The 144,179-nt window shown below is 37.1% G+C and overlaps 7 protein-coding genes and 1 long non-coding RNA gene across 18 annotated transcripts in view; 3 read left to right on the top strand and 5 right to left on the bottom strand.

Annotated features, from left to right (window-relative positions):
* Positions 1-35,637, top strand: part of LOC139958704 (deleted in lung and esophageal cancer protein 1-like) — a 43,113-nt gene extending 7,476 nt beyond the window's left edge. For both annotated transcript variants that reach the window (XM_071955979.1, XM_071955978.1), the window contains exons 6-29: positions 575-786; positions 1,630-1,799; positions 8,780-8,953; positions 10,560-10,696; positions 11,065-11,157; positions 14,690-14,780; positions 16,141-16,303; positions 17,546-17,759; positions 18,876-19,139; positions 19,762-19,986; positions 20,759-20,923; positions 21,405-21,547; positions 21,784-21,937; positions 23,262-23,500; positions 24,690-24,902; positions 25,283-25,505; positions 26,536-26,710; positions 27,493-27,854; positions 30,533-30,753; positions 31,051-31,357; positions 31,864-32,040; positions 32,276-32,438; positions 33,523-33,643; positions 34,414-35,637. In XM_071955979.1, coding sequence (XP_071812080.1) covers positions 575-786; positions 1,630-1,799; positions 8,780-8,953; positions 10,560-10,696; positions 11,065-11,157; positions 14,690-14,780; positions 16,141-16,303; positions 17,546-17,759; positions 18,876-19,139; positions 19,762-19,986; positions 20,759-20,923; positions 21,405-21,547; positions 21,784-21,937; positions 23,262-23,500; positions 24,690-24,902; positions 25,283-25,505; positions 26,536-26,710; positions 27,493-27,854; positions 30,533-30,753; positions 31,051-31,357; positions 31,864-32,040; positions 32,276-32,438; positions 33,523-33,643; positions 34,414-34,537 — 4,530 coding nt within the window. In that variant the 3' untranslated portion in view covers positions 34,538-35,637. The remainder of the gene's footprint in view (positions 1-574; positions 787-1,629; positions 1,800-8,779; positions 8,954-10,559; positions 10,697-11,064; positions 11,158-14,689; positions 14,781-16,140; positions 16,304-17,545; positions 17,760-18,875; positions 19,140-19,761; positions 19,987-20,758; positions 20,924-21,404; positions 21,548-21,783; positions 21,938-23,261; positions 23,501-24,689; positions 24,903-25,282; positions 25,506-26,535; positions 26,711-27,492; positions 27,855-30,532; positions 30,754-31,050; positions 31,358-31,863; positions 32,041-32,275; positions 32,439-33,522; positions 33,644-34,413) is intronic.
* Positions 35,638-35,771: 134 nt separating this feature from the next.
* Positions 35,772-48,088, bottom strand: LOC139958705 (cholinesterase-like). The gene is made up of 9 exons (XM_071955980.1): positions 47,886-48,088; positions 44,408-44,772; positions 43,638-43,797; positions 42,323-42,400; positions 41,939-42,057; positions 40,001-40,177; positions 38,781-39,370; positions 37,857-38,029; positions 35,772-36,785 (listed from the first exon to the last, which is right to left on the bottom strand). The coding sequence occupies exons 1-9, from the start codon at positions 47,893-47,895 to the stop codon at positions 36,736-36,738; spliced, it is 1,722 nt and encodes a 573-aa protein (XP_071812081.1). The 5' UTR covers positions 47,896-48,088; the 3' UTR covers positions 35,772-36,735.
* Positions 48,089-49,224: 1,136 nt separating this feature from the next.
* LOC139958358 (pituitary tumor-transforming gene 1 protein-interacting protein-like) lies at positions 49,225-64,341 on the top strand. Of its 4 annotated transcripts, none has more exons than XM_071955370.1 (8): positions 49,225-49,448; positions 50,370-50,416; positions 51,215-51,323; positions 51,942-52,062; positions 53,880-53,945; positions 54,475-54,521; positions 56,832-56,886; positions 63,337-64,341. In XM_071955370.1, the coding sequence occupies exons 1-7, from the start codon at positions 49,343-49,345 to the stop codon at positions 56,864-56,866; spliced, it is 531 nt and encodes a 176-aa protein (XP_071811471.1). In that variant the 5' UTR covers positions 49,225-49,342; the 3' UTR covers positions 56,867-56,886; positions 63,337-64,341. The 4 variants fall into 4 exon arrangements, with proteins under 4 accessions (XP_071811471.1, XP_071811472.1, XP_071811468.1 ...); XM_071955371.1 differs by lacking the exon at positions 63,337-64,341 and adding an exon at positions 58,512-61,975; XM_071955367.1 differs by lacking the exon at positions 56,832-56,886 and having other exon boundaries at positions 49,226-49,448.
* A 2,461-nt stretch (positions 64,342-66,802) lies between these two features.
* On the bottom strand, positions 66,803-85,467 carry LOC139958362 (uncharacterized). Its single transcript, XR_011789765.1, has 2 exons — positions 85,041-85,467; positions 66,803-71,419 (listed from the first exon to the last, which is right to left on the bottom strand). It is a non-coding gene; the product is annotated as an uncharacterized lncRNA (long non-coding RNA).
* Positions 85,468-86,692: 1,225 nt separating this feature from the next.
* LOC139958349 (probable serine carboxypeptidase CPVL) lies at positions 86,693-105,089 on the bottom strand. Of its 2 annotated transcripts, none has more exons than XM_071955355.1 (14): positions 104,929-105,089; positions 102,180-102,370; positions 101,614-101,670; positions 100,967-101,028; positions 100,179-100,293; positions 99,636-99,694; positions 99,080-99,159; positions 98,547-98,613; positions 93,529-93,651; positions 91,684-91,815; positions 90,829-90,927; positions 89,897-90,070; positions 88,928-89,110; positions 86,693-88,621 (listed from the first exon to the last, which is right to left on the bottom strand). In XM_071955355.1, the coding sequence occupies exons 2-14, from the start codon at positions 102,358-102,360 to the stop codon at positions 88,520-88,522; spliced, it is 1,434 nt and encodes a 477-aa protein (XP_071811456.1). In that variant the 5' UTR covers positions 102,361-102,370; positions 104,929-105,089; the 3' UTR covers positions 86,693-88,519. The 2 variants fall into 2 exon arrangements, with proteins under 2 accessions (XP_071811456.1, XP_071811457.1); XM_071955356.1 differs by lacking the exon at positions 90,829-90,927 and adding an exon at positions 90,656-90,751.
* Positions 105,090-108,665: 3,576 nt separating this feature from the next.
* On the bottom strand, positions 108,666-110,972 carry LOC139958967 (uncharacterized). 2 transcript variants are annotated; one of them, XM_071956429.1, is made up of 2 exons: positions 110,630-110,972; positions 108,666-109,917 (listed from the first exon to the last, which is right to left on the bottom strand). In XM_071956429.1, exon 2 carries the CDS (start codon positions 109,872-109,874, stop codon positions 108,840-108,842), a length of 1,035 nt encoding a protein of 344 aa, XP_071812530.1. In that variant the 5' UTR covers positions 109,875-109,917; positions 110,630-110,972; the 3' UTR covers positions 108,666-108,839. The 2 variants fall into 2 exon arrangements, with proteins under 2 accessions (XP_071812530.1, XP_071812531.1); XM_071956430.1 differs by having other exon boundaries at positions 110,687-110,972.
* A 1,416-nt stretch (positions 110,973-112,388) lies between these two features.
* On the top strand, positions 112,389-116,829 carry LOC139958856 (uncharacterized). 5 transcript variants are annotated; one of them, XM_071956250.1, is made up of 2 exons: positions 112,389-112,463; positions 114,387-116,829. In XM_071956250.1, the coding sequence occupies exon 2, from the start codon at positions 114,445-114,447 to the stop codon at positions 115,462-115,464; it is 1,020 nt and encodes a 339-aa protein (XP_071812351.1). In that variant the 5' UTR covers positions 112,389-112,463; positions 114,387-114,444; the 3' UTR covers positions 115,465-116,829. The 5 variants fall into 5 exon arrangements, with proteins under 5 accessions (XP_071812351.1, XP_071812352.1, XP_071812349.1 ...); XM_071956251.1 differs by lacking the exon at positions 112,389-112,463 and adding an exon at positions 112,584-113,585; XM_071956248.1 differs by lacking the exon at positions 112,389-112,463 and adding an exon at positions 112,584-113,624.
* Positions 116,830-142,059: 25,230 nt separating this feature from the next.
* Positions 142,060-144,179, bottom strand: part of LOC139959108 (uncharacterized) — a 6,767-nt gene continuing 4,647 nt past the window's right edge. The window contains exon 2 of the mRNA XM_071956685.1: positions 142,060-144,179. This exon is cut by the window's right edge and continues 332 nt beyond it. Coding sequence (XP_071812786.1) covers positions 143,434-144,179 — 746 coding nt within the window. The 3' untranslated portion in view covers positions 142,060-143,433.

The raw sequence follows: 144,179 nt of genomic DNA, 5'->3' as shown, positions 1-144,179 counted from the left end.
TTCCATTTGTACATTTTAACTGAGGCAAGCCGATTATGAAAAAATTAAAAATTATATTATATTAATATTGATTATGAAAATATTGTGAAATAAAAGGGAAAACAAAGAGGAAACAAATTTATCATGCCAAGTGCATATCTACTAACTACTAATTTTTCCCCCATTGAAACCATTTGGAAGAGCACCCCCAATAACGGTGAAAAGCCTTTCCAGCCAGGCATGTACTCTGTGCTACTGTGCTACCTTGTTATCTATATCCACTCCTGCTATCACCAAATTTTGGGATTAAAATGTGCATTCCTGAGAAAGTTCACCAAAATCCCAATGATAATATGTCATAACATGCTAAACAGTCCTTCCTCCCATGACTTTTCTATTTCTGAGGGCAAAGTGTTTCGAGATGATCATATTGTTTTCTGCACAAATCCTGTCTGGATGTGTTGAGTTTTTGCATTATAGATGCTCTAGTTGAATTTTCCTCCTATTCATATTCCTACTCATATTTGTAGTTAGAACTCCCTTTGTACAAAATTTCCATTTGAACCTTCTGTTTTTGTGATATTTTATTCCACAGGTTGCTAGCAAAGAAAATTGGCAGGAAACTCTGACGCCAGAAGAGAGAGAGTTACATCGGAAGGACCTGACAATGGTCTACAAGAAAACTGACTTTCTGAGGAATCCGAGGCATCGACCCCCATCACAGACCGAGGGCAAGAGATCATTGATCAAAGCTAACACTGTGTCTCATGAGCTCAGTTGTGCTAAGACTACCGTGACCGACACAAGGTAGGTGGTCACGCCCTAGCGGCTACAGACGACGAGATCGTTGAGAAACGCTAAAGCTGACTAAGCACAACCCAGACTGAATGTGACCTGACACAACTCGATGGTCATGGCATCCCCCATCCCCCCCACCCTCCCTCCATCACACCACACTGAACGACTGATGAGCGAACTCAATGGTTTTTCTGGTCCTGTTCCTGTTTTAATGACTGGTGATCGCTTAGGTCACCTGCAAGACCATTTTCAAGTGATTGATCTTTGTGACTATTGAAACTTGGTATATTTCGGTCGTGAATGGTCGCCCACTTACACGTCGAATTTCTCAGAATGAAGCTGATGTCTCTGCGACAAAATCTTGATGGGGCTTTGGTCTTAAGCAAGCACACGCGGTCGACGTTAGACGAGTTGGATCGCAATCAGTCGGGCAGTGTGGAGTCTGCTTAGAGTGGGTCATGTTGGATTTAAGGTGACTGTGCTTCGTTCACATGCCATGGTGACTAGAGACAAAAATGATCACTTAGCAAAACTAAAAGTGTCTTCTCATTACTCGATGAAGCTAAAGACACCTGTGATTTGCACAATCGCTCAAACCGGAATGATTGATGTCAAGAAAATTTGATCAGTTTGGACTCAAATTTGATTATAATGTACCCAACAAGTAATCAACACGGTGGAGATATGACACCTTGCATATTAAATTTGGACATTGGCAACATAAAGAGTATAAAAATATCCCTTTTTGAATTTCAAAACTCTTGCGTGTGATTAGCAAATCTCTACTTTTAGTGAATATATACTTCCATGTTTGAAAACCGTTTTCTGACTTCTCTTCCCACTTCTTTTCAGTAAAAACGAACCCAGTGTGGTCTTCATCGCAACACCGTCACAGATTGTGTTTTCCAAGTATCAAGTCGGTCACGTTTACGAAGCCACTCTCAACTTGAAGAATGTCTCGGCTGCGAGTCGTCCACTTCGCGTGCTTCCCCCGAAAACTCAATACTTTGCCATCGGGTTAGGTGAGTATTTTATTCTTGTTAATAAATGTTTATAGATCACCACTGATGTCCAGGCCATTAAACGTGACCTTGGTATCTCTCTTGGTTATCATCAAGTGTCTGTCCTCTATGTATCATATTTCAGTAAATCATGGGAGTTTATATCTGATCATATCAATTGACCATCTTCAGAAACTCTTATAGATTTAATCTATCTCAAATGAAATGGAAAAATCATTTTTAATTCATTGTTTAAAAACATCACCTAATATTCACTGCCCTTTTTTAATTTTTAATTTTTAAATTTTTAAATTTTTAAATTTTTAAATTTTTAAATTTTTAAATTTTTAAATTTTTAAATTTTTAAATTTTTAAATTTTTAAATTTTTAAATTTTTAAATTTTTAAATTTTTAAATTTTTAAATTTTTAAATTTTTAAATTTTTAAATTTTTAAATTTTTAAATTTTTAAATTTTTAAATTTTTAAATTTTTAAATTTTTAAATTTTTAAATTTTTAAATTTTTAAATTTTTAAATTTTTAAATTTTTAAATTTTTAAATTTTTAAATTTTTAAATTTTTAAATTTTTAAATTTTTAAATTTTTAAATTTTTAAATATTTTTAAATTTTTTTCAAACAGTCTAGTACAGGATATGACATACTAATTTTCAAAAGAGAAGAGAGTATAAGATATTCTTAACACAGGTTAAGAAATTCTTTTTCTTCCTTTCCATATTTGACAAGATATTCATGCAAAATACTCCCTAAAATTAACTGTTATCCAACTATAAGAACGGCCTGTAATATTGTTCCTTATGTTATAACACCTTCAACTGAGTTTGTCAGTCTTTGAAAGTTCATAATGTATTTTCAGTGCTTTACATCAATTCCTATTCCAATGTGATGATGGCATGGATACAACACTGATAGGCCTGGTTGCCCTGTTAGTCATACTAGGCTGGTGGTACCCTCCCCAGTTTAGATCTATCTAGTCGTTAATCTTGGTAATGATGATGACTAATACTTGTTTACAGGATTTTGCGAAAATCATCATTTTACCTTAAACACCGCAAAAAGAGAAGCAAAAAAGCAGATAGTTTTGAAGTTTCCAACATCTATATTTCGGTCACGTAATTTCTGTACATATGAATTTACAGTGTGCATACTGTACAGTTAGAAACTGGTGAGAACCCACACAAAGCTTAAGAAAGCTTATGAGTGTGAATACCGGTTAGAAGGGTGTACCGTAAAACTTGACTTTAGTAGTTTGCATATACATAATCGAAAACAATAGTGAATGTGCTGTATTAAAATTGAATGAACATAGTTTTTTTCCCCTTAAATGTTCATTTTTCAAGCATTTACTATTTTGCATTTAGGACCATTATTTACGGCTAATAGCCATAAAATTGCAACCTGTGTAAAACCCCAGGCTGGTTGATAAATGTTGTTTTCAAAACTTCATAGCAAACTTTGTTATCCTTACTTAGTATTTTTGTAAACTTCCTTGTTCCATTATCAGTATTGGTTGCGTTCTGAAAAACTGGTCTCTTAACTACTGTATCATTTAAAGGAAATACTGTACCAAAACATATTTTTTGTTCCTTGTTTTATGCATATCTCCACTGTTTACCACATAGCTCACTATTGCCCTAGCAACATTGACAAAAGCTTTTTAACTGCTCTTTATACAAACTGTGCAGTTGGCGGGAAAAACTTAACCAAACATTTGGTAGTGTGCCAAATTGGTTCCTTTGTTTGTGAGGAACAAAAGAGTTCCCATTGTTTAAAGTTCAGTGTCTACTCTTTTTGGATCCTTGCTTTAGCAAAAGGAACCTATGCAGTCAGGTTGGCGTGTGTGTGTGTGTATGTATGTATGTATGTATGTATGTATGTATGTATGTGTGTGTGTGTGTGTCTGTGACACTTGCTTGGGTACGCTCTATCTCAATAAGGGAATGTTGGATTGAGGCCAAACTTGGACTATATATCCGCCATATGGAGAAGGTGTGCCCTATTGTTTTTGGTGCCCACAAAGGTCACCAAATGTCAGTTATGGTCCAAAAACCGAAAATATTAAAACTGCAATAACTCCCAGTGCCAATGTGCGACAAGATTGATATTTTGGGACAAGTTGTGAACTGGTTAGGGGGGCATTTTCAAACTTAACGGTCATGTGATCCGAGGTCACCAAAGGTCAATTAATGATAAAAAACTAGTATTTTTGCAATAACTTGAGAACGAAATGTCCGTTAGGGTTGGGAGTTGCCTCAATGTAATCCAATTGTCGACCTGCATCTGGGTGACCCTTGACCTCAATTTGACCTCTGGTGACCTTTTCGTGTTTTTGGGATTTTTACAGTTTCGATGCTATTTTCAAATGTCAAAGGTACCTTCTGATCATAAATGTCAATAGGTTGACCCCGTGTGACCTTTATGTGCGAAGTTATATGGGGTCAAAGTTTTTCGGTCGGAGTTAGGATGGTTGTACAGACTTTTCGTTTTGTTTTTTGGAATCAGGAGATTAAACTACATCTGAAACCAAGGTCAAAAGGTCAAAGGTCACATTAGAAAAAATGTGCTTATTTTGGGAGGAAACGAGCAAAAAAGAAAATGTTTGGTTTTGATGCTAGATTTGGATATCAAAGGTACCTTCCGATCAAAAATGTCAATTGGTTGACACCCGTGTGACCTTCGTGTGCGAAGTTATATGAGGTCAAAGTTAATTTTCACACATTTAATGCAACAACTCCCAGTTCCAAGGTGTGACATGGTTGATATTTTTGGACAAGTTGCAAATGGTATAGGGGAATATTTTCAAACTTACCGGTCATGTGATCCGAGGTCACCAAAGGTCAATTAATGTCAAAAAACTAGTATTTTGGGGGTAGAAAATGGGCAAAGAAAAAAATGTTTGAATTTTCATAGTTTGATGCTCTAATTTAGGTCTCATCAATCAAAAATGTCAATTGGTTGACCCAAGGTGACCTTTGTATGTTAAGTTATATGAGGTCAAAGTTAATTTTCAGACATTTAGTGTAATAACTCCCAGTGCCAAGGTGTTACACAGTTGATATTTTGAGACAAGTTGCAAATGGTATAGGGGAATATTTTCAAACTTAACGGTCATGTGATCTGAGGTCACCAAAGGTCAATTAATGATAAAAAACTAGTATTTTTTGCGATAACTTGAGAACAAATTGTCCGTAAGGGTTGGGAGTAGCTTCAATGTAATCCAATTGTCAACCCGCATCTGGGTGACCCTTGACCTCAATTTGACCTCTGGTGACCTTTTTAGTGTTTTGTGGATTTTTACAGTTTCGATGCTATTTTCAGATGTTAAAGGTACCTTCTGATCATAAATGTCAATGGGTTGACCCCCGTGTGACCTTCGTGTGCGAAGTTATATGAGGTCAAAGTTAATTTTCAGACATTTAATGCAATAACTCCCAGTTCCAAGGTGTGACAAGGTTGATATTTTTGGAGTAGTTGCAAATGGTATAGGGGGATATTTTCAAACTTAACAGTTATGTGATACAAGGTCACCAAAGGTCAATTAATGATAAAAAACTAGTATTTTTGCGATAACTTGAGAACAAATTGTCCGTTAGAGTTGGGAGTTGCTTCAATGAAGTCCAATTGTCGACCCGCATCTGGGGGACCCTTGACCTCAATTTGACCTCTGGTGACCTTTTCGCGTTTTGTGGATTTTTTACAGTTTCGATGCTATTTTCAGATGTCAAAGGTACCTTCTGATCATAAATGTCAATAGGTTGACCCTTGTGTGACCTTCGTGTGCGAAGTTATATGAGGTCAAATTTAATTTTCACACATTTAATGCAATAACTCCCAGTGCCAAGGTGTGACAAGGTTGATATTTTTGGAGTAGTTGCAAATGGTATAGGGGAATATTTTCAAACTTAACGGTCATGTGATACAAGGTCACCAAAGGTCAGCTTAATGATAAAAAACTAGCATTTTTGCGACAACTTAAGAACAAATTGTCCGTTAGGGTTGGGAGTTGCTCCAATGTAATCCAATTGTCGACCCGCATCTGGGTGACCCTTGACCTCAATTTGACCTCTGGTGACCTTTTCGTGTTTTGTGGATTTTTACAGTTTCGATGCTATATTCAGATGTTAAAGGTACCTTCTGATCATAAATGTCAATGGGTTGACCCCCATTTGACCTTCGTGTGCGAAGTTATTTGAGGTCAAAGTTAATTTTCACACATTTAATGCAATAACTCCCAGTGCCAAGGTGTGACAAGGTTGATTTTTTTGGACAAGTTGCAAATGGTATAGGGGAATATTTTCAAACTTAACGGTCATGTGATCCAAGGTCACCAAAGGTCAGCTTATGTTAAAAAAGTAGTATTATGGGGGGAGAAAATGGGCAAAGAAAAAATGTTTGAATTTTTACAGTCATGCTCTATTTAGGTCTCACCGATCAAAAATGTCAATTGGTTGACCTCCGGGTGACCTTTGTGTGTGAAGTTACATACAAGTTCAAAAGTTAATTTTTTGACATTTAATGCAATTAAATCTCATTGCCAAGGTGTGACATGGTTGATATTTTGGGACAAGTTGTGAATGGGGTGGTGGAACATTTTGAAACTTCAAGGTCATGTCATCTGAGGTCACCATTGTTATCATATCTGTTGACACGCTTGTAGGTCTCTTATATTTCTTACATTTTCGACGCCATATTTAGATCTCAAAAGTGCCTTTTGATATAAAATCCGATCACATTTTGTGATCACAAAAGTGTTGGCTATAGTGTTGGTTACTTTATGGGAACATGTAGGACAATTACTTGGACTATTTCAGCCCAATCTTGCTTGATAATATGATGTGTATTGTCATATACCCCAAGCAAGGAACCACAGTGCCCTTGGGCTCTTGTTGTAGTTATTCTTCTAGTTGTCACTTCTTGATGTTTACCCTTAGTTGGTGCCTCGCATGCCCTCAACGGGAATTCCCACTAGTCGATGTTCTTCATAGAAGTCTGCATTGTATTATCCAGTTTGACACTAAAGTTTATTCATTGCAACAGGAATTAAATTTAGACATTATATAAATAAGCAGGAAAAAAAATGACCGGAAACAAAATTGCTCAGGTATTTGTGAAGTAGTCCAGCGACTTTTATGCATTTGTTCCTTTTGTCTAGCATAATATAGTCTATTTGATCTAGCCCTTTTTTATCTTCTGTGTGCTGTAGCAGGTAAACAATGCCCTGATGGATTATGTAAAAAGTGATGCAAATTGGGGAATTCCAAATTTGTAGTTAGCTCTTAGCTTTGATTTGAATGCTTTTGCAATCTGGATAGAATGGATATGCTGGAATTGACTTTCAAGTTTAGTTTACTAGATATAGTCCTTATTGATGTTGGTGAAGACATCTTTGTTCACAATATGGCTACTGCCAAGATCTTCCATTCTCATCCCCTCTATGAATAGTATTTTATGAAAACATTTTGTCTCCGGTAGTGGTGATTGTTCTAGTGAGTTTTCTAATTATGTTACATTTTTGATGATGAAAAGCATGTAGGAGATAGCCCTTCCCGATGTTTGTGAAATGTTGTAGCCAAAATATGCTACTGCCAAAGTGCCAAGACCACAACCCCCCCTCCCCGCCCGCCCCCCCCCACACACACAACTCCTATCCACATTATGAATAGATATATGAAGTTAGCTTATGTTTCTAGCAATTATCTATTTCTGGAAAAGAGCAAAGAACTTTTTTTACTGAAATTGAATAAGAACCAGTGACCTAGCTATTAGTTACAAGCCCTGTGCTCCATGAACTACAGTAGGCTATCCATTACACCATCAGTGGCCACCCCTATATAGTCAGGGGTCGGTCGGGGGGGGGGGAAGGGGAGAGGAGCGAGGGAGGGAAGGTGGGTGTCAGAGGTTTCTATATTATCATCTGTTTCAACGGTTTTCTTATTATGATAAATGTTAAAATATATTGATATACATGGCCATGACGGTAGTACTGAGAGGCATATAGATCCACATCTTAAAGAGTTTGGTTCTCCTTGGCACAATATACAGTGTAAATATTCCCATGTGTATATGACAGTTGGCTTCCTCATCTAAACCAAAGATATGTTACCAAATTTGTCAAAAGTACTCACAGCACTTGCCTTCAAGCTTTACCGATCGCCATTCTCTCAAAGAACGTATTTCCTTGTTTTTCCGAGGGAAATTACAGGAAGGGGGAAATATGTTACGTTCCCTCGGAATTAGAGCGATTTAAGCGATTGATAAGAGGGGAAAAAAAACTTGTGTTCAAAATTATAAGAAACCTGAAAGATGGCAGAAGAAATTAACTGCTTGCCAAAATGTGCTGTGATGATAAAACTATTCATGAAGTGTTGATCTTAGAAAATGGGGAATAAACTTGAAAAAGCTCTGTCTAAATAGTGGAAGAAGTTCTTATTGACAATTCATAGAGGCTAGTCGTTTATCTCCCAGGTGCAGTAACAATTAACTGTGCGTGACGATATACGTTGTTTTGAAAGTAAGCAATGTTTTACTGAGCTAAAAAAAGTGCAGCAACCTCAAGTAAAAAGTACTGTTGCAATTTGCCTTTTTTTTTTTAACCACATTTTTCCTATTCCTTCCAGGTTCTTTAAAGACACTTGAGAGACATATTATCTGTATGAAACAAAAACAAAGAGTCACAAATAACTAGTACCATAGCTAGCCACAGCAGTTAGTGATAAATCAAATAAATTCAGCTTTGATTCTTGCTTGCAAAAATTAGGCTAGGCTAAAATAAACTCTGTTGTGAGACTGTTAGGACTAGTCAAGGTTTGTGGTGTTTTTTGTGAGAAAACCATGATGACTTTCTTAAGATTTCAGGCACGCGATGCCATAATTGTGGAAGAAATTATGCTCGTTGTGATTAAACTACTGGAATTCAAATTGGTATAAAACCACTTCTTCTTTTTGGCTTAACCAAAAGAATTCTCTTTTTCTCCTTTTTGCAGGTAAATTCCCAGGGGAGCAAGGAATCGTAGCTCCAGGGATGAGCTGTCAGTACAACATCCGCTTCATGCCGGACTCTCTGATGGACTTTGAAGACGAACTCAAAGTACAGACGCAGTCGTCGCAACCAGTGGTGGTCCAACTGCAGGGCAAAAGGTTGCCCCCGGTGTTGAGCTGTAAGTAAATTTGGGTATTAAAAACATATCATTTGGGTCATATAATGTATCATCTCGCATTCAGAAGATTTTGGTTGGGTAACAAGCTCATAGCAAGGTTTCTTTACTTGTGGACAAGTGGTGGGGAGGGGGGTAGGAAGTGGGGGAGGCAACATAGGAGCGTGTGGTCCCTTCAGAGAGGGATACAAGTATATGTGTTATATATTATAAAGTGACAAAATATGCACACATGACACATGTCCAGGTTTATGGACCATGTACAAGTTTACAAGTAGTGGGTTGGTTTGCTGATGAATGCATGTTTGCTGATGAATTTCAGAAAACAAACTTCCGAAGCAGATTCAGTGTTTCTTATTCTAAATGTACTCTGACCAGGTGGGTTTATTGGAGAACTATCTGTTGCCCTTATGGCGCGAACGATTTAACCTAAAATCACTGCGACCGCCCATATCAGCATGTTCATTACACAAATGTAACCTACACATATATATACTCGTATAGTCCACTTTTTTTTATACGATTCCACGGAGGAAACGTCTGAAAACACCTGTTTATTCATTGCAATGGAAGGAAATGACACAATTTTGCAAGCTGCACCGGTAAGACAGAAAGAAAGATACTATTCAAGAGAAAGGACCTAAGACAGGTTAGCCATGAAAGTAGTCCTAGGCCTAACAGTTGTGAACAAAACAGAGGACTCGTTAATAAATCTGGCGAATTTTATTCAGCTCAAAATTTTTAATGATAGATAGCTCAATAAATATAATGAATTCTGATATGGAAATTGCATAGAACGGTGTCATTTTCACTGAGCTTTTAGGGCAGTAAGCTGAAAGGTCGAAGTTTAAATTTGACAAACACGTACTGAGACTTTAAACTTTGATGTTGTAAAAAGTCCACAGGATGTATCCTGAAATATGTGTGCTTTCCGTGTTATTACTAAGAAATAATTTATTTACCACAGACAAGTTTAATATTGCTTCCTGTGCTTGAACTTTGATGTGTTATTTAGTGTCGCCAGTATGAAACACTGTGTGTATGTCTAACACTACTTTTTAAATGTTAACCTCATTATGCATGCCATTATAATAAACACAGTCAAATCGATCCTAGCATGACCGTCTTTTCTCAGCACTTGTATGTACAAAATAGTTCATGAAAATATACTCTTTGCTTTTTTTACCAACATAATGGCCATTTTGAAGAGATCACATGAATGTAAAATCCATGTGGATACATTAATGTCCTGCCTTTATTTACTATTTACTAACAGTTTTCTTGTTTGAAACATTATTGGGACACATGCGGGAGCAAATTTTCTTGATCTCAAGACATGCTGTTTAATGCAGGGAATAAAATACTTTCAGTGTTCACGTTTGTTGATGCAATGTTCAGGTTACTAAATTTTTGCTTCATGTGAAATACTGAAAATACTATTATCGCTCTGTTCGGTGCATTTGTATAATAGCAATTTTGACCATTTCGAACAGTATTTCACTATGGGATGCTTGATAAATGGTTCCCTGTAATGTAACACATGAGCTTAAACAGAGTTAGTAGTAATTTTGTTGTCCTTTGACATTAATTACCTAATGGTTATCCTCAGTGCCCTCCTCTTGTATCGATTGCGGGTACTGTCTGACCGGTGGAGATGTCACCAGAGAATTTGTGGTCAAGAACGAAGGAGGCAGCGGCAGATTTTGTGTGATGCCCAGAGACTGTTGGCCGGCTACAAGTTTCAAGGTAGGGAAATTTATGGGTTTGTATGGGTTCTGAGGGCATGCCCCTCCTCCCCCCCCCCAAACTTTTCCAAGGAATAAAACTAAAATTCAAGACATCCAATGGTGCATTATGAAGTATTGTAGCCTATAAAATGAGGTCTATAATTTAGGTCTACATGCAAGGTGGTGCTAATAACTACTTTTGAATTTTTGTGTGAATTTGGAAATGTGGAGGGAGAGGGATGAGTTTGTGGAAGGGGAGGGTGGGTGTGGTGCGAGGTGGGTCATACCCCACAAGCCCCTGGGTCCATGCCTGGATCCCCTACCCCCTAATTAACTTCTTTTAGGACCTCCACTTACCCTTAATCTCAACATATTTTCTTTTGGCAGTCCGTGTCAGCCGGTGATAAGACTGAGCTACCTCCGTTTCTGATTCAGCCAGCAATGTTTGAACTACAGGCTGGCCATGCCATCTCCCTCTATGTAAGTCATTTTTGAATTATTACATATGACCTCTAATTAGAATGTTTGTCTTCAGCGTGCAGTGACACTGTTTACAACCTCCTTGGCTGGTACCGTATATTCTGATACATGTCATGAATTGTGTCATATTTACATCTTTGTTCATGTCAAAGTAAATACACATTTAGTTTTGATTCATTTGGCTGGTACAATATATTCAGATATATGTCGTGAATTGTGTCATATTTACATCTTTGTTCATGTCAAAGTAAATACACATTTAGTTTTGATTCATTTGGCTGGTACAATATATTCTGATATATGTCGTGAATTGTGTCATATTTACATCTTTGTTCATGTCAAAGTAAATACACATTTAGTTTTGATTCATTTGGCTGGTACAATATATTCTGATATATGTCGTGAATTGTGTCATATTTACATCTTTGTTCATGTCAAAGTAAATACACATTTAGTTTTGATTCATTTGGCTGGTACAATATATTCTGATATATGTCGTGAATTGTGTCATAGTTACATCTTTGTTCATGTCAAAGTAAATACACATTTAGTTTTGATTCATTTGGCTGGTACAATATATTCTGATATATGTCGTGAATTGTGTCATAGTTACATCTTTGTTCATGTCAAAGTAAATACACATATAGTTTTGATTCATTTGGCTGGTACAATATATTCTGATATATGTCGTGAATTGTGTCATATTTACATCTTTGTTCATGTCAAAGTAAATACACATTTAGTTTTGATTCATTTGGCTGGTACAATATATTCTGATATATGTCGTGAATTGTGTCATAGTTACATCTTTGTTCATGTCAAAGTAAATACACATATAGTTTTGATTCATTTGGCTGGTACAATATATTCTGATATATGTCGTGAATTGTGTCATATTTACATCTTTGTTCATGTCAAAGTAAATACACATTTAGTTTTGATTCATTTGGCTGTTACAATATATTCTGATATATGTCGTGAATTGTGTCATATTTACATCTTTGTTCATGTCAAAGTAAATACACATTTAGTTTTGATTCATTTGGCTGTTACAATATATTCTGATATATGTCGTGAATTGTGTCATATTTACATCTTTGTTCATGTCAAAGTAAATACACATTTAGTTTTGATTCATTTGGCTGTTACAATATATTCTGATACATGTCGTGAATTGTGTCATATTTACATCTTTGTTCATGTCAAAGTAAATACACATTTAGTTTTGATTCATTTGGCTGTTACAATATATTCTGATATATGTCGTGAATTGTGTCATAGTTACATCTTTGTTCATGTCAAAGTAAATACACATATAGTTTTGATTCATTTGGCTGGTACAATATATTCTGATATATGTCGTGAATTGTGTCATATTTACATCTTTGTTCATGTCAAAGTAAATACACATTTAGTTTTGATTCATTTGGCTGTTACAATATATTCTGATATATGTCGTGAATTGTGTCATAGTTACATCTTTGTTCATGTCAAAGTAAATACACATATAGTTTTGATTCATTTGGCTGGTACAATATATTCTGATATATGTCGTGAATTGTGTCATATTTACATCTTTGTTCATGTCAAAGTAAATACACATTTAGTTTTGATTCATTTGGCTGTTACAATATATTCTGATATATGTCGTGAATTGTGTCATATTTACATCTTTGTTCATGTCAAAGTAAATACACATTTAGTTTTGATTCATTTGGCTGTTACAATATATTCTGATATATGTCGTGAATTGTGTCATATTTACATCTTTGTTCATGTCAAAGTAAATACACATTTAGTTTTGATTCATTTGGCTGGTACAATATATTCTGATACATGTCGTGAATTGTGTCATATTTACATCTTTGTTCATGTCAAAGTAAATACACATTTAGTTTTGATTCATTTGGCTGGTACAATATATTCTGATACATGTCGTGAATTGTGTCATATTTACATCTTTGTTCATGTCAAAGTAAATACACATTTAGTTTTGATTCATTTGGCTGGTACAATATATTCTGATACATGTCGTGAATTGTGTCATATTTACATCTTTGTTCATGTCAAAGTAAATACACATTTAGTTTTGATTCATTTGGCTGTTACAATATATTCTGATACATGTCGTGAATTGTGTCATATTTACATCTTTGTTCATGTCAAAGTAAATACACATTTAGTTTTGATTCATTTGGCTGGTACAATATATTCTGATACATGTCGTGAATTGTGTCATATTTACATCTTTGTTCATGTCAAAGTAAATACACATTTAGTTTTGATTCATTTGGCTGGTACAATATATCCTGATACATGTCGTGAATTGTGTCATATTTACATCTTTGTTCATGTCAAAGTAAATACACATTTAGTTTTGATTCATTTGGCTGGTACAATATATTCTGATACATGTCGTGAATTGTGTCATAGTTACATCTTTGTTCATGTCAAAGTAAATACACATTTAGCGTGTATCCATTTTGCCCAAAATTTGTAGAAATAAAATATGTTTACCAAGTGGCAGTTTCAAATGTCATACATATCCAAGCATCGGTTAAGAGGGTACTAAGGTAAAGGTGAGGTGCACATTGCCATTGCACAAAGTTAAAATCCCAGTGTCACTGCTCCAACTTCAGATGTGTGAAAATCAGTCAATGGTACAAGGAAGTCCCAGGCTTCTGTTTCTGTGAAAGTGTGTGATTTTGGTGAAAAGTGACACGAATTTGGCAATGTTCACCATTTGACACAGGTTACGCACAGGGTGCTCCCTGGGAAATTCTTTTTAGAAAACAAGTTGACAGGTAGCATCTCTGGAGAGCAATTCAAATGTGTGAAATATCCCCAGGGATTTGTGTGACATAGAATTATACACTGCTGTGCATACGTTTAGATGGTCTAAGGTTTGCCACAGATAGGGTTTAACATTTGCCAAAATATGTAGTACACTTTTTCATATGTTTTAAACCTGCATGAAAACGTGTGTAAATAAGCCATCTGTCATATATGCGAAATTGGTCCTGAAGGCTAAGGCCTCCCCACAGGTGTTAACATGATTTCTATGTGTTCTAGTCAGGGTTGCACCAAGTTTTTTTGGGGCGGGGGGTTGGGGAGTGTGTTATGAAGGAAGAACATGCAACCCTCAGTGGTTGGTATACCATCCTGGTTCGTCCCTACTTTACAAAGAAAAAGTGATCCAAGTAATTTCTCCGAAACATAATTTTTAGACATTCTATTCTCTTCTCTTATTTTCTTATTGCAGAGTAAGTTTTAGACATTTTACTCTAATGTCATTGAAGGGGTGGGGGGTGGGGGGGTCAAATACTACAGTTTACTGTCGGTGGAAGGAGATTCTGAACTTGAAAGTAAAAGAAATTTCAAAGTTTGATGATAGGTTGACGATCTTTAGCCATTGTAGCATACAATTCCATATGAAATCGTGATTTTTTTTTTGATGTTTGTTGTTTTTTATATATTTTTGTGAGTGTCCAGGTCATTTGCTACTTTCCTTCTCTTTGGTTACCCATTCTAGATTACATTTTCACCACGGTCTGCATCGGTTTTTGAAAAGACGGTCACAATCGTCTGTGACAACTGCAATGTTAAGCACTTCACCATAAAAGGTAAAATATTTTAAAAGGTTATAAAGATCATTGTACAGTAGGTAGGTGAACTTACGGAATGTGGAAAACGTAACCTTGCAAATGTTAAATAAGCATTGGTCATCATTTTTTATTTAAATTTCAAAATCAGAGAAAACAATCCTCTGAATCAACCATTGAAATTATATTAATTCGTGTCTTGGCTTGTATTCCAACCGACAAAAGCCATTGTGTTTACCTCAGTATGCTAATTTGTTAATATCATAAAATAACAGTCTTTATAGGCTTATTATTGTTTGCATTAGCATACAATTAACTTCCTTTAACCCTTAAAGAGATGCTCTGTTGAGTAGGGATCTGATCATTTACTATACTGTATGCTTTAAATGTATGTATTATAGCAGTAAAACTATATCCTGGTACAATTATGCAAGTTTACGGAAGTGATGACAGTTTGAGTTGAGAATGCCCTGGTTTTCTTGTTGATGTAGGAAGGGCAATAAAAAAAAAAAAATATTACCCTCTTGATGAGAATTTTTAAGCAGAGAATTGACAGTTGTGAAAACAATCCAATATAATTAAAAAGAGAAAATAACAACATCAAAAAATGAAAAGGAAAAAATCAGGTACTTGAAAGAGAATTCTCACGATCATGGTTCTCACGCGATCGAGTAGAATATGGGAAATATTTTCCGGACCGGAAAAGTCCTTATTGCCAGGTCCTGATAGTCTTTGACTTTCATTCAAAAGGTGTTTAACAACATAAATCAAAACTTTGTGATAAAGTTAGGGCTAAGGCTATCCTTGTTTGGCATTCATGCACCCTCCCTCATCCCCCCTCCCTGCCCAACCCCCTCCCTGCCCCCACCCCCTCCCTCCCTCACCCCTCCCTGCCCCTGCTTCCTCACCACAAATTAATGAATGCTAGTATGAGTTTGTAGACATTTTACCAGAGTTACAATTGTCAGGCCCTACTATAGGTAGCCTAACATTAGGTCTCCATTAGTGTGTAGGCTTCATAATCACATTTTTGAAATGTGTTTTGGTTTGTTGAAAAAAGGCTGGAATTACATTTGATTAACAGTTTGGGAACCATGCTCCATTAGATAACAGACTACCTCTTCTGTTATACCTAATACAATAACAAATTTTGTTTTTGTAACAATTTTTTTTTATTATTACTCTTGGTTTCTAATCTAGTCCATACTAAATCTATTTTTATTTCATTCATTCTTTCATTTTTTTTCCCTTCACAACTCGAAAGAAAAATGAGGGAAAAATTATTACAATATCATTAACAAATCTGCGATGCACTTTTTTTCTTACTTTGCTTTTGCCTTGAGATAATTGTGTTTACAAAATCTGATTTTTGTTCTCGCAGGAGAGGGCCAGTCGGCTGGAGTATTTCTGAAATCGGTCACCGGTGGTGAGACCCCACCGTTGTTAGGTGATCTCAGAGATATCACAGCTCAGCATCACATAAAATTTAAACCTGTCAACCCTCTGACAATGGAGACCAAACACATTGTCATCCAGAATACGACGTGAGTAGTCCTAAGAAGCTCATCGTGATTTAATGTAGAGGAGGTGGTATATAGGAAAGCATATGTGTAGCCTGCTAGTAAAGATTGAAACGATTATTAGAGGCACAGAGTTAATATTGATTTGTTGTATAGCAGGGGTTCCCTAACTGGGGTGCATGAACGCCCAGGGGGTGCATGAGTCCATCCCAGGGGGTTCTCGGGACTGCTGAAAGTCAAAACTCTATTCGCGTTCCATAAGCATATATTGCCGTAGTAGTACCGTACCGTGCATGTGGTAAATAACTGAATTATGAAACAGACACAGGCCGCATGACTTTGGTGAAGTTGGTGTACGCGTGACAGTACAACGTGAAGATAAAGAGCTGATCTTGAAGTTTCAAATAAATATTTGTACATCTTTGTTTTTCTTCTTTACAATATTACACTATGAACTTGATCTTTTACGAAGCACTGTTATGCGTATTACAGTATAATTATGGCACAGATCGTGTCTCGAAAAGTTGGGGTTCGTGGACAACTCTGACAGGGGGTTCGTGGGGGGAAAAAGTTAGGGAAACCCTGTCGTATAAAGTTAAGAAGACACTGCTATCAGTCTAGGATGTATTTCTTTACCACTTTTTTTATTTGGGGGGTGGGGGGGGGAATGACCCTTCAAACATCTGGGGCTCATTAATCAAATTGTTTGTACTACTTTTAAATCTGACACAAACCATTAATTAGATCAATTTCTCAGATGCAACACAAAAACTCAATGGTAAAACATAAGACTTTAATGGCCTCACATGTTATGCTGCACTACAAGCTCTCCAATCACAAATTGTGTTGATATGCCATCTAAGGGTGTGTTTCAGTTTTTTATCTGAAGATAAATGAACATGGTTTGGTTTTGGAGTTATTAGAATTCAGGAAAAAAACAATGGATTAACATGATATAACATTTAAGAATGTTCTTGAGGAGCAACTGTCATCCATAAAAAAAAAATTTACAGGTGAATATCGTGAAAACTGGAATAGCTATAGAATCATTTTTGGCTCTCATTTTTTCTGTTGTTCTTGGACTATGCCATGTCAAGATTAAAACTCCACCAAAATCATCCCCTAGAACCTGTGAGTGTTCAAGTTTAATAATGTCAGTCAATGCTCCTCGTTTGTCTTTACTTTTGCACAGTTTGATATTGTAGCGAAATCAAGTAAGCGATTTACTTTTTTTTTACTGATTTACTTTACTTTTCCCTTTTTCAGCAATGTTGAACTGCCCTACTTTTGGCAGTGCTATAGACCAATCCCTGTGAACCCCAGACCAGAAGTTGATGACCAGAGTGAAGATACTACAAATCAGCTAAATATAGCAGATAGGCAGTTAGATGGTAGCATGGTGTTTCACATCAACCCCGACCGAGGTACCCTCCCGCCCGGTGGAAAGACCAAGGCGACCGTATGCTTTGCTCCACCCGCGGTACGTATTTTATGTGTTACTCTTGGGCGCAAACCATTAGGAATCTGTCTTCCAAAATGGAAAACTTGAGAAAAAAAGGTTCAGGTTGAAAAGGTGGTATCTTAGACCAGTGTTAAACAGCTGGTACCGTTTGGTTACTATGGAGGTCAGAAAATATGAATCGATATAGCAATTTAAAATACAAGATAATCCTCCAAAACAGAAATGAGGAATGTATTAAACATAGAAGGTAAACAGTTAGTCCTGCAAAAAAGGACATTGGGGCTTGTAGTGCCAGAACCTACTGTCCTGTCTTTCACACAATGAGGGCGATTTACGACTTTCTGTATAACAAAAAATTGGGAGATTAAAGAAAAAATGGTAAAAATTGGGCAAACTCCAACTTAAACAAGATGTTAGTATAAAAAGAGGCATAAAAGCATATTTGGTGTTTTTACATGGGCACCTCTACAATATAGCCAAAGTATGTGAAAGGTAATTGTTGCATTTAACAGCAGCGTTGTAGACCACAAATTTAGCGTATGAAGTATATTATACACCTATTCGCCTTGAAACTAAATGGGGAGTTTCTCCATGTTCCTTATGCAACAGGTAGAAACATGTGTGCCGCTCATTACCGATGGCAATTCAAACAGATATTTAGAAATCAAATCTTGCCGGGAGATTAGCTCATAAAATCAGGAGAGATTCCTGGTAGAAACCAGGAGTGTCTTTTGTGAGGATGGATTATGATAGGCAAGTGAGCAGTTGTGCACTTAATTGGTTGTTACAAATCATTTCAGGGGGATGACCTGACAAGAAGGAGGGAGTGGGGAGTTGGGGGGAAGGGGTGCAGGGGATGGGCAAAAGTTAGGACTAGAAATCCATTCTCAACATGCTCTCCTAACATACTGGATGATTTTGAAATTATTTGATTTATGCAACTTTCTTGGTATTGAAAAAAGTATCAAGACTGTAGTTACTGATCAGGAAATCATTTTGTTTCGTTTTTGTCGATAAGGTCAATTTTTAAGGGGGAGGGGGGGGGGGTGGAAGAGCAGTGGATTGGTCAAAGTAATAGAAATTAATTTCACAGTCAAACATTTCCTCGTCATTCTTCTTCTTCTGTTTTGACAGATCGGTAGCTACAGTTCAGTCCTGCATCTAATTCTGGAAGACATTCCGACCAGCCCCAGTAACGACTCCACATCTACGGAGGTTTGCACCACCACTCCTTCAAAGAGACCTTCACAAACGCAAGCTTCTCTAGTCTGCGATACAACGGCTTTGGAGTTGGAGGTCGGAGGGGAGTGTGAAGAGTTTAACATTGTCGTGCACCCTTATGCAATCATTGTTCCAGGACAGATACTGGTGTCAACAACGGTTAGAAAGCCATTAATGGTAAGATTATTAAAAGTTAACCCCAACTAGATTTTAACTACAGTATATCAGGAAACTTTAACAAAATACAGTATAATTCAATTAAATATTGTTTGAGATCGGGTTAATTTGTTTAACTACAAATGTAGGAATTTTTTAAGATAAATGTTAAGTTGTCTGCCATCAAAATATCAATTGAAGTAAAGACCTAAGAAGTTTAGGGCACCATTGCAGATAATTGTTACATTGTCTGCTACCAGATTATCACTTCAAGTAAGACCTCAGAGGTAAAGGGCACCATTTGCAGATAAGTGTTACATTTTCGGCCACCAGAATATCACTTAAAGTAATACCTCATAGGTAAAGGGTCCCAAAACACGGTCATATGTAGAAAATGCAGCAATATGCCATCGTGTAGGTCATTGTGAATCCAGCCCTGAAGCTTGACTTCGAAGTCCAGAAATATGTGATTTTCTGTAGTAAGACCCTCTGAAGTAATGTGAGCAACACCACTGTTGCTTGCTACTTCATATCACATAAAACTATGCAGGAAATTTATATCGTGGTCGTTGGAAATTGTGAAATTTAATCAAGCCCCGAATCTCGAAAGAGTTAAATAGTAATTTCGTGGTTTCCTTCTCAGATGACCAACTACAGCCAGTATCCAGCATTCTTTAAATGGGAGACTCTCAGTGACTGTGACATCGTAGAGATCCAACCTACCCAGGGACAGATCCCTGGAAGGTCAACCATTGACCTGGAAGTGACCGTCACAGCCGGAAGGGTTGGACCGTTGGAGGAGACCGTCCTATGTCACATCGAGAACCAAACTGCGCCGGTGTTCCTCAAACTCCAGGCATCAGTGAAGGTACATTGTCAAAGGTTCAAATTTCATTTCAAAAGATATTTCAGGAAATAGGAAATAGTTTTGCCCTTCTTACATATATACATATTCAAGTTTATCTGTTCTTGGTTCCCTCTTTCATACAGTAATTAGGTCACTGATTAAGGTAGAGAGGAGGCCCCTAAGTTTCGTACAAGTTGCCCTACATTTTAACTGTGTCGTGCACCATAATAATTTGTGATAAAACCCTGAACGAGGGCTTGAAATTGATCTTGTTGCATTTCTTGTTTTTCCACAGTACAGAGTCTTGAGGATGGCATAACAATATCTATAGAAAGTCAGATTTCTTGGACTAATAAATTAAGCCTGATATGTTTAGAATCTGCTATAATAGGCGTGTAACACATTCACAGAAGAATGATGTAACCCTGTCTAACCTCATTTATTAAAATAGATACAAAGAAGCAAATGTCAATTTGAGGACAATTACCTCATTGGGGGAGGGGAGGTAGAGGGGGGGGGAATTGCAGTCATATTGGTTGCTTGGCCTTAGTTATGCAGAGGAACATGAATGGGACAGTCAATATGTAGTATATGGAATGTATCATTTTAGTAAAGGAAAATCAAAAAGTTTTTGATAGAACAAGTTTTTCCTGACGATGTTTAGTTCATTAAACGATCATGCCATATGTTGTCTATTTATAGCAGGTATGTGATTATTGACTACCTAATGTGAAATGAATGTGAAATGTGAAATGATACTTTTTAATTTGATGACACGTCTTCTTTGTCTTAGGGTCCTGCTATTGTCATCGACACCCCATCCATCGACTTCGGTCTCGTTCAATTTGGAAACTCAGCCTCGGTCGATCTGGTGATCAGAAACGAATCTCAAGTAGCAGCCAAGTACAGAATTGGAGAAAGTCAAGAGTTTAATGTAAGACTTCCAGCTACGGGAGAGGTATGAGTTGCTTACATATATACAGTTATAATATCTTGATATGATAAGCACAATTTGTTTATCTTTAGTGTATTTTAATAACATATGACTATGATTTACAAGATGCAAATTCACTGCAAAGCTTCATCCCCCTCCTTCCCCTCCACTGACCCCCTTCTCCTTGTCCTCCCTCCACTGACCCCCTCCTCCTTGTCCTCCCTCATTCTTGTCTTGCTTTCCCCTGCTCCTTTATTCTTGCCCTGCTTTCCCCTCCTCCTTTCCCTACTTCCATCCTCCTTTCCCTCTCACTTCCAATTCTCCTTCCCCTCCCTCTTCCCATGTTACCCTTTCTCCCCCTCCTCATCCTCTTTTCCTCCTCACCCTCTTCCTTACCTGCCATCTTCCATTTCCTTCTCTTTCCCTTCCTTTTATAGTTTACAGTTTTTGTCATCACATCAATTGTAATCCATCGTCTTTTTTTGTTTTACGTTCCTCTGCGCAGATTCATTCGGAACTCATCTTCAGTAAACGTGAAGGAGAGCTTGGACCCTTGGCATCAGAGACAATACCAGTCACCTTCAGGCCTCTGAGCTGCAGGAGAGTCGACTCAGTCATAGAATGCATCGTCGAAGATGGCACTGACTGGTAAAAATATAAATTTTGATATTCATTGTTTAGTAATATTTCAATGTTTCACAAGGAATTACATTGGGATGGAGCCATAGTTATGATAATTCAGTTAAAAGTGAAAGATAAACTAAAACCTCTTACAGCAGTGTTGAATTAACTGTTTGTTTACATGACCTCGTCAGTTCTAAAGCTATTTGATCTTAAAGTGGGGACGTCTTCCTTTAATCTTAAAGTTGTTCTCTCTTTTTCAGTTTTGTTCCTGTTAAGGCCGATGTTCAAAGACCTCAAGCCTGCCTACTCTCATCCATCATAGCTTTAAAAGAGGTGTACACAGGTGTACCCACACAGCACCAAGTGGTTTTAATCAACCAGACGCTACTACCAGCTAAATTTGATTGGCAAAAGGTCAGTATCATAAATGTAAAAAGTGGCTCTTGACTTTTCCCCATCTCTCCCATCAGATTGCTCAGAAATTGAGGGTACATCTCTTCACATCTCTAAAACTAGATGATGCAAAATTTGGAACAGGGAATGTGGCCCTCACGATTCGGGTGTCACGTCATTCCTCTGAGTTTGCTTCAATAACTATTCAATATCAGTGCAGTGTTAAATGGCAGAAGGACCAAATGATCTAGAAAGGTTAAAACCTATATGTTTGTATATGTGTTGTTCATCAAATGTCAGCATCTTCCCAACCAACGATGAAGATGGGTGCAAATCCACGATATAATCGGCTCTATATATCGCTATTTAATGCTCGTACTCGGTCGAGGTTTGCTTTCACACATCACATTGATAACAAGATAAACAAAATGGGAATATTTGTGTCAAGACACATTTTAAAATTTTTTTTATCACTACCTAAGATATCCTAAGTAGGATGATATTACTCATGAACAAGTAATACAGGTCATTGATTTTCTGAAGAGATCGTTTGTTTATTGTTCAGGAAGTCAATTGGATGCAACGTGCTTATGATCAGGAATGAAGCTTGCCGTTACAGGAGAGGTTAATGGCAGACAAGTTAAAAGGCTGTAATAAAAGCCTCCTATTTATGTTTACCTGTATAATCAGGTTAAAGCTTCCTCAAAAGTTCAAAGGAAGACAGCTTACAGGATGCCTTTAAGGCACAAAAATTTAGAACTGATGTGTTATAGATTGTTAAAAAAAATACCGTTATCAGTCCAGGTTGTATATATCTCTAACACTTTTAATATTTTGAGAAATGGCTCTAGAAACATCTCAGGCTCATCAATTAAAGTGACTGGATCATATAGTCTACTACACAGACATTTTAGGGTCAGTTCTTCCAGATGTAAATACAAAACGTGATGAGAAAACAAAAGATTTTTATGGCCTCAAATGACATATTTACAATGTAGGACAACTTTGTCACTTACAAATGGTGTTGAACCTCATCCAGATATACTCTATTGTTTTATATATGAATTTTTAAAGAACATTGCTTTGGATTAGTTATTAGAATTGATTAGGACAATGGAATGAACATTAACATTTAGGCCTGCTCTCAGGATTCAACATCATCATCATCAATTTAGTCGTAGAGGATCACATACCAGAGAGATTTGTCAATAATTTAATACTAAATAAAGCAGTAATTAAGCTACAGTATTAGATACATTTACTAGCACTCTAGACTATGAAATATCAAAACCAGAATTTTACCCAAAGTCATCCTTTAAGGCGCTTTCTTTCTCTACCTTTCCAGCCGATTGGTTCTCAAGCTACTTCCTGTCACATGACTTTTGAACCTTCATCCGGTGACCTGAAGCCGCACGAGGAGTTGAAGATCACGGTCACACTGGTCGCAGATTTAGTAGGCCAAGTCAACAGGTTGCTTGTGCCGTGTAAGGTAGAGGGCATGGTCCAACCAGTCGTCCTGTCCGTGAGTGGAGAGGTGAAAGGGTTAAAGGTTACCTATAATACATCTAACGAAGTCCATCAAAGGTAATGTTGACTTAATAGAATTAATTAACCAAGTTAACCTAGGCAGCTGCATGTCGACAAGTGGTGAGCACAAAATTGATTTGAGCGGTCACAGTGAAAAATCTCTGTACCCAGTTGACATGCCACAGCTCTTAAGAATTGTTCCCACGTCTGTGACAAAATTTGGACATATAACATTCTATGGGAAATAGAAGATCATTAACTTCTACATGTACATTGCCAATCTCATACGTCAAAACGTCCTATCGCAAGTAAGACCTAGGTGTGAACTCTAGTATATATATTACATGTTTTTTTTGCCATATGGCACCCTAGACTGCATTAACAGGCTATCGAAAACGCTTGTGAGCTGGGGATGACTGACTCAAGGACCCCATGTGCCCTGCAGGCCGCACTCTCCCCACCCAAACCCACCTGTGCTATTGACAGCCCAAAATTTGAAACAAAAAATTGTAAATTGAGACAAGAAACAGCACGGTAACAGTAGTAAAAAATTATACCGTTGATTGTGTAAACATGTACTTCCATGTATTAAAGTTGATCTGTCCATAACTTTACATGTAGGGTGTTTGTTATTGAACGGACTGTGATACGATGCACGTACACAGTCATGTTATTATTAAAGCTTTTACAAGTATAGTAGCTTGTTCCTCTCATATATATGTGACCTTCCTTTTGCTGTTGAGGAAGACCACAGTTCATGGTAAGTACATTAAATATGTGGTAGATATATGACATTTATCTCAGTTAAATAATAATAATAATAATGGTGATTTATAAAATGCGCACATATCCACCCGGAAGGTTGCTCAAGGCATAAGCTAGGATTGTGTCATAAGGTGATTATTAAAATTTAAATGTAAATTTTATAACAATGCTCGGTATGTTTGATAAATTTGCAGCAAGCGTGGGATCATTCATAAAATATGTGGGTCCAAGAAAATGATTATTTTTCGTTCAGTCAAAGGACAGTCTGTTATACATGTAACTTTTGTGGTGGTTTTTTGCTCTTCCTCAAATGCAAAAATGTTGCAGACATATTTGCGATTTATGAGCATCTATTAGTAGAAAGTTTTTTGCACTAGAATTGTTGAATCATTTTTGAAAAGTGATATCAAGAAATTCTGGGTAACAGTATTTTAATTTAACCATTTTGTGCAATGTTTCATTTTCTTGTTCATTATGACAGTATCAAATCGGACAATGGTGGTGTTACAGAAGAAGAGATAGCCATTGACTTTGGATCAGAGGTTGAAATAGGCTCTTCCCCCAGCCGTTTTGTACATATAAAGAATCACACAGCTATCGAAGCCTCCTACAAAATTTCTGTGGAACACTTTGTGGCCGGCAAACCCCCTACACCCCCTGAGAGTTCCAGAAAACGAGTCAACAGTCCGAAAAGGTCAATTTTATCATCGTTTTACTGAAAGTGCTGTGATCATTTTAAAAGTTGATACAAGTGGAAACTATTTATCTTCTTTTTTTTTTAAATAATTTAAACTTTTTTTAAAATAATTTTAAAATAATTTTTTAAACTTTTATGAAAAAATTTAAAAATAATTATTAAAAATAATTTTTAGAAATAAATTTTAAAAATAAATGTTTACTAAGAGACTTGCTAGCACAGTTAAGACAGGGTTTGCCCAATGCCATGGTAATATCATGAAATTTCAAACGGTGCTTCATAATTGGTATCGTGCCATGGTTGGCACCTAGACTGAGTTACCTGCTAAGGAAATGATAGAATTTTGATCTCTTACAGTTTATTCTAAATATTTTCAGGCGCGGTCTGCTAACAGCTACCGCCAATCTGTCGGATCCAAAGAGTAAAAGCAGCAATCAGCTTCAGGCAGACTACACTAAAGCCATACTGAGGGAGAATAAAGGCCTTGCGTTCATCGTGGAGCCAGCAGCAGGAACCCTGAAACCTTTTGAGACTCTGACCGTGAAAGTCACTCTATTCTGTGACATGTGGGGCGATTATTCAGATAACCTAATCTGTATGGTAAGATATAGATTATCAAAATTTAAGTCATATCCAAACTTAATTTCATTTTGTATCAGAAGTGAACAAGAAGATATGTATATATTTTAGATCCTCCTGCAAGCAGGAACTCCGGAATCCTTGGCTTATCAAAGCCTCAAGATGACCAAAGTCAGTCTCTTAGATTCATATTTAACATCCATGATTATGAATTGTCAATTGTCAACAACTCTGTAACTGGACGACATACATTAATCTCGGAGTGACTCAAACTCGGGACATTATGATTGAAAGGCACTGGCGTTAACCACTGAGCTAACACTCCTTGTGATATAGTTATGGTTAACGAAGTAACAAGTAACAATATAGTAACAAGTAACTAGATAACAAAGTAACAAGATATTGTTAATAAAGTAACCATTTTTCTTCAAATATAGACGTATAGATTCATCAAAACAGCAAAGAAAAACAGAAAAGAAAGGAAAGATTGCATGTAAACGTTTGATAGGTTATTGAACCAGCATGCTGTCTAGAACTCTAGACAAAACATTACCTCCAATTAAAAAACATTGGACATCGTTAAACAAATAAAAGTTGAGTTGACATAGGTAAGCTAGCACAAACAAAACACGTTGATGGATATTTGGTGATTCAGATTGAACTTTGCAATGTACATCCTTGTATGACGTCAGTCTCTTTAAAAAATATACCAAGAGACTTGCTGCAAGCACATTTCAGGCATTGTGTTTGCACGTGTCACTATCATGGTAAAAACACAAAATTTTGGAAAAGTGTGTCATAGTTGGTACCTAGAGTAAAAAACTGAATGCATTCAGAATGTGATTGGGTCCTTTAAGCTAGCATGCTGTGTATTTCAAAATTAGTAACACATTACTGTCATGGGAAAAATTTGAAAGTTTTACATACCTGAAATAAGACACTATGAATATTGAATATGAGTCAGATAAAATAAAGAAATGAAAGAAATTATTTGTTTCCCATGAAACTTGGTGTAAATCTACCATTAAAACTGTTCTCTTCTTTTTTTAAGATTTCAGATCTGGTACCCATGGTGATACCAGTGAAAGCTACTGTGATTGGCTGTCCTTTAAAGTTTCAAATGGCCACATTGGAAGGACAGATACCAGTGGTGAGATTTGGAACACATGTCTGTGGTGTGCCTGCTGTCCAAAGACCACTTAAAGTCATCAACAACAGTCCATATGGTTAGTTTACGTACAACAGGGGTGGGCAACCTACGACCAGCGGGCCATGGTTATTTTGAGGCCTGTGAGATGTCTCAAGAAAAAGAAAAAAAATCAATCTATTTTACATCATCACAAAAAACGAGCTAGCTGCTTAGAATATATCGGCACTAATGATGCTGTCAGGTAGGCCTATTATCCCCATTAGTTATCAACTGTACTGTATTGACATTTTGTTTTTGTGAGTACAGATTAGGTATACAAACCTATTGCTTGAAAGTCCTCGGAATCAAAGGTTTGAAGTCCACAGCAGGTCGTTGGTTAGGTGCGACCCAGTCAGTTTTCCACCCCTTATATCTGGCCCATTCATTCAAAAAGGTTGCCCACCCCTGACTTACAAAAAAGTATGACATAAGAGTTCTACTCTGAACTCTTTCTTTGGGGAATGTCTTAGGAAGAAAGTTTTAAAAACAAAATTCACATTTTTGATCGAGATTTGATGAATTAAGAGTAAAGGTAAATTCTACCGTGAGATGATTGTTTGTGGATGCTTTTAATGACATGCGAGATTTAAATGTACGTAAGGAAATTTATAACTTTGTTTGAGATGGATTTTGGCCTTTGATAAAGATATAGAGTGAGACTAAAATGTAAGCACAAGTTTGCAGGACTCTGAATGTAATGTTCTTTAGCTAACTTTTTAAGGACCCACCGTAACTTTACAGGTTACCTTTTAACTTACCACCGTCAATCAAAAACACTATTTGTTTTTCACCTTGTCTTTTCTTCCTCTGCTTGCTCAGGTCTCAGAGTTGACTGGAGACTGTTCAATCTCCAAGAAGGAGATCCCACCATTCTGGATTTGATCGTGAACATCGGCAATCCATTTCCCCTCTTGGACGAGAATGGTCGAGAGATCGAACCAGCAGAGGTCGACTATAAGACACCGCAGAATACTCCCAAGGACGTAGATGAGACCGCCTCAGAATCGACTTTTGCACAGAGCCAGAGAGTGATGGACGGTAATCTCCTCTCTCATATCACCGAGGAGTTGGAATTAGAGGCGGAGAGGAAGGATAAGATGGGCAAACTGGTGACTGTGATACTGGCAGAACATGAGGGGAACCCTGCCGACGGACCATTCAGTGTTAATAAAAGTCAACTGGTAAGAATGAATGAGTGATGGACTACATCAGTATTATTTAGATGTCTGCTGATAAGAATGAATGAGCCATTTAGTGCTAATAAAAGTCAACTGGTAAGAATGAATCAGGGATGGAATATATCAGTATGATTTAGATGTCTGCTGATAAGAATGAGTGAACCATTTAGTGCTAATAAAAGTCAACTGGTAAGAATGAATGATTGATGGACTATATCAGTATGATTTAGATGTCAGCTGATAAGTATGAATGAGCCATTCAGTGTTAATAAAAGTCAACTGGTAAGAATGAATCAGTGATGGACTATATCAGTAAGATACAGATGTCTGCTGATAAGAATTAGTGAACCATTCAGTGCTAATAAAAGTCAGCTGGAAAGAATGAATGAATGAGTGATGGACTATATCAGTTTTATTTAGATGTCTGCTGATAAGAATGAATGAACCATTCAGTGTTAATTAAAGTCAACGGGTAAGAATGAATCAGGGATGGACTATATCAGTATTATTTAGATGTCAGCTGATAAGAATGAATGAACCATACAGTGTTAATTAAAGTCAACTGGTAAGAATGAATCAGGGACTATATCAGTATTATTTAGATGTCAGCTGATAAGAATGAACGAACCATTCAGTGTTAATAAAAAACAACTGGTAAGAATGAACCAGGGATGGACTATATCAGTATTATTTAGATGTCTGCTGATAAGAATGAATGAACCATTCAGTGTTAATAAAAGACAACTGGTAAGAATGAATCAGGGATGGACTATATCAGTATTATTTAGATGTCAGCTGATAAGAATGAATTAACCATTCAGTGTTAATAAAAGTCAACTGGTAAGAATGAATCAGGGATGGACTATATCAGTATTATTTAGATGTCTGCTGATAAGAATGAATGAACCATTCAGTGTTAATAAAAGTCAACTGGTAAGAATGAATAAGTGATGGACTAAATCAGTATTATTTAGGTGTCAGCTGATAAGAATGAATTAACCATTCAGTGTTAATAAAAGTCAACTGGTAAGAATGAATAAGTGATGGACTAAATCAGTATTATTTAGATGTCAGCTGATAAGAATGAATGAACCATTCAGTGTTAATAAAAGACAACTGGTAAGAATGAATGAGTGATGGACTATATCAGTATTATTTAGATGTCAGCTGATAAGAATGAATTAACCATTCAGTGCTAATAAAAGTCAACTGGTAAGAATGACTCAGGGATGGACTATATCAGTTTTATTTAGATGTCTGCTGATAAGAATGAATGAACCATTCAGTGTTAATTAAAGTCAACGGGTAAGAATGAATCAGGGATGGACTATATCAGTATTATTTAGATGTCAGCTGATAAGAATGAATGAACCATACAGTGTTAATTAAAGTCAACTGGTAAGAATGAATCAGGGACTATATCAGTATTATTTAGATGTCAGCTGATAAGAATGAACGAACCATTCAGTGTTAATAAAAGACAACTGGTAAGAATGAATCAGGGATGGACTATATCAGTATTATTTAGATGTCAGCTGATAAGAATGAATTAACCACTCAGTGTTAATAAAAGTCAACTGGTAAGAATGAATCAGGGATGGACTATATCAGTATTATTTAGATGTCTGCTGATAAGAATGAATGAACCATTCAGTGTTAATAAAAGTCAACTGGTAAGAATGAATAAGTGATGGACTAAATCAGTATTATTTAGGTGTCAGCTGATAAGAATGAATTAACCATTCAGTGTTAATAAAAGTCAACTGGTTAGAATGAATAAGTGATGGACTAAATCAGTATTATTTAGATGTCAGCTGATAAGAATGAATGAACCATTCAGTGTTAATAAAAGACAACTGGTAAGAATGAATGAGTGATGGACTATATCAGTATTATTTAGATGTCAGCTGATAAGAATGAATTAACCATTCAGTGCTAATAAAAGTCAACTGGTAAGAATGACTCAGGGATGGACTATATCAGTTTTATTTAGATGTCTGCTGATAAGAATGAATGAACCATTCAGTGTTAATAAAAGTCAACTGGTAAGAATGAATGAGTGATGGACTATATCAGTATTATTTAGATGTCAGCTGATAAGAATGAATGAACCATTCAGTGCTAATAAAAGTCAACTGGTAAGAATGAATGAGTGATGGACTATATCAGTATTATTTAGATGTCTGCTGATAAGAATGAATGAGCCATTCAGTGTTAATAAAAGTCAAATCCTTAGTATGAATCGGGGGTAGAACTTTAAGTACAAATTAAAGTCAACATGGTAAGAATGAACTAGCATGGACCATCATATTTGAATAAAATCAACTGATAAGAATTAATCAGGGTTGGGCCATTCAATAATATGAAGTAAAATCGTAAGTTTGAATCAGCGATGGAATTTTCAATATTTAATAAAAGTTCACATGATACGTATGAATTCCAGGGTTGGTGCATGATATATTATGAGTCAACTGTCCAACTGGTTAATGAGTCTGGTAATGGTAAGGGTGCCGTTTGCAGCAACAAAACATGGCTTTCACTCAGTTGCAATTGTTTGTGGTTTAACGTTATGATATCGAGATACCATTCAGATCAAAAGTGAACAAAAACTTTGATATATTGATAAATCTCATATTACCACAACACCTGCAGTATAAACAGAACATCTGTTCTTTTTTCAGATTATTCCAGCAAGGAGCCATGCCAGTATTGTTACCTACTTCACACCCGATGTGAAGTACTTATCTTCTCTAGAGGTAACCGACTGCGTGGGATATGCCTTAGGCTACGTGAGCCTGGCTGATGAGACAGCCTCTCATCCATCTCAATATGTAGAAAGAGCAGAGATGTTTGAGGTAGAACCTCTAAGGTTGGACTTCACAGCCAATATGAAACCAGCCATGTGAGTCAAAAGGTTTTTTTTATATTCAAAGGGATAAACAGGTCAGCAGTATTTTAAAACTTTTCTTAGAACCCATATTTGTTTTTTTGTTCTCTCTCTCTTGTGTTTCTTGTGCTTTCTTGGTCTTCTCTGGAAAGATATCAATTCTCTACTGGCCTTTTTGAAAAATATTTGTATTTTACGTGGAATTTTATTCTTTTCTCCAAAAAATATTCATGGACTTCTTTCAGTAAATTCTGCATTTCTGTGTTTTGATCGAGTGGAGTACGGTGATGATTTTACCCGCTTAATTCACAGACTCAAGATCGAGACATCAGAAGAAGAAGGAATGATATACAGGACGGCAGCTAGCAGCCTCCTTCAACCAACGGTCGAATCTCCGCAGTGGAGTTTAAACCCGTCACACTCCCCTACCATAGAGGCTACCTTAACGAATGCCACTCAAACACCCTTGAAGTTCCAGCTCAAAGCTCCAGACCCTTTCTTCCTGGCCAACTTGGACCCGGTCCCGAAGAGACCCGGTGAATCCAGGGCCAAGAGACGGCCGTTTTCATTGTTTGAGGTCGACGAGATGGTGACGCTGCCATCTCAGAAGAATGTGGAGGTATGTCAAAGTGAGATGACTCAAACAGAGAGGAAGCATCTTTATATTTTGCTAAGCTGTGGGGGAGGGGATGTACACCCCCTCCCCCACCCACACTTTTCAACCTCACACTAAAACATCAAAAGCAATAATTAAATTAAAACAATCTTGTTTTTACACCCAACTTATAGACCTCATTTTCTAGTCTACATATGACTCTGGATGAACCGTTTGTTGGTTTAAAATTTTAATTATTTCTGGGATAAGCATACCCCTAGACACTCCTTACATGGGAGTTGGCTATAACAACCCCAGGGACCGCACCCCTTTCCTTGATAGAATCCCTGGATCTGCCCTTGTGAATAGAAGCAAATAAAAGTATTTTTGGATAGATTTTCAAAGTATTTCTAATGAAGATAGCAAAGAAATTACAGTAGTGATATTTTGCTTTTGGTTCTTTCCTTAAAAATAGATCATTTCAATTTTTGATCTGTTACAAAATTTAACATATTTCTTTTACATGATAGATCAGTGTTGCATTCAAGTTGACTCTGAATCTAATAACTACTGCCCTGGAGAGTCTCGAGGTCACTCAAGGGGTCAAGGAGGACTCAGAGGAGTGTCTGTCGGTCAGCGGGGATGGAGAAAGGAGACTTCACATCAGGAGAAATTTAGACATCTGTTATAACAATGGAACAATTCAGGTAGCTGTTTGTAACATTTTTTTGCCTATTTGAGAATAAAATGATTTTAACTAAGAAGATAAATAGAATGGATTTTATAGAAGCATTGTTTCATGTGGGGGGGCAAAGTATTAGATCAGAAATGTCACTAATTCCTAATGTCACTCAGAGTTTCTTTACAGTTCAAACCTGTACGGTTTGATATTTGCTGTAAAAACACTTTAATATTTCACTTTATTTGTCTTCTTTTGCTTAGAAACTGCCCCTGTATGCTGTAGTGACACTCCCTTCATTGGTCATTACACCTGAGCTTCTGGACTTTGGCATCTGTTTAGTTGGTCAGCAGAGGTCACTTGAGGTCACTGTTACTAATTTCACTGCCTCAGCTACATTTTGGAAAGCATTTCTCTGCTCTCAAGGTAAAAATTTTGATGAGTAATGCAAGATGCTAAATGCATCATTGATGTTAATCCATCTTATTTTCTCCTTGTTTCCAAGAGACAGAGACAAATATTAATCTATTTCAAATCAGTAAATCGGAAAATACCAGTGTATTAAAGCAATTTTTTACCATCAGAACATCAAGCCCTAAGCCTCAGACCTAGGGTTGACCAGGGGTTAAGTTGTTAAGTTGTGTGAGAGGGCGTTAATAGCCTCCAACAAGATTATAAAACCTTCAACTTCTTCTAGATACCATATTTGAAATAATAACATCTGAACTGGAAGACGTTTCAATTGTACCAAAAGTAAAAACAGGTGCAATGTTGTATCATGACACCCACAAACTTGTTTTCTACCACAAAATTGTGACGTATGTTAAATATTATTTATAATACCCTATGACAGTCAATTTGTATATTGTTAATTTCTCATTCCCCTTGGAATTGATAAAGTTGAAAAACCCTATCCAATCAAAGGTGAGAACAATTGTGTAGCTACCATGTCACGCCTGTTTGAATCAAGTTTGCTTATGGTAAAGACTGTGGCCAATTCCAGTTATCAATATTTTGAAAAATGCTTAGTTAAGGAATTGAATTTAACTCTCAGAAGGAAGGTTAGAAATATGTTCCTCTTCCATCAATCAAACATCAATCAAACATGAATCTTTCGACTGGAAAATCCCTCCCTCAATGTAGTCTTTCTCTGATCTGTGAGAGAATTTTAAAATAATATTCAGAAGTTATGAAATTTTGTGGATAACACAATTTCAATGCCAGAGGTACTCATATTGTTTCACCTATGTTCACTCAAATGATGAATTGCAACTTTACTTTGCTGCCTGTGAACGCATAACAATTCATAGCTTTAGATTGGTCACCGAGTTACGCAAAAGTTGGATTCAGAATTTTGTTCTCGTCTTTGTTTTTATAACGTCTCAACACGCAAGATCGAGGGGGGGGGGTTCTAACTATGATATATGTATGATTCAAGCAATAAGATATAACATCAGAAAGGGCTTAAAAGTTTGTTATTTCTGAATTTTCGTTTATTTGTTTGTTTCAGATCCTGTTGATGACAATGACCTTGAGGTCTTCAGCATTAGTCCTGCCGTGGGATATCTCGAGGCTCATGTTACCCATATTTCCCATAGCAAAGCTATCTTGAAGATATATTTTACAGCTAGGTAAGTATATATATATATATATATATATATATATATATATATATATATATATATATATATATATAAATAAATATATGTTTATATATATTTTTACTCCTTTTTGTTTGGGGAAATATTATGGTTTCAAGAGCAGTTACAGTTTAACTAACAGTTAGTTTGAAAAGGTACTTGGTTGTTTTTTAGTTGTAATGTGGATGTATAATTTAATTTTCGATTCCTTCCCTGGTGGTCCTTCCAGTGTGGTTTTAACTCATTTTTAGTAAGCTTATTCAAAGTTTAAAAAAAATGTGTATATGTGTGTGGATGGATGTCCGAAAACCAGTTGTTACCAGAGATCATAAAGAACATTAGAAATTTTAGGTTAAAGTTTGTTTCTCAGGAATTTTCGTACCTCACGAATGATTCTGTTTATGCATATTTGCAGAGTGTAAGTACCCTGTGGCTTTGTGTGTGTAATATAGGCAAAAGATACCTTATTAATGACATGGCTGCATCATACTGTTAATCCATGCTTATTTCTATGACAGATGCAATATTTCTTATCAATATTTTCTTTATTAATCACTTCTGTTAATTATCAACAAAGTTAGTTTGTCTCATCACGTTTTGTTTTCATTAATCAATTTATCTGGGTTATTGTTTTTCATTAATCAATTCGTCTATTTTCCTTTCTTTTTTTTGCATTAAATTGCAGACAAAATATGTCATATCTATGTGTCTTCATCTTTGATTCATCTTCTTATTTTATTCTCTTTGTCTCTCTTTTGCAGACATGATGTATCATATGAGGGTGTATTTCTCTTCAACGGTTTGTTAGGGGAAGAAGTGAGAAAAATCAAGATAACAGGTCAAGGGTCATATGACAACAGATACGAAGCTCTGGTTAACATATAATAAACACCTGTGTTGTTTATTTTTATCGAAAACCTTGAAAAATGTCTCAGGGTTCATTCCGTCCAAATTATTTGCACAAGAGAATAAAGAACTATTTGACATCAAAATAATGTCCTACACTTTATTAATTATGTTTTTTTGATTTTATCTTTGATATATTTTTGAATGTTGTTTGAACATTGTGAATGTTAAATATTAAAAATATGTCTTTCATGATAAGTATTTCTACAACAAAAAACCAACATGTATTTATGAAAAGATGCTGAAGTTCTTTTGTGATATATGTGTACATTTATAAAGATATTCCATCATACCTACAGAATCTGTTGTTCTTTATTTTGGCCTTGGTTTGTTCAATTTTATCTCATTCATGTGTTGCATTCCTTTGTGGTTAGCTTTGATCGTTCCAGCTGACCAGATCACATGGGATTAATAATCCAATTTATTTTTTCAAAATAATTTTAATAAAATATTTTAATATTTCCAAATATTTCTCAATTATTTTTCAGGTCCAAGATATTTTAATATTTCCAAAATAAAATAAAATATTTTCCAAAATATTCCAGTTTATTAATTGCTTCAGGGGTGCGCGCGCACGCCTGCATTTTAACAGAGGGCGCTGTCATGTCAGTGTCCTGTCAGAGCAGTATATAGTGATGGCTATGTTTAAAATTTCGTCATCTTCAGAGCTAGCCCCAAGTGCCTTGTCTTTGGTTTCCCTTGATGTCGCATCATGTCCTAATTCTGTTAATGTTTGACGAAGAGCTTCATAGTTGTTAAAGACTGGTAAGAGAGACTTGGTGCGTACTGTCCATCGGGTAGGGCAATGCAAGTCGATGCTTTTCGCCTGGGTGTAGGAAGCTTCCAAAAAGTGTGGGGGGGGGCACAACATCAAAGGGGCACTTTCTCATTCCACAACCACCATTCGTTATGCTATTAACCTATACACACCGGCCATGTCACTTAAAAATATATAATGTGTTAGTATGCTATCAATACTATTAAGGTGCCCGTGACTATTTAGTCTAGTCTGTGATTGGCACAGGGAATGGCAAAAGCTGCCGGTTCTCCTACATAAATATATTATGCTAGTAAAATGAGCTGCAACATTGATTTTTTATTTATTGAGATTGTTTATTGTTAACCATGCTATACAAAAAGATATGGGATGCCATATTAAAAAAAAAACATGTATAGACTAAATATAAACCATTTAAAATAAAATATTAAAATTAACAAAGGCTTAAGATATCCAAAAGAGAGTTCTTCATCAAAGGGGCACATTTTATTTGCCAGTATGGCACGTTTGCTATTTTGACAAAAAAGTGGGGGCACGTGCCCCCCCCCCCCGCCGGTTCCTACGCCCATGAGTAGGCTACTGCATTAGATCACTCCAAGTAGACTAATCAAATGATCGTATTCATAAAAAAATGTTATGCATCCATTAGCGATTGTTGGAGGGCATCATATCATACTTTTGTCCCCCACCCTACCCCCTCCAACACACACCCCTACCTCTCTACCCTTGGGACCGACGCCCCAGATACCTACCAATCAAACACAAGTTAACTTCATATAAATTGAAAACTGTTAACATTTAATTCATAATGAAATCCAAAGTTGACCAGTGATACTAAACTATATATACATTATTATGGAAATTGTTTATCGAAAAGCAAAAGAAGTTATCAAACTAAAGAAAGTTGTTTGAAAGGCAGATGCTTCTGTTTCATTAACCAAACTTATATACCTATCTTCCCCTTGTTGAAATTCCATTATTAAAATAATTGGATAAAAGTTCTTAATATTGAAACCCTTTAGTTAATGTAATTAAACGAAATATGAAATAAAATTTTTTACTTTAACGAAATTACTGTAAAAACTTTTTTTCACTCCTTCCATACGTGTTCGTTTGACCATGTTATGTTGCATGTTATTAAATGAAATTTGCAGTTTGCAACATTTAGGTTGTACATACTGTATATAAACTAACAATGGAGACAAAACTCAGAAGTTTCATTTCGCCTTCAGTGACCTCGGACTGAAAATGTTAACCAAACCAATGTTAAGGTTGCATATTTTAATCCATCTTATAAACTTAGTGTTCAAATTTTTTCATATCCAAAACCCTCCACCGAATATAAGATTGTTTAACATTTGGTTGTACCTTAAACAAATGAAGTTGGGAGGTCAGAATTCTACCTTCTGCCGCCTATATACGTACCATCCTGGACATCTGCAAGATGTTCTGTTGAAATTAAAAATAATAAAGTAGTAAGCGAATCAATTATAATCGGCAGTGTTGGACACAGTACCGAATAAATCACTTGTTGTATTAATCTATCGAGGAGATAAGATATTTAAGGTCTTTGCCAGTAGGGCCATAGACAGTTATGTCAGTTACCATAACAACTGTTGCCGTGGTCATGGTTAATTTTCCTGAGTAGCTACTCTTGGAAGTCGAGGACGGGGTCAACACGCGTCCGTGTGTTTCATATTGTGTGTGTGTGTCAAGGGCGTAGGAACCGGGGGGCTGGGGGCGCCAGCCCCCCCCAGTGACAAATGTGGAGGGGCGGAAGTATCATTCCGCCCCCCCCCCCCGCTTCGCAAGTCAGAAAACCCCTTTTTCATTTCCAAATGAGAAAAAAATCTCATTTGGAGCACCAAATTGCATCTAAGGCCAGGTGAAAATGCAAAATTATATACAAAATGGAGTGGGTGGGTTGAAGTGTGCTATATTGCACCAAATTGCATCTGAGGCCACCACCCCCTCCCCTTAGACCCCTCCCCCAGGCCGGCCATCAGTCTTCAGCCCCCCCCCCCACTCAAAAGTACCTTCTTACGCCACTGGTGTGTGTCATTGTGTGTGTCCAATTTTGTGTTCAAACTTGGTGGGAAGGTACCCCAGTGTGAACACATTTGTCTCGCAGGTCACCGGAAGCAAAGGTCGAATTCTTGCTATAACTCTAAGGGGAAATATTGATTTACATGGAAACGTAGCAGATATAATGTAAATGTGAAATATCATAAATATATGTAGTTGCCATGGGAACCGAGGAAATGTTTATTTTTAGCGCAATTTTGTGTCAAAAACTAAACGAGTTGGCCGTTTTTCTTCCAACTTGGTGAGAAGGTACCACCCCAGCGTGAATCATTTTGTTTCGCAGACCACGGAAACAAAGGTCACAGATCAAAGGTCAAATTTAGTTAAACGTGATGTTTTTCGGCTATATGTAAATTGGGAAACATTGAATTGGTGTAATTTGTAGTAGATTTGATTTATAATTTGTCAAGTGGTCCAGTCCGGTTTTTGACTCACCTTGCAAGTAGACTATCATCTCAACATAGGTTTCCCAGAATTCACAATAGGGTGCACGTAGGTACCGATTATTGGAAAAGGCAATGTCCAGTTCTTTGTACTCTTCTGAATCAGGTAAGAATCGGGGCCATTCTGGGATACTTCTTGGCAGACCGACGGGGATGTTTGGGTTCCTACAGTAAAAATAGATGCGAAACTATGTCATAAAATTCTGCAAAATATTCATGATGTTTCGGCTATTTAAATTTTTAATATATATATAAATATATATATATTTATATATATATATATATATATTAGTATAATTTGATATCGGAATTCTTAAATATATATATATATATGTATATGTAAATATATATATATATATATATATATATATATATATTTAAGAATTCCGATATCAAATTATACTAACGCTTTATCGTATTAAACCTATGTGCATATTCAAGTTTCACATGTTCGGTTGAAACTTCCAATTGTCACTATACCAGGGTGCGACCACAATATATTTTTTTTACAATGAGTCGGCATGAGGGGGGGGGGGGGATGAGTGGCGGACTAAGACGTTATGTCGTGCAAAAGATGGGTCAAAGGGGAACGGTGGCTCCTCCACTTTTAAATGTTTGGTGCAAATGAGGTTGCCTATATAAGAAACTCCTTAGCTATGTTTAGGTTGTACCGTATGCATACACTTTATATATTTATTCATTGTACATAAGGATTTATATTGTAATATTCTGTATGTCAGAGGGGGGGGGGTGGTATTCTGAGGACGATAGAGATCCCCTCCCACCAGAAGTTTGCGTGGTTGCGCCCCCCCCCCCCACCTGGTCGTTTCATGGTTTCCACACAGTGTTCACAGTATGTCATTGCAACATTTATGTAATATTTCTGTTTTCATTGATACAACGACTACTCACTCACCCAGATTTGGCAAAATTTGTCCACATTCGGATAACGTAGTATGAAATCTTCAGTTCCTCGTAAGTCCAGGCACCCCTGGCAAAGAAGGGCAGTCCAAAGACGAACTGGAGATCTTCAGCGTGTCCGGCCCGTTGGCCTAGCCATGATACGTTGAAAATGGATTGAACGGGTTTTTGGGTCATACTATACATATAAACCTTGCTTCCTGCTGCTGCAACCTGTCGCGCAAAGGACGTGATGTTACAAATGTAATTTAAATCCCCCAGTACATCCGATGTCGCTTCTTCGTAGTTCCAGCTTTCATCTTGCTTCCCGTTATTGTAGATGATTTTCTGGAGGCCAGAAACCAACAGATTTGTTTCAGCGCCAAGCGTCAGACTGTTGAACTGGGTCTCTGTGATGAAAGGTCGATCGGTGACATCCCCCAATCTCCTAAAAGTGACGAAGGCGCCTTCATCGTCGTTTGAACCTATAAGTAAGTCTGTGTCACTGTAAGCTCCACTCTCCAACAGGTCAGGGATATCTTGTTCGAAAAAATCCCCATCGAACGATGGTAACCAAATGTTTATACCAATATAGAAAGCATCTGCCTGTGTGGAAACCAGCCAAAGATGATACTAATTGTCTTATTTATTGACCACATAGGGCGGGGTGGCCTCCTCCGGAGGAGGGAGCAATCGCAGTGAAATGCACAGGATTTCAAAGGTGAGGTGTATAAGGGGGATCTAAATTCCCCCGAATGATTTATGTAGGGACATGAACTTTTGTCGAAGATCGTCCCTGGGCCTCTGGGAGTGGTCTTAATCTTCCTCCATTTGAATGTTACAACATCAAAAACCAATTTTAATAATCATATAATAATCATATATACTTGGAAGCAGCCATATATATGCAAAATATTTACATATGCATGTGGAAAAAGTCGTCTGGTTTAAAGTTTTATTTCGATCGAACCAACCGCCGGTTCTCTCATGGATGTTGAGTTTCCTGGCTTCTATAATGCTAGCGCCTTTAACTTCTCAACATTGTTTTTTTTTATTTTTTTTATTCAAAGGTTGTTTTTTTTTTTAAATAGAGAGTTGCAGGTATACCTCCTTCATTATAACGAAGCGGGGAGTGGGGGGGGGGGTGCCTACTTTGACCACAAATACAGTAGAATGACTCATATTTATGATCCAATACAGATTGTTATAAAAAAAGAGTTTGAGAACTTCTCTTACAGCTTCTTGTAGATCGAGAAGTTCTTCGACGGTCTTACTACGTAGACATTCTGCGATGTAAGATGTATTCTGAGGAACAGGGGGGCTACAATTAGCAAGATTCGCGAGGGTCAGGGCTCGCTCGTTTATCTGGTCCATTGAAGGTAAAGTCGCCCGAACGAGAAGAGGCGAGCCACTCTGTAATGAAATCAACCAGAGTTAATATTAGAAGGTTTATATATAGCTGACATCAACTTCCTCGGGACGGTTTGTTTATGTGAAACTACACTGCTTTAATAAAGACTATGGTTTAGTTTTGAGCTGCAGCATAAAACTCGCTTTAGTAACAATTGTCACCTCACACTGTGTACATAAATCGATGGATTTTTATCCAAACGATAAACAGTTCGCAAAAGCTATAAAGAAAAGCATTGGTAAAATGACAACTTCGACACGGAATGCTCTCTGTAATAACTATATAGTCGACAAAAGACCCGAGGGTTTAGAGCCTACAGTCCAATTAAAGTTCATATTAATAGCTGTCGTGATCCGTAGAATTGTGACAAAGCCAATCCCAGCATGTCAAAAATGGTAATTGTATGGCGTGGTCCCTTGTTTATTGTACTGGCCTACTGGGGTTCTGGAAGCATGATCAAAAGTATATATTTCTTGACAGTTTAAAGCCTTGTTTTCCCCCTTGTTTATTGTACCAGGGACCTGTTGTGTCACCCCTGCTGGGATTTCTAATTACTTGTTTGTTTGATGTCGTCTTTACAGACAGACGGAGAGTGAACTCTCATTGGACAAGCCTTGTTTTTACAACAAATTGTTACCAATGGAAGCAATGATCCAAAGAATATATTCCCTTTTTTTGCAATAATCAGTAACAAAGCTGGGCCAACTTCAAAGATTGGCATGCAATTATCACATCAAGAAACTAATAAGGTGGCCCCTTTAAGGCGTTAGCTGTATCTGGCTTACATTTATACCTATAGAATATATCTTAAAGAGAGCTATATAACAACTTTGCCACCAAACGAGTACGAATTGAGTCAGCTTAGTAGGGGGAGAAAAGTATAAATTTGTACAGTTATTTACCTATATAGAAATGTACATTTCTACATTTTCAACGATTTCAACAATTCTGTTAGAGGTATAGTTGTACTACTAATTCTAGTACTTATGCTAGAGCTAGGCTAGATATATTATATATTTATTTAGCGCTTTACACCAGCGATAGGTCTCAAAGCGCTTTACATACGTTATATTACCCCTGGTCAATGATAACCTGTCCCAGAGACAATCCCTCCAGTCGGCAGCAGTTATGTACTGTGCCCAATGACAAATTACCTCACAGGTACCCATTTAACCCCTGAGTGGAGTGGAGAGAGGCAATTGAGATAAAGCATCTTGCCCAAGGACACAACGTAATGAACTATAGGCAGGACTCGAACCAGCAATCCTTGGATCACGAGTCCGACGCCTTAGCCAATTGGCCACCACGCTCTCAAAACTTACTGTTGGGCCCTGCTGCAGTGTAGTCTAGTTTGCTAACCATAACAAAACGAAGTCTCCCTACCTCCTAATGATTGGTTCACGTATAGCTAGAGGTAATCTCTGCTGATTTACGTCTATTTGTCCTAAATATTAACCAAATTCGGAAGATGATAAACGGGCTTGTGTACTGCGTGTAAGTTCTTCCCTATATATCACACTCGACACAGATCTAGCGGCGCAAGGAATTCAACGCGCTCACGTATTATCTTTGCGGTGGAATGACGTCACACCAGCGTATACATGTCCCTGTAGCTTATTGCCAATATTTGCACCGCACATGTTTTTCGTGGTCACTGGTGGTAAGAAAACGTACGTACCTAGTGCACATTGAGTCAGTATAAGCTATGTTACCGTTAAGTTGGAGAAGAAAAACATGCCATAAAAAACAACAAAACTGGTCACCTGCATAATGGCTCTCTGGAAGAACTGGCGACTTCCGTCGGTAAGCATGTGCCATCCAACGCATACAGCGCCTGAACCTTGTCCAAACAATGTGATCTTCTGTGGGTCTCCACCGAAAGCTAAATCAAAACATGAATGCAAAATTATTTTTTAATTTTTTTATTTCAATATTTATCAGTATACTATACAACTTAGTATCGATTTTAATCTGTATAAAAGCATTATGAAAATCCACGGGGCGATTTAATATAAAGTGATATAACATAGTTTCGACGTCGTTTCTAGAAGTACTTATACTTCTCATTGACGTTATGCAATCAAGAAAAATGGAAAGATGGAAATATTAATATAGAAAATCAAATTCAATTCGTTGGTATATTATACCTTTAATATTCTCACTGACCCATTGCAGAGCTAGACGCTGATCACTTACTGCTAAGTTTGGAGGTATAGCAGAATCTCCTGAAATAACGAAATCAAGAAGAATATAGCATTTTAATTATATATGACGCTTTGTTTTACGAAAGGCATCTGCCTATATAGAGGCTATTAAGTTATTACAAAACCCGAAGAGCCGAACGAAATCTCATTTTCCATATTTTCCGTAATAAAGCAAAACCCAACTAATGGACTACGACTGCGAGCAAATTTGGCTCGCAAAATAGATCATTGATGCATGTTGAATCGACATTGAAGAATTAAAGGGTAGCTAAACGTTCGACATTAGGCCCGACACGGTATGGGAATTCAGTGCGTGCACTGTCCTCCAGCCAGCATTATATCGGTGTCCGATTTGTATGAAATCTGACCAAGTTTGGACAATTTTAAAACTATACTTACGGTACGTGCATGTGCTGTTTAAATACTGGGTCTTTATTCTTCTAATAAATGTACACGTACCTATATGCTGTGTACATTTACCACTAACGATCAACAATGCAATTGGTCATGTTTGTAGTTTATATGAGCTATTCCTGCATGCCTCCTATTGGCTAAGCTGAAATTGTATCATTACTAATGATGTACATTTATAGCTATTAACAAACATGAAGTAGATAGGCTATCCTTTGTGGTTTCCCTTGAAACACGGCACATGACCGGGAGCCCCAGGTTGAGCCCCCCACCACCACCAACCCCCACCCCCACCCCCACCAACCATCCCTCCACCGTCCATGATCTGCCCGGGTACTATTGTCGTGTCGTCGACGTGTCCATTTTGACGGATGTCATGTCAGTATGTGTTCCGCTGTTACGTCAGGATCCCACATGTAGATATCTTTACCTTTCTTTAAAGTACGTTTTAAAGGCATTGAAGACTCGCCCCAAACCGCGTGCCGCGCTCTGAAAAAGTTAACTTTCCGTTGCTTGCAAATGATGTTTTCTTCTTGTTGCTACAAAATGCAGACAGTAATGAAACGTGATACCTTGTTATCTTTTATCTAGACCTGAGATGTCCACGCTGCTATGTACACTGTTGTGGGTATTGACCGTATAGCTGTATGTATTGACTGTACACTAAAGTGTCTAATTACCGACGGTAGCAAGCTGTGTGTGTATTTTCATGGGATCGATGGTGGTGGTGTCTAACACTTCTGTTACACCTCATTCGAAACTAGGTCAGATTACCGGCATGAGACGTTTCTTTATGCGCGAGTCTTCACACCCTTTAATCCTCTCAGTGATGTATATATAGACTCACCTGTCGTAAAGAAACCGAATACACTTAACCTGTAATTGATGGTAACAACTATCACATCACCCAGCACGGCAAGTGGAACAGGGTTGTATTCAATGTCAGAACTGCTTCCTAGAGTAAACCCTCCGCCATGAATGAAAACCATGACTGTCGCATTCGCATCCTACAGGATAAGGTATATGTGAAAGAAGAAAATAGATGTAAAACAATGTTTTGATTTCATAATTTGGTACATTTCTGTCATACTTAGTGGTCGTGCGGTAAAAGGTACCATGAATTCCTGGTGATCCAACTGTGTTGCTTGGTGACCAAACTTTTCACCTACGCCATGGGGAAGGGGTATACGGGGAGGATCAGATCGCCTTAATTATATTTAAGAGTTTAGTTTGATATGATAAAGGGTCACTAGTTGCGAAATGTAACACCGTTATACAATTACAGTTTGCAACTTGTGAAGTAATTTATGTTAAAGAATTCTCCTTTTTTTTTCTCACAAATAATATCGACAATTTCCTTTTCTTTCGAATTTTGGCGACCCTACAAACTTCTTTGGGCGATTAGCGAGAAGTTTTAAGACTTTTATTGTATTCTGCAACTATCGTTTATTACATGGAAATCGGTCTTGTCATAAAATGCATTTAATGCATTATTTAATACATAATTTGATTCATTTTAAGTCAAAACTTGATTAGGAGATTGCACAACACATATATATATATATATATATATATGCAAATATATATTTATAAATTGTGAAAAGCGTATATACTCACAATATTATGCGGTACAAATACATTAAGGTAAAGACAGTCCTCGGAGAAACCTGCAGCGTCGTCAATTAAATGTTCATAAAACGCTGGGACATTTTGAGGACAAGAAGGTGGAGTCCTGGTAGCATTGAGATCCTCCGTCCATGGTTCTACCGGTTCTGCTGGTCTAAACCGTCTCTCTCCGATTGGTGGTTTTCCATAGGGTATTCCGAGGTAAACTTCAACCGAACCCGATTGCCTGAGATTTTTTTTAGAAAACTCTTCAACTCTCCCACGAATTATTCCATTCTCTGTTTCAATGATGGGATCGAATAGGGCATGGGCCGTCCCCAAAAACAATGCTAACCCCGGCCACAGTAGTAACATAACTGCATGAAATTGAAAGAAAAAAATTGTCTTTTCGGAGAAAATGTTCCTTCTAAAATATACCTGTATTTATGATAAATACTAAGAAAAATGGAAAGGAAATATAATTTCTATCTACACAGACAACACGCTATAGTTGTCATCATTTGCTGTAACTCATCTTCATATTTTATTTTCCACATTCACTGATTTATCAAACATGTGTCCTTCTTTCTGTTTGTGGAGGCAGGCCTAACTAAATGGCGGTTGAGGTTTGTGGTCAGATCAGAGCTAGTTATACATCCTATACACTAGGGGGCTGAGAGAATACGGAGGGAACTCTGCAGAGATAAAGAATATAGTGCATAGGCCTATAGTCGTTTACCTGATAAATATATCTATATATATCTATATGGTCAATTCCGTGGCGACTCGCGTGACATTTTTACTAAAATTCCTCTCTATTTGATATCATTAAACAAATAAAAAAAATTACCTGGGAGAAAAGCATTCATGTAGTCAGTGAAGATACGCCTTAATGCTTACATCAGTAGAGAAAACATATTTATACCTCAAATATTGGGGATGAAATTGGCGAAAAACTAAACGTGACTCGCGTGACAGTTACTATTAGCAAAAATGAGAATGCACACACAAATGTTCGATTTCTTATGTTTTATTGAAATGTTACCAATAACTTTTTATAATCATACCAAAGTAGAAAAACACCTCTACCTCAATTGCTATGCAACTTTGAAAAAATTTGTAACGCATGAAAATTACGATGAAGATGTTTTGTGACTCGCGTGACAAGAAAACGTGACTCACGTGACGAGTTCACTTTTCGGATAGTTCTAGCCCAAATGCAGTAGTGAATCGAAGGTATAGATCTTGCATAGTGAAATATAACATTCATTGGTCTAGAAAGTGTCCAAAAGGTACTTCCCTTGGGAATGTCCAGATGGTATATTAATGTCCCCGAGTTACCCTAATGACTGCAGACAGTAGGTAATATGCTGTATGGGTAGTACAGTTGTTCAGGCAGTATATCTTGTCAATTAATATTTATAACAATATTTAGTCTGTTGAAGTCACTCATTTGAAAGTTATAGAAGAAACATCTATCAAAATTAATGTCCCCGACTTACCCTAATGACTGCAGACAGTAGGTAATATACTGTATGGGTAATACAGTTGTTCAGGCAATATATCTTGTCAATTAATATTTATAACACTATTTAGTCTGTTGAAGTCACTCATTTGAAAGTTATAGAAGAAACATCTATCAAAATGTGATTCAAATTACCATTCTCATTTGTCATATTTGAATAAACCAAAAGTGTAATATTTGAGAAGATACATTCGCTCATATGATTTTGGGAATGATTGAGCAGTTAACCTTAAGGTTGTCAAGTCATAGCACATGGCATTGCCAGATACTAATATAGATTGTGTTTTGTATATTACTAAAAAATCAGTGACACGTGCTAACTTTCCAAATTTGGTGATAAAATAGGCATTATATTGCGAATAATAATTTTCATGAATTTTAATTCATAATTAGTTTAATTAAGTGTGCCCATATTATTCAAGTTGCCTAATTAAAGGGGAATGCATATATGATATCTTTAATCAGTGATTCATTCATCAAACTATAACATCCCTGTAATTTTCACACAGTAAATAGGTAGAAACACTATCTTCATGACTCGCGTGACGTGACTCGCGTGACATTCGTAAAGGGTGATTTTCCGCAAAATTTGAATATCTTCTGAAAAGGAAAATTCAATAATCCTTTTGGTATCTATGTGAAGACTTGATATTCATTATTTGGAGTAAAACTATTGTGCAGGAAAGGAGAAAAAAAAACAGTCAATTTGTGACTCGCGTGACAGTAAATCGCGTGTGTTTTCAATTCACCACTGTTATCTAATGCCTTGATGTCGAAAAAATTGAAGCTATTAAGTGAGCACTATATTATAATTATTCCAACACACAGTAAATAGGTAGAAACACTATCTTGAATTGACGTGACTCGCGTGACGTGACTTGCGTGACCTTCGTAAAGGGTGATTTTCCGCAAAATTTGAATATCTTCTGGAAAGGAAAATTCAGTAATCCTTTTGGTATCTATGTGAAGACTTGATATTCATTATTTGGAGTAAAACTATTGTGCAGGCAAGGAGGAAAAAAAACAGTCATTTTTGTGACTCGCGTGACAGTAAATCAAGGGTGTTTTCAATTCACCACTGTTGTCTAATGCCTTGATGTCGAAAAAATTGAAGCTATTAAGTGAGCACTATGCTATAGCAAATAAATTAGTCCAAAAAACTGATGATACCTATGATTACTATGTACAAATCTGCACAAAATGAAATTTCACTGTATTTTTCATAAATTAGTTACTACGGGAACCATTTGTTATTACTGACCCAATAATTAAACAAATGATTTTTCGGGGGGTAGTAACTACAAGTATTCTATTTATTGGAATCTTATACAATTTTAATGTACAATGATTTTAAATATTTTTGGTATGATGTTGACCTTATCATGGAATTGACCATATATATATATTGTTAAGATTGATTTCTTGTCTCTGGACAAGGCAGTTTCATTCAGCTAGCTGAAGAAACATATATAGATAGACACCGAAAACTACACGTTTGCTGACCAAATTCGGTCAAAATTGCTATAGACATCCATTATTACTTAAAACTCACGATTGGGGTTCTCAATATATGCGAGAAAAGGCGCTTTGTACAGTATCATGTTGAAAGTTCTCGGACTAAAGTTTATTTTTGTATTCGAATGTGAGGAACGTGCCATGCCGTGAAATTTAACTACCATCAGTAGAGTCTGCCTATAAATCCGTCGAATATCTTTTTTGTTCAATCGTACGTTAATTGTCATAATATTATTGTATTTATGTAACATATATCGAATTACACATAAGGCATTTTAGACAATTACATTATAGGTTATTGATGTTTCATGTATATATAGCCTATATATGCCTATAACTGCAGCGACGTCTAAGTCTATACGACATAACAGATGTGTTAAGTCGAAACTGTAAATTAATTTCGCCTCAGCTGATAATGAACATATTTTCTTTGATTAGTATTGCACTTACCCATGTGCATCTTGTCTAATTGTTGCTCGGTGGCATTCACTTAAGCCTTTATCTAATTAGAACCAGTCTTTGAGTCCGCCTGTATATAAATACAAGCAACGATAGTATCACAAATACTGGGCAGCGGAATCTACGAACCTGTTGACCACTTTATATTTTGTGTCCACGGTTTACTGTGTGTAATCTATATCGTTATTTCATTATGGACCTTTTTATTAATTTCTCTTTTGTTATGCTTCGATGGGTAGGCAACGCCTCTTTGCTATAGCATCGTTCGACAGTATTTTGCTTCGCCTATTTGGTAAAGACGTTCATTATATATATATAAATATCGTCGAATTATAACACTAACTGAGGGCGCCCTTCCACATATCTGCATGTCGGGCCTGGGAATTACAGGTTTTGGTAGTTTATCGAAACAGGAAGTAAGGGCGCACTCATATTAATTGTAACAGGCAAAGTAACAGCAGAATGCCAGGGTCTTGAACAAGACTACCTTGCCTATAGAAATCACGTTTTGACATTTCCCCCCAATGCTGATGAGCTAAATAACGTAACCTTAGAAGGTTTGAGTAAAGTGTACTATAAAGCCTCAGACTTATAAACCATCTCAAAGACAAAAATCTAATTTCGAGCAATATTATTTTTGATCCATTATTGAAGAAATTTAATACCCAATAGTGTTTGACAAGGTATAGTGCCATGGATAATGGAAGGCCGAGGAGAGATTTGAAAGAAACCTCCAAAACTTTTCGGCAAGTAGACTGTCTGTCACGGTATTTCATACCACAAATTCCAGCCAAACTGTAGGCTTACCAACTTAGTAAGCTTTCGAATGCAATGATGGATATGCAGTAACATTTTTAAAACTCAAACTCATATAATAGCAAGATTCACAGAGATCTGTTCTTTCAGCGGACTATAGAAAAAAAACTGAGTCTCTGACGGCACCCTTCACTCCTAAAGAATATCTATCTCTGGCCCTCGTAGAAAATGTCATGAGCACGACTTGCCTCAGAGGTTCAGACCGAGGAGTTGTTATCATGTATCCTGTGACTAATTATCTATTAATAGTATCTGCCTAGTAGGCGTACGTTGTACAAAACTCATCTCCGTCAATGTTCATCACACATTTTTTTGTTGTACATGTTAGAGGGATTCAAAAATATATTGTTTGCTTTAAAATGTCGATATTATTATTTTTTATATTTTTATTATTGATTTATTTTTGTTTTATATTGGCAGTGTAGTAAACTCTGAATAAAATGTCTTTGTTTATATCCTTTTAGTGTATCTATAATGGAGCCAACGTTGACTATGTGTGATGTACTCGGGACTCGGGTATATATTGATAGGATACAGTGTCAAGGAAGTGTTGTACGTAGAAGACTCGCAATCAACGATTTCGTCTTCCCTTTTATATTCGTATTCATTAATTGTTTAAAAAACTAGTAATAATGAACGCTTATCTGTGTTCAGTAGCCCTTTTGGGTGGATTTTTGCTGATTTTAACCAACGGGGCACCATCAACAACAACAGGCACACCAACTCCAATGCTGAAGTGTAAGTTGTTTGGTGTGTTGTCGTACATTAGGCCAAAATTAGGCAACGGTTAGGCCTAGCCTACGTATTTTACAACTTAGAAGACTATCATTGATATTGCATAACTGATTATCAGTAACGTTATTATCAGTATCACAATAAGTTGTTAAAGTAGGTACTTCATGGTTTATTTACAACATGACATTGAGAATTTTGCAAAACAATTCATTCATGATGGTATAGGCTAGGCCTTCAGGCCAGGTTCCATACCATTCCGCCAAAGGTACAAACCGCCATGGCGGAAAGGATCAAAACGTATGGCGGAAAAGTACATTTTAGGAATGGATTTTACACAGGAATGTATTGGTGAAATTTTCTTTGATTCGCGTGGAAGGATAGGTATACCGTCTTCAAAATGTGACGGTTCGCTTGGATAGACTGAATTGTACGTAGTTAAGAAAAGATTGGAAAATGGATACACAGTCTTTAATGTACATGTTGATTTAATAGTTTATTGTAAGTTTGTAAGAGTCGCTACACTGTCTTGAAATATATAATATAGTTGGTGGAATAAATCGAATTAATTAAAGTTGATTATTTATTAAGACCGATTCTGATCGTTGATTTAAATGACCAATTTTGTGGATTTTGCGGGCCTAGGTATTGTGAAGCAAAGCAATATTTATATAGGCCTACAGTACACCATCAATAATGTGCTCTTTCCGCCATACAATAGTGCTTTACCGCCTGTGAACTGTGTAATTTATCCTTAATGAGCTCATAGGTATTTTGTAGGCCCATTGTAGACCTAGAGTCTAGTTGTGTTGAACATTGTTATTCCGATTGAAATGTTTTAATGTGGGTTTCTTTGAAAGTGTTTATTGTGATTGTCAAATGTATTCATTTTTAATTTTTTTATTTCTCTGATTTCTCTTTTAACAGCCTGTGTAGACTATACAACATGTGACGAATGCGTCGGAAACGTTAGCGTAAGTATTAGCCAAGTATTGTAACTGTAAGAGTCCATTTCCGTACCTTTCATTTTCCTGCAAAGTGTGAGCAAAGAATCTTGTAGATTAGCTCATGATGCAGCATGGTCATCACTTTGTAATTCTGTAAGATTGCATGATGTTATTATGCATCTGGGATTCAGTGTTAAAATGCTGTTCATTGTTTAACCATTTCCATGGAAGTTAAATGTGACTGCTCTGGTCACAGACTCCTTCGCTCTAATTTAACTGTCGATAAGTACAGTACTGTTGTGACAGTTTTGACTGTTGTGACAGTAACTTTTTTGTTGTTGTAACGAATATAAAAAATTAATATAGCGCCTAAATATCCAAAGTAAATCGCTGTTCATTGGTGTTATTACTTTTCAAAATTTAGGTTTGAAAATGACCAGGTAGTATTAGCTCAACATGCTACTGTGTGATAATGTTTCGATTTTGAATTCTAAAGAGGTGTCAACGCAGTGATTCTTTGCTTCAGCGAAGTTAGACGTCCGGGCCATTAAGCAGCAGAGGAATGAAACTAGCTTTGTACAGTGTATTAGTTAATTTCTACAGCATGTGTGTATCATCTGGTTTAATAGCAATTCCACCAACTTAAATACCTATTCTTATGTTCCAATTTCATAGATCTTTAGCAAAGTTCTTTCTCCTTTTTTGCATCAAGCATCATTACTTTACATTTAGAGTTCTACAGTATATATGCCAAGAAATTAAAGTTGACAACATGTACATCTGCATACTGTCAGTTGCATTCCTCTTTCTATCTTTGTTCACTAGTGTATATTCTGTTACACTGATAACAAATGTATGGACTATCCCAAAAAACACATCATCCCTAGAGCCGAGGATTGCGACCTTAGCCAATCGAGATGGGGGACATGTGTGGGTGAGTGTAGTAACATATGTACAGAATAATTACCGTAGCATCGAGTTCACCCGAATTACTGTAAAACACTAATCGATTGCACGTTCCAAATTACCTGAAAGATAAAGGTCTTTTGACATAGTAAAATACTGAAATATGACTGCATAGTTACACGGTTCGTTAACAAGGTGATTCCCAAAAAATAAAATTCCAAAAAATATAAAAATGAAAAATTGTAGTGTGATGTTGGATGGTCATACCTGTGTTTTCATAAGGATGGTGTACAGCAGACAGCCTACAAACAAAGTCTTAGGAAATGTCCCCCCCCCCCAATATTCAGTCTGTATTGGTGGTGTTGTGATATTTCAATATCTGCGGGAAAAATATATCCATATCATATGAGCCTCTGCCTCCAGATATCATTTGCAATAACCAGCCTAAATAAGACTTTCTCTTACTTTAAAAACATTGATGTCATGACTGCAATACATTATATAAAATGTTATGGTATAAAAGTTCATTGTTTCTGGATTTCAATGATCACAGTCCTCTCAAGTCAAGGCTTTCTTTACTAGGAAAATGAATATGGAACGATCTGAACTTGTAGTAAGCATTGTTTTGATTTTGAACTTCTCTCAGTGAATTACAAAGCCTTACTCATTGCCATGGGAACCATCGCTGGTGCTCTTCTGCTGAGCTGTTCTTGCTGTGTACTATACTGCTGCTACTGTCGAGGACCCAGTGGGAGGCAGAGGAGAAAGTAAGTTGTACCCCTTGGCCATGGAGGGCTAGGGGGTGGGGGGGGACAAGTATGAAATGTTCATCCCTCATTTATATGCCCCCTTTAGGGTCTCTTGTTGCATAACCACATAATCCATGGTTTGGTAGAATTTTATGTGGACATTTTGAGAATATTTTGTGAAGCTCCAAAAGGATTAATTAGCTACAGTAGATAATAAATATATTTGTCACTTAACACAAACAAAATTCTGTGACTTGCACATGATTGTACTGTTGATATTAGCTGGGCTAAGGTCAGTTTGCTATGAGCAGGTTGCAGTACACTCTTGACCCTTATCTAGCAGAATAAATAAAGGAATGATTTCTGTGAGATGTCAACTATGATACATAACTTTGTGACTTTAATGCTAATAAGGTATACAACAAGGCTACTTGCTGTTCTGTTAGTTATGTTGTTGCCCTAGACTGCACTACTGTATGGTGCACCCATAGTCCCACACTGTAGACTCATGGTTTGAAAGCATCAATTTTGCTGGCCGGCATTTAAATAATTTTCTCTTTTGACTTGTCATGTATGCTTTTCTGTTTAATTTTTATTAACCTGAGCTGCAAGAAGGATATGTATTAATTTATTTTTATTTTTTATGAAGCTACTGTATTTGCTGCATGTAGTTATCATAAATGACAGGATGTAATGTGTCGGAATTAATATCCTCAGCGCCGTTGGTGATATGAATGGGTTACTTAATAAATGACAAAGCTTTGACAACATGTTCTTGAAAGGGTTCCACTTTTCACACATTTTGCTAATGATTAATGGATACAAGGGCAGTATCAGAAGTAGCCAAAACATAAAGTGTTTACAGGACAGCTTTATTGCGGTATTAACGTAGATTATTTCAAGTACAGTTGACGCTCTCTGTTAACGACGATATTTGCACCTCTTACACGATTCTCTCAGCTGTTTAATCCTTTGGGAAGGTTTCCGTAACAGGTCTTTCAAAATATCTCCTTTTGTCCAAGAAGGAACACAAATAGTCAACAGTTACAATATGTTCAGCTTCCCAAAGATGTCTGTAATAAGGAGCGAGAACTGCTCAATCAATTTAAATCAATTTTAGATTTATGCTAATGTGCAAAATTGACCGGAAAATCTTGGAATAATTTGGTCTTTGCAGTTGTTGTACATTTTTGAGACTTGAAATTTGTCGGTCATAGAATGATGATCCAAAAAGAAAAAGAAAAGAGGACTGTCTTTGGTGTACCCACAAAAGAACAATCGTCCTTGCAATTGTGTGGGAAATGGGCAGAACTGCAAAGCAACTGACATGCTAAAACCATATAATAAACTATTCCATGACTGTTGTCGCATTGCCGACAGTCACTGAAAAGTGTCTGCTTTACATTGCGGAAACGGCACACTAGTCTCCTATTCACATTAAAACAGGAAATTTAATTACTTTTGTTATTTGATAGATGAATCTAGTGGTGGGTGTCATGTTTGACATGTACAGTAGTGTTGAATATATACAGTAACACACAAAGCTGCACAGATAAAAATACACACATAAACCTGCTCGTCGTGTGGCAGGGTTTTCCAGTCACAGTACGTGAGTCATTTGGAGATCGACATCGTCAAGTTTTGAGTGAATGACTCAAGAAAATAATTCTTATCACCGAACGATTATTTGTGTACTTTACTAACATATTTTATAGAATTTAGCTCTATTTCGAGGCAAAAGTGATTGTCTAAAGTTTATGTTACTGTCTGATCCTTATTAATTTAGAGGTATTTCTTTTCTCTGTTCCCCTCCCCCCTTCCTCATCAATTTCTAGATGGGCCAAGGATGATGCCAAAGAGGAGAGGAAGAAGTCTGAGAGGCAAATGAAACAAGACCAGAGGCAAGTAATTGGTGGCATCAAAGAGGTGTTGTAGATAAAACTATAGGGACAGATATCTGTCACCCATGATGTGGGGCCTTCCCGATCAAATCTATTTAATTTAAATCAGGATTAAGTGGACTTGTCTTTGCTGGAGTCGTCTGCTAAAAATACCTTCTGTACATTATCTGCTGGAGTGGGTACTCAATGGATCTTGTGGGCCAGGCTGGTGGGAAATTTTTTATACAATCCACGGGCCACAACTCTTTACAGTGAGCAAGCATCCAGAAATCCTTGCGGGTTTCTCCCTCATTTGTGGTCGCCTATGCGTCGTAAATGCCTATGCGTCGCCTATGCGTCACTTATGCGTCACCTATGCGTCGTAAATATAACTGCCAGTGCCTGATTATTAATTATTATTAATACAAAGAGTCCCACTGAGCACAGCAACGAGCACACGCCTAAAGCAGAGAAAGGAATTGTGTTAACGTAACGTTTCATTCTATTCTAACCCTGGCATAACATTTTTTTCTTACTCTCATTCTTACAGGAAAGCTGAACGGCAAGCAAAGAACGATGAAATCAGACGAAAATATGGTGAGTACCCGACACGGTTTTAACTTTCCTCATTTCCTCGTCGGTTGCAAATTGATAACCCCTATTTGTCTCAGTCCATAGTGTGTACTAACACAAGTAATTTTATCTTGGGAATGTCGGGGCTGAACGTTTTGAGATCTTCCATCGACGCTGACATGCCTGCGTCTCCCCTGGTACAACCAAAAGTATTGTTGAACTTGTCCGAGGAAGGGGACAAACAGTTGATATACACCAACAGCACTCGGGCACATCTCCCACTATATATTTGTCTTCCAACTTTGACCCTTGGACAGTCATTTGTTGACGTTGTCCAAGGTCCAACAAGGAAACTCTCGTACAGTAATATACAACTCACCGTCTGAGGTCAGTGGTAGTTCATCACCATATCAATATACAATTAAATTACGTACATCCATTCACACGATTCCCATGGAACACGGAAAGGATGTGAACTGCACTGAAATAGCCTTTTCTTTTGTCTCATTGACAGCAAACGACATCTTACGTTTAAAGCTCAGAAGTAAAAAATTTGCCAAAACGTTCTGTAGCTTTGAAGGGAACATTTTGCACCACCCAAAGTACAGTAGATTGTGAAGGCACTTTTCAACTTCTGTTTGTAATACGTACTGTTCTTGCACTGCTGTCAGTAGAGGCCTGGACCGCTTCTCGTCACTTCAAACTGAAACCGATCTTTACCGATAATTGGTCAGATTGGTTAAAGCTACTGCACTACATACTGATTGCCCTTTGACCTAAGTATAAGTTTCAGTTGTAGGAGTGTTCACAGATATGGTCACCTGTAAGAATCGTACAACAAAGACATGCAGTAACCAAAAATATAAGTATCAAAAGTGACGATATAAATTTCAGTGATGGAATTTTTCCAAATCAAATACAAAAAAGGCAAGCAAATGACCTAGAAGAGGCTTTGGGACAATCGTAAAAGGTACTCAAGCTGCTGGTGATGGTGAATGTCAAATGAAGACACAAGTACAAGAGGGTGGCTGTAGATTGAAAAGTGGGAAGCAAACTTGAAAATCTGCTTTGATTGTCTTTAGAGGTTCCTTTGTCTAATAAAACACTGTATGCTAATCTCTGTAAGGACTGATCAAAAACTAAAAAAAAATTTCCTGAAAGACTTGCATCTTTGACTGTCATTTGGACTATCGTTGACATCAATCATTACTGTACCAAAATGTTTTCAAGGTGTATGCTATAAATTCCATTAACTGCTTTTGAAGTCATAGTGTCCTTGTATTGGGGTACATAAGAAGATGACAACATTACTTTGAGCAGAATTAATGAAATTTACTAGTTCCCATGAAAACCTTGTTCCACGATTCTGTGCGTCGTAGTAAAACGTTTCGTTCACCCTTTGTGGCGGAATCGACGATACCATACGTGCCCTGTGCTTGCTGAGCTTTTAACATGGCATTGGGCAGACAGCTTCCTGAGTTCCGGAGCAGTTTGACTTTCCTGCTTGAAATCCTCTTTACGATTGATACAGAATATCAACGTTTTATTCTGTGCGTTGTACAATCCAACTACTGTAGTTGTTTTCTTAAGATTTTATAATACTGTAGATCTAATACGGACATTTTAAAGTACACTTCTGGGCGGTCTGAATCCTTCCATTGGGTTTTATGTGATGAATATATTCCATAATAGTACTTAACAAGGCCTACTAATGTTGTCACCCTCTATTATATGTTCAGTAGGCATGTCTACCCATCCCATGTACACAACACCCTCTGTTAACAAAATATCCCCTTTGTTCGTCGACACTCTTTCATAGCACGGCCTGACTTTTAAAACCACATGTATGCATGCTGCATGCTATTTACAAAGGTTTACTATAGAGGTAGTTGTACAGTTAACTACAGAACATTGCTAAGATGCCACACTATCAAACACAAGGTTTGATATCTTTCTGGTATCGACTGGGGACTGATCCGTAGGAGGAACATATCCAGATACACGCAAGTTTTCCAATAAGTTCAAGTCAGTGAGAAAATATTTCCATTATCTCCATCCTAATACAGAGCTTAGGTATAATGCCTTTGTTATATGGTATCCATGTTTGTTGACCTCTATAATACCAGAAAATGGAGCAACCATCAGCGCATTTAGCTTCCGTAAAACAGTCTTGTCTTTTGAAATTTAATCAAAAGTATAACACATTCCGACGTTCTATGAGAGTACAGTAACCATAGATGGGAAGAGCAAAGTCAAGTAGAAACGCCTAAATTAACATTAAAATATGTTGAATGTTTCAAGGATTTCATTGGCTCAGGGATTCATTCTTTTCAGGCTTAAACTCCAGCGAAAGTTTGGAGGAACTTTGAAAGCTGAGTGTTTATACAAGGTATTGTGGTTGGGCTTTGTAGCTGGCATACCATGTACAAGCTTGCAGCAAGCACTCCAGTACACTGTACAATGATAACACTGATATTTAAAAACCTCTAACCGCAACGATAATATATTCTTTGATTTCATCTCTGGCTTATCTTTCTCCAAAACTCAAAGCAAGCAGTTTACCATTGTACAGCACTTGCTTAATAATTTAAAATGTTGCAAATTGCTCAATTTAATAAAAAATTTAACCACAAAGCTATACAGAGAATAATTTTATCCAGTGTCCCATTGCAAAAGGCTACGCAAGATAGTCAAATTGTATAGCAGTGTTTTTTTTTACAGAGGCAACCATAGTATATTAATCATAGCCTTCAGAACTGCTACGTAAAATTTGAAAACACAAATTATTCCCTATTATATATTTCAAAATCAGAGGAGTATGAAGTTTAACCCCTGAGAAATGAAACATTCACTTTTTAATCAGTACAGACTCCTGTTCCCATGTAGCACAGGGGGTAATGCTCCCCACCCGACTCCACCATCCTTACCAGGGCTCCAATAGATCCTGCCCGACAAAATACAATTACTTCCAAATAGCCTTTTCCTTAAGGGACAATTTCCTACCCCAACATGCCACCCCTATCGGCCTATCCTATGTCCCCCTTGCTATTCAGTTGGTCACACCACTATATCAATCTAAAATGTTGATGGCAGATTTTAAGTTCCCATAAACTATTGCCCCAAACGATCAACCATTGCTTGTTAATTTCCTCTGCGAGCATCACCAGTGCCCTTTGTAGAACTAGAGTAGATGTTATCTCAAAAAAGCTTGTGATTGTCGGTGATAGGGCAAATGACACGGAATGATAAAGATGACACACAAGATAATATTATTTATGCCCGGGACTGGTCTAATCTCTCAATTAACCACTCACTTCATACTTTGTGATGACTTTTAATAATATGAGCATCATATTTTTGTTCTATTTGTGTTGTTTTGTTTGGCAATTAATTAACCCCGCTTTACTTAACCCCATTTTTATCAGTCTAAACAAAGAATTTATACATCAGTGAGGATAGTTTTCTTGTTCCGGCATTCTCAGTTCCTAACAGTTTTATTAACATGTTGCAACGACTGTGAAGTCGTCTGTCTCATCCTGAGCAGAATGTGGACATGGATAAACCAAGCGCACATGAGTGGGTGGCACACACGAGAAGGCATTACATAATGGGCACACGTGACAATGCAAACAGCAGGGGCAATAATGAGCGGGCATACAGTAGGGGCCACACATAAGGAGGCGTTTAATAGCAGTTGCTCAACTATTGAAGGAAAATGGATTTAGGAATTTTTGGTGGTAAAAGACTAAAAGTTTGTCATTTTCAGGTGGTGGGGACTCAAAACTTGTGAAATGGTATGAAAGTTTCTCGGATGAATTTCATCGTGGTCTTTATCTGTCAACCCCCTCCCTGGGGATGTAGAATAGCAGATTCTCGATTAGTTAGTAAACCAATGATTTCTTGGCTACCAAGCATGCATTCTCCCTGGGGGTTTTGGTGACTTGATCTAAACTATTGGTGTTCTGTTTATTTATTTATTTTCTTTTTTCTTTTAACTTCCTCCATCCGTTTTAGGCCTGAAGCGTGATGATGACGGCCAATACCACCACTTGGAGGAGGACTAAACAAGCTACCCGTAACCTGGGATGCCTCCCTCCCCCACCCCCCACCCCACCCCCACTGCATGTGCTTGCATCCGTCTTATCCAACGCTTGTCTATTACTAGAGCTCCATGCATGTGTAACCTTATTTGTAAGAGCTTGTTATTCTTATCATTCTGTTTTTGTTTTTGTTTTGTTTTATTCGTTTGTTTTGATCATGTTCTGTTAAATGTTCACTGTGCCTTTATTTTTGCACACATGCCACAAGTATCATGTTACACTATGAACATATATTAACATTTTATCATTCACGGACAGTGGTCGTGTAGATAGGTTGGGTCAGCTTATAGAAGGATATGTCAGGTTTTCACTTGTGTGGAATAATTGTCCTTTATGTCAACTATGGTAAACACAAAGGTGTAGACTCTGTAGGGAGTTAAGTTTGGAACTAATTAAGTAATTAGTTAATTGAGCAAGGTGGCAAATAACGTGTGAATTTATATAAGAAATTTTGAACTGGTGTAAAATAATCTGTAACACTGATGTATGTTACCAGTTGAGTAGTCATAAGAACATGGTGCTAATCTGGAAAACCACTTAGCAGTAAGGCTAATATTCTCATTGAGAAATCAAGGCTATAAGCCGACGGTAATTTCCTTTTCATGTAGTAGTAATAATAATAATAAGCGAAAAAATTTGTCTGATTTAATGTTATAATTTTAGTTCAACAGATATTGTGTTTTGAACAAGCGTGAGTTGTTTTTTTCTTCTTCTTATTTTTAAATAAAATGCTTAACTTGTAATCTTCAACTTGTTATAAATAACAGAAGAAGAAAAGAATGGAGAAAAAATGACATTAAAGTTCATAAGTAAATTGGAAGATCTACTAAGCTGGTCAAACTAAAAGCTGCTTGGAAAACATGCTAGTTTAACTACAGTATGTGGTATATAAGCAAATGAGCCTTTCTAGCAATATCAATGACCTTCAAAACAACAAAGTTGCCAAAAATGACACAAAATTCATCTCAAGCCCCCCCCCCCAAAAACCAAAAAAAAAAAATTTGGCCTTATTTTGGACACTTAAGAGTAGGATAAGGTTTGTAATGGCACAGCCTTTGAGATTTCACAAATCCCCATTGCAGATTGACACAGTTAACAGAGCTAGGCCTGTGAATTGCTTGCCTGCTTGCTTACTATGAAAGTGCCTTTTGGCCGCATTTCCATGAATGGTTTATAATTGGTATATACTTGTATTGCTTCTTTTGATTTTTGTATTGCTGTTCCCTCCAGTTTGCACCATTGATTTATTGACCTGGATTTAACAGGAGGAGTTTTTAATCCATGAAACTTATGGACTGTATCAATAGCCATGTAGAAAAGGAGAACAAAATAGCATGTGATTAAAGTCAATATTTGATTCTTGAAAGTAAAAGTTAACACAGTTATATAGCAAACATCTTACATCACAAAGAGAGAAAATTTGTTAATGCTAATGTCAGCAAATAGAATTTGTCACCAATTGTACTGCTTGTCGATCTCATATACCACCCCAACCTACTGTAAGTAACCCTCCCCCCCCACCACACCCTTTTTTACAATAACTCATGATGAATATTCATCTGTTGCCCAAAGAATTGCCCAACCTGGGCCCGACAATCGTTGTTGATTTGGCCAGTTTTCATGTCATGCTTCAAACCACTGTGTAGTGACAGTTTGAAAATGTTGTCTATTTGAATGAGGGTTAGGAACTGTGCATACTGACAGTACAAGTGCTTGGAAGCATGATATGAAAGGAAAGTATAGAGTGGTATTAGCATTAAATAAAGTGTCCCAACTGGGCTTCATGAATAGAAACATTCACCCCTAGACGTGTATGCAATCCCTTTTATGTCTTTTAGTTAGAAACTTTGTCAAGTTCCTATAATCCTACGTGAAATTGTGATTGTTACTCATTCCTTCTCTGTCATTTCTAGACCTGTCTGAGTATTATGTCCCATGCTGTTTACCAAAAAAACGTTTAGAGGCCCCCGAGAGTATCGTCCATTTTCAATTACTTTTGTGACATTTCCATGGAACAACAGCTAGAAACTGTTATGGATTAAACCTCGCTTGTTTTAAGAAATAAACAAACTTGAATTTATTTTCATAAAATCATTTGAAAACTTATTATGTTGTACTATGGTTAGAATTGGTCTGAGATACAGTAGTTATGGACAATCGTCAATAAATGTGAAATAGTGTAGAAAAATAGAAAGGAAAGGCTTGTGTGGCATTTCATGTAAATATTTTGCTACTTTGGAAACCAGTAGACTCAATTGTTGATTTTTCTTTTTAGCTTTTCTTGTAACACCATTTGTTTTTGTTTTTTACCATCAATTGTATTCAAAGCTTAGATTAATCAAAAATATATTATATGCACTCATCTCCTATCCATGCACATCTGCTAAAACAATGGAATCCATCCAACCTGCATCATCCTTGATTCGTGGAGAAATGGACCAACAAAATCATTTTATGCAAATTATTGTAAATAAATTGTTATCTTAAGACAAAGAGATTGTTTGATGGTAACTAATTAGCCAATTTGGCTAAGAAACACCTCAAGCCCTGCAAAATGACATCTAACATGAAAACTTGCAAAGTGATGGTCTTTTTTCCACACATCATGGAACTCATTTTCTCTTAATGAATTTCTGAATTTTTCAACAAAAAAATAATTCTAAAGAGAACATTTACAACATGATAATGCCCACTTATGTGGCAGTTGGAAATGAAAGGGAAAACTCAAAGGTGTTGCATTTGTGTTTTAGTTTGACTCAAAGTTATATTGTTTAAGTAGAATTGGGGAAAGATTTATTGAACCAATGATGAGGGGATCGTGGGTGGGGGCTGGAGGGTGGGGGTGGAGGAGGGGGATGGGGTTCACAGGACAATCAGCGGACTAATGAAAACTTCCAAGTTTGACTGTGTCATCTTTTCATCTACAATGAATTTTTTTTATGGAGATTATATACAAATAGCATCTTATCATTGACACTGGTGATGAATGACTACTTTTCAATTTTCTGTCTTCAATTAGAAAGCACATTTAATCAGTTTAACCGTCTGTACATTTTCAAATCACTGATCATTTTATACCTGGATATATATGCTATGACCACCATTGATAGATATCATCTTTAAATACTTATATCCAGCATATGATATCAATTATATTTTATTTACTTATTTTCAAAATGGATATTTTTTTCTTTTCTTTCTTGTTCTTGAGGGGTTAATGGTTCTTAAATCTACAACGATTATTCAATGATTATTTTATGGGCTTGTTTATATCCATTTTCCTTAGATTTCTTTCCTTTTCTGAAAGGGGGATCTGAATTATTTGTAAACAGATATTGGTGTAAAGGTGCAATCAGATCAATATGTACTTAAAATCAATATATTGGTTATCTCTTCTTTTATTTCATTTGTTAGTAAGACCACGATACTGGCCTGATAGGGGGAGTGTGGGGGGGAGGGGGTGCTCAGGGTGCTATAGCCCTGGACCCAAGATCAAATTAAGGGGGGGGGGATTGGGAGTATATATATGAAATAAAGAAAATAGTGAAGTTTCATTTTCATAATATACAGTACTTAAGGGAGGTTGAAGAATTGATACAGAGGCTCGGTGACATCACTGTTCCCGGGTACCAAAGCACTGTATATAGCTCTATAAGCAACTGGTGCCATGGATTAAAGAATCCTAGACACTGGCAGAATTATACTGTAGTCCTTCAGTGTTTCCTTTTAGTCGACCCTTCATTGCACATCTTCCACGCTTTTGCATTAGAAGTGGAGGATGAATTGAGTTAAGAATCAAAACTCCAGTGAAAGATCACCCATTGTGGACCATAAATCAGTGATGTTTTGAATATAAAAAACAACTTTTCACATTCATAATTTCTTAGTAACTTGTCCTTTAAATGTTCTGCCAAATTAGAGAAGTTGGCGAAACATTTCTGCAGGTGCCGTGGTTTTCTGTCATGGTTGCAAATTAACAGTAACTGCAATAGGCTTGCTGCATACACTGTATATATATGTGTGTCATCTGTATGCCTGGGAAATCATGGGGGTGGGGGTGACCTGGGTAAACATGGGATTAAAAAATATTTGGAAGAGTGCAAAAAGGGGGAGGGGTGGGGCTGGTGATGTAATTGTGCCCAGGGCCAGACCCTCTGGCCATCACTACATTTTTCAAGTGAAAACAACAGGACAACTCGTCGGAAACAATTTTGGGAGTTTTCATCGCAACGAGTTGTTTTACCTGTAGTTTATCTGTTTACCCGTAGTCACATAGGCCTTTACCAGTGACATAAACACCAAGGCTTTGAGAGCTTCAAACGCCTGAACGTCCAGAAGCCTTATGAGCCCTGAGACCCCCCCCCCCCCCCAAAAAAAAATTGCTCTTAGCTTAAACTTGGGCATATTCTCTTTGATGTTAACCGACGTAAGTTGACTTTCTCCGGGAAGATGGAAAGCGTATGAAGATCATTGATGGACTTCCTGTAATGTTGATGAGGTAAATAATTGGCTAACACCAGATTTATTCAACTAAAGTGGGATACGTAAGAAAAAAACCAACCTGTCCCAGTAAAATGTTTTTTCGCTTTGTGACCCTATTGAAGACTTCCCCCCCCCTCCCCGCCAAGTTAATCGTTACCCCGCTAGCCACCTTGACTACTCTCACTTTCAAATGGAGTGGGAGTTTCTAACCAATGGCTTGTGATAAAGTTAACTGGACTTTGTTTCTTTCTTTCTAGGACTTTTACAAAATGAATCGGATGACGAAGATGAAAGACCCATGACCCAAGTAACCGAAGAGCTGTGAAGACATTCCAACTGTTCAACATTTCAAGTTTAAGCAATCCGTGTGCTTCCAAATCGTACAAAACAAGTTTAATTTTGTGAGAAATGCTTGTCATTGTTAATTAATGGTGTTCCATTGTCTTCTGATGCATTATCAGTCTACATACTAGCCAAGGAAATGAGTCTTAGAATTGAAATGCTTCCAAAGACAGATGCAAATAATTTTGGCGATTTCAGTATTTTCGGCCAACGGTATTATGGTGGGGGGAGGGGGGGTGGTGTGGGTGGAGTTTGTGAATGATACATACAGAATGTTACATGGACTTTGTTTCTATAGCCAGTGGGGAGGGGTTACATGGACTTTGTTTCTATAGCCAGTTGGGGAGGGGTTGTTAATTTTATCGTGGGCAGGGGGCAGGGGGAGGGGGGTTTTTATATTCTCTACTCTAGAATGAATGCACTGTTGGTATGTAGCAATCTTTTAGACGGTGTTATATTTTTACTTTGTGTTATGTAGTGGTGGTGGTTTTATATTCTCTCCAGACAGAATGTTGCATTCTTTGACTTATTCATTTGGCTTTGTTGCATCATTGCTACAATCAGCTGCAGATAGAAACATATCCGAATGGTTCTCCCTGCCCTGTTGTCAATCAATGTTTAAGGTTTTTGTTTTTAAAAATTAGTTGCGAATATGTGTATTTAATCAAGAGATTTTATAGAAAATGCTTACAAGTGAGGTAACCAAGAAGCCCTCTTAGTATTTAGGTAACCAATAACACCAGATTTGATGTATCATTTATGGGAAATGATCTACGAATTCAACCCCGAAAATGCTGCGGTAGTGGATATTTAGGACCTATATAAAGCTGGCAGGCGGTTCCTTATGAAGTTGAGAACCAGACATGGCTAAGTCTGTTGGGAAATAGATGGCGCTGCTCATGAATAGATAGTAACAATGGGCAAATAATAGCGTTAAGGCATACTTGCTGTTCAAAATCCAATAATTTGATTTTGATTTAACATTGATTTTGATTTGATTTTAACAGTTGCAGAATTCTGATTTCATATGAAGTTAAGAACCAGACATGGCTAAGTCTGTTGCGAGATGGATGGCGCTGCTCATGAATAGATAGTCACAATGGGCAAATAACAGTGTTGAGGCATACTTGCTGTTCAAAATCCAATAATTTGATTTTGATTTAACATTGATTTTAATTTGATTTTAACAGCTGCAGAATTCTGAGTATAAAAAAAAGAGAATATTTAACCGTTCACTGCACATTATTGGAAAGTTTTTCATCTTGAAAAGTGATTTTAGCTTGTTTGTCTTCTCATAGGCATGTTGCTTTATCATGTGTATATATATCATATTGTGCAATCAAGGCTGCTGGTGTGGAGGCTTAGTTTTGTGGACGCTATCCATGTTATTTTATTGTAGCATGAGATTCTGTACAGTTTGTTTGTGTATGCCACGCACTGTATATAAGTGTTGGGAATAAACGCTAATATATTGTCCATCTCTTCGGCTACGTCACTTCCTAGGAACATTTGTAATGTCAAACTCATTGTTTTTTGTATGACAATAGCCTATTATTATTGTTATTCATACCCAATCTCCGGTGCAAATGCTAGTTGTGTATCGTTTATGTTTGGAAACGTTTTTTTAGATGGAATGATAATGATGTGCGTGATCTCTACGGTTACATCACTTCCTAGGAACATTGGTAATGACAAATACATTGTTTTATGTACAACAATAGCCTATTATTTTTGTTATTCATATCCCTTCACCAGTGCAAATGCTAGTTGTGTATCGTTTATGTTTGGAAACGTTTTTTTTGGATGGAATGATAACAATGTGAGTGATTGAAAGAAAAAAAAAGAAAAAGGTAGACAAAACTGGATGGTCAGCAGTTATCTACCCCCACCACCAACCCCACCCTCTCTCTCCCTCTCCCTCTCCACCACAAAGATGATGTAATGAACAAAAAAAAGCTACTTGCTTTATCTCTTGAAACTGTTTTGAAGGCGAAACTTTTTTACCTTTCAAAACATATACCAGCAATTACCTCATGTGATGGTAAGAAAACAACTGTTGTTATTCTTAAAGATTTTTTGATTTTTTTCTTAAGTTCAGCTTTAATAGAGTAAGAAGCATAAAGTAGAGGGCGCTATATGTCATTTGATATGTAAAACCTCCTTTGTCAGTCAAGCGTAATATGTTAATTTTTCTATTTTGCACACAAAAAAAAATCATTTTGAAGGTTGCATATGCATATATTGTATTCTTAACGTGAATGTCAATTTTAAATGACATGGAATATTTGTCTCGCAGCATATGGTATACGAATTCATCCAATTTTATTACAGTTTACTTTCTTCCCTTCTTCTGCTTTTTTCCCCTTTTGCTTCTTTTCTTCTTTCATTTTTTTGTGATTTTGGTCGGTTTTTGAATGTTTTGTTTCTTGCCTCTCATATCTTGTTATGTGTTTAAACGATGCCAGTTATAATACAAACAGGAAGAATTTCAAAAAACTTGTCTGGATTTATTCCTTTCTTTTTGTTTGTTTTATTGTTGTATTCAACATCCAGAATCTAAATCATTATATAAGCAGAGAGGGGACTAACGAATTATGAAAGCTGACGTCCCCCCCCTCTTACCCCTGCCCCCCACTCATCCAAAAATATATAGGAATGAAGTTCTTTTTTTTTATTTTTGAGGTTTATACAACCGTTCCCAGTGAGGAAGGGTGATCTACTTAACTTTTAGGATATATGTGGCCTGATCGTTGCACCCAATCTCACATGATATGTATTTTAATTTTCATCCGGAAAATCCTTCTAGTAGGGAAGGCGATAGGAGATGGTACAAACACACTCACGATGAAGTTCCTTGGATATGTGGTGTACGCATGTCCACACGAACATTCACAAGGTTGTTTTTTGTATGGAATTCAACGGTCATTGAGGGTCAATTGAGGTCTAAAACCTTGTAAACACAGTTTAATACCTCTCCCCTCCCCTCCCCCAAGAAAATAGGGTAAAATACGTTGCTGATAACTTCAAGTCAGCAATGGACAAACATTGGAAAAGTATGTGTAGTGTTACATGACATGTTCGAATATAAAACGTGGCAAGAAATTACTAATCTGGCTTTCCTCTCTCTTTCTCTGTCCATTTTTCTTTGTAGTTTCCGACATTAAAACCTCAATTCGGAATGATGTTGTTCATATACCTTCCAGTTTTTTTAACATTTATATAAATGGTAATTGTTGATTGTTTCATCTTTCTAATCCCATTCCAATAATAGTTTACCCTAAACGACACACAGAAAACAAAATATCTGTATAGTTTTATATAGCATTGCCGTTATTTTGTTATTTCGTCTGGAAAATAATAATGATAACAAAACGAAGTAAATTAAAACTTCAAACATGATGTAATCCATTACTCATTCAATCTTTTACTAAAACTCATATATTTGACAATACTGTGCTGATTTGAGAATCGGTAAAACCATTACATTTTTGAGATAGAAACTCGTTATTTTACTGCTCGATTTTGTCTTATTACACAATCCATATTCAGATTGCTCATGATGTTAGTCCACAGCGGTGGAGTTGTAAATGATAAGTTTTAACTTTCTTCTGTCGAGAAGTTTACTTCTGACCACCATGAATGAGTCCCCATTCTCATTTACTTCTGACCACCATGAATGAGTCCCCATCTCATACTTCTGACCACCATGAATGAGTCCCCATCTCATACTTCTGACCACCATGAATGAGTCTCCATGTCATCTACTCCTGACCACCATGGATGAGTCCCCATCTCAACTATCTCCACACTTGTAGGCCTGTGTGGGCCGTAGTGGCAAGAGCGTTTGATACTTTTAAGAAAAGTCTCCCGCCATAGAATCTGGCCACAAAAACCATACAACTTGATCCACTGCCAACCCCAGTCCCCTTACCGTGTGATGACGATGGTGTCACGTCACGTCAAATGAGATATCACGAATCCCTTTGAAAAGGTATACGCTTTTATTTCAAATCATGTCAGCGTTATTTGCTGATTGCATAACTATATCATGGCACATGCATGCTTTATTTTACAAAATACATCACAAATTAAATGATTTAGGTGATATTGTGTAAAATAAAAGTATGTACTCCGTATAAAACTTAATTCAAAGGCACCGCATTGATATTAATGTACTGAATATGCATGATGATATTTAAATATGTATAACTGCACTCACACTCAGTATACTCCATTACAAATGTACGAATATGTACGTGTTGCCCAATTACTGATTTATTGTGGCGCAGTGATTTACGCGCTCATTAATATGCATTACTGTCTTTAATACGCATTAAAATACGTATAACGTATTAACATAATTATGCTTGCAAGGTAAATTAGTGTCATTGTTATTACAATGCACAAGGCACTCAGATTAAAATAAGGAATTCTTTAGCATATGATTGTTCACTGACCACTGATTGGACAAAGTCAAGCATCTTATGTTCTTAATCTCCTTAGATTTAATATGCACGTATAACGTCTTTGCATATTAATTCCGAATCGTAATACATTATCAGTGTAACTTCAATTCAGAGGAGCAGCTTGGAAGTAAAATTTCGGTTAAAGGCACAATATTTACATTTTTGAATTTAATTTGCATATGATTGTTTACTGCACACTGATTGGACAAAGTCAAGCATCTTATGTTCTTAACCTACTTAAATTTAATATGCACGTATAACGTATTTCCATATTAATTCCTAATCGTAAATACTTTATCAGTGTAATTTCAAATTCAGAGGAGCTTGGAAGAAAAATTTCGGTAAAAGGCACAATATTTAAATTAATTTGCATATGATTGTTTACTGCACACTGATTGGACAAATTAAAACGTCCCTACTCTTAGCCTATTTCACGCGCCAGTATCCACTGAAGGATTCTGTAACTCTTTTCTTAATATTTACCTATTTTTTTTTTGGACAACTAACATAATGCAGTACGCATGAATGACGAATACGAAATATTTTGCGCGCCTTCCACAAATTATTTCTTGATTAAACCTTTTACTAATAAGTAACTTGTCACGTGGCCAATTGTTGTTGGTTGGATACTTGATGATCTGTAAATCATAATGATATAATATAGTAGTTTCCAATCTTTATATAACTGTTACCCCTCCCCTCTTCTCCCTGTCCCGTTACCCCCCCCACACACATGCCCCCCCCCCACACACACACATGCCCTGTTTATGTAAAACGGTCATAAAACTCGGCTGGCAAACAGTCGACACCAATGAAACTACACTTAATGCTAGTGGCAGTACAATAAACACCAATCCTTGACCACAACCCCCACTCCCATAACATCCATCTCACCACCTCTCCCCCACAAAAAATCCGCCCATAGTAGACCCATGTAATCCCCCCCCCCCCCAATTGGTCTCATAGGTTCATGTACTCATTGGCTTATACACTGGTAACTTTTTTCTATGAAAGACTTCACGTAAGTTAAAGCTTTTCAGAAATGAACTAACGTAACCATTCTTTTAATGGGGGACGGGGGGGGGTGGGGGTAGGGTGGATGGGAAGGTAGGTTATGTTATCTTGCAAACGATGTAAACAAAAATAGACGCTGCTGGCAAAGATTACGATGGTTAATTAGCTACTAAATCACTAAGGTAAACATGTAATTAGAGGTTGTACTTGTGGTGATTCACAAGTTTGTTTATTCCTAAGCAGCTAACGTCTTTCAAGCTCGTTAAATTCCCGGTCATCAAATGTGTCTATTTAAGCGCTTATCATCCAGTCATTAAGGAACCATTTTCTGTGCCTTTTTCATTGTTTCGATATTTCGCGACTAGTTATAACCCTTTAAGTTGTTATCAAACAGGAAAACAACAACGTCTCCTTATAAATGCATGAATTTGTTTCTTTCGTGATCTCTATACTCCTTTAAAGATATCTTGTAATCTTGTACTCGTTTCCATGACAACATTTCCTGTTGCTGTTCGTGTTTTGGGAAGGAATTTCCTTGTCGAGGGCGTTAACATACTTCTTATTGTCTGTTTGGATTCTTGTTATTCTTTAACCAACGATGAGACAAGTGCGGTTATAAACATACATACATACATACAAACAAACACTTGTATAGCTTCCCTGTTTGATTACTCAATTTAATGTGTTGTCTTCTTTTAAAACTTCCCATGATTAGAAGTGATCTGTTGGTTAGCCACTCAGCGATTATCATCGATATCTTTGTCTGAGAAGGGTCGTTAGAGGTGTGTCTATAATGGCACGGTGTGCTATAGTTGAAAGTTGAAGGAGTCTTATATGGCTTGGTCAAACGTTAACAAATTCACGGCAGAACGTGTAACAGTTCCGAATACGCAAAATGTGCAGTAAATTGTAAATGTGACAAACTGCAAAGGAAAACTAATAGTCATTGTCTGTTTGTTTTTAAAGTTATAAGACTACACTCATGCATAGGCCGCCTACCATATGAAGTACAACATTGCTTACAACGTTATAATACGTTGCCAGTTTTAAAATGTATGTTAAATACATGTGTCACAGCAAAATCTAAATCAATATACCGTGAATCTGTTAGTTAGAACATTGATGCACACCGTGTTTGTGCTCTTTAATGGGGGTAGGGGCTATGGGATATGCATGGGCTATGGGATATGAGTACAAGGGCGGCGGAACCGGGGGGCACAGGGGGCACGTGCCCCCCACTTTTCCTCAGGTTAAAAATGTGCCCTTTTTCTACATAAAAATTGAGGTGTCTCAAGTTAGCAAGAGGCCAGGGAACCAGAATGAACACTCGGGAAGGGCCGTTTCCAGCCATCTGAGGGGTTTGTAAAACCAAAAATTTTCTTGTACGCTCCGCGCCAACTGATGGTGGCGCTCCGCTCAGATAGTCGTGCATACAACTTTGCAAATCCTGGCTACGCCCCTGACTTTTAATGAATTTCTGTGGGTCAAACTCAAAGCTATTTCGAATGGAAAAAATTTGTTAAGATATTGACAAGAAATAAACTTTAATTCGGAAGATTCCTACATTAGCAACTAGCATGATTTCACCTCATTTTGTCTCAAAAGAAAACTTGTTCCTTGTTTCCCAATTTGCACATTGGATATTGCAGTGCTAGTATGCATATTTTCCTTGGGGGGGGGGGGGCGTTGATGGAGTGATGTGTATACGCAAATAAGATAATACAATAAGAGTTATAAAGGGTACTAAATATAAGGCTGCATCAGTCCAATCGAATTTCTGCAAAGTGCCCTTTGATGTCGGTGCCCCCCCCCCCCCAGATTAAAAGTGCTTTAAAAGAATTATAACCTAGAAGTTAATGCATAGTGCAAAAAGATTTATGCAATGGCTTAGCTATTTGATTTAGCGTACTGACGTAACACGGCTTAGGATTGCGTCGGTGTTTAAACAGCTATAGATAACAAACTAAGATCATTAGTTGTTGCCGATTTACTCTTTTTTTTAACTTTAAGAAAAGGTTATCTTTATGCAAATGATTATCAAATATGAATTACAATTTGCATATAATTTGAATAATAAAAAACGAAAACTGAGTTATGTAGTAGTACTTTTTTGGTAATAACGCTACAGAACTATATATAGGATTTGACAGCTTTAAGGAATTTTTTTTTTTCGCTTTAACTTGGCAACAAAACTTTGTCGATCTGAGAGATAACAGTTTGATATTTATGTCCATGCGTCGACAATGCCATTTTCAGATACTGATAGCCTTGTTTTTCTCTCGATCGTAGTCTTTGTAACAGTCGTTCTCTCCTAATTCTCTCTGTGGCGCCATCTTGTATGTAGTTCATCTCCGCGGCCTCAATGATATTGTGGTGATTGAAGAACGGTATCACATCCATTGTGCTGACTTTCTGTAAGATCTGGTTGTCGAGGATTAGAAACGACGCCATGTTGAAATACATCGCGTTCTGTCCCATCAAGTTCGCCATCTTGGTATAAATCAATTGGAAGGTTTCTCTGTATGATAGAGAAGAGTAAATGATCAAAATTAATAAGGAGCCGGAAAGGAGAAACAACCCAGGAACCATCACTACCTAAAGGTTGACCTCATGGGCCCAAAATTGTATTTTGACAGGTTGCAAACAGTTTAAAAACAAATGGGTTAACATTAAGTAATCCCGGCATCTTGTTACATGTTTAAAGGGTCATTGCTCCAAAATGAAAAGGGATATAAACGTACAAAGAAAAGAAAAGCGAAATATACGTTGTGCCTCGAGTCATCCTGAACTTCACGACAGTGTCCATTAAAATATACATAGTACCCAGGGCTAGTAAGTTACATGCACACTATATGGCCTAGTATGATTACAATTAGCAGGTCTAAACCGACAGATTCTGCCACACGTTTTCATCGCATTCGGGCTAGTTTACGACCTTCCTGCATGCGCAAGTGAGTTGTCGCTGTTCTCTATAGTGAATTACTACCTCCCCACTGCCCCACCCCACTGCCCCCTCCCTCTATTTTAATGCCTGCCACTCACACTATTTTATCGCGTATAGCGTGTAAAGGACTAAGGGGGCATACTGGTAAAATTGTAACTGTAGACACTATGCCAAAAAGCTTAGTCTGGCATACACTGACAACATGCTGAGCTTTTGAAAAAGAAGAACAGCAATTTGTAACTGAAACGTTTACAATATAAGGGCAAAAGTTGGCACAATTATATGGAAATTGTGGGTTTACGTGTCAGTTGGATTCGTTTATTTAATCCACGTGAATTCGTCATCACCATGGAAATAGACACAACAGCATAGATGGAACATTTATCATCACATCAATCTTTGAGCCCAAATTACGAATCTGTAGAAGAGTTCGGTCGATAATATTACAATATATGGACTATTTTTATGTGTGAAGTTCAAACTAAGTACTGCTGCATCCAAGAGTGATATCACATGAACTCAAACATTCACATCAACAGAGAAATACGAATCTTTTTATTCTACAAATTTGCTTACGCTATAATTCTCCTGAGTATGTGAGGCACAAATGAATTTCCTCCTTCTACCCTCCTTACACCCCTTGCTCCCATGTTTGTATCGGTGATCGGAGAGGGAGGGGGAGGGGGATTAGGTGATGAACTTAGCAATGCTCGCTCATGACATATTAAAACTTGGAACACTGGAGGAATAACATGTTAGTCTTGTGTAGTAATTATGACATTGTAAAAAAAAACATATTTACATCATATTATTGTACAAACAATTTCTTAACGACCGCACCATACATATTTTTCTTCATGTCTCCACTTTTCCACATCTCTTCACTGTTTTCCACACGAAAATTATCACTTTAATTGCTGATCTATTATACAGCTCGGATAGTCAAGTCACCCTGGATTGTAATCACAGCTTGGTGTGATTATTTATTAGCGCCCCCATTTCGTTGATTGCGCAACCTCTTCCATTACGCTTGTGGAGTATAGTTTAGAAAACAGTCAAAGATAGACTATATTGCAAGAGGGAAAGAATTGGTTGAGGGACAAGAGGCTTTATCGCTATGGTGAATAATTTGCACACAATGTACAAACTATCTGGGTAACATGAGAACTACGATGGTTTGCTCGGGAAGATAGGGTTGAAACTTGTTGAAACTTTTTTTAAACTTGGGAACCTATACATTAAGAGCAAAAATTTCTTTGTTTTTCTCGTATTTTGGTTGGAAATGTTTGTATTACATTTTTTCTCTCTATAGTTTACAATACTTGGTAACCTTAATTTTTCTCTTTGGACTGAGTGTTCCCTAGACCGTTCTACCGTAGGTTTGTATGATTCAAACCAACCTATAGCATTAACTGATAACTGGAAAACGTGAACCCTTCGATCTTCTACAGAAATACGTTAAAAACAGTTATAACACTCTCGATGTTGTGAATTATTGAACCCTGTACAAGAACTTTAAGGGTGCCACAAATTTATTTTAATATTCATGATTGTTCTCCCCTACAATCATTTCAATTTACGAATAATTTCCTCTTTCCTTGTGCGATGTTGGGAGCCCAATTGTGAAGTTGTTTTGTTACCTTATTATTTTTTTTCTAGTTCAATGGTCGAGAGATGTACCATACAGACTTGTAGTGACTCCGTTTGTGTACTCGTATTCTAGCAAAGTTCTCTGTACTATCACCGTAGTCACCCTCATGGATATGTACTCGCACTGGTACACGGATCATTGTGGTGTGTTCTAATACAAAATTAGGTAATGACATATAGCGCCTTGTACTCATACCAGTGAGAATTTTACTTTGTCCTTTGTTAGCCTAACCTTAGCTGTGCGCTGTCTGCTGAGCTGCTCGCAATAAACCAAGGGACCGCACACTACACAGACGTCCCTGCGATTCATCATAGTGATAACAGAGCTATAAATAGTTTTCCTTATAAGGGCACCTTTATTCTCGATAGAGCTAGGGCCGACCTATCTACCTAAGGGGTCATAAGAGCTTCGTGCATGGAAAGTGCACGTAGAGCGCGTTGATTTACCTATAGCTTTATTAATACTATCTACCGTAGATAGCTCACCGTTATAATCCGACGTGGCACATGAGTAAAATGTGACCGTTTAAATGTCGTTTCAATATGCTAAAAGAGGAGAAGGATGTGTCACAGGGTGTGTGAACATGATTACATAATGAATTACAGTTTAATTGTTTTAACAGAATGGAAATATTCAAAGATAACTAATGATGATAAAATGAAAGGGTTATAAATGGTTCATAGGAATGTTCTTGTTTTAATCAATGTTTTGTAGAAGACAGAAATAAGGCGTATATTGGAAACGTTAAGCTACTGTTTGGTTGATATTTGATATACGTATGTAATCCAGAAAAGAGGCAACTGATATTTCACTTACAACTTACTTTACAGGCGGCGAGGGGGGGGGGGGTACACTATTATTATTGGCTAGGTGTGTTGGGATCCGTCAATATATCAGAAGAAGGGGGGAGGGGGAATTTCCAAAATCTGCAGCATTTTCATATATTACTTGTTCTGTCGTATAGTGATTTTAAATTAGCTGAAAGTCACTCCCCTGTTTCTCACTTTTTAATCCCTTGGTGACAGTCGAGATATCAAAGTATTATGTAACTTTATTAAATATATGTAACTTTTATAAATATATAAAAATGGGAATGCGTTTTATTTAATAATGTTATGTGCAAGAGATAGTTTTGAAGTAAAGCTTAAAGTATATATATATATATATATATATATATATATATATATATATATATAAATCTTTATTAGAAATGTGAAACCGGATATCATATATATATATATATATATATATATATATATATATATATATATATATATATATATATATATATATATATATATCTATATTAGAAATGTGAAATTAATCTTCGAATCTTTAATATAACATTTTGACCAATGGGAACATGCTATAAGCTTTGTTTTTCCAGTCCTGTTTGTTCCTTGCAACATATCTCTATAAGTAGTTTACACAACTATACGGCAGTTATGATTTAAGACTTTCATATAATCGAACTGCTGACTGACATTAAAACCCCACGTATCCCTGCTCTTCTGCTCGGTTGAAGTGAAAGGCCTGATATCCTTATTAGACGTTCAATGTATACACATTGCTATATGTTACATATTTAGTTGCAATCTAACAAGCTAGATTCCGATTCTGGTTACTAATTTGTCCTCACATTGTATTTGTCTGGTTAATATAGTCAAGGGACGTGTGTTCGGGGCCCCGTGGTATGAAGTAAGTCGTAAAAAAGGTTGCATTGAGGCTGCCTCAATTCGTATCACAAGCTAGAGGTGTGTTTACCTGTATCAAGTATTGCACAGCCAAAAACGTGTTGTACATCCTCTCTCATAACTAATGTGACAGAAATTAAAATAAGTTTTCTTCAAAAGGTATTCGAAAACAAGATATAAAGATATTTCAAAATATGAATTTTTAAGTTATTGAAATGTTATCAGATGTATGGAGCGCCATTCGCGCCAATAATGCAATCACGACATCTACAATTGATATATATCTTATTTACGATATTGATACTCGCATACCAAAGTACATTATTCGAGAGGGGAGGGGTGGAGATGTTTATTCCAATGCATGTACCAGAATAAGCGTGTTACTGAAATAATACATGAAGGTTTGATTTTGTACTCACATACCGGTCCCCGCGGGGCAAAATTACCAAACCTGGAGAGTGGAAATGATTTTATCTGGATATTACATATGAGTTGGGAAGGAAGGTGAGGCGGAGGGAGGGGGGGGGCGGATACAAGGTCAACGATTTTATCCGCACCTGTCGACGACAGTGATTCGGTATGTACGAAATGGTGCTTGAATCAAGGCCGTGTAAAACATACATGCTTAAAGTGACAATACTATATATATGTCTTAACAGTATAATCCTGGCATAGAATAGTGTAACAGAAGGGACCGTTAAAAACAGGCCATTTTTCCATATATCTTCCATTATATGGAAGCATTTGTTTGTCATGGGCTGTACCATTATATTGTCACATATTTTTTCGAGTATTCCAATGAAAGGAAGAAATCTTTCTCGTGATATTTGCCCGATGCGTTTATTTTGAACCTTGTTTTATTCAAGTGACCTTTAAGGATGAATTTATAAAGATGGTTTTATAGTTTCGTCCTCCTCTCATTACAGACCTCCATAAAGATAACAGGACGTAAATCTTTCACTTACCCACGTCTGGATTGTCATTAAAAAAAACGTCCACCTTACGATGCATTAATTCGTAAAGGGGAAGGTGACGGGAGGTGAGGGGGAGAGGATAGGGTGGGTTACGAGATAGAGATAATAAAAGTAACCCTATATTCCTCGCATGGAGTATTATTAAATTCGATCATACCGTGAATACACTATTTAGAATTTTTAATAATTTCCCTTCTGGAGAATCATTTACAATATTTTGGTTCTCGTTGTAATTTACTTCCCATTGAATGACATATAGTACTCAGTTATCATACAAAGTAGGCTAGGCCAGGTAGATATGCAATGAAAATTGTGGTAGGTTAACGATATAACTGTCGATGTTCCTTTACAAGATAAAAGAACTTTGTTAAGGTTTTTAGCATCCATATACTACGGGACCTTATAATAATGATACCACGTATAACAATTTATGTAAGACATTAAACAATATGTTTGCGTGGAAGTTTATTTTATGACGAGGGGGGAGGGGTCCGCCACGAACTTGGTCGCTTCAATACCAGTCGCATCAATACTGGTATTTATCTCTTCACTTTTTAACACACGAAGACATTTCAAATCTGTTACTTAAACCCCGACCTTACGAAGTCTTAACGTATAGATATACACTCTGTTTCTTTTCACGGGTACATTTGTTCTATAGCTAAAAGTTTATGATATCACGCATGCCATATGGTATATTAACATGCATGGTGTGTGGATATACAGAGCAAGGAGAATTGGTTATACAGATCTCGGATTAGGTAAGAGGTCTAGTGGTGAATGATTCGATAACGGAATTGTTATCATAATCTAAGCACTGCAATCCGCTAATTGAAGAAACTAGTTTGCGAGAGGTATTAGTACGAGCAGAGTTATTTAGACGTGCCAAAGAGCTGCACTGATTAAAATAGCAGACGATTGGTAAACGTAGGCTACATTGGATTATTATACCACTTAACATTGTGACCTATTATATATACAGCGTGACTGGAAAAATAATTAAATAAAAATAATTAATTGGTATATCACATGACTGAATATTGACTTCAGACGTAGTTCATTATCTTGTTAAAGTATTTCGTGACCTGAGTGACCTCTAAAGAATATATAGCATATATAGCATATAGAATATATAGCATATATAGCATAAAGAATATATAGAATATATAGCATATATATACATAACACTTAAGAATATATAGCAAACAGTGTAGGCTATTTGTCGACTTAATGAAGTATAGCTAAGTATGACGTCTGATTCTCTTATTGGATTTTTGATATTTTACACGAAATCCCGAATTAGGCGCTTTCCGAATGTAAAATTGCACTAACAACTTTATAAATGGAGCCCTGTTTTATGAGTATCAGGTGACTTACAATTAATTGGACCTATATACTCACTCCCTTTGCGGCACCTCTGCACCCCTTACAGTATTCCTTCTATTTCCCGTTAATATGTTGACCTTTGCATGCAGTGCGCCAAAGTAAGTCGCGTCACGTGATATTTTACAGTACCATTGTAGTGTCCCTGTGGTATTAGCCCCTTAGCTGAACCGTTTGTTCTCATCAACATTTATGCAAATGATGTCATGTCTGCTGAATCTATAGGCATTTTCCTTCTATAGGTTAACATCTATAAGCCAATGATTTCGACAAAGGTATATACATATAACCTCTTTGTCTCAGCTAATACATTCATCGGATACTTCTTCTTGAAAATATTAATGGTTTCTTGTTCATGTTAGGCACGTAGGCCTATCTTGTTTCGTCAGCTCTCGACATGCACACCAGGGAGACATAAAAGACGACGCGAAAGACATACCGACGTTAAGCTCTTCTAAGACTACACAGAGTTCATTTTAGTACAACAAGACACGTATAGGCTATTATGTCAAGCCTAATGTACAATAATTCGAAAAACTTAATAATCGCCGATAAACTCGATTATTTTTCGAACGAGAAACAAGGTTTATCGCGAAGATTTGTGCACCCAAACCAACCACATAATACTTTCCAAGATACAAGGCAAGCTAATTCACACGAGGTGAACTGCAGATATTATCTACAAGTTGAGGATGCACTTCAACAATTATATAATAATACAGAGGGCGTCATGACATTAGTTAGCATATATGTTAATAGTATGTAGCGGAAGTTCCCGGGACTTAGTACAAATTTATAGCTACATTTTGTATTAAATGTGTCACTATTTGGTGGTACGATAACTCAAATGTTCAGTACAGTTTATTCCATGCACTTATGTAAACAAAATAAAAGACAGAGACCAGCTATTTAACATCATATATTAATTACCATTTGCCCATAAACATTTGCACTAAGCCTATCATGAAGTTATTATTGCATATAAAACAACATAACACAACATTAAATTTGTGTGACACATTTTTTGCTATGGATGAAAATGTCGATAAAATTTGAGCACAGAGAAACAGCCCTTATTCGTTCTAATCTTACAATGAGAATTTGAGCTGCATTTTAATGCAAATCTGATACCATTTTCGTGTATATAGCCTTTAGGATACCCACCAATTTTCCTAAACAGGGGTCGGGAACCTCTCAACTTATACCCCTCTCCTCTTACCCCTAGGCCGTGACAACTTGTCCTATTCTTCAGATGAAATATCGTTAGCAGCTCTAATTATGGTGCAACTGTTACATCTGAACTACAAATGAAGCTTTAAACAGCTGACATGTCTCGTTGACAATGGACACATGTGACTAAAATTTAATTGTGATTGCAATCATTAATCTGGTAGCCACATGCATCAAAGGGTAACTTGATTTGTCATAGCCCAAAGAAAGGTGAACAATTTCAATGCTAGTCAAGTTTATGTATACCTATGTCGGTTTTCGAAACAGTTTTGTAGTATGCTCCTTTAAGACTAACTTGATGATTATGTTGGCTTCTCAGCCTGCAGGCGATGTTAATGTCAATCCAGTTTTCTTATAATTCTAAAACTCATGAACCCAAAACATGAACAACAGATCCGTTTTGGATGACATTCAACACCACATGTCATTGGCAACTTTGTAATGTATTATAAATATGTCATTAATTGTGAGGCCATTCAAAGTATATTGTTCTCTCATTGAGTTTTGTGTTTCATGTGTGGAAGTGACCTAATGGTCTTTGTCGGTTAGACTAAGTGGTCCAGCCAATTTAAATTGTCTCGGATGATTAAAGGGTCATTTCGAGACAGTTAAAGTGGTAAAGAAATACAATCTGGATTGACAGCGATATTTCATTTCTGACGATTTACAATAACAGAATTATTTATGTGGCTTGAGCTTTGCTTTAACTATCCTGTCGATAGGATAACTTCATCTGTGGTTGAACTACTGCTACCAGTGATTGAAACACCTAGCCTGTACACAAAACAGATCATGCGTGTAAGAAAGCATGGGTTTTTCTTGGAAACAAATTTAACAAAATGACTACTACAACTCAAAATGTCGTAGGTCACTGTTTGTGGCTCACGCTGTATTTTCTGATTATTTTCTTTATTGGGTATGATTAAACAGCGGGTTTTGACAATTGAAAACAGGTTAATAAAGAACCCTAACTGTTTTGGATTGAATGCCAAGGTTATTTAAGATTAAGGGAGAATTCATACAATAATGAACGTCCTTTGAATTAGTCTTTTTCTCATTGGTAATCACTTTAATCACTAATTATTCGAATATTGTTGAAATCTCTCTCACATTGGTGTGGAAAAAATAGTCTTACAAGAGATGATTTAATAAGTTCGTAATTGTGGTCACCGTTTCCAATGAAATGAAACTTTCGAATTTTAAGGCTTACCAAGGACTGCTATTTTTGTTGAAAGTGTTCCAATGGGACGGAAGGGATGCGGGTTGATTAGTAGTACATAATACAGTAACCCCCTCCCCCTCCCCCCTCCCCCACCTTCTCCCAACAGTTTTCTTGACAGGAGCAGGAGTCACTTTCAAATTATTTAGCTACAAGCTGCCCAAATTTTGCAATAAAAAGGTGATTGAACCTAATTCAGTTTGTAATATTTTTTGTGTTAGTGTGTTTCAAAGGGGCATATATCCCGTCCACCCCTCCTCCTCTTCCATAGCCCCCACCTACCCCCGTAACCCATGAAGTACAGTGTCTACTATATATAGGAATTAAGGGTGTGAGTGTGTCTATATCACTGTCTAAGTCACATCATATAGGGTGGAATACATGTCTCGTGTTTGGCATGACAACATATGCATATAGTCCAGCGTAGATCTATAGAGCCAATTAACTGAACGTCAGTTTGATGCAAATGTGTTAATTCTGTTACGAATATGTCTTCACATTAGCCTACATGAGTACAAACAGTTTGGTCAAACAATTTGTTATGTACGATGTACCACTAGCCTAACGAAGATACCTGCGTTAGCATCCGTAGCCTAACTCTCATTAAGCTTCAGTTACAACACATGCATTGCTTTATAGATACTTTACAGGCTTATAATTTCCTGACCTTGTGTGAGATTACTATCTGTATGACGTCAAGGACTGTTTGATTTTGTGTTTATGATGCATGATAATGCCCATCTCTATAGATCAGCTACGGTATGTGTTGATCATGGTTTGAAAATAAACACAAGTGGGAATAAAAGTTTACCATCCATCTCTTCCTGTGTGTGTGTGTTCGTGATAAGAATGTTGACAATTTCGTCCACTTTTTGACTAGGGGTAGCCAAGAACGGGGAGTAGACCTGCAAGGGACGGTAGCTTAATTGGTTTCATCTTAAAAACAACTAACTTGTGTTTATGATGGGCACGTTTTCCAAAATTGGATATACCGATAAGAATATTAAACAGGCATATTCCTAGACTTTGCAATGAATGAAGTTAAATGAGTTCATTATTAATGAATTTAATTTGATTATCTTCATTTTGCCGCCCATACATTATTTCCGTACAGTATAAAACCACAAAGTATTTCCATACATGATTAATCCATATCAGCAATTCCATACAGTGAAAATCTGTACCACAAGAAAAATATTTGACTTTAACTTGATATCTTGAGATAAAGCTTATGGCATATCTTGCAAAAGAATAGTTAGTATGAAATTCCACCCTTAAATTGATCAATATGTTTCACTTGCGACATACAGTCACGGTGAGTCACCCCTTGTTTGCTCGGTCAAGATGGTAAAATTGAATATTGGTTGTCAGTGAGTGATACATTTCGCAACACCCGTCAAAGGGGCATAAAATATGAAAGATGTGAGATGTTTAATGATCACCTGGCAGGCTCTACGTAAAATGTGTTTTGAACGAGCGTATAAGCTAATGCGCGTACAATGAACTGTGATATAATATGATACGGTGTATCCGTTACACGTGTAATAGAACGCCCCAAAGATGCAAATTAACAAACGCCTATATCTTAAAATCAAGCGATGATAGAAGCACAACCAAGAGGGTGCGAAGGATGGAGGGGAGGGGGGGGGGGTAATTCCAGTTTCCACCTATGTCATGGTCCCACAAAATTTTTGCTAAAAGCAATATGACAAGATTGGCTCATGATGTAAACCAATACCATCCTCAAGTTACCCCAAAAGTTTGATCATTTTTGTTTGTGATGTCGATCTCTTTGACTGCTATAAGAGCAGAAAGCTGCTATACATTGCGCGGTTAAATGCTTGGGGCAAATTTATCGGTTTCCCCAACCAAATAGGTCCTTCATACTTGAACAATATTGTCTTAGTTCTCGAAAGCAAATAGGTTAACTTTGACGTCGTAAAAGTAGAGATTAACGTGCGATAAAGAAGAAAAACCCGTTTATATAATCGTTTCCTATATGCATCGACCTCAATCTCACAAGTAATTGCAAGCTTGACTAACGACAAAAACAGACCACTGTCCTCAGGTTATACGTTCTGACTGTTAAGTTTCGCTTTCCATAAGTCATTTATGTTCCTTTGTGGTCATGTAATATGACATAGACGGATCCCTGCAGGGAGAAAAGAAGCCTGCAAGACATGAAAGCTATACTAGTTTTAATGCTAGACAGACTAGTGTGTATTTTCTGGGCAAATTGTGCCGTGAACAACAAAGCATTGGGTGAGAAAATATCACTTAAAGTGATACTAAACTATTTTAAAATATAGAAATCAGTAAAACACACAGAAGGTATAACCTCAAGTACTCTTCCTCGATCTAACAGGCCGGGGTACCACACATGTTCAATGTAAACTAAGTAGTTCGGTGAGGAGTTGGGGGGGGGGGGGGGGTGAAGAGGTTCAAACCTTATCATTCTCTTGTGACTTAACATGAACTACTGCTCGATTCCATGTCCCAAGTTTGAATGGTATCATATATGGTTGGTATGAGCAGATCAGGCATGCCCTAATTACTCCCTGCATGGTTAGACTCCTACGATAGGCTATACCTTGAAATCATATGGTATATCCATTGTAAGGAAGCAGAGCTTGTTCTATACATGCTCCATATTCACATTAACGTTAAACAATAATAGAACTGTACACATGAGAGTATCTTAAACTAAACAGACAAGGTAAGAGTCCTATCTATAACAACTCCCCTTCTCCTCTACCCCAACCTATTCAAATACAAAACTATTAATTTAGAATAATATTTTGCTTTACTAAACGCATAACAAATATCACATTATTCTTGCATGATATTTAACCTTGTGTTAAATTATAACATGTATTTCATGTTAATAGTATTCGTGAGTTCCTTTAAGATTCCCCGGTGACTTATCTTGATGCCCTACGGGAGCAGGAGTGAATATAATATCATGCCCGTTGAGACATATCAGAATATAGTGGGTTGGAAATGAACCAGAAGATGTTCGTGTAACGTAATTGGTTCTCGTTTTTACTAATTTGATCCTCAAATCTCGTATCGAGACACTTTAATTGTAACCTCAACTCAGTATGTAGCCTGGGGCGAAAGTAAAACCCGACTTACTCATCCGACTGAAGCAGAATACAATTTTAAAGAAAGTGAATGAATATAAGGTATTTAGGTTAATACATGAATGTAATAAGGAAAAAATGGTGTCGTATATTAGGAGAAACATTGAACCGTGTAGCCTTCCTCACCTTGTACATATGTATAGCGCTAACTAAAGTGAGTTGTTAACATGATATTCCATAACACATATATAGGGCCTATACCCTGTCTGATGTTATCCTTTGAAGGTTAAAAAACTTCAACTAATTTACCTAAGGTATTTAGTAAAGTTCAATTCTGTAAACAAGCATCTCTCCAATAGGAGTAATTTGTTTTAGTGATTAAGTTACATACGGAATATTGACTAAACGTTCATGTTAGTTCCCAGCACGTTATAAGTTATGGTGGCAACGAATAACATTGAATTGGTTGCATGGCAACCCAACAAAATATAGAGAAGGTATATACCTTAGTACAGGGTGTTTCTTGTGCAAATCAAAGACTATGATGAATCTAATGTAGATATATCCCTTAGTAAGATTAGAACTATATATATAGATATATACAAATATGGCGGTCCAAAGGACATCATATAATATATCATTGTACACACTAGATAACATGGTATTAAGATGTCAAACAGTAGCATAATAACAAGAGACAACATAATGTTATCAGTACACAATCTGCATATCTATATCTATGGGGGAAAAAAACAATAGTAGGGACCAAAGTCCTAGATAATATGAAAATAGTCGAATCAGAGTACCGAATATATGTACTGAATATGCATGAGAAGAAACACATCAGATAGGCTATACTTGTTTGCCTTATTAGTATTGGCTTCCAAAATGTTACTGTAGTAAACCAGCTTGCCAAATGGGTAAAGTCCCGTGTACTGCTTGTTGGGAAGACGCAGTGGCGTAATGGTCTGCGGGGGTGGTGGTGGGATACGAATGTTTAATATGGTCGGGTAGAACAAGCTCGGTTTGGTTATACACTATTATGGGCCTACTAGAGCCTTAACACTGCAGTGTATACAAGAAAAATACTATACAATCACCAACCAAATCATTCTCATGAGAGGAGGGGTGGAGGGGGTACAGGAGTCAAAGGCACAACGACCGGGGAGGGGGAGCGGAGGAGGGACTTTAGTGTACGCTGAAAACCAAGTTACACTATTTTTTGACAGTAAATGTGAAATGTAATGTATAGAACCGGCATATTCGTAAGTAAGGAAATACCGTTAATTCAATGGTAGGGGTGCTTAAGAACTGGCAAATGTCAAATGGAACCCCCACCCACCCAGTGGCGTCACCAGACATTTCAATCTTGGGGGGAACAGGGAGGGCACAGCACCTAATTAGGGGCACGATGTTTATTTGTGAATGCCGTCCGGGGGGGGGGGGGGTCTATGGAGAGAGGGTGTCCTGAGAAATTTCTGATTAATGAAGGGTCCTTAGATGCAATATATTGCTATATTTGAACATAAAACGTTTCGTCCTTTGTACAAAAAGTTTTTGTTTGAGTTTTTAACACTAAAAATCGCACCTGGGGGGCACGATTTTGGGGGAGTGCACGTGCCCCTCGGCCAAACCTTGGCGAAGCCACTTCCCCCTCATTCCGCCCACCCCATTTTCACTTTCTTGCTTTCTTCTTATTAATAAATCTAAGGGTTAGAATCACCTCGAAAATGGAGTGCTCAGTCCTTATTGGTTTATGAAAGGTTTTGTTATTATGCAGCCATCCCCCCCCCCCCCCGCCTCCGCACACAGACACCCACACCCACATACATAAATGACTACGATATTGCAATGACATGCACTGCTTTTATCTCCTATTATCCACCAGGCCTGTCAGGGTGGGGGGGGGACAAGTATTACGTACAACATTAATTATTTAATACTCAAAATGTTATACTTACTTTTCAGTAAGAAGAAATCAACTGGCGTCGGAATTTATATCCAATAGATAGAAATATCCCACTATACGATATATTAAACACTCCTCAAATGTGAGTATCAGCCGTGATATAAAATCAAACATTAATTTCAAAACCCTTCCAGTAAAAACTTCCTTTCTTAAATATATTTCCTTACAGTTTCGCGACGGCCCGGTTAGCCTAGCAAATGCTTAGAAAAGTTATGACAACTTTAGGAGAACTATTTTGAAAGAACAAGGAAATGAGCGTGAACGGTTAGATAAACTGGTTAAGCTCAAAGCAAAGATGATTAATTTAATCCAATAACCGTCGAGTCTGTTTAGGCTTTACACTCTTCCAATTCACGTCTGCTTGTCAGATGTTCTAATCTCCATCTCGAAAGCAAACGAGCTAGACGGTTATGTTAATAACTTACCGTGTACACCTCGTGCCTGGAACAACATAGTGATAAAGGTCAATTGATATTACGATTTTTTGTTATTATGATTAAAGATACGGTTCCCCAGCAAAGCGAGAGGTAGGGACACTAATCGAGGGCGCTGTTTCAAAACATCGTAACATATCAGCCATACCGCTCTAAATATTATTGGTACATAGCGCTGCAAGTCTGTAATCAAACTTGAAGACTGGATGGTGAGAGAGAGGTGGGAAGAGGGGGACCACGGTCCGGGAGCTCGGGGTAAATAAGGGGAACCCCGGGGGAAATATGTGATGAAAAAATAATGCATTATCATTTCATAAAACAATGGAGAAAATAATGGGACACGGTGATAAAATTATCCCCGGGGGCCCTACTTGGCGATCGGCGCCACATTCTACATTTGTTAATCTCCTTCCCATATATAGAGAGATAGTCGAGAAGTCGAGATAGAATATTGACTGCAGGGTATTCCAAAGATAAACTACATTGCGTCCACGCATGCGAGTAGGTTTCGGTTACTAATATACCTTACTCATTGCATTGGCTTAAGTGAATCGTGTTCATTCGTGCTGATTATCGTTTCGAGGATACTTGATTCTAAAATATGTCTCGGCGACGAATTGTTTACAAAGCATTCAAATTAATTTGATCAATCAATGGCTCATCCACTGTTACTTCGTAAGAACTCTAGGAAGATGTCTTTAGCTTGACCCAGTGGAGGGGGGTGGGGTTCGGTACGGTAAACGTGAACACCGCCCCCCCCCACCACCACTCGTTTTTTTTTCTAAACTTCAAAAATTGCCGTGCTCGATAAATTAGAAATGCACCTTTTTGTTAGTGAACAGTAATCATTTTCCATAGTCATAATTGTTTTTTGTTTTTTTAGAAAGTAAAAGTTATGGAAACACTGTCCTATTGTTAAGAAATTTAAAACAGTGTAATTAAAAATATTTACTGGAACTTGTTGTATATAACGCACAAAGGATCCATTTTCTCAGGATGTCATGAGGTGATCCTGTGCTTTGCCCCCTCAAATTTGCAATGAAATATTATCACTGTCACTCTATGTTTGTATTCTAAAAATATAACAACACTTAAAAGAAAATATGTTTCCTTTTCAGTTATCATATCGTGTGAAGAATAATGATAATATTACTGACTTATATTCTGTGGTGAAATGAAATTAATCGAAAGAACATGAAAATAGGTCAAGTCAATTGTGCCACTTAAAACACCTGCTTTATTCTCTCATTAACTCAAAACTTTTAGGTATCTTCCGGATATATGAATCATAAGAAACAAAAATAGTTTGTGATGGTTTCACAAAATAAAGAATTATACACCATGATTACAAAGAAAAATGTGAAATCAATTAATCTGTTGTTCACTGCACTCTGGTCATGAAAACTGATACAACTTCCATTACAAAACGAATACTGCCAGATTTCAATCCAGCATAGCCCATAAATATGCTAAAGCTGATCACCTCTGTTCAATCCGTGGTAACTTATTTTACAGAATACAGTAAATGCCACGATTGTATTAGTTTGTTATCGTCCTTTAAGGCCATGCCCACACTTCAATGGATATGCAAATTTCAATGCAAGTTTGGAGGTATAACACGCCACCATTCTGAAGTAACAACCACACTAAACTTCTACACTGCCCTTAACTTTGCTCTAAAACTTATTATTAACCACAGTTATATATCTTAATTTTTAATAAAAAAAAGCATAGTAGATGAACATCTAATGATAATAAGCTATACAAAACAATTATTGTTTTCTTTTTCATGATAAATCATAATTGAAGTAATAAACAAAGCCATAACTGTATAGTGAGGATAAACGAATGCAATATTTTCATTTTATATATATATATATATATATATATATATATATATATATATATATATATATATATATATATATAATAATGAAATTGATGAAATTCACTAAATGAATATTTCTAACAGCGTATTGACCAATCTTTCTTAGAACAATTATCATGGATTAATTAAAGAATCCATTACCATTTAATGAAAGGATATTATTGCTCTTTTGTTTTTTTTAACAAACAATTACCACCCTTACATAAGAAACCTAATTGCACATATTTATCGATGTTCATTGAATGTTTCAGGATAATTAGAAACATGTGAAAGTGAAAAGGACCAATGTCCCAGTCATATCAGTCATATCTTCTTAAATATTGCAATGTTTCTTATTTTTCTGTGTAGTTATGTTTAAGAGTAAAATGATACCATAGAAAGAAAAAATCTGTTCATGTTTTTAGAAATACAAAGATACTACGATACACACGCACAGTGACAGTTTTTTTGGCGAGAAATGCGAAACAATAGGTGTACCTGCACCCTCTTCCTACACCCATTGTTCTCCCCTTCCTACATCACATAGGTCTACACCACCACCACCCCCTCCCCCCCCCCCCCAAACAAATAATCTGCTCACACCCATCCTCTTCTCCCCAAACCTATTTTGATCCAATACATGTGTCATAAAAAATATACTACATTGCAATCCCTTTACACCAGGGCTGGGCAACCTTTTGAATGAATGGGCCAGATAAAAGGGGTGGAAAATTGACTGGGCCGCACCTAACCAACGACCTGCTGTTGATTTCAAACCTTTAATTCTGAGGACTCTCAAGCAATAGGTTTGTCTACTTAATCTGTTTTCCCAAAAACATAATGTCAATACTGTACAGTTGATAATTAATGGGGATAATAGTCCTACTTGACAGCATCATTAGTGCCGATAAATTCTAAGCAGCTAGCTTGTTTTTTGTGATGATGTTAAATAGATTGATTTTTTTGTCTTTTTTTGTCTTGAGACATCTCACGGGCCGCAAAAAAATCACTGGCAGGCCGCATGTGGCCGCGGGCCGTAGGTTGCCCACCCCTGCTTTACACCAATCCTTGAACATAATGAAACGAAAGACTTTCATAAACACTGTAGAAAACTAGCCTTGAGTCTTATTTCAGGAAGACCGTGACAGAAGACAGATTCTTCGGTGTCAGTTAGGGATGGAATGGACGTCCAGTGATGAACCTATCTACCATGTCGAACGTTCGTAGCGGTTGGTCGTAGGGTAGAATATGACCGCCCCCTCTGACCACAACCTGAAATAAAGAATTCAGAATTTCAGCTTAGTCCAGAAGTAGATAAAAAGAGTTTCTCCTATGAACTTTCTGTCATGCAAGAGCTGATATGATAAATTGCAACTATTTTTTTTTCTGTATTAACCTGAGAATAATTATTATCTATATGTAAAAGCCTCTAACCCAGCAAATGAAATTTAGAAATTGGTGATGAAAAATGTACTGAGAGACCTGATAGAAAACTTAAGCCTACTGATCGAAATGTTTGAACTTTTTTAATATAATTTAGCAGGTGCTTAAGAGATTCAACAAACCATGTGAGCTCACCTGGAAAAGGCCGCTAGCATTTCTTGCATACCCGGCAACCTCGACATTGGAGGGACTGACCTTCCACACAACCCTCTTGGCCTTTTGATACTCTGCTTGGCCTTTCCACTCTAAACCAGCCAAGAATGACTCCGTCAGAGTAGTACCTACAATCACGTCCAACTGACCACTGTAGAACAGCGTCTACGGGAAAAAAGATAATAATGTAAAAGAAAGAAGTGAGAAAATGAATGATGATGAGATGAAATTAATAGATACATGCATAATTTTGTCAACACCTGTTAGGTTTGGCGGGATGATTTGTCATCACCTAATAGGGTTGGATATGGTCATGCATCTATTTTTCTGTAACCTGTGATGTTTAGACAGACTGATTCCCATGTCCTAAGATGGGTTGCTATAGTAACTGCCAAATTCTAGATCTATGATACAACTGCAAAAGCCTATTGGTTGCATTTGTCAAACAGTACCTCTTAGATTAAATAATCACAAGGGTGCCCTCCCTCCCTCCCTCCCTCCCTCCCTCCCTCCCTCCCTCCCTCCCTCCCTCCCTCCCTCCCTCCCTCCCTCCCTCCCTCCCTCCCTCCCTCCCTCCCTCCCTCCCTCCCTCCCTCCCTCCCTCCCTCCCTCCCTCCCTCCCTCCCTCCCTCCCTCCCTCCCTCCCTACCTCCCTACCTACCTCCCAACTCTTCCCCACACCCACCCTACCCCCAACTTCGTTCCCAGCATATTGACTTCCATCTTCTGTAATGCGTTGTTATGGTTACTGTTGAATGTAGTTGTGTGTAATATACAGTTCAGCCAGACTAACGGTTACATTATGCATTATGTATTACGTTACATATTATTATCTATACATATTATCTATATATTGTCTATATATTATCTATATATTATCTATACATTATATACAATCCCATAGAACCATCAATTCAACCCCCCCCCCCAAAAAACAACTTTCTTTCATACCTTGTAATTATTAGCCAGGATAATAACTTTATCTCGTACAGACTGAGCTACATCTTCTAGTAGATGCTCCTCGACTTTTGCCCCATCGTTGTATGTCAGATTTCCGACGTGGATTGCCTTTCGCACAGCGCCCTTTGCGAGATAGGGGCCGTAGTAGTTGAACTCAACGGGTGACTGTTGAACCGAAGAGAAGCATTCAGAATGACAATGAATACAAACACATCCTCATTACAATAAATTACCCTTTTTGTTGTTGGAGACGAAAACATGATGATATAGTGAATTTAAACTTGAATGGGCACTTGTCGCTAGGTCTTTCACCCTTTTGAAGCCCCCATGCCACACACAATAACAAACACACGCACACACATGTATGCATACACACTCATACATTCCATCCCTTAAACGGCGTTATTCATTTCATTTTTTATTTAGCTATTTATTTTTTTTGTTTCATTTCATTTTATTTATTTATTTGTTTCTTCACAACTTTACAAGAGACAAAACAATGAATATATACAAATGAATTACAAGCAGTGAAAGAAAGCACTTCATTAAAGAACCTGGTGGGCTTAACAGAGTAACACACTCTTATGTACCAAAAGAAATATCAACATGATAAAACTTCATAATAATCGTTATAAACTGATCCTTAATCCTTAAATTAATCCTTAAAATTAGTAAGTTAGTTTAGAGGACAAGAATGATTTCCACCCCTAGATTTTACACGTTTCTTTCCACCTAAATTTACAAACACACCTGAGATCTCAGAAAGTTAAAATGGTCGGTGCCACCGGTCGCATTTTCCCAGAAGGATGGTATCTTACCTCCCAGTCCAATGAATCTATCGTAAACCTAACGAAGAATGAGACGAGAGAGGAACGGATGGAATGTTGCGACATGTACGGAGAAAAAGAAAAACTTCCACACACCTGTGTCCTCTGATAATTATAATAGTCCAAGCTACCGGTAGCATTCTGCCAAAATGATGGGTATGGAGTCTTGTCGGCATTGATGAAGTTATCGAATGTCTACAGAGAGGAGGATGAGGAGGAGGATGAGGAGGAGGATGAGGAGGAAAGTTACCACACAAAGAGCAGATACCTAGGCAGCAAAACTATGAAAACATAGTTCCAATTTAGTCTATGTCCTTAAGTAATGAAGACGATTACCCTAACAAGGTGAACTATGATGATGTCAAAGTTACTTACAAAGAGTAAAACAGGTTTTAGCAAGTATTTTGGTTTTAGCAACTATGAAGTGTTAGCTCAGTGGTTAACGCCCGTGCCTTCCAATCATAAGGTCCCCGGTTCGAGTCACTCCAAGATTAATGTATGTCGTCCAGTTACAGAGTTGTTGACAATTGACAATTCATAATCATGGACGTTCAACATGAAGCTATGAGACTGACTCCGGTCAGCTTGCGGCTTTGATAAGCCAATGAGGCTTCTTCGAGAGTTCCTGCTTGCAGGAGGATCTTAAATACATACAAATACATACACAAGTACTGCGTATTGAACTAGGTTGTCTCGTGTGAATCTAAGTAAAAATTTTACAATTAAGAATGTTTACCATATATTACTAGTAACGAATAAGTCCCTGGGGGGTCACCACAATAGGGGAAATGTATGAGGAGGGGGTGTGGTGGGGGGGGCAGGGGGTGGACAGAGGGTCTGTCTCCTCTTTCCTCAAGATATTTTGTGGAGAAATTTCTCCTTGTCCTTTTCTTTCTGGAATAAACTAAGAGTTAGTATTTTTTCCATTTCCTCGCTAGTAAAGTCACATACCTCAAAAGCCATCAACCATTCTCCCTTTTTAATGTGATCGACTCCCTCCTGAACGTACTGTTCGGCTACTTTCTTCTGAGTCTCGTCGATCTGTGACGTCTGGTACATCAGTTCGGGATAGGCTGGGAACATCTGTAGCAAATGAGAAGATAGGGTTAGTAACAACAGAGAAAATAATGCAAAAAGTTAGCAATAAAACTGTTTTAAATCAATATAACTGTAAAGAATATTATCGAGAATTGGTAATGATGTCATTAATTGGTGCAAGTCATTCTTTTACAGCAAAAATAAAGAGTAATATTTAACTAGTGAAAAAAAGATGACCAGAAGAAAACCCAATCACAGCTTTTGAAGAAGCTAGACCCAAAGCGAATCCCTCAAAATTAATCAACAAAGCTGATTTTTTTTTTACCAATGTAAAGTTTGCAACTCTAAAGAAAGGACACCCATATGGAGGATCACTCCCCCCAGCCCCCCCCCAACTAAATTTGAATTTGATATTCATATGGTGACAAGCCGACAGGTTAGAACTTATATTTGAACTATTTGGCATTGAAGTGATGTATTAAGCAGTCAAATGCTTTTCTTTCATTGGTAATCTATATTAACCAAATTACAGAAATATCGTTTTCTCTTTAACACTACTCTTGACATTTGGCTTCAGAGTACATGAAAGATATGAAAAAGCAGCTGCCAAACCACAAAACATTAGAGAGGCTGACTGCTTAGCTAACTTTCGTGATTAAGTTAAAATCCTATTTATTTCAGATAGCCTATTACAGTCTGTTTCCATCAGTAATTTGTTCTCATTGTCAAGCGCTTCAGAGCACTCCTTGATTGATTAGAGGGCTATATAAATTTGGTATTATACTTGTTATTATTATTATTACTATTATTATTATTATTATTATACTTATTAGTACTATTATTATTACTAAAACCATTGATGACTCTTGTTTTGTCCAGAAGAAAGAACAGATTGTCAAAAATTCTATGAAGGTTTTTGAGCATTCTAAAACACCGAGAATTTCAAAGAAAAGTATAACAATTTATGATGACTGCACAATAGCTTAAAGGGTGTGAAGACTCGCGCAAAAAAAAACGTCTAATGCCAGTAATGTGACCTCGTTTCTAATGAGGTGTAACAGAAGTGTTAGACACCACCATCGATCCCAGAAAATACACACACACAGCTTGCTACCATCGGTAATTAGACACTAGTGTACAGTCAGTACATACAGCTGCGGTCAATAACCACAGCACAGTGTACAAACAATACAGCGATGGACATCTCAGGTCCAGCTAAAGATAACAAGGTATCACGTTTCATTACTGTACTGTCTGCATTTTGTAGCAACACGAACAAAACGTCACTTGCAAGCAACGGAAAGTTAACTTTTTCAGATGGCCGCACATGGTTTGGGGCAAGTCTTCAATGCCTTTAATAGAAATCTGTGGAATTTGTCTCAAACATGTAAATTTAGAGAAAGAAGACTTTGCTACGTTATAGCAACTGATGGTTAGAACTGTCATCACAAAAAAATTGTTTTTTTCTTTGTCACAAAATATAATTAAACAAGGAAACAAACAACTCAATTTTGTAAAAGGAAAGTGGATTAGAAACCGAAACCGATCGTGAAAACTAATTGTGCATTTAATACAACACTGACTCTTTTTCTCACCCTCCAGTTGCCCTGTACTGGTTATTTATAATAAAATGTGTTCATATGACTATGATCATAACATGCCATGTGCAGTATCAGGAACAAAAAGATTTACAATAAAATTGAGTATAAAAACAGCGACTCAAAACCAAAAAGAAAACTAAATAAAAAAAAAACTCACAGATAATGGATCGCAAAGACCATCCCCAATTAGAACGCCTCTAAAATTAATCTTCAGCTTGGCCGTGGGATTCTCCTCGTGGATCTTGGCTCCGATGGCAGGGACGTATTTCCCAGCGTAGGACTGAAAGTGTGAAAGAGGATAGTAACTCAAAAACAGATATAATATCAACTCGACAGAATGGATATCTTAAAATGGCTCTTGGAGAAATGGTTGGATGTGCTAATCATCAGAATGTAACACAATGTTGTTGTTGTGAAAAATAATCATCTAAAACTACCGTCATTTTGGGGGAAATATTGATTTATATCCACAAAATCATTATATTAAATTGAAAGTCTGATAGTTGATTATAACAGGTCAGTGTGCACCTCCCTCAACCAACAGCATGTGTTATAGAAAAGTGGCTGGGGAGGGGGGGGGGGTGGTGGCGGGAGGGAAAGGTGAATGTGACCTGTATAAAGAAAACAGAAATATCTCATGCTTCTTGTTGAAAACTACATCTAAAATCATCTTCCCAGCTATGAATATTGGTGTTAGAACAAAACTTAGTTTAAACAGAAACACCTGTTCTCTCTCATAACCAGAATGAAAACATTTCATGGTTCCTTGCTGCTGTTCATTAGTTCCATTTATAGGGAAATTTCTAAGAAAGCCCTATGACAACAACAGCAATTCATGCACACAGACTTTGGTTGCCAAAGTAATGCTAAGCCCTGATATCAATATCAACACACATCAGTGTGCGAAGACTATCTACCATTAACATCATACCAAGTTTGACGAAATTCCGACTAGTAATAGTAGCCAAGTAATTGCAATTTGGAGTATTTCACGTTTGACCCCATGACCTCATTAATATTCATGATATGAGCACCAAAATCAATAGGGTTAATCTACTTACTATGGGCCACCCACTCACCAAGTATGGTAATGATTGGTCATTCCCTTGTTGAGTTATTGTGCATACAAACTTTTCATAACGAAATAATGGTAGCCCCCCCCCTTATAAACATGCATGATATCAATTGCAACACACATCATACCAAGTTTGACGAAATTCCAATAAATAGTAGCCAAGTTATTGCAACTTGGGAGTTTTTCACGTTTGACCCGTGACCTCATTAATATTATTATATTAATAAATTAATTAATATATATTATTATTATATACTTTGACCTTGTATAACTTCGCACACGAAGGTCACACGGGGGTCAACCTATAGTCATTTATGATCAGAAGGTACCTTTGACATCTGAAAATAGCATCGGAACTGTAAAAATCCCCAAAACACGAAAAGGTCACCAGAGGTCAAATTGAGGTCAAGGGTCACCCAGATGCGGGTCGACAACTGGATTACATTGAAGCAACTCCCAACCTTAACGGACAGTTCGTTCTCAAGTTATCACAAAAATACTAGTTTTTTTTATCATTAATTGACCTTTGGTGACCTCGGATCACATGACCGTTAAGTTTGAAAATATTCCCCTATACCATTTGCAACTTGTCCCAAAATATCAACCGTGTCACACCTTGGAACTGAGAGTTATTGCATTAAATGTCTGAAAATTAACTTTGACCTGGTATAACTCCGCACACGAAGGTCACACGGGGGTCAACCCATTGACATTTATGATCAGTAGGTACCTTTGACATCTGAAAATAGCATCGAAACTGTAAAAATCCCCAAAACACGAAAAGGTCACCAGAGGTCAAATTGAGGTCAAGGGTCACCCAGATGCGGGTCGACAATTGGATTACAATGAAGCAACTCCCAACCCTAACGGACAATGTTCTCAAGTTATCGCAAAAATACTAGTTTTTTATCATTAATTGACCTTTGGTGACCTCGGATCACATGACCGTTAAGTTTGAAAATATTCCCCTATACCATTTGCAACTTGTCCCAAAATATCAACCGTGTCACACCTTGGAACTGAGAGTTACTGCACTAAATGTCTGAAAATTAACTTTGACCTGGTATAACTCCGCACACGAAGGTCACACGGGGGTCAACCCATTGACATTTATGATCAGAAGGTACCTTTGACATCTGAAAATAGCATCGAAACTGTAAAAATCCCCAAAACATGAAAAGGTCACCAGAGGTCAAATTGAGGTCAAGGGTCACCCAGATGCGGGTCGACAATTGGATTACATTGAAGCAACTCCCAACCCTAACGGACAATTCGTTCTCAAGTTATCGCAAAATACTAGTTTTTTATCATTAATTGACCTTTGGTGACCTCGGATCACATGACCGTTATGTTTGAAAATATTCCCCGATACCATTTGCAACTTGTCCCAAAATATCAACGGTGTCACACCTTGGAACTGGGAATTATTGCACTAAATGTCTGAAAATTTACTTTGACCTCATATAACTTCACACACAAAGGTCGCCTGGGGTCACCTATTGACATTTTTGATTGGTGAGACGTGAATATAGCATCAAAACTATAAAAATTCAAACATTTTTTTCTTTGCCCATTTTCTCACCCAAAATACTAGTTTTTTAACATTAATTGACCTTTGATGACATCGGATCACATGACCGTTAGGTTTGAAAATATTCCTCTATACCATTTGCAACTTGTCCCAAAATATCAACCTTGTTACACCTTGGCACTGGGAGTTATTGCATTAAATGTCTGAAAATTAACTTTGACCTTGTATAACTTTACACAGAAAGGTCACCCGGGTGTCAACCCATTGACATTTTTGATCGGAAGGTACCTTTGATATCCAAATCAAGCATCAAAACCAAACATTTTCTTTTTCGCCTGTTTTCTCCCAAAATAAGCACATTTTTTCTAATGTGACCTTTGACCTTTTGACCTTGGTTTCAAATGTAGTTTGATCTGCTGATTCCAAAAATCAACACGACAAGTCTGTACAGCCATCCTAACTCCGACCGAAAACTTTGACCCCATGTAAGTTCGCACACAAAGGTCACACGGGGGTCAACCTATCGATATTTATGATCGGAAGGTACCTTTGACATCTGAAAATAGCATCGAAACTGTAAAAATCCCCAAAACATGAAAAGGTCACCAGAGGTCAAATTGAGGTCAAGGGTCACCCAGATGTGGGTCGACAATTGGATTACACTGAAGCAACTCCCAACCCTAACGGACAATTCGTTCTCAAGTTATCGCAAAAATACTAGTTTTTTAACATTAATTGACCTTTGGTGACCTCAGATCACATGACCGTTAAGTTTCAAAATGTTCCCCTAACCAGTTCACAACTTGTCCCAAAATATCAACCTTGTCGCACATTGGCACTGGGAGTTATTGCAGTTTTAGTATTTTGGGTTTTTGGACCATAACTGACCTTTGGTGACCTTTGTGGGCACCAAAAACAATAGGGTTCATCTACTCACTATGGGCCACCCACCCACCAAGTTTGATCATGATCAGTCAATCCCTTGTTGAGTTATCGTGCATACAAGCTAAAGCGTCTCACACACACACACACACACACCCACACACACACACACACACACACGCCAACCTGAATACATAGGTTCCTTTGCTTTTAGCAAGGAACCAAAAATTAAACAAATATATAAATGGAAAATTACCGCTGTGAGTACTTCATGATATGGTCAACACTACTTTCTTTTGCAACATTTTCAACATTAAATGTTCATTTGATGAATTTTTTTTTGGAGCTCTAGTATGAAATTATTTTTAACTAATTTTTGGGGTATAACTCTGAATTTGATAAAACTCAACAACAACGATAAAGTATTAAATTGATCAATGTAATTAATGTAGCCATATACTGTAGTACACATGTGTTGCAATGCAATCTGAATGTAGTAACTACTGTGAAGAGTGTGAGTCTGTGGTCTTCATAATATTGTTTGATTGAACATTTACGACAAACGCAAACAATATTGAAAGCTTAATGTCTGCGCTCAGGCACAACCGCTCACACTTTGTATAATCATCGACATGAAATTTAATTGAGTGATGATATTATAACGCTACGAAAGTTTCTGACGATTTGGCTAATGATCACTTTACTAAGCTGGATGGTACTTTACTTTAATAAAGCAAAAAAATAGAGAAAAATACATTAGACTAATCATGATGCTTTTAGACAGACTTCACTTGATTAAAGCGTCATATTGTAAATCCAACATATAATGAAAAACAAATTGATATTTAAAAAAGTTTTACGGTTCTTGCCACGTTTTGGCCATTAGTGTTGCCAAAAGGTTTTGGGTCATAAAATAGCACAATAAAAAACAGTAATTTCACAAATTTACTAGTTCAAGATTCCCCATATGCAGGTTGGTCGAACGAAAAAAGTGTTTCAGAAAACAGAAGTTAAAGTGCTTAAAACAATTTGGTCTGACTTGAAACTTTGACAAAATATGTTTCGAGAGATCTCTTCCTCGGAAATTACGAATGAAATTGTAGTTACATATGTGTATAAAATGAAATAAAGCTGTAAACAAGATGTACACAGGGGATTTCCATGTAGGGATGAATGTTCAATACCCTTTGTATGATGGAAAAGAAGTGAAGGCTGCAACATAAATATTTAACAGTTTCAAAAGAAGGAAGTGTGGTCATTCAAAACTCTTTTTCTGTTTATTTCTACGATCCACTGATTTCTGAACATGTCTACTCAGCCTAATGTTTTCTCACTTTCCCTTTTCATGTTTTGATAAACTTCCTCATTTCAATAAACGAAACTAACATCGAATGAAGTATTGAGTTTAGTTCAGTTAATAACTATATGATACCGCTGTTTCATCTAATTTAATGGAGAAAATCTGTCAACTGAAAAGCAAACTTCTAATTTTTGCCTTCCAAAAATCTCATCATATATAATAATTTCTACTACTCCTATAGACCTTCATATGTATGTTATCACCTGTCAAAATTTAGTCCGCATCAGCGTCAGTTACTGCTGATTCAGTCAAAAAGAGTACTTAAAAATCTTGAACAGAATCATAAGCAATGCCAATGGACTGTATTCCTTTCATTAAATAACTCACCTCTCCTGAGGCATAGAAGTCATTCTTCTGATACTCAGGAAACACTTGGAAGAACTGAGTTAAGGCACTGTGAATATCAAATTGAAGAGAAAACCTTCCTGAATGGTAGTATAGTGTGCCTGACATGAACAAAGGGAATTGGGGCAATGATACTGATGGTGTGAAGGGGTGGGTGGGGTGGGGGGGGGGGGGTTGAAGAGGAGAAGGCAATGAATGCTCAGAGAAAATGAAGGCAGAGTCTTGCCTCGATGGTACCACCTCGAGGATGCTAGGTAAACACCCGACTGCAAGCCAGCAAATTCTCAGCTGACCGAACATCATGGCAATATTAATCTTCCTCTTGAATAGCTTTCTGAGCTCCTTTCGTATAACATTCAGAGATTATCTTGTGCACGTCTGTAGCTGACACGCTTGCTCGTTAAATGATGCAATTCAGCTCGTACAGACAGCTGACTTTTGTCTCGTTTTCACTGTGGGATCATCTGTAGTTCTTAAGTAACTGCCCAAAAAAATGGGGGGGGGGCTCATCTCACCTGTAGAGGTTGACCGCTACATCATCTTCATTGTTAGCATACCCAGCGTCGTTGTCTGTAAAACTGAACCCTGTGCCCACCTTAAACGGATAGAAATGATAAATAATCAAAGTAAGACACATCCTAGTAGCATCCTATCCCAAATTATTATGGGTCTTGACCTAAAAAGTGGGTCAAAAAGTTTCAGTTGTAGGTCGCAAGCCAAGTAGAGAAAGAAAATGGAGGATTCGATTGGTGGTTAGAGACTATGTCCCTGATAAAATCTGATAGAAAGACTTCCTCCCTGTCAAATGGTGATTTGTTTCCCCAAGTTGTGATAAATGTTTGTGTTGTTGTTGTTGTTCACTTAGTGTGCTATCAAATTTGTCAAATCAAATCAGTCATTGTGTCGTTTATTCATCAATCACCATGGAGGATTATTATATTGGGTGATTTTAGGCATTTAGGAATTAATTTATGGGTCGTGGCTTAGGCTAGGGATATCATAGCATTGGTTGCCTAGGAAAATGTTAGGGAAACCAGGATTCTTGTTTACGTCGTCAATGAGTGAACTTACAGGATTATCGATGTATATCATGGAATACTTCTTTGTCCAAGCCCACTGTCTCTCTTTCACTGAAATAAAACGGAGACATATTTTTTTTATTTTTATAATTGACATTAAAGAGTAAAATTATGCTTTAAATCGAAACATACATGTAGCAATTAAGCAATTAATAGGATTTTTTTCTGTGTTTCTTCTTTCTTCAGAACTATACACATAGATCTGCAATGCTGTGGTTCATTAACAGCAGTGCATGACTAGTGCATGCCTAGGGCATGATCAGCGCATGATTAAATGGTGTGTTACCAAACACGATTTAACCACACAGTGTCATTGATTCTCAGCTTGGAAAAGCTGAGCATAAAATCACAATTGACTCAATTATTCCATGTAACCTCTGCATTTATGATACTCAACACTATGATCTGCATTCTGCAGCGAGTACATGCAGTTCCGTCATAGGTATTTCGGCCAAAGGAATGAATGTAAACATACACACACAGACAGACAGACAAACAGACAGACAAACAGACAGACAGACACATACTCTCTTACATTTGCCATCTTTTGTGACAGAGAAAGGCCCATTTTCAATGAAGAGTCCAAAGAGAGATGAGCCGCCCGGGCCACCTTGCAGCCACAAGAGGATGGGTGCAGTTGACGGGTTTGTCTGTAAAATGCGAACAGAATGTCAAGGTCCGAGTTTGAATGAATATTCATGAAACAAAGGTGCAGCAGTGACACCAACAGCAGCAAAGAAAACAAAAATAACCAAGGGGAGAAAAAAACAGCAGAGTATTACATCCGACGTAAAAAAGGAAAGAACAGCGGTAAAATAACAGCAGAAGAACCAACATTAGTCACAACAGTAAAATCAGAGTAACAACAGCATCGATAGCACAGCAACATGTGGGATATAAATAGCAGTGCATTGTAACCATGGCAACGGTATCAATGTCATAAAACAGTAACACAAACTATAAGGTTACTGTCCAAACTTTATGTGGCTAGGCTACCTAGGTAACTTGACTTCAATGGATCAAACTGAATCGTTAAGCTGTCAATGCATAATTCCATGGTAACTATGTTAGAATATTCATTTTCAATTATTATGTTACACTGGTTGGTCTATAACGCTGTTATGAAACTGCCCTCTGCTATTTGTACACCAAACAGGTCAAAATTTGAAGAACACCATCGAACTGTAATTTTCCTTTCTAAATTGAGACGACAACGTAAACTTGTGTCACAAGTTCACAAGGATATCGAAACCGCACAAAAACACGGCTATATAACATATGCTGACAATGTCAGAGCACCTTGTACATCAAATAAAAACTCACTTCTGCTGGGACAAACCAGAAGTACATGTTACTGTTGTAGGTGGAATTGACAGTGAAGAATCCTGTGTGGAGTGGTAAAGTAGACACAAAGGGTTAGTTGTTAATATTTTGAAATGCAATCCAGTCTACCACCATAAAGTACCATAATAAGGATTGACATAGAAAATATAATAAAAAATAATGACACTTAAAATCTGTCATAAACTGCTTCTTTATTGACATTAACGTTAATATAACAGTATAGTCAACATAGCCAAAAAATATGATTTCACATTTTACGATGCATTACAAGAAAGCAAGAATTGAAACTATGTCATATCACAAATGAAAAACATTCGTAGCCAAAATTCACATCCTAAGTGAACCAACAAAGTTTGGCTCCAAGATAGCAACCACAGTCCACCCATATTTCCTACTATGTAAGATACTTGCAGCATTTTGTAACTGGCTAAGTTGAGAGTACACATGTTTCTACAACTCAAGGGCAAATATAATATTGGTTGTGTACATCAGATTTATAACTACAGGCTGTCCAATAAAATGATAAGTATTTGATAACAATAATTTTGCAGCATATATAGCCTGAAATAAAACAACACCTTTGCTGTCATAAGTTATTGTCCCATCTTACTGAGGTACCAACTTACCTGCATAACTGACCACGGAGGTTCCATCTAACGAACCGACTCGACTCAGGTTTTGAGCTGAAGGAGACGAATTGGAACAAAAATATTTTCACTACTCTTTATTGAAAAAGGTACAGCCACATTTTTTGGAAAGAAGATATCAAAGGTGTTAACAGCAAGCTGGATGCTCCTAGATACGGGATTATTTATTGTGTAATCCAGTAAATCGAAGTAAAATAAAAATCACCTTCACATGAATTGCAAGCAAACGATAAATCTGTGGTTACTCGCCGCTAGTGCAGGAATTAACCGTTTTCTCTTTAAAATGATTAATTGCAAATTTTGTTTTTCAAGCCACTCCTTTTGTTGTTGTTTTCATTATCGTTACTTTATTGTCGTTAAGTTATAAGCTAACAATTCAAGCTATATCATTACATCTCTCTTTTATTCATTAAATATTACTTTATTGTGGGTATTTTGTGAAGGACATAAAAGTTTGCTGTGTACTACATAACTGCTCAAAGGTCTTATCACAATGTCTGTTGAGGTCCCAAAGGTTTATCTTCATTCCTGTGGAAGCTGTTTACCTTCTTGAGTTTTCCCCTCTTTGATGTAAGGAGTCAAGAAAAGAGGTTTGCCGGGGTCTTCTCCCTCTTTCACATATTTGGGCATATTCTTTGGAAACATATGTCTAAGTGGTCCCCTACGTGCAGAAACAGTGACACAGGCAAAGAGCAGCACCAGTAGAATTGGCGTCACAACCTTCATCGTCGATGATCTGAGAGAATGACATTCAATCGAAAAGAAAATAAGTAATGGCAAATTATAAGACAAAGCTCAATGAAAATGGAAATTTTCTGGCTAGAAAGGGATTTGAAACCAGTGACGGCAGGGTCAATGCACTCTACCAACTGAGCTAGCTAGCTACCGTTAGTTGCTAGCGATTGCAATATCTAGCCAATTTCTTAGCTGGCGGGAAGCAGTCAGAAGCCACAGTGGACTTCAGTTTCCACTGAGTTACCATAAATGTGGACATGGAAGAAAGTTTGGTTTGAGTGTTGGTTACCCTGAAATTTGTGAGTAGCATAATTTCATGCACTTTACCATAGCAATGCTGAAGTAAGTCCTGCTTGAAGGGTGCTACAAAGCCTCTAATGAGTTTTCACAGAAGTGCAGACTTTATAAGATGATTATCACTTTGGGCAATACTTTGAAGAAATACAGTACCAGCTAGAGTTTTTAATACTAGGAAAATAGGCCACTATCCACTTTGCAACATTAACATTAAACTGAAAACTGCATGCACAGACTAATATAGAAGTATTACACAATAGTAGGTGTGTGTGGGAAGTGGGTGGCGAGGAGGGAGGAGTGTTGGTTTTTCACGGCATTATTCAGGGACAACTATGACACTATTTAAGTGGAGCACTCAAATAAAACAAGCAAGAAAAATGTTTGCCATGTGCCAATCAGATACCGGAAATGACACTTTCCTTACATTAGAGGCGGAACAAAAAGTTTTCAAAGTTGGTTCTTAAGTCAGGAATATAGTACTTACTAGTGTTTACACGGGTCCAAAAATCGGGAACCGGGTACCCGAGAGCCGTTACCCGTCGGGTATCCGGGTACCCGGGAAAAAATTGTTTACCCTCGTGTATCATGATTTTCAAGAAATTACGTATTAAATGCTATAATAAATTAATTGTATTCTCTACCGACAATGTTTTCATGTTCAAAAACGTATGTGAACGGTAAGGTATAAAACCTTCCTCAATAATTTCTATTTGCTTTTTTTTTTCTGTCATAAACTTGTTAATTACTTAATATAATTAACTTAACTATTAATTAGTAGTACTGTTGTTAACATCGCACTGCCGCCGCTGCTTATGCTTGCTCTCCACGTCTATTGGGTCAGACCATAAAATATCCCTTTACTTTAGCTCAGTTGTTACTATCTATTATGCAGGCCCAGGGTTCGCATTAGCCACGAGATTACGCGATTCTCGCAATCTCGTATAGTAAAAAGCCACTTGCGATTATTATTTTTTCGTTATCCCGTCTATAATCCATAAACATGTCGTAAAATTCCTTGTCAGCCTTTCCTTCTATGAAATAAACGAATGAATAAATAATAATTTCTTCCACATGATAGCCTAACACCACACTAAGTCAATGCATGAAAAATCTAGCAAAGCCTAACCATCTGTTTATTCGCTGAAATTGTGACGCAGTTATAAGATATCCATGGAACACATTCATTATTGCTGTTACGTTCGACCACATGGTTGCCTAACACCACACTAAGTCAACGGGGTAATCTAGCACAGCCATTGTTTATTAGCTGAAATTTTGACGCAGTTATAAGATATCCATGGAATACTCTCGTTATTGCTGTTATCTTCAACCACATGGTAGCCTAACACCACACTAAGTCAATCGGAAATCTGCCTAACCACCGGTTTGCATTTTTTTTTAAATCACACTTTGCGTAGGATTCGAGTAATAAATTAGGAACCGGGTAGTATTGCGTCGGGCGGGTACCTTCGTTATTGCTGTTATCTTCGACCACATATTTTAGCCTAACACCACACTAAGTCAATGGGAAATCTGCCTAACCGTAGATTTGCAATTTTTTTTTTTTTAAATCACACTTTGCGTAGGATTCGGGTAATAAATTAGGAACCGGGTAGTATTGCGTCGGGCGGGTACCCGGATAACCCGTGCAAACACTAGTACTTACCACTCTGGTCGCCATAACATGTCTCTGTTGTGCAAAGTACACCTACTTTACTCTTTCAAAAAAGTGGGTTAATTCAAATTCAGTTTCAAAGTCGATGCACAATGTATGTATGAAGACGTACAAATTTTTGCCGTACAATGCAAAACTTTTTTCAAGGCTTCACTGCTTAAACACACGGTGATACACTGTGTCAGCTTTCTCCCTAGTTCAATTTCTATGACTAGACTAGACAGTCATTCATTAATAATAATATATATGCCTACCAGTATAAGTAATACTAGTCTATACTCTACAGTATGTGATCACTTTAGTTAAACCAATCAGATATATGACACGCTATAAACAGACATTGGATTGTACTGTAAACAGTAAACAGTTCTGCAAAATGGTTCTTGAACTGCATTACTTAAGTTAAACTACTGTAAGCTACCAACAAATGCAACACAAACATCTTAGCCTAGACTAGGCCTGCTTTACACTACAGTAGTCAGTACAGCAACTTTGTCGTCTTAACTTCAGACCAAAAATACTAAACACTGTGTTGACGAATTACCCTGACATTTCAATTGCATGCACTACAGAATTGAAATACTTACTATGCTTATTTGTAGCGGTAATTATTACTTGCTGTGACTAAACGGGATATGTATATCGGAACGGCTTAGATCGCTCAAGGAACTGCTCGTATACGATCATACAGTAGGAAGTTAAGTGACAATTTCTGTTCTGTTTTTGTTTACCTGGCCTCATTGCAAGGTCGATCATGGGACTCACGTGCTATGCTTTTGTTAACGATGGGTGCACAGCAGTAATATAAAAGGTTATGTAGCTTACGAATAGCATTCTTCATTCTTCCCGTAGGTTGGGAAAATTCGTTGAGTTTCTAGTGGTTCTATGATCTAAGTCTCTTTAATTATTGCTGTTCCTTTCTAACTTATTTCACCTTTCCCATCGGTCCCTTAGCTACTCACAGGGAGTACTCAGTAGGCGGCACGTTGGCCAAATTCGCGGAGCGCGATATTTCAAACCGACCTACGCAAAAAAAATCGGTCCGCAATCTTGCACTCGTCAAGTATGCTGACCCTCAATAAGTAATCCCATATAACATATTTAAGAAGGGCAGGGGTAGGAGCCGGGGGGGGGGGCTGGGGAAACGTTCCCCCCACTTTTTTTCCAAAATAGCAAATGTGCCCTACTGGCAAATAAAATGTGCCCCTTTGATGAAGAACTGTCTTTTGGATATCTTAAGCCTTTGTTAATTTTAATATATTATTTTAATTATTTATTTTTAGTTTGTACATGCTATTTCTAAAATGGCATCCCATATCTTTTTGTAGCACGGTTAACAATTAACAATCTCAATAAATAGTATTGATAGCATACTAACACATCATATATATTTAAGTGATATTGCCGGTGTGTATCGGTTTATAGCATAATGAGTGGTGGTTGTGGAATGAGAAAGTGCCCCTCTGGTGTTGTGCCCCCAACCCTTTTTGGAAGCTTCTACCCCCCCCCCTTCCCTGAAGAAGGGTGTGTAACCAGGCCCGAGGAGAGGGGTTTTGGATATGAGGATGAATCAGGTAAGAGTTTCCGCTCACCACAAAGTTCTTCATATACACGTGAATATTTCATTTATTTATGGAGACTTCCGATTGATTGGGAGCCCAGTGAGATATTAGTCCCAGGGGTCCAACCTGGCTCTCTGCGTACATATTTGTTACTAATATGCGCATATAGTAGGTTACGCTAAATGGTAAAGTTTGCTTTAATTATTAACACGATTTAATTGAGACACTACTGTAAACTTTATGTCACATTTTTAAAACAAACTAACTGTAAGTTGACTAATGTTCAAAATGTATTTGATTGCGATGGTAAAAGTATTACTGAAAATGTAACCAACTGTCCAGGCTAAACTTTAAAGGTTTTCAGCGAAAAGAAGAAAAGTGGAAGAGAGTTTCTTAGCAAATGTTACTGCGACATCGTTAAAACTAAGGAACTTTTATGTTTGCTTCATTTATCGAATGTAGAACCAAATACTATTATTTTCTAGTTTGCAAGACACTCCGGTGTCTTATATAGGAAGCGTATAGAGAACATGTACTATAACGACTAACACACATTGCAAAACGTCGAAAATCAGAAAATTACCGTTTTAACGAGATGTACTACCCACCTACTACACCCCACTGCTCACCCCATCCGACAGCAATACCCCCCCCCCCCACGCCCCCAGTACGCCCTAAACAAAGCACTACTGAAAGAAAAATAAATTGCGCGTGGAAATTGTTGGTTATATTTTTCGGGCAAGTCGTTACAGCCCCCCCCCCCCTAAATATTTCCACCTTTCGAAAAATCTACTGCCTTGGAACTGCATACTGAAATATCCGAAATTTCCGTGACATGTAGTCATTACAGAATACAGAACAGAATATAAAAAAAAGAGAAAACGGTCGAAATGGACTGAAAAGAAATCACAATCTATAAATTTGCTAATAAAAACAACTACATTCAGTTCAGATTCTTATTAGTAACTGGAAAATATTCATGCCTGACGACTTACATCAATTTCGTCACGTTTTTCTAAAAAGTGCTTATTTTTTTACTCTCATTCTCCCATTTCAGCGCCCCGCTAAACCCAGCGCCCGGGGCACGTGCTCTCCCTTGACCCCCCCCCCCCCTAGCTACGCCACTGATCAGAGAGCATAGAACTCCGGGCCACGGGGGCAGTAAAGAGGACCGGGAAAATATGGAATGGGAACCGGGAATATATTCAATGGGAGAAATAGCGTATTCACACTTTCGTAATATTCGAAAGTGAAACTACTGAAGAGTGCAATTAGAAGCTTTTATGTACCATTGTCTTCATCGTGCATGAGTTAACATTCGTTGCCCGTTCTGTAAAATAGCAGAACGTTATACGAAAGTTCAAACGTACGGTAATACCGTAAATTAACACTCGCTATACGTTGTATAAAGAACAGTTGAATGCACTTTTAATTGCATAACGTTAATTAAGAATAAACTGTATTTAATGGTTGGTATAATGGCTTAACACTCACGTTGTGTGAATGCACAATTGCACTTTATTACCTTTTTGTATCATTTGTCACACATCAGGACACAGTGTCAACTTGCATATTCATTGCAAAGGTGTTATCCAAAATTGTGTGGGTTATATCCTCGTTAGTTGATTGAGATGTTTACGTATATGCACGTAATTGGTCTCATTAATGATGGAGGTTATTAGAAATATCGCATTTGATATATGAATGCATGTGTTATTGCGTAAAAACTGTTGCTGTTCGTGTTAAAATTGAAGTGACAGTTTTTACAATTTTCTCAAATACACACAGTTGCTATATATATATATATATATATATATATATATATATATATATATATATATATATATATATATATATATATATACACATATATATATATATATATATATATATATATATATATATATATATATATATATATATATATATATATATATATATACTTAACTTCCCACATAGATAATCGCGGCACGATGTACGATGTACGATGCGGTATCCATTAGCCCGTCCGTGGCATTTGGCGTTTGTAGCATTACCGATTAATGAATTTTGAGTATCACTGCAGGAAACTGAACCCGATAAAAGAAGAACAGTTTTGTTTGAGTTGTAATTAACCAGAAAATAACAACGTGTATGCGCGGCTTCAATGTATACCCGTTGACAAATATTGCACCGTTTCACAGAACGCTGTAAATTGACTTCTTAGCGCATGAGGCGTAACTGCTGTCGGTATATTCTACCGTTAAAAAATACAACATATTTTCTAACACTGTTATTTCTTATCCACCGAGATAAGTCAAAGTTAAAGACAAAAAAGGATATTTCATATGCAGATGATCGAGTTTGAAAATAAAGCAAGAATATATTACATTTAAAGAGAAATCGATCAATTAACAAAGAAAGCTTTTTGAAGGACATGTACCAGGATGATATCAAGGACTACCCACTGTGGTGTCTAAACGCACTGTTATGCTAAGAACTACCGTATGCGGTTGAAAGGGTCTCAACACCTTTCCCCGACACCCACCCACTCCTGGATCGGCACATGTATGGTGTCTTTCCATAAGTCTTTCTATAAGTCTTTGTATAACCACAAACATACCCACCCACCTCCCCTCTTCCTCTCCTCCCCTCCTCCCCTCCTCCCCTTCTCCCCACCTCCCCTCTTCCCCTTCTCCCGTCCTCCCCTTCTCCCCTCCTCCCCTCCTCCCCTCCTCCCCTCCTCCCCTCCTCCCCTCCTCCCCTCCTCCCTTCCTCCCCTCTTTTAACTACATACTGACTATACTTGTCCATGTTCAAAGTCAGCTACCAGTAGATTGTATGAGTGTATGCTTTCTGGTCCAGTTTTAAACCAGGACGGTTTGGAGTATATTTTTTTCATCTAAAAACTCAATCGTATACAATACAGGGAGCTATAAAGTTGCTTGCAGTTACCATTAACAATTCGTTAAAGAGGTACCATGTGGACCTGCTGCCTCTTCACTCGGATTCTTTGCGTCGTTTGAGCAGTCTCTGCGTAAAATCGGGAAATTCGATCGCAGGGAGTCCTCAGAAAAGAATTCTCGCCATAAAAATTGCCACCAGTATATAAGCGGGTTTATAGCTGAATTTAAAGTCCGAGTTGTATAGAACCAATTCGCAATGATGATATTTGACATCAGGCCGTATCTTTCGTAAGGAGGTTGAAGAAATAACCAAAATCCAAAATAACTTTCGGGTATAATACAAACGTCGTTTGTTAGAAGAATAAGACCGAATGCTAACATGATTCGTTTCGTCTGACGTAATCTCGTCTTCCTTACCGACTGAGGGAGGCGGAGCTTTCGAAACGATCGTAGTAGTGAGATTCCCACGAGGACGTATAAAGTCAAAGAAATCAGAATCAGCAAGGAGGTACTCAGGCTGTGTAACAGAAGAGCAAACGGGTCACCAACGCTAAAAATCCTGGTAGTGAGACAACCGTAGGACAAAGAAACGCCGCAAATTATGCCTATCACGACGCCATATGTCTTTGTTGTAATGATGTATTTATAGTTCAGAGGAAACATACAGAGGGCTAAATATCGGTCAAGCGCTACAGCGATTATGGACAGAAACGCTTGTAAATTCGATGCCGCTATCAAAGCTCCAAGGAACGATGGGATCGGTGTTCTGTTTGAGAGATAGAAACCTGTCTCAAGCAGAACAGATATAGCAAATACCAAATCCGCGACGTTGAGAGACAAACCGAACAGATATTTGGTTCTCCGGAAGGTTTTTAATTTGACTTGAATCAAGAGAACAACAACATTGAATAGCAATGCTACGAACGATAGACCGAGACGTAACTTTTGTGATAAGACCACTTGACGCAATCCTTCCTCTGTCCAAACTGGAAAGCCGCCGGGATGATTAAGGCGAAATGGTGATTCCGTCGTCTTTAAACTTTGCAACGTGTCGTTGATGCCCCGTGTTGGTGTTATATCCGTCATTATTCTTCAAATAATATCTGTTTTGCTTGCTATAATATCTAACCTGTTTTGTTAAAAAATATATATAAAAAAAAGGAAAAGGAATTATTGGCATGTATAGAACAGGAATTAAATCTAATCCCCTTGTTCACATCATGCGCGGATGCAAGGGGCACATCGAGGGGGGGGGGGAGTACATTTTCCCTTTTCAACCTCACAAAACCTTGCGTAAAAACCTCTCATACACCCCCACTCCCCCCCCCCCACCTTGATAAATGGAGAGTCGGATTCAATGACATCGGGACCACTGCCCCTTCTTTATCATAATCCTTGATCCACCCCTATACATATCTGGTTTATAGTTATGAAATATCAGAAGTATGTAAAACATTATATATATGTTTCACTTACGACGAAAGTTAAAATCTTAATAAAGATACACAGAGGACAAGTGTTAATTTTTTTATGGTATACGGGTAATATATATATAGCCTATATCTATAGCCTATATATATAGCCTATATATATAGCCTATATATATATAGCCTATATATATAGCCTATATATATAGCCTATATATATAGCCTATATATATAGCCTATATATATATATATAGCCTATATATATATATATATATATATATATATATATATACATCAACACTGCGTTATTGCACTATATTTAAATTCAATCTATTTGATTAATTTTGTGTCGCAATCGTTTGTAGCTATAAAAGACCATATCAGAGAGAGAGAATTAAAGGTATATTTTCTTACCTTGCATAGCGTTTCTTCTTAAGTGTTTAGCCCTACAGGTGCCTTATATATGCTTACTTTCCAATCCGGTGAGCTTCGAGTGACAGTTGTTGTATTTCTTCCAGACAGCTCAGAATCCTTTCACAAGCTGTTTACTGTTTAGACTGTCTTAGAGGACTCTCTCACTCCGTAGAATAATCAACCGACTTCGCCTTCACATTTGCCTCTATCAGCATAATTATATAGTTCCAATAGGCTACCTAACTTCAATGTAAATGCATGTAGATTTTGCCGTCATATATTTTTATTCTTCTGTAATTTTACAAGAGTTAAAAGAATAGAGCCTGGTTCCTGAGCTGACGTCTGTTTCTCTAATCAAAATCCTTCGTAATGGTTAACAACGGACGTATAAGAACTTCAGTTTATCTCAGAAATATATTACACTTAAATTAATGACATGATTGATATATAATGCTGTATAAATGCCATCAATATTATGTAGAGGAAATGTAAAACATTTTAAGTCAACATGATAATGGCTTTTGAAAATTATATTGTAATTTTTGTTTTGTTTATTTATTGATCTTTGCCGCGATTATACCCCAGCCTGCACTTAGTAAGCGATATGGCTCATTAAACGTTATGTATATATACATATACAGTGATAGCCTCTTGTTTTACCAACCAATTTATATCGCCAAGAGGATTAAGTGGAACTACTATCAGTATATATATTTTATTAAGTACGCAAACAATAAAAAAGAATAAGACATTTGTTCGAGTCTGAACGATGATGTCTTCCGCCCTCTCGAAAGTATACGGTACACGTCAAGTTTAAAGCGGTATAAGTTTGTATGATATTCTTTTAACTCTTGTAAAATTACAGAAGAATCAGAAATATATGACGGCAATAACTACATGAATTTACATTGAAGTAACTTGAGGTAATCTATTGGAACTATATAATTATGCTGATAGAGGCAAATGTGAAGGCGAAATCGGTTGATTGTTCTACGGAGTGAGAGAGTCCTCTCAGACAGTCTAAACAGTAATCAGCTTGTGAAAGGATTCTGAGCTGTCTGGAAGAAATACAACAACTGTCATTCGAAGCCCGGATTGGAAAGTAAGCATATATAAGCAAGGGCGGCGGAGGCACTTTTAATCTGGGGGGGGGGGGGCACCGACATCAAAGGGCACTTTGCAGAAATTCGATTGGACTGATGCAGCCTTATATTTAGTACCCTTGATAACTCTTATTGTATTAACTTATTTGGGTATACACATCACTCCATCAACGTCCCCCCCCCTCCCCCCTCAAGGAAAATATGCATACTAGCACTGCAATATCCAATGTGCAAATTGGGAAACAAGGAACAAGTTTTCTTTTGAAACAAAATGAGGTGAAATCATGCTAGTTGCTAATGTAGGAATCTTCCGAATTAGAGTTTATTTCTTGTTAATACCTTAACCAATTTTTTTCCATTCGAAATAGCTTTGAGTTTGACCCACAGAAATTCATTAAAAGTCAGGGGCGTAGCCAGGATTTGCAAAGTTGTATGCACGACTATCTGAGCGGAGCGCCACCATCGGTTGGCGCGGAGCGTACAAGAAAATTTTTGGTTTTACAAACCCCTCAGATGGCCGGAAACGGCCCTTCCCGAGTGTTCATTCTGGTTTCCTGGCCTCTTGCTAACTTGAGACACCTCAATTTTTATGTAGAAAAAGGGCACATATTTAACCTGAGGAAAAGTGGGGGGGGGGGGCACGTGCCCCCTGTGCCCCCCCCCGGTTCCGCCGCCCTTGTATATAAGGCACATATATAGGGCTATAAACTTAAGAAGAAACGCGATGTCAGGTAAGAAAATGTACCTTTAATTCTCTCTCTCTAATTTGGTCTTTTATAACTACAAACGATTGCAATACAAAATTAATCAAATAGATTGATCTTCAAGCTATTGCAATAACGCAGTGTTGGAGTAAGTATGACGATCATTGTCGGCTTTCTTACAAATTTACACAGGTAAAGTTTGGTGACTCAACATCCTTGTGCATGGGGACAATCTTTGGTTTCGTGTGCTTCAGCACATATCGCACACACTTTAGCTTCCAAATATTCACGGGCAAAATGTCCAAACTTCGAGCATGAATTACATCGCTTAACAAAGAATCTGTTATATACTTTACAGGAGTGAGATCCCACATAAATGCGATTGGAATTAACACTGGATAAGTCGTCTAATGTTGTTGCTCACTTTAACAGATGCCTGAAAGGATTTGGGGTCATTTCTTATAGGGGCTTGACGGCGAGGATGTCAAAGATTTCTTGATCAGAGTTTTCACACAATTTTGCAATCTCCTGATTTAGTTTCATGATATTTTCCTTAAGGATATCAGTGCTTATATGTTTGACGTCAGTCCATCAATGGAGATGGTTGGTAATTTTACAGTGGGTTCATTTAATGAGAACTGAGGAAATAAATCTCCCATCTGGAATTTCAGAGCGTCACGTGCTTCATCTGTGGGCATAACTACCACTGTGTCACCAGACTTTGTTTCATGGAATTTGTCGACATGAATAGAATTATCAATAATTGTCTTTTCCAGTTTTTTGAAGGTCAGGTTTATAACCATGAGTATCATTTTTAATAATGAGTACGGATTTCATCTTATTAACTCTCTTGATATCGTTCCAATGTCTATCAGCCATTTTGGCAGGGTGCTGAGCAGGGGTTTCGAGGTATAGTTTTCTTAACATCTGTAATCCCTTGCGACACAACTTGATCAACATCGGAGGAACAGGTATCACGTGACATGTTCTCAATTTCCAGAATATCACTCGCGAGATCGTGAACGATATTGTCTAATTTATCAACTCTGTCAGTTACATTAATAGTGCGTCGGGTTTCACATGGTGTGTCATACAGGGATCACATACAAAGCAGAAGTTTCCAGGACTTTTAGGGTTTACTCCCTTCTTGTGAGTCACACGATCAAACTGACTAGTCGAAAAAAGAGGGTGTGTATAATTATCACGGTTACTCTGAACAGCATATTGTGTTGCGTGGAAATAAAGACCACACAATAAGCAGCAAGCAGATTCCATGGTGGCATCTTTCTTACACTTTACACAGATTCCTTCAGAATTGAACTTGTTAATGTCTGTACTCGCTGCTTTATTATTAACATCGGGATTAACTATCCCACTGTGTCTATTGTCATCATCGATAGTAGTCTCAGGAAAAGCCTGTGCAATAAACAATCAGGTATTTACAATGCTTGAATAAGTATGAATAGGCCGGCCATTGCAATGAAAGGCAACACAGTGGTATATAGTAGTGAACAAGGAGAAAATAGCGCTAGGCCACTGAATCACTGTGACAAGTAGTGTTAGGATAGTGATAGAACTCTCCTCCAAACAATTGAACAATTAATCGAGTAAATATAGCTTCACTCAATATAATATAACTTCACTGAACATAGTATAACTTCAATGAACTCTGAGTATAACAGTATAACTGCACTGAATATAATAAAGTTACGGTAAACGGTTTGCTAACAATATATATATATATATATATATATATATATATATATATATATATATATATATATATATATTGATATATATTGATATATATTGATATATATATATATTGATAGATATATATATATTTATAAATAATTTTATGTTTATTATAACTATATTGACTATAGGCTATATATATATATATATATATATATATATTATAACTATATTAAAATTTGTATTTTCTAACAGAATCGAATCTTTAATACATAATCATATTAAAGACATAAAGTCTTGAAAACGGAAGGAAATGGCCGAAACAACACCAACGCTCTTGACGGACATCACTGAGACGTTTCGGAACTTCACTTGGACCAATGAAACCGAGGAAGCCGGCGATGGATTACAGCCCGGAGGACTACCGCCTGGATGGACATTGGAAAACAAACTCTATGTGGACTTTCTCCTGAGGATGAGACTATGGTTAGGTTTTATTGGACTTGTTAGCAACGTTATGGCTTTCGTAATACAGATTAAACTCAAAAGTTACCGCAAAACTCACTTTATGTTTGGTTTTGTTCTGACAGTATCTGAAATGTTTCACATATTTGCAATGCTGACAGAGACCTATTATTACTACAATGGCATTATAATTATTCCAAAGGTTTATCAAGCGATCGCCTTAGCAACGAGCCTTCTGGCTTTGTTTGCAATCATAGGTGTAGGTGTTGATCGCTATATGGCTCTGTGTGCGTTTCCCTTCAAATATAAAATCATAGTGACCGTCAAAAGATACGCAGCTGTGATCGTTGGGTTAACAGCCATCTCCATACTCTACGGTTTTGTGTTTACGCATATTTTCTCAAGCGACGCGGCTCTAGTGCCGCGGCGTATTTTTATTGTTGTAAGTGTTTTGCTCTCCATTTCAACGTTGACGTACATTGGTCTCTTTTTCTCATTGGTACGAGCATTCAGGAACACCAAACTGGGTGACTCAATCAAGAAGGTTAGAATGCAACAAACCAAACGGCTGTTGTTCGCGTTTAGTCTAATACTGATAACAAACGGTATTTGCTATTTACCTCATAGCATCAACGCGTTGTTTATATCACTTCAGCCGTTCGATCAGCGTTACGGTTTATTAACAACTATCAAAACTGGTAACTGGTTATACAACATCCGGGTACTTAACTCGACATTCAATCCGCTTATCTACTGGTCAAACGTCCTGGTGCGTGAAATGAAATGGCCAAGTTGCTTTAAGGAAAGAGGAAAGAAAAGCAAGCCAGCAATTTCATCCATCAGCCGTACGCAAACTAAAAATAAATAATTTCTTGAAAGAGGATTCCATCTTCATCAGAGAGGTGTATAAACATACAGCACACAAGGGGTTCCCCATACGGAATCGGAGTAAAACCAAAAAAAAGGGGCGGGAAAAGGGTTGGGGCTAGGAGGGTGGTTAAGATTTTCGCTTGACTTTGCCTGTATAAACCGATACAATTCGAAGGTATAGTATTATAATTTACTAAGGCATTTGCCCTTTCCCTAATGCCTCATTCAATGAATGCGTTTCCGTTAATTGCGTTTTCTGATACAATTTCTACATGTGAAGTTCCAATTGCTGTGTTGAAAATGTTGTAATGATTAGATAAAAGTGGTATATATCTGCATGGTGTATGGATATCATACCTTAGTACAATGTATGTTTGGTGACGTCATACTTTGGTCATTACATTGATAGGCCACATATACTGTTCGTTTTAGCCAGAATTATAACGTATAAATGAAGCGTTACACTTAACAAGAAGTGATTTATGCATCAAATTGCAAAACGTTCTTGTTCTTGTCATCTAGCTCAACAGTTTCAAGCAAGGTTCGGCGGAAATAGATACACACGAAGAAACAGAAATAAGAACTTTCGGAATTCAATTTCAACTAGGTTTCCCGTATTTTAATGTCTTTGCGTTCTCACTAAAAACTTAAAACGAAATAACCACGATTTTGTTAGAATTATGAAACACAACAGAGAAGAAATATCAAAGGTGCATTTGTTTTTCTTCTGCGACGGTTAGCTGAAGAAACCTCTCGCCTGTATAAGAGTTAATACAAATTAACTAGTGGTATATAATCGGGGCAAACTTAATGTCTAGCGCTGAATAACGAGTTTAGTATACGTTAAAACTAGGAAAAAGTTGAAAGTATTTGAAGCAGCAAAACTTTGGTTATCGATGTCACATTTCAAAAGTTTTTCTTTTCTATTATATCTCAAAGAATATAAATTATCTAAGTGCATTAGTGAGTTTCAAATAATAGATTAAACTTCTTTGTCATGAGAAGAAGTAGTTGCCTTTATTTTTGCATCGTAAACATTTTGTTCGCTTCTGTTATCCATTAGGCCTATCTTTAGTCATTACTTAAGTTCCGTTCTATATACACTCCAATAATTTAACTGTTATGCTTTATATAGTTTAGATCTATAAATCGACGCTTTGTTGAATTTTATTTTAATTGGTTCATTAGTCAAGTCATCTCATCTAAGACTAGAAACACAAAGTGGTTTATTTATTTCGAGAGAAGATAAAACGGCTCTAAAAGTTGCCTCGGAAATTCAAGACGATATTTTATGGGTAACAATTGGTAACATACTAGTTGAGCCCGAAGTCACGGTTAATATCAATTCAGTTGATTTCTCTGCTACAAGGACGAACTGACCATTGGGTCCTCGTCCCATTGAGGGAGGGTTAGAGGGGGGGGGGGGGCACTAGCATCCTTAGCTTTCTAATCATATCCGACGTTTGCGCACAAGTTTTGTTGCAACTCTGCAGGACTTGTGTAAATGTGTGGTGTAAATGTGTGTGGTCTTAATTGGTATCATGAAATGGCTACAAGAGGGGGGGGGGTGTAGTCCCCCCACCCACCCATCATTCACACGCACAACCCCATGACCATTGGGCTACGTCGGCCAGTTTTGGTAGCTACTGTTGATGAAGTTGAATGACTTTTTAATGTATAAATTATGTTGCAGTCAGTTATGAAATGCTAAGATTATGGTTTTGTTTTTTCTAGCTTGCAAAAAATCAAATATACGCTGCTGTATTTATTTGATTTATTTCAGTCATATATTGTGGTGTACAATAATGCCTAATATTTTACCTGTAAATAATGATATCGCCACATTATTCCCCGTTTTATTTATTGACAGCTTTTCAAGTTTATTTAGAACACCTTTGCCGACGCTATTCATCTCAACTGATAGTTTCTTCTTGATGTTTTAAAAACTTGCCAATTTGCGTGTTACATGTATAAGATGACAACAACAACAAATGTCTATACACTACGAAAATTCGAGAACCGATTGAAATAAAGAAATTACTTGATCATTAACCCTGACTTGGTGGAAAATATTCCCAGATGGGGATGTTGATTTGATCACTTACAATATCAATCCGTGTCCTGCAGTATACTAATTTTGAATAATTGTAATAAGTGTGGAGGTAGTATTTCATCGAAATTAAATATGTTAAATTGATGTGCTTTTAAGTTTCTTCATGTATCACAAATAATATATATGATAATATTTATAAAATATATAATAACATAATACATAATATATATATATATACGGGAAGGCCCGTGGTTCGAATCCCGGTGGAGGCTGAAAGTTTTTTCACTGTTCTTGATTTTCCAACTCATTACGATTTTCATTTATATATATATAGATATATATACATATATATATCAGTTATTTAGGTCATGATTTTAGTGAAATATTACATGTACATGAAGTATAGCTGTTCAGTATTGTCATAAAATATATTAAATACATAAACATTTGACATAAAACTTGGCCATTTTTTCACAGGAAACTGGGTAACATGATCGAAGGAGGTGATGATCATGTTAATGGTAAACTAATAGGCAATGATTTGGTGGCGCTATTCAAGTTCCCTTCCAATTCAAATGAAGTTGGAAAAGAATTGGTGACGATGTTTTTACTGTGGGATAATTTTGTATCACGATACCACAAAGGAGAACGATGTTATGATTAGGTGTTTAGAAACGGAGAGGAGGGAGGGGGGGGGGGGTGGTTGGTGCCAGACATTCACACCATAACCAGTGGATCCGGAAAAGGGCTACTTTCAAACAAAGATTTATCATAATTATAGGCACAAAGAAAAATTCCTACGTTCGCCACAGAGTATGGCAAGGTTTCTCACTAACCCACCTTATCTGTCCTTCATATAGACTCGTACCAAAATAGAAACAGACAAACGCATGGAGTATTGCTCATTCTGTATAATTGACATAATACTAGGATGAAGGCACGTAATTTTCGTGTACCATGGACCGCACGGCATGTGTCCTATATAGCCTGTACTTCAAACTATGTTCAAGAGTGTCGTACACCATTTAAGGTGTACAACCATCATTTAATGCAGACACAAACTCAACCATCGTTATTATTCTATGTAATAGAAATATTCGTCATTAAAAACTTCCCCAAACGACTAAGAAAGGTATTATGCCATTTGGGAGATTTCACAGATTAGGATTAAGTGTTTGTTTCTTCGCACACACAAGGCTGAAGACTTGATCAACTCTAAATATGACATCATCGAACCACATATGCTTCAAGTTTTTTTACGTTCTTCTATATTAATGAGGAAACCTAAGCTTGACTGGAAATTAATTCTACCTAATCCGAATTCCATATTTTATTTCACTAAAGTTATAATTTCACTTCAACAAAATCACTGCTTTATCCTAAAGTAGAATTATCAATTAACAAAGTACAATTTGACTTCAGTTGTCTTGTATTGTACTTAAATTTAGAACGGCCTGCCATACAAACTTCATGAGGTACTCACGTGCAGATGACATGATCATTGCTCGGTCCAATCCTATAATTAGCTCTTCTTTCTGGCTAAGATTGAGAATCTTCCAATGACAAATCATTTCTTTACAGACTTCTGCGTCTATGACGTCATGATAATACTAACGTAATAATCCACAAAAGAAGTTTTAGGCGATGATTAGTTTCTCCAAAGGCAATTCCTTAGCAGCGAGGTGTGAGAGGACCTCCCTGCAAACTTCAACGTCATCCATTTTCCGTTGCTTGTTTTATGGTATAGCATACGCCCATTAAAATCCCCATTGACTTACACACTAACTCACAAAAGTAATGTGGTCTCTAAGTCTAGATAGAAGTACTCACTAGCTAAACGCTACCCATCACCGGATAGCTGACAAGCTGGCCTTTCATGGCACCATCAATTGTCCGTATCATGAGATTTTTTGCTATCAGAGTCTGAAGTTTTCGTCACTGTAAACAAACCTCTTCACTCAGAAGTAAACAATTCGCGTACGCTGCTTATGGGACTGCAAAATGGGTCTAAAATTGCCTCAATTGACCCAATTTTTGCACCTCATGTACTTCCATTCAAGCTCTTCAACATGCAAGCCAGATCCTGATTGATAACGTATCAAAAGAGATGTTTTCATACTGCATTTTGGCACTTTTCCTGAGATAAGAGAACATCCGGACGGATTGATATAGCCTCTAACAGGAGTATGCCACCATCTGGTTGGCGGTACGCCATTTTGTTTGTGTTTAGCAGCGTACGATGCATGCGGTGATCGACTTCCACGTAAACATGACACGTTTAAGTGTTTTGATGAACACCTGTGTACTTGAGTTTCACTGATATGTATAACTTTCATTCTATTCATTCCAATTCTTTGTTACCTTTAACTTATAAATAGTTTCATCCAGTTTCATCCATTTTAAATAGTTTCATTCAGTATTTTAATGGTTTTCCAAAAATAGGCACTTTTCAATTTTTGTTTATGTCTCATAAAATGGGTATAACATATGAGCAGTTCTCAAGAAAATACCACATTTTCATATCAAACATGAACAATAGTAATGTTTACTCTTTAACCACAAAAAGGGTATTTGAATTAAACGCAAAACTTGGGAACACCAAATTACCCGAGTGCACCTCCCCGGCTCCGTCTCCCTGCTGTTGAACCCCCGAGATGGTCAAAAGTCAGTTGGCGTGCAGTTGGACTTAACTACTATGATTATATGCTAGCATTAAATTATTTTCATCCCCACAGTTCAATGGGGGATACCCATCTTTACTCTAGACGCGGCTCTCCTAGCCTCTATGATTGAATCCATCGGTGACTACTACGCATGCGCAAGAATATATGGCGTGCCACCACCTGCCGAACACGTTATGAACATAGGCATCGGAATAGAGGGCGTTGGATCACAATTGGCAGGAATGTGGGTATTTGGAATGGAAGCGACATCTCAAAGCGAGAACATAGGCGCCATCGGTATAACAAAGGTATGTTCGTTTATTTGTATAGAACTAAATGTGTTTACAATATGTTTATATGAGGAGCTTCACTCGTTTCTTTTTGAGGGCGCTGTTATATTGGTCCTAATGCGCTGATCTATATTGTTTACATGATCTTCAAAGAATTTGCATATCTAAATCTATATGTGCCAGTTGTGAAAATATGATTCAAAACATCTCGTCTTCAATAATTAAAAATCGAAATTGTATATACAACTAGTGATCAACAAGGAATCGCAGGTATAAGTACACTATATTTCGGAGACTTTTCAAGCTAAAACTCAGTTTCAAATTAAAGCGTACACGTAATTTTGCTATCTCATTTGGCATCGGTATGTTGTGATCAAAGTCAATCGCTTTCCAGTCGTTAAGTTTGAGTTCTGATAGCCAAATAACTCCAAAACATTAAAAAGCATTACAATCGTTTGTCAGTTAAAAATTCAAACTGCTTAGAACGGTGCATTTTTCTATATATAAGTAGGCTTTGTATGGGTTATTTAGTTTAACAGAACGTACATATATAGTTGATTCAATTTGACAATGGTGCAGTTTATCAATTGTACCCCCTAAGATGTTAACAGATACCTCGTTAACCCATGGCCCTATGCATATAAGATAAGGTTATTGAAGCCAACTTTTCTTGTGGCTGAATAACAGTAACATGTTACCGAAGGATGAAATACAAACACCATCCATCGCTGAAATGATCGAATAGTATTTGTAAATTTATTAACACTCCCTCTTATAAATACTTAGTATGTATACAGAGAGTGATCGAGATAAAAGGTAGGCCTCTCTCCTTGGGAAGGGTTTAATGCTGCCCCTCAGCGCCCCATTGATGCAATCAGCAGGTACCCACGGTGAAATGTCTAATGTGCTGTTATATTAGATACCGGTGAATATTTATATATATATATATATATATATATATATATATATATATATATATATATATATTTATGTATATATATATATATGTTTAGTCTTCGGGTAGGAGTAGACCTGTTTGACATTCACATTTTTTTAAATTTTTTTTTTTGACAATCTAAGTGTTCACATGTTGTTATTTTTTAAATAAGCTAAAGGAAAGGCAGTTTTTTGTTGTTGAATTTCGACACAATTAAACAAAGCTATGCTTCTTCGTGAATTGCTGTACAGTGAAATTTTCTGCTTCATAATTATCTCGATATGGGAGAGATGGGTGGAGTGCGGATTGGAGAGTGGGAGGGGGTGGGAGAGTGGGAGGGGTAGGGGATGTGTATTAAGATGCACCTGTTATAAACAGTTTCTGCTCACTTCACTTTAGTCCCTTTATCAAAGAATGTTTTCCAAATCCAAGGAAAGGGGAAAGGAGGTGGAAGGGTGGATAAGCAGGAGGGAGTGGGGGATTCATTGTAAAGAAAAACACACCGCTATCAATGTCAAGGTACAGTGTTTAATTAAAATTCCGAATTTTTATTCAGATTTGGAGGTATTTAACCAGATTTAACCGTTCTTCTGAGCACCAACATGTTTGTGGGCGTGGTCATCGCTGCCGTATTAGATAAGACTATGCCAGGTACGTTAAAGTATTTCTATACATCTCACACGTTGAAGAGAGATTTTCAGTAAGGGAAATACCCTAAGAAGCTCCCGTTTCTGTCGTATTTTCCATGGTCGCCATGTGACATATTGATCGATCGAAATTTAAGCAGTCCTTTAATTTAAAGGTTCCTTAACACTATTGATCAAATAATAAAACAAAAAATGAAGCAATGAGTTATAAAATCAAACGTATCTGTCACTAATTATTCAAGTTGAACTTTTTGCTATTGAATATTATAGGTTGGCGAGTCCCATTCCTTCAATATGCTCGAATATGTTGTTTCTTTCTCTGTAAAGTATTTACTGACATGGACAATAGTTCTGTAGCGCCACCAAATCAAACTGCCGTCCTCTCATCGTCACATTTTGGGTTTTATACCATTTTTAGACAAATTTGGGTAACTGTAGCACGCTTTCAGACTTTCTTCATCTGAAACTTCATGGTTTTTTATTTATTTATATATTTTTTAGTTCAAACGGATTCCCAAAATTAATCAATTTTCTGTATTTATATGTTAATTTGGTTCGATATTTCTCTTCGTTCGGCTCAACCCTCACTCCGATCCAAACGGATTAACCGAACATTAGAGGCTTAAAATCCTTCTGCTATCCCTATATACGGTACGGCATAACAGTTGTATAATATACCTCACTTCGGATTCATTTATTATTTATTAATTATTAAGGTTTTACTGTTTAGGACCATATTTTCAAGTACTTCTGGTCTTCTTGTTCTGCTCTTACTCAGAGCCGTCGAAAGCCAGCTCTGGTTCCGTAGACAACATATGTTAACGGTGCATTTTTTACGTTATATTCATTTTCCAGAGGTTTACCATTAAAATTAAAACAAGTTTTTCTTTACTGGCCACCTCATTAAACACTAGTCCCAAGGGTTGTACCCCTCGCCTCTTGTCAGGCCTGCTGAAACAAAGCTGTTGTTCAGATGAATATCGAACTGGATGCAACGAAGTGAAATGTATTCCGACCGTATGGAAAGCCGTTTTAACATTTAATAAGGAATTTCAGATATCTCGAAATAATTTCAGATATCTCAAATTAAATTATAGATATCTCCAATTTATTTCAGATATCTTCAAATAATTGCAGATATCTTATAATCAATTTCAGATATCTCGAAATACCAGAGAATTTCAGATATCTGAAATTGAATTCGAGATAGCCTATCTGAAATTCAGTTCGAGATATCTCGAATTCAATTCCAGATATCTGAAATTCAATTTCAGATATCTGAAATAGAATTTCAGATATCTCGAATTCATTTTCAGATATCTCGAATTCAATTTCAGATATCTCGAATTCAATTTCAGATATCTGAAATAAGGAACAATTTCAGATATCTAAAATTCCCGATTAAATGTTAAAATGGCTTTCCATACGACCGACAGTAAGTTGACACCTTGATGATCACACAGTGACAGTCCCGATGCAAGGGGACTGGGTTGAGTGCAGATCAGTCGTTCGGTAGTTTGGTTTTCGTACCCAGGTTCTTTCCTGGGTGAGTACCAAGTACCATGACGGCTGACTTAGACGTCACAACAGAATGAAATGAAACAGCGGAGGAACGGGTGGCGCTGTTGCATTTATTTGTAATATGTTAAACAAAACCAATGGCGCCCTTTATGTATAGAAGTCAATGTTTTAAAAAAAAAGACAATTTTAAATGAAGATATGTAATTATTTTTACGTTATGTAAATCCTTAGAAAAAGGAACAGAGGTTGAGTACAAAACTTTGTACTCTGTTCGTCTCTGTTCCTTGTTCTTAAGGAATAGAATTCCGTAATTTTTGTTTTAATGTATTGATTTATCTATAAAATACGAACTATGCCGTAACCTTTCTTTGTGATGAAAAAAATATCTTGCTTGATATGATATGATATAGATCCTTTTGCTTAGCTTGCAAATATATAACCGGAACGCTATTTTATTTTCGGCTGCTTTCGGTTTATGAATTGTTTGTTTGTCATGAATTTTAATAACATGTTACTTTCAGGATTAACATGGGTTAATGTATTTTTTTAAGAAAAATAACATTATGAAGATTTTGAAAAGAAAAAAAAGTCAACACCTTTCACCATGGAAATTAAATTCTGCGGCTAAATTGATATGTTTGCTTTATATTAAGAAATGAATTTAAGTAATTTACCAATATGTTTCATCATTCCAACTGTTTATTAACAATTATTTTGTGACCGTGTAATATTGAATTAACCTAAGAAACCGTATCTTCAGCCCTACGTCATCTCCAGCATATAAGGACGTAACTTCATCTGCCGTGACGTAACTTGACGTGGCGTGGAGTGGCATTGGATAAAGCGGCGCGTCCTTGTGTGACATGACATGGTGTGGAGTGGAGTGACATGGTGTGGAGTGGAGTGTCATGAAGCGGAGTGGAGTGTAATGTAGTTGGGTGGCGTGGCGTGGTTTGACTTGGCGCCAAGTGGTGTGACACACAGAGTGTAGTGCAATTGCCTGGCTTGGCGTGACGTGCCTCCGAGTGGATTTTGGCGTGGAGGGGCCTTTCGTTGCATGGCGTGGAGTTGCGTGGGTGGCTTGGGTTGAGTTGACATAGAGTGCGGTGAAGTGAAGTGAGGTGGCTTAGCGTGGCTTTTGGAGTTGGGTGGCTGGGCTTGGCATGACGTGATAAGACGAGAAGTACTACATGAAATGACGTTATATAATACAACCTGAAACGATATTACATGTAACGTCAGTATATCGAAGTATTTTTGCTGAGAAAATCGCGCTTTGATTGTAAACAGAAGGTTTTGTAATACGGATTATGCACGATATATCCGTTAACCAATGAAAGAGCTTTAAATAGCGTCTTACGTACATTCCGGAAATGAAAGAAACAATTCAGTTAAAGGAAACAAAGGATTGAAGTGAATAGAATGAAAGTTATACATATCAGTGAAACTCAAATACACAGGTGTTCATCAAAACACTTTAACGTGCCATGTTTACGTGGAAGTCGATCACCGCATGCATCGTACGCTGCTAAACACAAACAAAATGGCGTACCGCCAACCATATGGTGGCATACTCCTGTTAGAGTCTATATCAATCCGCCCGGATGTTCTCCTATTTCAGGGAAAAGTGCCAAACTGCAGTAGGAAAACATCTCTTTTGATACGTTATCAATCAGGATCTGGCTTACATGTTGAAGTGCTTGAATGGAAGTACATGAGGTGCAAAAATTGGGTCAATTGAGGCAATCTTAGACCCATTTTGCAGTCCCATAAGCAGCGTACGCGAATTGTTTACTACTGAGTGAAGAGGTTTGTTTACAGTGACGAAAACTTCAGACTCTGATAGCAAAAAATCTCATGATACGGACAATTGATGGTACCATGAAAGGCCAGCTTGTCAGCTATCCGGTGATGGGTAGCGTTTAGCTAGTGAGTACTTCTATCTAGACTTAGAGACCACATTACTTTTGTGAGTTAGTGTGTAAGTCAATGGGGATTTTAATGGGCGTATGCTATACCATATAACAAGCAACGGAAAATGGATGACGTTGAAGTTTGCAGGGAGGTCCTCTCACACCTCGCTGCTAAGGAATTGCCTTTGGAGAAACTAATCATCGCCTAAAACTTCTTTTGTGGATTATTACGTTAGTATTATCATGACGTCATAGACGCAGAAGTCTGTAAAGAAATGATTTGTCATTGGAGGATTCTCAATATTAGCCAGAAAGAAGAGCTAATTATAGGATTGGACCGAGCAATGATCATGTCATCTGTACGTGAGTACCGCATGAAGTTTGTATGGCAGGCCGTTCTAAATTTAAGTTGAATACAAGACAACTGAAGTCAAATTGTACTTTGTTAATTGATAATTCTACTTTAGTATAAAGCAGTGATTTTGTTGAAATGAAATTATAATTTAAGTGAAATAAAATATGGAATTCGGATTAGGTAGAATTAATTTCCACTCAAGCTTAGGTTTCCTCATTAATATAGAAGAACGTTAAAACTTGAAGCATATGTGGTTCGATGATGTCATATTTAGAGTTGATCAAGTCTTCAGCCTTTGTGTGTGCGAAGAAACAAGCACTTAATCCTAATCTGTGAAATCTCCCAAATGGCATAATACATTTCTTAGCCGTTTGGGGAAGTTTTTATATGACGAATATCTCTATTACATAGAATAATAACGATGTTTGAGTTTGTATCTGCATTAAATTATGGTTGTACACCTTAAATGGCGTACGACACTCTTGAACATAGTTTGAAGTACAGGCTATATAGGACACATGCCGTGCGGTCCATGGTACACGAAAATTACGTGGCTTCATCCTAGTATTATGTCAATTATACAGAATGAGCAATACTCCATTCATTTGTCTTTCTCTATTTTGGGACGAGTCTATATGAAGGACAGATAAGGTGGGTTAGTGAGAAACCTTGCCATACCCCTCGGCGAACGTAGGCCTATGTAAAAAAATTCTTTGTGCCTACGATGATAAATCTTTGTTTGAAAGTAGCCTTCTTCCGGATTGACTGGTTAGGGTGTGAATGTCTGGCACCAACCACCCCCCCCCCTCCCTCCTCTCCGTTTCTAAACACCTAATCATAACATCGTTCTCCTTGGTGGTATCGTGATACAAAATTATCCCACAGTAAAAACATCGTCACCAATTCTTTTCCAAGTTCATTTGAATTGGAAGGGAACTTGAATAGCGCCACCAAATCATTGCCTTTTAGTTTACCATTAACATGATCATCACCTCCTTCGATCATGTAACCCAGTTTTCTGTGAAAAATGGCCAAGTTTTATGTCAAATGTTTATGTATTTAATATATTTTATGACAATACTGAACAGCTTTACTTAATGCACATGTAATATTTCATTGAAATCTGCTCAAATCATATAATAACTGAAAATAATAAATAAATATATTTTTAAATATATATATATATATATATATATATATATATATATATATATATATATTCAATTATATATATATATATTTTCATTTATATATATATATAATATATATATATATCTATATATATATATATATTTATATATATATAATGTTATTATATATTTTATAAATGTTATCATATATATTATTTGTGATACAACTTAAAAGCACATAAATATAACATATTTAAAATTTAATATCGATGAAATTCTACCTCCACACTTGTTACAATTAATCAAAATTATATACTGCAGGACACGGATTGATATTGTAAGTGATCAAATCAATGTCCCCATCTGGGAATATTTTCCACCAAGTCAGGGTTAATGATCAAGTAATTTCTTTATTTCAATCGGTTCTCGCATTTTCGTAGCGTATAGACATTTTTTTGTTGTCATCTTATACATGGAACACGCAAATTGGCAAGTTTTTAAACATCAAGAAGAAACGATCAGTTGAGATGAATAGCGTCGGCAAAGGTGTTCTAAATAAACTTCAAAAGCTGTCAATAAATACAACGGGGAATAATATGTGGCAATAGCATTATTTACAGGTAAAATATTAGGCATTATTATACGCCACAATATATGACTGAAATATATCAAATAAATACAGCAACGTATATTTGAGTTTTTGCAAGCTAGAAAACAAAACCATAATCTTAGCATTTCATAACTGACTGCAACATAATTTCTAGTACTTTCAAAAGCCTTTCAACTTCATCAACAGTAGCTACCAAAACTGGCCGACGTAGCCCGATGGTCATAGGGTTGTGCGTGTGAATGAGGGGTGGGTGGGGGACTACACCTCTCCCCCTCTTGTTGCCATTTCATGATACCCATAAAGACCTTACAAAAGTCCTGCAGAGTTGCAACAAACATTAGTGCGCAAACGTCGGATTTAATTTGGAAGCTAAGGATGCTAGTGCCCCCCTCTACCACCCCCTTCCCTTTCATGGGACGAGGACCCAATGGTCAGTTTGTCCTTGTAGCAGAGAAATCAACTAAATTGATATTAACCGTGACTTCGGGCTCAACTAGTAGGTTACCAATTCTTTCTCTCAAGTTGACGCAAACGATTTATTCCAGAAAAGAATAATGCCAATATTTATTTGACCCATTAAATATCTTCTTGAATTTCCGAGGCAACTTTAAGAGCCGTTTTATCTTCTCTCGAAATAAATAAACCACTTTGTGTTTCTAGTCGTGGAGGAGATGACTTGATTAATGAACCACTTAAAATAAAATTTAACAAAGCGTCGATTTAAAGATATAAACTATATAAAGCATAACAGTTAAACTATTGGAGTGTATATAGAACGGAACTGAAGTGATGACTATAGATAATAATGGATAACAAAAGCGAACAAAGTGTTTACAATGCAGATATAAAGGCAACTAGTTCTTCACATGTAGAAGAAGTTTAATCTGTTATTTGAAACTCACTAATGCACTTAGATAATTTATATTCTTTGAGATATAAAAGAAAAGAGAAACTTTTGAAATGTGGCATCTATATAACCCATTTTTGCTGCTTCAAAGACTTTCAAATTTTTCCTAGTTTTGACGTATACTAAACTCTTAATCGCTATTCTGCGGTAGACATTAAGTTTGCCCCGATTATATACCACTAGTTAATTTGTATTAACTTTTATTCAGGCGAGGATTTTCTTCAGCTAACCGTCGCATAAGAAAAACAAATGCACCTTTGATATTTCTTCTTTGTTGTGTTTCATAATTCTAACAAAATCGTGGTTATTTCGTTTTAAGTTTTTAGTGAGAACGCAAAGACATTAAAATACGGGAAACCCAGTTGAAATTGAATTCCGAAAGTTCTTATTTTCTGTTTCTTCGTATGTATCTATTTCCGCCGAACCTTACTTGAAACTGTTGAGCAAGATGACAAGACAACAGAACACTTTGCAATTTGATGCATAAATCACTTCTTGTTAAGTGTAACGCTTCATTTATACGTTATCCTTCTGGCTAAAACGAACAGTATATGTGGCCTATCAATGTAATGACCAAAGTATGACGTCACCAAACATACATTGTACTAAGATATGATATCCATACACCATGCAGATATATACCACTTTTATCTAATCATTACAACATTTTCATCACAGCAATTGGAACTTCACATGTAGAAATTGTATCAGAAAACGCAATTAACGGAAACGCATTTATTGAATGTGGCATTAGGGAAAGGGCAAATGCCTTGGTAAATTTTACTACTGTACCTTCGAATTGTATCGGTTTATACAGGCAAAGTCAAGCGAAATCTTAACCACCCTCCTAGCCCCAACCCTCCCCCGCCCCTTTTTTTGGTTTTACTCCGATTCCGTATGGGGAACCCCTTGTGTGCTGTATGTTTATACACCACTCAGGTGAAGATGGAATCGTCTTTCAAGAAATTATTTATTTTTAGTTTGCGTACGGCTGATGGATGAAATTGCTGGCTTGCTTTTCTTTCCTCTTTCCTTAAAGCAACTTGGCCATTTCATTTCACGCACCAGGACGTTTGACCAGTAGATAAGCGGATTGAATGTCGAGTTAAGTACCCGGATGTTGTAAAACCAGTTACCAAGTTTGATATTTGCTAATATACCAAAACGCTGATCGAACGGCTGAAGTGATATATACAACGAGTGGAAGCTATGAGGTAAATAGCACATACCGTTTGTTATCAGTATTAGACTAAACGCGAACAACAGCCGTTTGGTTTGTTGCATTCTAACCTTCTTGATTGAGTCACCCAGTTTGGTGCTCCTGAATGCTCGTACCAATGAGAAAGAGAGACCAATGTACGTAACCGTGGTAATGAAGAGCAAAACACTTAAAACAATAAAAATACGCTGCGACACTACAGGATCGTCGCTTGCGAAAAACTGCGTAAACACAAAACCGTAGAGTATGGAGATGGCTGTTAACCCAACGATCACAGCTGCGTATCTTTTGACGGTCACTATGATTTTATATTTGAAGGGAAACGCACACAGAGCCATATAGCGATCAACCCCTACACCTATGATTGCAAATAAAGCAAGAAGATTCGTTGCTAAGGCGATCGCTTGATAAACCTTTGGAATAATGAGAATTTCATTGTAGTAATAATATGTCTCTGCCAGCACTGCAAATAAGTAAAACATTTCAGATACTGTCAGAACAAAACCAAACATAAACTGGGTTTTGCGGTAACTTTTGAGTTTAATCTGTATTAAGAAAGCCATAACGTTGCAAACAAATCCAATAAAACTTATCCATAGTCTCATCCTCAGGAGAAAGACCACATAGAGTACGTCTTCCCATGTCCATCCAGGCGGTAGTCCTCCTGGCTGTAATCCATCACCTGCTTCCTCGGTTTCATTGGTCCAAGTGAAGTTCCGAAACGTCTCAGTGATGTCCGTCAAGAGCGTTGGTGTTGTTTCGGCCATTTCCTTCCGTTTTCAAGACTTTATGTCTTTAATATGATTATGTATTAAAGATTTGATTCTGTTAGAAAATACATAGTTAATATAGTTATGATATATATGAATATATATATATATATATATATATATATATAGATATGGACAAATAAAAAATATAATATATATATATATATATATATACACCAGTCAATATGGCAGTTAAAAACCTTTTTTCCTCTCTTTCGAAGGTCAGCTGTCAATTTGTGTATTTGAACGACAAGTTTCATCCAATATTTCCCCTCGTAAGAATTTTCATAACATTTGAGAATGCCTTATATCGCCTTTAGTCCTCCTGAGTTTATACACACCTTCATCCAAGCTTAAACGGGATGACGCACTGGGTCATGGAATAATAATAATAATAATCATCTCAATTAGTCTCGCTTGGCGCTTTGCCGTTTTAGTTTAGGGAGTATATACGTTCACTCTATAATTGTGGTTTAATATCCTTTCGGTGAGTATGCACTGAACAAGAGCCATAGTTATGCAGCAAACAAGAAACAAACCACTTCACAAATTTCCGGTAAATACGTTAGAAACTTCTTTTCATAGAAGACTGAGTATTTTTCAATGGGTTTTATCGCCGTTTCTAAAGTATTGCCAAAGGCATTGTATCTCGTTCGAAAGCCAGCAAAACCGCTTTAACAAATATATGAAATACAACAACATAACCTAACTGTTTGTGCCTAAATAGTATATACTTCTCTTTATACGAAGCATATCCTACTACAAGTTTGTACTCCCATGGGGGGCCATTTGTTTGCACATACTACAGGCTTGACTACAACAGCTTTGGGTGATTATTCCTATAAGACAAGCGAATTTGATCACTACTTAAATGATGTAGGAGGAGCGAGAGTACCATTATTGTGGGTGGAGGTGGGGAGGTGGGGAGGTGGGGAGGTGGATCGGAGTAGGCCGAGGGACAAGTACGGGGGAGGGTATGTGAAGCATTGTCTGTTGTCAAGTCAAAACTTAAGCATCATAAAATGGAATGCGGCCCCGGTCAACTTTCGGATTTATAGAAGCGGACTTTGCGATGTAAAAGGGGGCCTAATGTTGGGAGACCTTTACACCCAACCCACCCCCCCCTAAAAAAATATATATAGTCATATATTGCATGTAGTCAGGACATAGTAGCATTTTCGAAATGCCGATCATGAGCCGGGCTTGGGGAGATGGGTGGGGACAGGATGGTTGATAATTGCACGAAAAAGTAATTTATTTTCCGTTCAATAATTTTTTTTTAATTAAAGCATATAGTTGATGGTATACGAGAGCTAAATTTCCTTTACGTAATGATAAACGAGTCTCAGTTACAAAATTGCTGTACGTTTCCGGCATTTTTATGTCAAAACCATATCGCGAATGTATGCGATTGGTTCTTCTACCATTTCTTACTTCCGGTCAATTCGACTTCTTTCGTATATGTCTAAAAACCACTTTTTTATTTTATTTTTTATTTTTTTTTACGGATTTGTTGACTTTATTGGTGGAACTTTTCTGTATTTTTAAAACCACATTCTGGTAGAATCATTTTTTTTTGGGGGGGGGGGGAGGGACAGGCGCGGCGGAACGGAAAAATTATTGGGGGGGCTAATGTGTGGAGACTATCTAAGCGGAGCGCCACCATCAGTTGGCGCGGGGCGTACAAGAAAATTTTGGTTTTTTTTCAAACCCCCAGATGGCCGGAAACGGCACTTTCCGAGTGTTTTATGCTGCGAATACCTAGCCCTAAAATATGGGTCTCAAGCCTGCAATTTCTCAGATTGCACGTAAAAGTCTGTAAAAACATTGTAATTTGTATATTCGATGGTTTTTTAAGAGAGTAGCTATTACAGGGGCGTATCCAGGGGGGGCGCAACAGGCGCGCGCCCCCCCTATTGGCCGTCACCAAAAAAAAAGTTTAGCAAAAAAAAAAAAAAAAAAAAAAAAAAATTGATGACCTTTATGTGAGATGTCGGTGATCTCTTAACCCCCCCCCCCCCTCCCGTATGCTTTATTTTTTGTTTGCCAAAAAAAGGTTCTGGCGAAGTTCGGTGGCATAATAGTTTTAGAAACATAGATGGTAATTGTGTTTGTATTATCACTATAAACACTAAATGACATGCCAGCCATACTAAATTGTGCATTTTGTGTCCATATTTACTGGAAATGTTGCTTATTATTAAGGTCGAAAAATGGATCACATATGGCCATGGGCGGCGATCCAGGGTGGAGGGGGGATATATCCCCCCATGAAAATGGGTGGAGGGGATGTAATGCACCATATCCCCCCCCCCCACCAAATGCCAGGGATAAGAATATTTTCATGCCTACATTTATGCATCTTCGTTAATGTACGGCTCTTTTTTAGCTTCATTTCTCGCCTACCATAAACGCAGTGCGATCTTTTCAAATAAAGCGTCTTTATAAAGCAAAAATAGTTGACTGTAGGCTTCATTGGCCCTATAACAACAAAATGTATTATTGCGCCCACGGTATTGATATAGTACATATATGCACCCTCATAGTATTCATATAGGCCCTATAGTAGGCCTACACACGTACATGTTCCCTCGAACAGCTGAGAATCTCATGTAACCAGGGTAATGCTTAATACACGTTTCACCTGGATGCCCTAGCAATCGGTACCTAGGAATGTAACTATGTGTAATTGTGTATTGCATGTGTATAGGCCTACAATAGCCTGCATGAGGCCATTTTCTTCATCGAATAATATAACAGAGCTCTCGAACATTCTAACGTTGCGCCTGAAACAAGATTGACAGGGGCAATTTTCCCAAAATAACACCCAAAATTAAAAAAAAAAGTATTTTGGATCCTGATTATGAGATATTTCGGACATGACATCCCTATTTTAAAGTTGGGTATATGCCGCTTGGAAACCTCGGGAAGTGCCGTTTCCGGCCATCTAGAGGGTTTGTTAATCCCAAAATTTTCTTGTACGCTTCGCGCCAACTCATGGTGGCGCTACGCTTAGATAGTCAACAAGGTCATATCCCCCCCCCCCCACTCGGAAGTACGGATCGCCGCCTATGCATATGACACCATTTTGCATTTCAGCCCTTCTTTGAAAGCAAAAATTGTACACCCCTCCCCTTAGACCCATCCCCCAGGACGGCGATCATTCATGCCTGGCGCCCCCCCCCCTATTGGAAAATCCTGGATACGCCCCTGTATTACTCGTAGTGTAGTACTCGCAAAGATGTTTTTGAGTGTAGTAAGGGCAGTGGCGGAGCTACAGTATTGGTCAGGGAGGGCAAGAATGGTCTGTAGGGGCGCTTTCGACACTATCTAAGCGGAGCGCCACCACAGGTTGGCGCGGAGCGTACAGAAAATTTTTGAGTAAAGATACTCCCTAGATTGCAGGAAATTACTCTTTCCGGGGCCTTGCTAATTTGCAGATAAACGGAGAATAAATAGGTGTCGTCGCCATTTTGTCGGAAAATTACACCAACAGAATATGACAAATGTCAATAGGTATATGAGAGCGCAATAAAATAGTCAAAAATCGCGAATAAGTAAAAAGTAGTGAAAAGCTGAAAAGGGCGCCAGCAGTCCATTTGAGTCCGTCAAGGGGGGGGGGGCATCCGCCCCCTGACTGTATATATGGACGCTCCGCCACTAAGTAAAAATGAGGCAAGTCATTGGCCTAAGACGAAGTTGTGTTACGCTTACCGGTACTCACACTCACTGCTTCCACTTTTCACGGGGCGTGAAGACGCGGTTGGGGTGACAATGTGGTCTATAGCCAGGGGACGGGCCGAGGGTCCCCCAGCAATTACTAAAATTATTACACCTATAGAGTATACGTGTGCATCGGACAGATCGACAAGTATGCATTGAAAAATGGGCAGATGCACGTTTCGGAGCCTTGGTAAATATTGGGGGGGCTTATCATGCATTTGCCCCCTCAACTTTTTTATTGGGGGGCTGAGCCCCCCAAGCCCCCCGGTTCCGCCGCCACTGGGGAGGGAAGGAGGGGCGAAGGTATACTGAAACCGTCTTATTCAAGTTTTGCTTACTGGTTTGTTTTGGGGGTGAAGTTTCGATGAAAATTGTTAACGCAGAGGAAATTCACAGATAAGCAAACATTCTGTATCGGAATTTCCAATTAACTCAATGATTAGACATTAAAATACAAATATATCCTTACCTCAAATGAGTAGTTCCACAGAACAAATATGTTGTGTGTGTTTTTTGTTGTTGCTAAACACCTATCCAGCAAGCAGGTTTATAACTGTAGAAGGAATAGAAACATTTAGATGACCGCCTCACGTACTGCCTTTCTCTCCTATTCTCGGCCGTTCAAGAAGTGGCAATGTGGTTTTGACAACTTTACAAGCGCTTTTTCAAGACTTTTCACCTTGACGTCTGTAGGTAAAATCCCTGGACACCCAAGTACATCAAACATCAAAAAAAAAAAAGGAAGAGAGAATTAACCCAGAATATTTCTTGTAGTTTTTTTCCCCTCCTTCAACAGAGAAACCAAAGAATATGCGTAATTTCTGTACATCGAAGATAAAATTTGAAATATGTATATGTATAAGCAACCTTGACAAACTAACCATACTGTGGTAAAAGATGGTATTTATTTTATTGATGTTCAGGCGTGATTATATTTAATTTATTTGATCATGCAGAGTTTTCAATATCATTATCAATATAAAAAAAAACTTTTTAATAACACCTGAAATATTTTAATGAACACTTAACGTCACCCAAATGTTTAAATTATTTATTGGTCACCCAATTCTATGGAAGTTGTCATTTTCATAACAAACCAACTCTAAATTTAAGTTGAAAAAGAATAAATATGAACACACAGAACGTAAACAAAATCAAACTATTTATATTTTATGAGGTTGCCGTTTACACAAGGACACCAAACACTTACAGTATATTGTACATTATGTTATACCAATAATATATATATATATATATAAACATATATATTTAAACATATATATCTTTTTTATAGGTTTCGAAGAGAATGTACATTACTTTGAATACAATGAAAGTCTGTGTTTACTTAAACAAACCTTAAATCAGTTAAAGGTGATAGATGTTCAGTGACTAGTAAGAAACTAATAAGTGATGGAATATGTATAGACCAATACACCGAAAGTGATTTTAGAAGTGTTTACAGTATGCCTTTTTGGAGCTATCCTGTGCTATATATATGGCTGACTGTAAATGCGACGAATTTGTCGAGATGTCCGCATCAGTTGAATGCACGGTAATCTCCTCATATATTCTGCTTAAACTCGAACGTGGTTCAAGAGGGGTAAACCCTTTAACCTCCATGTACACATTGTTCCTCGTGACAGTGTGATATAGAGGACAATAAAGGGGTAGACATGAAGAAGTGTCTACCGAACCTGATTGGTATATACTAACCTTCATAGACTAGCCTATACATAGACTAGCCTATACATAGACTAGCCTACACTCTAAAAACACTTGGGTTAAAATTGACCCAAATTGGGTCACTTTTTGACCCAAATGAAAGTCAGGAGGGAACCTAACACATTTGGGTCAAACTGACCCAGAAAATTAGGTCAGAATAAGTGACCCAATTTATGGGTTGAAAATTTGACCCAGAAATATTGGTAAATATTGACCCAGGCAAGGGTTATCGGATGGAAAATCAACCACATTTGGGTTAGCTTGACGCTTATAGGAAAAAAATACATAAATACAAAAGGCTTCATTTGACAGTGCAATTTAGTGATAAAACTCCTTCAAAGAAAGTGAACTGCTGAAAAACTGCTAAAAACTAATGTAAAATTGCAACCAAAACTGAATGTTTCATTAACATGGTACCATAGTACAAGATCTAAAGGAAGGAATTGTTTGTAGCGTTACCAATGATTTAATTTTTTTTTTTTGACCCCAGTGCAATTTTTACATAAACAATTTCAACATTTTATTAGACTTGTATGGATAAAATACAATTTGCTGAATGAATGAATGAACCATTTCCAGCTAGACATGTGTGTGTCTTCATAATGATAGTTATCAGCTAAAGCATAGACTAGCTCGCATGGGGAGGTATTTGCCTTACTTACGATGTAATAACAAAAGAAGAAAATGACAATCAAAACATGGTTGCCAAATGTTTAAAAGATGGGGTGATGGATGGTCAGGCTTGAAAATGTTCACTAAATTAGGCCTCGTAAAGAAAGATTCCCCTCCCCCCCCCCCCTTTAACACTTATCCATGGATTTCATTAAACGGCGGCAAGCCTATTAGTAATGAGTCCAAATATTATGTGTAATATTTATACTGCTGTTGTACATAACCCAGCACAGGTAAATATTGTATATGTAAATATGTGTAGAATGGATACACATATTTCTGCATTCCAAGAGCCGTTCAATTGAAAATAGTCCAAGAAAATTATTTAGAGCAGATAACTGGGACTGGGACAATCCATATAATTTCCTTCTAAAATTTCATGACAGCAAAATATTTGTGAGCTGCAACTTTGGAACTGGAATTTATGAGATGAAAACAAATATGATCATACAGGCTGAAAACGTTTTGCCAATTCTTCTTAGAATACAAGCATATCTTTGCTTTGTATATGAGGCAAGTATGCCTTGGTCCCATAAACGTGATTCAACTAACAGTTGAGATTTCAACTAAAATCACACAACTTCAGATGATAATAAAGGTTCCTCGGCATTGAACAAAATTGTGTCCAAATTCTTTCAACTGTAATGTAAAAAGGAATTGTAATGGACAGTTGAATCGATTGCCAAGTAAATTCTAGTGTTGCACTGTGCGACTATTGTTTCAACTTTGTTGAAAGTTCTTGTTGAAGCATATATATGGGACCCACACAGAAAACACAAGTACTCACAAATTCGAGTAAACTTAGATCCCTGATTTTACTATCCGTGGTAGTATTTATACTTGCCGGTATTGAGTAAAAATACTGATTCGGAGGAGTTGATTTACTAGTTTAAATGTTTACAATTACTAGGCAGATAGTGAAAGTACTGCTTTCAGTGTTGTCCCCGATTTCACTAACCAAAGTAGTAACATTACATGGTCAGGCATGTAAACTTACTAATACATATTTATAGTACTGATATGGTAGTTAGTAGATATACACAGATGAGCGATGATAACAAACAGAAATTTAGAGTTTATTTCTCTTTTTATTGAACTTGTAAAGAACACTTTCATATTCCAACAGTTCAAAACACAAATACCATGTTTTTGATAATGAAGTTCTTAAGATACATATGATAATAAACTGATGCTGTACTTCCCCATGACATACTAAACCTCTGACAATAATCAAGCAGCAAAATGCATGAGAAATTACGATTAACTTCGAGAGAAACACAACTGCTACTGTGGTAAAGTCAGTTGACAAAATCCATCTTCTTAGGTTCTTATAAATATTGCAATAGGTCTCTCAAGTTTTTTGGCAACTTTTACTTAAAAACAGCTACTTTATACACTTAAACTCAATGAGACCTCACCGACACATTTGCAAGGACAAACCCTATACACTGAATTAGGTGAAATACAAGAAACACAGATAAATGACTAACACAGATAAATAAACAACCATGAACAAAACACAGAACAAAATGTTTAAAACACTGATTTCTTTAAGTATGCACATCCTGCAATGTGATACTGTTAGCTTTTGATTTAAACAAATGCAATAACAGAAAACTTATATGTATTTTGGAACTGTTGAATCAGTAATGCTAATCATTTGGTAATCAATCAAGCTTAAAAATATCAATTAATTCTGGCCTTGACTTATCTTTACTTTTGCGATCAAATCAGGCAAGCTCAGACTGAAACACTAATGCTGGTTTCTATGTAAACCAGCCCTTGCTTTATTTTGATGGTATAATTTAACCACCATGACAAATCACACAAATACCGACCTCTTCCTTTGCAACGAATCTCTGAACATGCTTTGAGCTTTCCATCCTGTTATCCCACAAAGAGATTTCTTCTGATTATCCAAAATTCAGAAAAAGTCCCCATTCTACGTCAAAACAAATAGAAATGTCTTCTCTCGACAAGTACATAAGTGATCTAATTAAGGCAAGAAATATTGCAACAAGTTGCTATTTCATGCTGCGATTCAGCATGAGGTAGGGGTTTTGATGCCAATTTTTTACCAAAGTAACCATGTTAGAGGTGTCAGGGTTTATACTTTATTAATAAGTATAAAGTTCTTACACATTAACAAATTTCAGGGTTCTAGCTGTTCTCAATATTAATTTATGAAGTTGTTAAGTTGCTCCGATGTACAAAAGAGGTCGTTTTTGACGGCCAATAACTCAAAACGCGTCAAATTAAAAAAAATTGATAATTTTTTCTGGAAGAGATATAGTACCACCCTGTTTGTACAAAAAATTTCAGGAGGGTGTTTTGCCTTATTTTGAAATAAAAAATCCTCAAAGTTTGGGATTTTTACAAAAAACGTTTTTGCCTGTTTTGAGGTTCCATGAGTTTTGACCCTGGGTATTGTACTGTACTTCAAGGTCATTCAGTTCAATACTGTGCAGTTTTTAATTTCATAATATAACAAAATACTATATGCAATGTACTTGTCTGCTCCTGGTTGAATTCATTTAATTAGAAGACTTATAAAATGAATTTCAACCAGTACACACATATGTATGTACAGTGTGTACAGTACATACACTGTACTGAGTGTATATGTACGGAGTGCCATGAGTGCCATCAATCAATTGCGGAATTTCAAAGAATTTTAAGTGTAATCATTATTTTGTAATGTTTGTACTAGACAAAATAACCTCTGAAAGAATCAAGTACCCTGAAGCAATGGTTTAGGAGCAATTCATCACTAAAAATGGCACAATTTTTAGTGAAAAGTACAAAAATCAAATATTTTGACACTTTTAAGTTGACCTAATTCCACAAGACAATATTTTTGTAGCCTAATTTTTTATTTTCCTGTTCTATGGGATAGACTCTATAGGCATCTGTAATAGAAAGTCAGTAGAATGTTCAATTGCTGAGAAATGAGACCTCAAAAGTCAAGAAAATGCCAAAATGCCATAGTGGCGACAAATTGCGGAATTTCAAAGTGTGATAAATCGGCCAGTTGTAAAGCAATGCAACTGAAATTTTCAGAATATGCTTATTTCATGGTGGTCCAATCATACAATAAATTTGGGAATTTTTGGAAAGGGTGCAGCAACAGCCATCCGTGATTTGACACGGTATTTTATGCATTGTACTGAAAACAAAGTTTTTTTACTAGTTCAGATATTAAGAATTGTCGGGCCTCTGTAAGTTAATTTGAGGCTCATCGAGGAACCCTGGACAGTTGATTATGGATGAACACAGTGTTCAAAGGTTAACAAGACAATTATACTATCCCACCATACTGTACTGTTTACAGGCCTAGCCTACGTTAGGCCTAGCCTATGTTATGGCTTAGCGTTAGGCCATAGGCTAGTACGACTACGAATTCAGTCACCGACTTAGCCTTACGTTATGTCTTCGTATGCTACGTCAGCATTTCTTGAAATTTAATTACATATAAAAAAGATATTTGCACATGATACCATACCTTAAAATGAATAAGCCCATTCCATCAAGCCCCATTCTTCTAATTTATCTTTCACAAACGAATCCATCTGTGCTTCTGATCATGTTCGCTCTGTCAGCAAACTTGTCCTACAGCCAATTTGTCTATGGCGCGCGCGCAGGGCCAATATTATCAGACGGTCAATGTGTGTTCGTTAATTGGCTGATCTGACACGATGCACTCATATATTAGTCCAATATTATTTTGACTCGTTGCTAAAAGTCAGTTTCGGACTAAGCATTAGGTCAGCTTAGTGTATGGTACAACCCAAATTGGGTTATAAGACCATCGACCCTGCGTTTGGGTCATGAATATGACCCAGGTGTTTTAAGAAAATTACGTGCCTTCATCCAAGTATTATGTCAATTATACAGAATGAGCAATACTCCATTCATTTGTCTTTTTCTATTTTGATACGAGTCTATATGAAGGACAGATAAGGTGGGTTATTGAGAAACCTTGCCGTACTCTGTGGCGAACGTAGGCCTATATGTAAGAATTTTTCTTTGTGCTTATAATTATGATAAATCTTTGTTTGAAAGTAGCCGTTTTCCGGATCCACTGGTTATGGTGTGAATGTCTGGCACCTACCACCCCCCCCCCCTCCCTCATCTCCGTTTCTAATCACCTTATCATAATATCGTTCTCCTTGGTGGTATCGTGATACAAAATTATCCCACAGTAAAAACATCGTCAACAGTTCCTTTCCAAGTTCATTTGAATTGGAAAGGAACTTGAATAGCGCCACTAAATCATAGCCTTAGTTCACCATTAACATGATCATCACCTCCTTCGATCATGTTACCCAGTTTTCTGTGAAAAAATGGCCAAGTTTTATGTCAAATGTTTATGTATTTAATATATTTATAATACTGAATATACAATACAGACAATACTGAACAGCTATATACTTAATGTTCATGTAAGATTTCATTGAAATCTACTCAAATCATGACCTATAGTAACTGACATATATATATATATATATATACATATATGTTATATGTTGTTATTTTTTATAAATATTATCATATATATTATTTGTGATACATGATGAAACTTAAAAGCACATAAATTTAACATATGTAAAATTAAATATCGATGAAATTCTACCTCCACACTTATTACAATTATTCAAAATTATTTACTGCAGGACACGGATTGATATTGTAAGTGATCAAATCAACGTCCCCATCTGGGAATATTCTCCACCAAGTCAGGGTTAATGATCAAGTAATTTCTTTATTTCAATCGGTTCTCGCATTTTCGTAGCGTATGGACATTTTTTTGTTGTCATCTTATACGTACATGCAACACGCAAATTGGCAAGTTTTTAAACATCAAGAAGAAACGATCAGTTGAGATGAATAGCGTCGGAAAAAGTGTTCTAAATAAAACTTCAAAAGTTGTCAATACATACAACGGGGAATAATATGGCGATATCATTATTTACAGGTAAAATATTAGGCATTATTGTACACCACAATTTATGACTGAAATAAATCAAATAAATACAGCAACGTATATTTGATTTTTTGCAAGCTAGAAAACAAAACCATAATCTTAGCATTTCATAACTGACTGCAACATATTTTATACATTCAAAAGTCATTCAACTTCATCAACAGAAGCTTACCAAAACTGGCCGACGTAACCCGATGGTCATAGGGTTGTGCGTGTGAATGAGGGTGGGCGGGGGACTACATCCCCCCCCCCCCTCTTGTAGCCATTTCATGATACCCATAAAGACCTTACACAAGTCCTGCAGAGTTGCAACAAACCTTAGTGCGCAAACGTCGGATATGATTAGGAAGCTAAAGATGCTAGTGCCCCCTCTACCACCCACCCCTCCCCTTTCATGGGACGAGGACCCAATGGTCAGTTCGTCCTTGTTGCAGAGAAATCAACTGAATTCATATAAACCGTGACTTCAGGCTTAACTAGTAGGTTACCAATTCTTTCTCTCAGGTTGACGCAAAACGATTTATTCCAGTAAAGAATAATGCCAATATTTATTTGACCTAATAAATATCTTCTTGAATTTCCGAGGCAACTTTAAGAGCCGTTTTATCTTCTCTCGAAATAAATAAACCACTTTGTGTTTCTAGTCGTGGAGGAGATGACTTGATTAATGAACCACTTAAAATAAAATTTAACAAAGCGTCGATTTAAAGATCTAAACTATATAAAGCATAACAGTTAAATTATTGGAGTGTATATAGAACGGAACTGAAGTGATGACTACAGATAATGGATAACAGAAGCGAACAAAGTGTTTACAATGCAGATATAAAGGCAACTACTTCTTCACATGTAGAAGAAGTTTAATCTGTTATTTGAAACTCACTAATGCACTTAGATAATTTATATTCTTTGAGATATAATAGAAAAGATAAACTTTTGAAATGTGGCATCTATAACCCATTTTTGCTGCTTCAAATACTTTCAAATTGTTCCTAGTTTTGACGTATACTTAACTCTTAATCGCTATGCTGCGGTAGACATTTAGTTTGCCCCGATTATATACCACTAGTTAATTTGTATTAACTTTTATTCAGGCGAGGATTTTCTCCAGCTAACCGTCGCATAAGAAAAACAAATGCACCTTGTTATTTCTTCTTTGTTGTGTTTCATAATTCTAACAAAATCGTGGTTATTTCGTTTTACGTTTTTAGTGAGAACGCAAAGACATTAAAATACGGGAAACCTAGTTGAAATTGAATTCCGAAAGTTCTTATTTTCTGTTTCTTCGTGTGTATCTATTTTCGCCGAACCTTCCTTGAAACTGTTGAGCTAGATGAAAAGACAACAGAACGTTTTGCAATTTGATGCATAAATCACTTCTTGTTAAGTGTAATGCTTCCTTTATACGTTATCCTTCTGGCTAAAACGAACAGTATATGTGGCCTATCAATGTAATGACCAAAGTATGACGTCACCAAACATACATTGTACTAAGGTATGATATCCATACACCATGCAGATATATACCACTTTTATCTAATCATTACAACATTTTTATCACAGCAATTGGAACTTCACATGTAGAAATTGTATCAGAAAACGCAATTAACGGAATCGCATTCATTGAATGTGGCATTAGGGAAAGGGCAAATGCCTTGGTAAATTTTACTACTATACCTTCGAATTGTATCGGTTTATACAGGCAAAGTCAAGCGAAATCTTAACCACCCTCCTAGCCCCAACCCTCCCCCGCCCCTTTTTTTGGTTTTACTCCGATTCCGTATGGGGAACCCCTTGTGTGCTGTATGTTTATACACCACTCAGGTGAAGATGGAATCGTCTTTCAAGAAATTACTTATTTTTAGTTTGCGTACGGCTGATGGATGAAATTCCTGGCTTGCTTTTCTTTCCTCTTTCCTTAAAGCAACTTGGCCATTTCATTTCACGCACCAGGACGTTTGACCAGTAGATAAGCGGATTGAATGTCGAGTTAAGTACCCGGATGTTGTAAAACCAGTTACCAAGTTTGATATTTGCTAATATACCAAAACGCTGATCGAACGGCTGAAGTGATATATACAACGAGTGGAAGCTATGAGGTAAATAGCACATACCGTTTGTTATCAGTATTAGACTAAACGCGAACAACAGCCGTTTGGTTTGTTGCATTCTAACCTTCTTGACTGAGTCACCCAGTTTGGTGTTCCTGAATGCTCGTACCAATGAGAAAGAGAGACCAATGTACGTAACCGTGGTAATGAAGAGCAAAACACTTAAAACAATAAAAATACGCTGCGACACTACAGGATCGTCGCTTGCGAAAAACTGCGTAAACACAAAACCGTAGAGTATGGAGATGGCTGTTAACCCAACAATCACAGCTGCGTATCTTTTGACGGTCACTATGATTTTATATTTGAAGGGAAACGCACACAGAGCCATATAGCGATCAACCCCTACACCTATGATTGCAAATAAAGCAAGAAGATTCGTTGCTAAGGCGATCGCTTGATAAACCTTTGGAATAATGAGAATTTCATTGTAGTAATAATATGTCTCTGCCAGCACTGCAAATATGTAAAACATTTCAGATACTG

This window comes from Apostichopus japonicus, chromosome 18 (assembly GCF_037975245.1).
Source record: "Apostichopus japonicus isolate 1M-3 chromosome 18, ASM3797524v1, whole genome shotgun sequence".
Taxonomy (NCBI): Eukaryota; Metazoa; Echinodermata; class Holothuroidea; order Aspidochirotida; family Stichopodidae; genus Apostichopus; species Apostichopus japonicus.
This window is presented reverse-complemented; position numbering and strand designations above follow the sequence as displayed.

Excerpts from the sequence above, each read along its gene's own strand:
- LOC139958967 (XM_071956429.1), bottom strand. The coding sequence starts at position 109,874 with ATGACGGATATAACACCAACACGGGGCATCAACGACACGTTGCAAAGT.
- LOC139958856 (XM_071956250.1), top strand. The coding sequence starts at position 114,445 with ATGGCCGAAACAACACCAACGCTCTTGACGGACATCACTGAGACGTTT.
- LOC139958349 (XM_071955355.1), bottom strand. The coding sequence starts at position 102,360 with ATGAAGGTTGTGACGCCAATTCTACTGGTGCTGCTCTTTGCCTGTGTC. Across the intron at positions 99,695-100,178 it reads TGTCACAAAAGATGGCAAAT|TGAAAGAGAGACAGTGGGCT; the intron begins GTAAGAGAGTAT and ends GTTTTATTTCAG. Across the intron at positions 98,614-99,079 it reads GTAGCGGTCAACCTCTACAG|TGCCTTAACTCAGTTCTTCC; the intron begins GTGAGATGAGCC and ends TGATATTCACAG.
- LOC139958705 (XM_071955980.1), bottom strand. Across the intron at positions 40,178-41,938 it reads TCCAGAGAGCCATTATGCAG|AGTGGCTCGCCTCTTCTCGT; the intron begins GTGACCAGTTTT and ends ATTTCATTACAG. Across the intron at positions 39,371-40,000 it reads TTCTCGATCTACAAGAAGCT|GCAGATGCTTTCTATATTGG; the intron begins GTAAGAGAAGTT and ends GTTTCCACACAG.
- LOC139958358 (XM_071955367.1), top strand. The coding sequence starts at position 49,343 with ATGAACGCTTATCTGTGTTCAGTAGCCCTTTTGGGTGGATTTTTGCTG. Across the intron at positions 49,449-50,369 it reads ACCAACTCCAATGCTGAAGT|CCTGTGTAGACTATACAACA; the intron begins GTAAGTTGTTTG and ends CTCTTTTAACAG. Across the intron at positions 53,946-54,474 it reads CAAATGAAACAAGACCAGAG|GAAAGCTGAACGGCAAGCAA; the intron begins GCAAGTAATTGG and ends TCATTCTTACAG.